This window comes from Canis lupus, chromosome 2, assembly GCF_003254725.2.
Source record: "Canis lupus dingo isolate Sandy chromosome 2, ASM325472v2, whole genome shotgun sequence".
In the NCBI taxonomy this organism is placed as follows: domain Eukaryota; kingdom Metazoa; phylum Chordata; class Mammalia; order Carnivora; family Canidae; genus Canis; species Canis lupus.
Window position 1 is genome coordinate 31,497,731 of NC_064244.1, and position 144,179 is coordinate 31,641,909.

General features: G+C 41.3%; 1 long non-coding RNA gene across 1 annotated transcript; it reads right to left on the reverse strand.

Moving 5' to 3' along the window:
- Positions 1-52,487: 52,487 nt before the first annotated feature.
- Positions 52,488-119,769, reverse strand: LOC112659118 (uncharacterized). Its single transcript, XR_003136192.3, has 4 exons — positions 119,690-119,769; positions 56,254-56,366; positions 55,073-55,146; positions 52,488-52,798 (listed from the first exon to the last, which is right to left on the reverse strand). It is a non-coding gene; the product is annotated as an uncharacterized LOC112659118 (long non-coding RNA).
- Between the last annotated feature and the right edge of the window lie 24,410 nt (positions 119,770-144,179).

Genomic DNA, 144,179 nt, shown 5'->3' on the forward strand with positions numbered 1-144,179 from the left:
TTGAATTATTAGAAGGGATGAGATAAGGCTCATATTTCTGGAACAATTAAATGTGGCAGACGTACCAGGTATTTGGGTTATGTTACATTTCGTCTTCACACTAGCTCTGAAGATGTTTATCCTTAAATAAGGAAATGGAAGCTCGGCATGTGTGCATCTTATCCAAGTATGCACAGTTACTGTGGCACATGGCAAAGTCTCCACGTGAGCCCATGTCTGAGGAACCCTGAAACCATGATTTACTCAACAGTATAACATCTCTAACATTATACTCTGCCTGCCAGAAATTGTTGGATAACACTGCAATGTCACATCAGGGCACATTACCCTATAACCTATCAAGAATCTCCCTTTAAAAAAAAAAAAAAAAAGAATCTCCCTGATTTTTGTGTGTATGTGTGTGCAATGCAAGTAATTACATTTGTTTTAAAAAAAATCATCATCTTTAATGGGGAAAGATAGAGCTTTTCCTGTAAGGTCAGGAACAAGACAGGGATGTTCACTCTCACCATTTTTATTCAACATAATACTAGAAATCCTAGCCACAGCAATCAGACAGCAAAAACAAGCAAAGGTATCCAAATTGTTAAGGAAGAAGTATAACTTTCACTATTTGCAGATGACATGATACTTTAGGCAGAAACCCCAAAAGATTCCACCAAAAAACTGCTAGAACTGATAAACTATTTCAGAAAATTTGCAGGATACAAAAATCTGTGTACAGCAATCACTTGCATTTCTAAACACCAATAATGAATCAAAAAGAGAAATTACGAGAACAATCCCATTTACAGTTGCACCCAAATAATGAGATACCTAGCATAAACCTAACCAAAGAGGTGAAAGACCTGTGCTTTGAGGAAGGTATATAACATTGATGAAGGAAATTGAACCTGACAGAAATAACTGGAAAAAACATTCCATGCTCACAGAGCATTGTTAAAATGCCTATGCTATCCAAAGCAATCTGCACATTTAATGCAGCCCCTATCAAAATACCAATGGCATTTCTAAAAAAAAGAGAACAAGCAACCCTAAAATTTGAATGGAACAACAAAAGACCCTCAATAGCCAAAGAAATCTTGAAAAAGAAAAGCAAACTTTGAAGCACCGCAATTCCAGACTTCAAATTATATTACAAAGCTGTAGCAATTAAACAGTATGGTACTGGCACAAAATAGACACATGGCTCAATGGGACAGAATAGGAAGTCCAGAAATTAACCCACGATTATGTGGTTATTTAATATATAACAATACAGGAAAGAATATCCAATGGGAAAAGACAGTCTCTTCAACAAATGGACAGCCACGTGCAGAAGAATGAAACTGGTCCACTTTCTTATTCGACACACAAAAATTCAAAATGGATAAAAGACCTAAACGTTTGTGAGACCTGAAACCATAAAAATCCTAGAAGGGAGCACAGGCAGTGATCTCTCTAACATTGACCATAGCAACTTCTTACTAGATATGTCTCCTGAGACAAGGGAAACAAAAGCAAAAATAAATTACTGCAATTACATCAAAATAAGAAGCTTCTGCACTTTGAAGGAAACATTCAACAAAACTAAAAGGCAACCTACAGAATGGGAGAAGGTATTTGCAACGACATAGCCAATAAAAGGATTAGTACCCAAAATATATAAATCCCAATACCCCCCAAAACAATGCAATTTGAAAAGGGCAGAAAACATGAACAGACATTTCTCCAAAGATGACATACAGATGGCCAACAGACACAGGAAAGCATGGTCATAATCACTCATTAGGGACATGCAGCTCAACACTGTGAGCTACAACTTCACACCTGTCAGCATGGCTAAAATCAACACAAGAAACAGGTATTGGCGAGGATGCAGAGAAAAAGAGAAAAATTCTCAGTTGACGCACTGCTGGTGGGAATGCGACCTGGTGCAGCCACTCTGGAGGACAATACAGAAGTTCCTTGAAAAGTTAATAGAACTACCCTACAATCCAGCGATCACACTCCTGGGTATTTACTCAAAAAATGAAGAATTCTAAGTTGAAAGCATACGTGCACCCCTTTTATAGCTGCATTATCCACAGTAGCCAGGATGTGGATGCAGCCCCAGGGTCCATGGACTGATGAACGGATACAGAAAAGGCGGTACATACACAACGGAACATTGCTCAGCCATGAGTAAGAATGAAATCTTGCCATTTGCAGCAACACAGATGGAGCTGGAAAGTCCAACGCTGAGTGAAATAAGCCAGAGAAAGACAAACACCATACGATTTCACGCAGATGCGGAATTTTAGAAACAAAGGAAAATATGAGAGATAAACCAAGAAATAGACTCTTTCCTCTAGAGAACTGATGGTGACCGGAGAGGAGGTGGGTGGGAGATGGGTGGGATAGGGGATGGGGATCAAGGAGGCACTTAGGGGAAGAGCACCAGGTGATGTGTGGAATTGGGGAGTCACTACCTTGCACGCCTGAAACCAATTCGACACTGCATGTCATCCAGAATTGGAATAAAAAGGTAAAGACAAGGCTATTCCGAGATAGGTCTGAAATTCAAGCACACACGGCAGAAAGGGAAATAGGAACGAATGCCTTCTGAGACCATGGCTTTCATCTCAAGCGAAATGCAGGCCGGGGTGAAGGAAATCGTGTGAATCACATAAAAGCAGAGAAAAAAAGATGATGCTACACAGAATTGTAGACACATGTACACACGTGCCACAGTCTTCTCTCTATTGTGGGTTTAACGTTTCTCTACCGCTACGTGGCCCCACATGCTTGCACACACCACAGGTGACCTGGTCCTGCCCCTGGAGCTCCACTTCGGGGGGAGGCTCTCCATCACGCCTGGCTCGGGGCTTCGGTGGAGACGCCACGACCGGGAATCCGGCCACAGAGACGGAGCTGCCCAGAGCATGCACACACGGGGATGCGTGTCCGGACACTACAGGCTCTCCCATCATCTCTGCCCACCCCCATCCCCAGTACACACTTTCACATGCAAAACGCTTTTGCTTCGCAGGGGGAAATGGACTGATTTTTCTCACCAGGGTCTGAGGAAGCCTTCCCGACAGCTTCACCAGACTCAGCGTGGTTGCCTGGATACTCTCTCTCCTTCTCTCTTATTCTGATTAAAGGGCAATTTGGAGATTTTTTTTTTTAAACTGATCTGTCATCTAGAAATATTATCAGCCCTCCCTTACACTGATTTGTGAAGTGGCAGGTTGAGCGTGGCTATTTAGAGATGGTTTTTCAATAGGGTAAAATAAGACATGGATTCCCCATTTCCTCTCGCTCCGAGGAATGTGTACGTACTAAATGCAGTGAAACTTCTACGGGTAAATGGCCTCAGCAGGTTTGGGGGGGTTCTAGGGAGTAAAAACAACGCAGGCATGAACCGAGACGTCTTATTTTACAACTTAAAAATAACCATTATTGCGAATAAATGGCCATCGGAATGGTGCTATGGGGGGGGGGCGGACAAAATCCCTCAAAATCAACATTTTTAGAGGACTTTCAAAACCCTGGTCTCCGATATTTCACATATAAGGAAGTCAATGCCCCATCTGGATTCAGACAAAATTTGGGTTATAAAAATTCATATCTGCAATCAACATATTTGCATAATCCAGCTTGAAGTAAAATTTGCATGCAACGAACTGCATGTATGGAAGGTGTGCACACTGATAAATTGTGATTATAATATGCACCTGTGGAAGCATTACCACGATGCAGAGCACACACGCATATAAACATTCAAAGTTCCCTGTGAAATTCATTCTCCTCACTCCTGCTCATGACCTCATCCTCAGGCAGGAGGTCTTTCTCTAAGATTACTTTGCTTTTTTCAATAGATTTTTCATAATGGAAACAGAGTATACATTCTTTCGCTCGGGATTATTTTGGCATTGATTCATGGTGCTGGGTGCATCACTACTTCATCCCTGTTAAGGGCTAAGTAGCAGTCCATTGCAGGAATATACCAGATTTTGTTCGCTTCCTTCACCTGTAGGTAGACCTTTGAGTTATTTTCAATTTTCTACTCTTACAAATAAAGCATTTATAAACATCTGTGTTCCTTGGGAGGATATACGGCTACATCTATGGTCAGAATATGTTTAAATTTTAAGGAACTTGCCAACTCATTTTTCCAAGTGACTATACGATTCCACCAATATTTCCACCAATAATGAAGAATGCCAGTTGCTCCATCCCCACACCAGCATTTGCTCTGGTCAGTCTTCTTAAAAATTTTAGCCATTCCAATAGGCATGCGCATTGTGGTTCTGGTCTGCATTTCCCGAATATGTTTGAGCATTTTTTAAGATATATGGGACATCTTCGATGAAATTTATTAAAATCCTTTGCGTATTACTGCATTGTTTTCTGAGAGTTCTGTATATATTCATATATCCGGAAATAAATCCTCTATGCGATGAACAGGGTACATTCTTCGCAAAACTATTTTCAGTTCTTGTATTTTCATTTCCTTAACAGTTTTTCAAAGAATATTTCCCTTTGTTCTATTGCCTAATTTACAGATTTTAAAAATAATGTTATGAACTAAAAAAAAATGTTATGAACTCTGCTATCGGTATATTAAAAAATCAACTTTAAACTAAGATGCAAAGGATTTTTTTCCCTGTTATCTTCTAAACTTGTATAGCCTTTGGATTTTAAAATGAGATTTTCTCCAGTTTTTATTCAGTTTATTTCTACCTTCTATATCTCTAACTTTTAAATATATGAAAATTCTAATTGCTCCAATGTCTGTTAATTGTAATTTGTACCTGTTGTAGTTGTTTTGACTGATATTTCTTCTAAGTATGACCTTTTTTTTTTCCCCCTGTATGTTATCTCAGTTGGCTGTCAGATGTTGTGGGTGTTTCTCGGGTGCTGAATACCTGTTCTCTTAAAAATGTTGGGTTTGGTTCTAGGACATGGTTACATTGCTTGAAAGCAACTGGGTTCCTCTGGCTCTTGCTTTAAGGACTTCTGGACAGGATCATTGCCAGGATGAAGACCCTCTCCTCTCCTTTTGCTCCACCCAGGGCCCCATGAGTTACAGGGATATCTCGTCTGCATGGTGGCAGCAGCTGTCCCTTCCAGCCTGGAAGGAGCCCTGAGCTCTACTCTCTGATATTCCCGGGTCTTAGTACTTCCCTCAAACATGTGTGGGTATTTACTTTCCAGAACACTCTAGGACACTTTCAGCATCTGTCCGGAGTTCTCTGTCCTGCAGAGGCAAGCTGCTCTGTGGTTTCTCTTGAATATCAGCTTCGTCTCAAGCTTCGGGAATCCGTGGTTCTTGGCTTGGGTTCTTAATCTCTGCACTCCAGCCAGAAAATTCTCTAAAGGCAGTAATCTCAGAAAATCATGGTGCTCCTTTGCTTACTGTCCCTTAGGCATGAATATTCTTTATTGTCCAAATACCCAGTGTCTTATAAAAACATTCATGTTTTTTTTTTTTTCCTGGTTTTATGTATTCATCATTGCAGGCAGGATCGTCAACCCAGTCCCTGTTACTCTGTCTTGGCCAAAAGTATAAGTCCTTCACGATTTTTTTTTTTTTTTGCTAAAAGGAAATTGCTATAATCAGAGAGTAATTATTAAATAACTCTCTACATTATAATCAGCTAAAACCACCATAAATGTTGCTCTCTGCAAATCACTATGCTTTTTATGCCAAATCACTTTATGGTTTACCTCATGTTGAATGTTATGAGCTCCAAAGTAGGTTGCTTCTGACATTCTAATAATTTGCATTGGGAACAAATACACTAAATCAGAGGGAATACTTAGCAGGGGGAGGCATGTGCTGAAGTAGAGGTATTGGGCGAAGGCCAAAGGAGGGATAGAGCCAGAGGATGGGTGAGGAAAACAACAGAAACATCTAAGTGAAAGGGGGAGGAGAGAGACACAAAAATCTTTTCACTGCGCCACTGTTAACACATAATGCAAAGCACGGAATGCCTGAATGGTTAGTCACTGCACATTCCTGATGCTCAGCTTGTGTATTATTTGCTCTTTTCAATTATTAAAAACAACATGGTAGGAGGAGGAAATAAAACAAGCACAATTAGGGGGAAATGTCTGGTTTTTAGACAATCTCCAGTGAAAAGCTTAAAAAAAAAAAAAAAGAATCCTACATTTTGATTACAGTTTCCTAACCCATATGCCAAGAAAGGTGGATGGACATTGTGCATTTAACTGGTTTAAATATAATTTATACTGCCCTGTCCCATATCATTTTATGAACCCAGCACTGATCAGATGGCATTTAAGAACTAGCCCAATACATAAGTTTATAAAACAAAAATATTTTCATAGAAGTTCTAGGCAGATTCAGAACCCAATAAATCAAAGATGTAGGTTTATGAATGTTTTAGAATCCCATCTCCTATAAAATTGAATTGGGTTCCCAGACTGAGTTCCCATGCGAATTTTATGCAACAATTCTCATTAGAAGGGCTTTAAGACCTTACTCACTTGGCCCCAACATTCTATTAAATTGAAGTATCATTGCCAATAATTATGAAACGAGTGATATTTAGCTAAGTAACCATGGAACTGGACAGTTCCATTTTATAATCAATGGTGGAGAGACCAGAACAGTAAAGATAAGCAGAGATAATTAGTTTAAAGGTAGGCACTTCTCTCGGCCCCAATGTACTTGAACTAAGTTGGGAGTTCTTGCTCCTAAAAGGTTTAGGGATCAAAATTAAGAGCAGTATATGCAATTCTGCAAAAATCCCTATCAAGGTCCCTCAATTCTGCTTCCAGAGAAGTTCAATTTCCATTCCAAGAGATGTAATTCATCATCAAAATGATATCATTAAATAAAGACTTGATAGCTCAATCAAGCACTGGTTGACTTTAATTTGGTGATAGACTAATTTAGAACCTTCAAGATATTAGGGACGTCATAAGGCAGAGGAGCCCATGCAAAATTGGGAGTGACCGTGACATGCAGGGACCCACGTTGATGATTCCTAATACCATATTGTGTTTGCAGATACTCTTCCTTGTTGGGAGGGAGGGATTACTTTCAGCACAAAATCCATTTAGGGTAAAATAAAAGACTTTTTTGATGTCAGATCGTGGAGTACAGATAGAAGCAGCAGTCCAAAAGGCTCAGAACATTTTAAGACAAAGTTCCAGACCATTGAAGTAAGAAGTGACCCCTGGGTTTAACCACAAACACTCAGCTCTTAGAAGGTAATAATTTTAATCACGAATACTACTGACAAAAATAGTTATCTGAAGTAAGATCAGAGCCATTACATAGCCAAAAATAACACTACAGAGCAGCAGCTCGCTGGGGCAATCTGAGGTAGACGGGGCACATTGTGGCATACACACAGAAAGCATTAATGGAACAGCCAAAAACTGAATTAGAGGGAAAAAGAGAAGACAAAAGTAAATGATCGTCACCTATGTCAGGCCTTCACCACACTCTGTATAGCAGTAATTAAAAAGGAAACAATACTAACAATTTTGACTGTGTCTAATATTGACCCCAGCCCACCCCACTATTCTCATGGACTTGTTCCTTTCTACAGACAGACATCTAAACCACCCTGATCTGGAAACCAGGACAGGGTGGCCCGGGAAGGCAACCAGCAAATGCTATGGAATGTTGGTTTGCCCACATTATCATCATCCAGGTGTACTATAAACTACACGCCTAAGGAATGAGACTCTAGAGAATTAGCCTTGTTCTGATTCTGCCCCTTTTTTGCACTTTGTTGAATGCTTGAGTCTCTTCAGACACAGAATGAAAGGATCAAATAGTAAAAACCTGTAAGAATATTGGTAATTCATCACTTCTGTGCACACTGTGCTCTAATTCAATGTTTGGAAGGCCCAGATGTAGGCCTAAGCAGTGACAACAGAGGGGCTTGGGAATGAGTGTAGGGTCAGGCTCTGATGTGAACATCTTGTCGAGGGGCCTCCAGCCCTTCACAGTTAGCCTCAGGGGCTCAGCGTCCACATTACTGACATCCTAGACTGGGGTTACTGGATAGTTTGTTGTAGGACCAGGTCCTGTGCTCTGTAGGTGGTTTGCCAGCAGCTCGGGGCTCTGCCCACTAGATGCCAGGAGCACCCCCAGTCATGACAACCACAATGTCTCCAGATATAGCCAAATGTCTCCTGGGGGCAGCTGAGAACCACTGGTTTCCGTGTAGCTCAGTGAGACTACCTGAGTTATAGGGGCCCCCACACCTGCTTCTGAGCTCCGGGGAGAAGAGCATGCTTTCCACCTAAAAGGACAGATGGGAGAATTTTCATGAGGTGATCTCTGCTTTCCTCATAAAAAAGCATTTGTCATCGGTGTTGGGTGATGAATCTCACATTCCCAGGCTTCCTTGATGCTTAAAATATCCTTTGCTGGGACAGTGTCTGTACCCACACATCTTTATTCATTCACACGTCTTCCCTGTGACCACTGCAGCAGAGCAAGTGAAACACTGCCAACAGCCACCTCCACCCTGACTTGAGGGGTGGGGGGAAATGGAGGGACAGCCCATGGATATGAAAGGGCTTCTGCAGCTGCCCTGCTTAACATAGACACACCTTCCCCAGCTGCACAGTGAGCACGTTGAAGAGAGCCCATATATGAACCTTCTGGATTCCAGTATATACACATCTGTGGCCCGCACATTGCTCAGTGAGGTTCCCATTTGTTGGAGTTGTAAACTGTTACTGATGAAAAGACCATCGCCCAGAAAATGCCCCTTAAACCATACCTTAAACCTAGGACTAAGTTAGGGCTGGGTCACAAATCGAAATCTCAATAAGGTCATCCTACTAACCAAAGTTGTGGACATGGGTAGGTCTCATTTTAACTGTGGAGTAATGCACAGAACATGGTGCCATTTCTTCCCATTTAGAAACTCAAGATACGTGCGTGTAAATGTACGTTGTTGAAAACAAACGCAACTCTCTGTGAAAGGATAAGCTCACCTTCTTTCTCCATAAGGAGAACGGAAGCAACCAAAAACAGGCTCTCTAGTGCTTCATTTTAGGGGAATAAAGATGTTGATAATTAAGAGGAGTTATATCAGTTGGAGTTCATGAAATGAAAGTAGTTTAAAATATACAAGGCACTTTCGGCTCGTTAAATTTTCCAAACAACTCAAACAGGTAGTTTTTTTTTTTTCTTCCATCTTTAACTTATGAGCTGAGCAAATTCAGTTGCTGATGAGCATGGAGTTGATTGGCGATAAACTCAGAGATCTGAATCCTAACCTCATGCTTTGAAATCTTCTACTCCCACCTTCCTATTGATTCTATGTGGAAAGGTACATTTTCTGGTTGCTACCATGGGATCAGAAGATAATGACTCAAGGGTTGAAATGACAGTTTACTATTGCACTGAGATTCCAGAATGTGAGACCAGTCCCTCCCTCGAGACGGTCATGAGAACACGGGTTGATGAGGCATCCAGAGACCTACACTGCATCAATTCCTAGTGTTAAGTGTGCTTAATTCCACAGCATATAAAATTCTGAATAAAAAGGTATTATTTCCTGTCAAATTCCCAAAAAACTTGTATTCATTATACTTCGATGATATTCTAGGACAGGCTTTTTTTTCTTTACAAATTCAATTGAAGATTTATTCTCTCAACCAAAAGAGGAAAAAAAGAAACATTTTCCCAGTATTGTATTCGTATACTTGATAGAGACGATATACAACAAGCTTAAGGCAATTTGCCATAGCTGGAAAATCCAGCTTTTCTTTTGAGACAGAAGTTTTGTAATTCCATGATCTTGAATAAAAAAAAAAAAGTGCTTTGCGTTGGAAGTTAGGGTCATGAAGGTCTCCTCTTGAGATATGGAGTCAATGACAACCAGTTATAAATATTGTCAGAGTGAAGAAAACTGTTAAAGACGCCTAATGAGATTATGAAAAAAGTTTAATCATTTCAGCAGGTGAAAAATATCTTAATACCTAACCATCTACTTAAGATTCAAATTTGACACATATCCACGCATTGTAATTAAAGGACCAAATTAGAAAAATTAACTTCCACAGTATTTAGACACTGTCCTCTCATTTGAAATGATTTTATGTGCAAAACTCAAAGCTTTCACATAGATTCATGAATCATTTTCAGGCTATTGCAGTAAAGACAGTTGAAACAAGAGCTTTGGCTCTTCAACTTGGAAATGGGACTGGCTGTTTTACACTGTCCTGAGGCCCAAAGGGGTTGAAGAATCATCCAGAGCCATCTAAACGTTAGGTGAAAAAGGCCAGGATGTGACCCATTTCCTTGCCTGCAAAGCCTATGTTCATATATATTTGCAACTTTCCTACCTAGCTTCACACTGAGAAAAATGTGGACGTGTTCTCATGGATTTCCATTTCTATAAGGCAACTGGGAATTTTCCAGAAGCCTTATAATTTCTCCGGGTGAGAAATACTCCCCCTAGTGGGAAGGAATTAAGCAGCAGGTTCAGCTGAATCATTGCTTTGACTATGAAAACAGATAAACCCCGTATGTGATAGCGATTTCCCTGGTCCATAAATGTCCTAAGCTGTTTTAGGCCCTAACTGGATAAGTCTTGTGCTTCCCACTGATAGGAATGTTGATTTCCATGAAGAGCACCAAGATATGGCCCCTTAATAGTTTTTTAAGCAGATATAAATGTCCCCTTACTACGTACGTGTCACACAAACTCCCTCCATCATAGATTTGCTTGTAGTTTCTCACGCCCTGCTGTTACTAGGAAGCCCATCTCTCGGTATTAACTGAACCCTCGTGCCTCTGGCATGTTTTTAGGATCAGTTTTGTCCACTGGGTCTCACAATTGAAGTGTTTGCCTCTTCGGTATTAACCTCCTCATGGTTGGACAAGTTCTTGTGTTTGTTCTTATCCACATTAAATAAACCTATGAATTTGGGTCAGACCCAAAGCCAAATATTTAATTGCATTGGCTTTACTTTTAGAATTTCTCTACTCCCGTACCTAGAACATTAATGTACAGACTCTTCCAGAATTCTGCATCCACCATCAGAGAAGACTAATATTTCAACATTCTCTTGTTCAGTCATTGCAAATTATACAAATGGAGGCTGATGTGTTGCGAGACTCTCAGTTTTGTCTCACAGCCCTTCATAGCATTTACCTTTATTTTGAGCTTTATTTTCAGAGATATTTTGGAGTTAAAGTCAAAAGGGTGAACTCTGACAAATGTTTGTACATTGAATGTAAGCGAGTATACATTTAAGTAAATTTAGAAAAGATAAATGTAAAAGTTTTATGCATAATGTAAAATATGTAAATCATAAACCCCAATTGTCTAGGGATACTCAAGGAAAGTGGATGGAATTATAAATCGTAGTCAGGATAAGTACTCACAAACTTGGTTTGCTACTTCTTTTCCTTTTCTCCCAGTCTAGGCAGACCTTTAAGAGTCATTTGGAAAATGTACGCTTGTTTAAGAATGATACCGTGGCATTTTTAGGGCCGAAAATGTTAACATTAGAATGTTTGGCTCTGATGTTGAAACAAAAAGAACAAGTGTGGCAACTGACACATTTTCCAAGCTCTCCACCAACCAGGGGAAGAGCATAGGGCGGTGAGGAGTTGGGCTTTGTCAGATGGGGAAGCAGAAAGATGGTTGCCCATAATCGAGGGGCATCAAGATGGTCCACCAACACCGAGCGTCTGGTGGCCCTGACCAGGAGGCTCCTCCACAACCCATATTCCCGGAGAAGCACTTTGAGATATGACCAACGTACAAAAAGCTGTACACCTCAAATGCACACAACTCGGTGAGTTTGGGGCAAGTATACATCTGTACAAGACCACCACACTGGACACTGTGAATGGGTATTTACTGCTTCCAAGTGTTTCCTCCCAATCTCTATTGTGTTAAGAACACTTTACACAAGACCTACCTTTTTTGGCCATTTGCCAGGATTACTGATAACCACCATACTCTCTAGGGTCAAATCTCGTAGAAGCTAAATTTTGTGCCTTATGACCAACCCTTCATTTCCTCCTCTAAGCCCCAGCAACAACCATTCCACCTTCTGACTCTGAGTTGATATCCAGATCCCTCACCCAAGTCCCATCAGGTGATGTTTGTCCTTCTGTGTCTGGGTTTTTTCATGGAGTATAATGTCCTCCAGGTGCATCCATGTCATCCTACATGGCAGGATTTCCTTTTGAATGGCTGAACTTCCATCATGGGTCTACACCACATTCCTATCCATTCATCCATCAGTGGACAGTTAGGTTGTTTCCACAGTCTTGGCTACTGTGAATAATGCTGCAATGAACACGGGGGTATAGAGCTCTTTAAGACCCAGATTTCATTTCCTTTAGATACTCAGGAGAATTACTGGATCATATAGTATCTCCACTTTTAATCTTCTGAGGACCCTCCATACTGTTTTCCACAGCAGCTGCACCAGTTTGCATCCCCACCAACAGCGCATGAGTATCCCCTATTCTCCACATCTTCACTGACACTTTTTTTTTTTTTTTAATAACAGCCATTCTAACAAGATATCTTGCTTGGTTTTGATTTGCGTTTCCCCTACTAGTGATGTTCAACATCTTCTCATGTACCAATTGGCCACTGTAGATCTTCTCTGGAAAAAAAAAAAATAATAATCAAGACCTTAAGTTCTTTGCCTATTTAAAAATCATTCTGTCATGATGTGGGAGAGTTCCCTACATATTTCAGATATTGAAATGGTTTTATGAGATAGTTTGCAAATATTTTCCTCCAGTACTGCTCTTCAGTGAAGCAGATGGTGGAGGCGCTTGGGAGCATGACCACTCGGATGAGTGCTTTCACTCGTGTACTGAGACCTTAAACCTCCGTCCACTCTGCCAGAGGCTCCCAACATGGTCCTTTCATTTTTGAAACATGGGGCAGTGAACAAAGCACAAAGGAAATATTTTTTCTACTATCCTCCTTTTCAAAAGCATGCCTACAATCATGAGACAAGTGGCAAAACCATAAAACCAATGTCTGTAAAGCCACAATGGGTTGCAACAGACATTGGCCAGAAGGTTCTCTATGAATCACTTCAAACAAGCCCAGGATACGAGAGCTATGCTTTAAGGTACCACCGATTCTCATTTAAAACACCATCCCCTTATTTTATCTTGTCTGGTGGGGGAGAAAAGGATATTCTTTTTGGGGGGTAAATGTTCTTTTAAACTGTTAGATTGTGTTATTTCTCATTTTAAGTAGCTTTTTATTATGTTTATTGCTGACTTATGGGACTACTTCTCACAAGCTGATTTTAGAAGCGCAGCTCTGATTTATATTGCGGGCAAAATATAATAGTAGGTAAAGTGCCTTCTCTACTGTTAGCCTTGTTCCAGGTAAACTTTACTGTCTTGTTACCTGTGAGCTCTTCTGAATTAGAACATGTTTTAATATTTTATATAGGCAAGGGGCTGCCGGGAAATAGTAAAAAAATAGTATATTTTTACACATATACACAAATATGTACTCACACGTGAACTTTTACTTTCATAATTTTACACATGTACAGGTTTACTGAGGACTGGAAAATGTGTAGAGTATCTAAAATGCATGAAGTCAATATTTCCTCAGAAAAAAAATCCCTGAAAAATTTTTGAAGGAACTTGCAGGACTTTTATCATACATTTGAAATTTTTGAATTCAATTAGCCAACATATAGTACACCATTAGTTTCAGATGTAGTGATAATTTATCAGTTGCGTACAACACCCAGGGCTCATCACATCAGGTACCCTCCTTCATGCCCATTACCCAGTCACCCCATCCCCTGACCCACCTCCCCTCCAGCAGCCCTGTTTCCCCAGAGTTAAGAGTCTCATGATTTTTCTCCCTCTGCTGACTTCTGAACTTTCTTATATTCCACATAGGAGTGAAAGTATAAAACGGTCTTTCTCTGATTGACTTCTTCCATTCAGCAGGATACCCTCCGGTTCCATCCATGTCGATGTAAATGGTAGGTGTTCATCCTTTCTGAGGGCTGAGGAATATCCCATTGTATGTAGACCGCATCATCTTTATCCATCTGTTGAAGGACATCTCCGATCTTTCCGCAGTTTGGCTGTTGTGGACATTGCGGCTATGAACATTGGGGTACAGGGACCCCTTTGGGTCACTACATTTGTATCTGTGGGTAAATCCCCAATAGTGCAATTGCTGGATCATAGGGTAGCTCTATTTTTAACTTCTTGAGGAACCTCCACACTGTTTTCCAGAGCGGCTGCACCTGCTGTGCAAGAGGGTTCACCTTCCTCCACAGTTTTGCCAACATTTGTTGTTTCCTTTCTTAATCTTATCCATTCTGACCTTTGTGAGGTGGTATCTCATCGTGGTTTTGATTTCTATTTTCCTGATGCCAAGTATGTGGAACATTTTTTCAATACATTTTCTTCAGTAAGATTTTGAGCATCTATATGTGAAGGCAAAAAAATCTAAAGTTTTAGGAACAATTTAATTAAACGGCTTAACTCATACATATTTGAAACTATAAAATTTTTCAAATGCTTTTTATAAATCTACTGAGATCGTGTTTTTCTATTTAGCTTATTTCTAAGATTCAAAAGTATCAAGGCATACTCCTATCTTTCTATTTCATAGGTATAATTTTAAAATATACAAGATTGAATTTCTGAAGAATTTTACATTCATGTTAATAGGGGGAGGTCTGTGGTCTTCAAATCTGAATTACCAGTTTATCTAACACCTACATATATGTTAAACTACACATAACATATGTATATACATTACATGTATATATGTATATCCTATGTAAACCTATCCCAGATGTACACACAATCACCTATGTGGTCATAATGTTCTTTTTATGCTCTAGGAGAAACAAATGCCCCGTTCAAAAAACTAGTTCATAAATATCAAAATTTTCTGTAAACCCAATTGGACATTATGCTTGGGACAGGGGTTGTTTTGAGTCTATGGTTTCATATTCTACTTTTTCATACTCCTTGGTTGGAGTACATTTTTAAATATAATTTTTTTAACATCAAAGTGTTTTAAAAATATTAATGTATCATTTCATCTATTTTGTTAGAGATGTGTAATAGAGATATGTATATACATATGTCAATTATTATAAATTTGAACACAGTCCAGTTATCCCAACACCACTGTATGAAGAGTCCTTCTATTGATTCTGTGTCTGGAGCTTCCTCTTTTCCATTCCTCCCTTATTTTTAATTCCTGTGCCAAAAATCCACTACTTAACACTGTGTTTTAATAAATCAAACCATCCTCATGGTCCTTTTTCAGCCTTTTCTGGACGAATTTTATGCTTATTTTCTTCCACCTAATATTCAGAGCTGGCCATTAGGTTCCATTGCTGAAATCTTCATTGGATCTTTAACTTAGACTTTAGAGAGGGTTAATATGAACAACATTAAATATTCTCCACTAGGAAAACAACATCCACTAACCAAGGTCTTGTTTGGTCTCATCCCGTCTCCGCCTCATGCCCAGAAGTTCCACAAAGCCATGACAACACCTCCCCTTTCTGGTCACGGTGTCCTAATTTCCTAAGCACAGAACAGGTGTGAACATCTACATGTTGAATGAACAGAAGGAAGTATGATGAACAAGGATAGCTGTAAGCTCACGTAACAGACCTGCAAACATGCTGGGTGAGGCCTTGCCAAGGTCAAAGACTGGAGCCTGGTGAGCTCAAATACAATGTCTCCTAAATATCCAAGTTCAGACCAGCCCCTGCCTGTTAGGTCTATGCTCCCTTACCCTGTAAATATGCATTGAGTAGCAGCTTGTGAAAGGCAAGATATCACCAGACAGGCCTTTCCAACATCAAATTTTCCCAACACGGTGACAGTCTTCCTTCCACTGATTTGATAAACTACCCCGCCAAGGGTTAAGAAGCAGTAGGCAATTAAGCCTTAGCCCAACATGCAAGCAATATCTGCTGTGAACAGATACAGAAGTTCTAGGAGGCCTCCAAGGAAGAGCCCTCGAAAGGCTGCTGGTGGTGGCCCTGGAAGGGGAGGGAGTCAGATGTGCTTCTGAGCAGCCCTCGGCCTGGCTCATTACATGGCACCCAGTGGATGATGGTGGCACATGGCTGAGGCAGCCCACAGGCCCCTAGTGGCAACGGCATCAGCAGAGAAGGCTGGTGGCGTCCTCCAGTGCCACACAGATGCCTGAACCATGGCAAGGCAGAGAGTTCAGATCTGTGTTCACTCCTTACCATGTACAGTTATCAAAAACCCAACACACTGACACATTAGGTAGTGCCCCCGAGTTCTGTGCATAGGAAACAAAGTAAAATGGACCACTGACCTATTCATCATACTAATAGTCAAAAATGCAAAAAAAAAAAAAAAAAAGAGAGAGACAATAGTAAATTTTTTGGAATATCTTTCACAAAAGACAAATCAATTGGTGGTGATTAGAAGCTTATAAACATATCACTCCATATATATATATATATTTTAAACTAATGTACATAGGAATGAAAACGGTGTCTCTGAAAGATCTTTATTTCCTCTCTTGTATTCCCAGTGATATTCAAAATCATTTATTTCTGGCTTTAACTACTCTTATCCCTAAATACAAATTTTATGCTGTTTAGTGTCAAACTTTGTAATGGCTTCCCTATGTTTTCAGGATTCGGCTGCCTTCTCATCCCCCCTAGTTCTGCCCCCACATAGAGGAATATTACTCTTTTTGCTATTTTCAATTTTTACTATTAACCCTATATTTTATTTCTTGTTTCATTATCTACACATACCATCTATTGGCTATTTTGTAAGATGAGGATGTTAATGCCCTGTTACTAGGAGAGCTTATGAAAACTGCATCTCTGCTAGTTATCACTTCTCTCCAACATGATATTATCACATCTCCACACCTAGAAGCCCGCTGGATAACCCTACAAGGAAATAACTGTTGGTAATGCAAAGAACACTTTTAATTAGGGTGAGTTTTCAGATTTTTCCATATCAAACAGAAACTTGATAATTTTTGAAACCTAATTGCAAAACAAGCATCCTCGGCTACCACACTCCATCAGAACAATAAATGGGATTTAAATTGAGAGCTGTTCCCAGAGCTTCCTATTTTCTGTCTACGTTTCCCTGTTCCTGCACAGTTCTGCTTAACGGTTCTTTGTATATTAAAAACTGGGCTATCGAAATATAATGCCAATTTAAGGTACAACAATTATTTATATTAGCGTTACTGGGAGAAAAAAATATGATGTGGTAAATTAATCTTTGTGCAGCAAAGTACTTCTTAAAATAGGTTTTCAGCATTCATGGTAATGAACTATTGCTATCTCGGCTGAACAGGCATCTTGAAATAACTATGTCCAAAGTTGTTTAAAACCCGTCCCCGAAAATTTCAGTCTCAGCCACACAGGCAGGCGGATTTCTGACTTAGAGCACCCAACAGCACAAGCCCTTCCCCACCCCGCCCCCCAACCCCTTGTTCAGTGTGGGCGCGCACGAGTCAGCCGTGACTTTTACATGCCTCCCTCTGACCTTCCCATGATAGTCTTAATAAGGCCTGGCTGCCGAGGATCAATCAGCCTTCATAAAGCAGCAGCCTTCAGATTAATCTCCTGTTATTAATTTCACAAGGTAAAAAGACAAGCCAGCCAGCCAGGATTGCTCTCACCGCCGTGTGCTCCCCTAAAATCACTGTCTGTGGACCACAAACAAGTTTCCAATTTGGTGAGGCTGTAAAATGTGCCAGTTTCATAAAAATTAATTTAACTGGATGCAACAGAGTCTGGGATCATAGGGATGAGGCGGGCACAGGTCGTGGTAAATGGCACCCCTCGGTCACTCAGGGGCACCGCAGCCACATCCGTGGGGCCCACGCCTGCCCCAGTCTCCCGTCGGATTCTCCTCTTCCCACATAGCCTCTCCAAGGGCTTCCATCCTCTGCCTTTTAGCCTTAATTACCCCTCCCGGTCTCCCTTGACAACCAAATTAGAAGGTACACGTACAAGTCCGTGATGATCGCCCTCCTCCTCATCCTCAGAAACCACAAACCACCTGACCGTAAACCTGGGCTAACTTTGTCAAGGTTGGCTGTCTCCCGGTAACTAGATTTCCCACGGACAGCTCCAGCGCTGGAAGAGAAGAAACACAATTATATAATCTCCCATTGATTTTTTTTTCTTTTCCTTCCCCTTTACTATTATGTACAATTACCTGAGCAGTTTTTAGATGGTTGAAGATGGAAGTGGAAAATTTACAGAGATTCAACGGGAGCAGAAGGCTGTATCCTGGCGGAGTACAGGCGACCTATGCAGGCCAGGGTCCGGGGTGGAGGCTTTGGACTTCCTCATGGGTCCTTCAGAATTTACTATGAACTTGGCTTGCAAGACTTCACAGTGGTCAGAGGATCCGTCGAGCCCCCTGTACCTGTAAATACGAACAGTTCAGCCTCGGTACCTTTACACACACACCAGACTCTAGTCTCGGGGCCGCGGCCTAATAAGGACAATGACCTTCTCCTTTGCATGTGTCCTTCATGATGGTAAGTGTCCCACTACACAGTTTCCAATTTGATTTTGAGATGTATTAACTAGAACCTTCCTATCTTCTCTCATGAATCCCTTGCATGAACACCGATTTCGATTTTCGGTCTTTGTGTCGGCACTGGGACCTCCCCCAACCGCCTGAATTCCTGCTATCCATGAGGATTCCTGAGGAGTACCATTTTCCATTAGTTCCTACATTTGATCATGGTTGTTGTTGTTGGTGGTGATGGTGGTGCTGGTGAGCGGGTGGTTAGTAGTGGTCCGAGGTTAGAGGTTAATGAGGCCATATTTGAGACCTTTGTTGAGTCACGGGATCATCTTGACTAAAACTGATTTCTCTTCCATTGCTTGTTTTTTTTTTTTTTGGTTTTTTTTTTTTTTTTTTTTTTTTTTTTTTGGCTTTTGCCTCTGGCTTTCTCTCCATTTTCTCCTTAATTCTCCCCCTCCCCCATTGATCCTGTCCGTGGACTCTTGGTAGAGACAGAATGTGGACTTTTAGAAGATTAACTCAGATCTTACTGCCATCTTGCATAATTTATAACAAACCTTCCAGCCTCCATGAGCAGAAATGTCTGAAGAAATAGGTCTAAAGTATTTTTCAGCTTCTCACGGGGCTTCACAAATCAAAGATCTCCTCAATACCTAAATATAACTACAGACTTGGTTTTCTCCACCAGATGTAAAGTAAGGCAGTTTATTTTTATAATGCTTTGGGATATGTGTAATATCACATATTCATATATTTGCGGTCGTGCCTACGCTTGGCTGAATTTTTCATTTTTAGTGCAGATATTGATCATCAGAAGGGGAGAGCTAGAGCAGAGGCTTCTGAAACTGCAGGGTATTTTCCAGAGTCACTTTGTCAGAAAGCTAACAGGGAAACATAACTCACCGGGAATGTAGGTACTCCTCCAAAAGAGATTTACGAGGAGTCGGAGGGAATTCGGTTCAGGACTGAGATAAGGAATACAAACCAAACAGTACTGTCAAGTATTACGAGGGTGGGCCACAGTCATGATTGCATGAGCAAAGATCATTCCAGTCGCTCACCTGACACAGCAGTTGATCCGGAATAAAAGATAGCAAGGGGATTGCAGGCCGGGGCCGTCCAGGACAGGGGGGCAGGTGTGGAAGGCCGTGTTCCCGCAGGTAAGGGGCCCCGCAAGCAAATGCCATGGCCTCTAACTGCTGCCCAGCCCTATTGATCGGGCACCAGGAGCAGAGATGAAAGCCTGGGCCTGGGGGGTGGGAGGCAGGCCTGTTTTTTTAAGCAGGTTATTGAGCTATGTACATGGTCTCAGGCAATTCCAGCTCTAATCCTTGGAAATTGCAGGAACCTTAGGGGAGTAAAAATGCAATGAGGCCTTGACGGAGGAGAGGCTTCCCTCGGCTCGAGATGATTTATGGGGAGAACACACACCCCCGGTCTGGGTCAGAAAGCATCAGGAGAGATTAGAAGTTAAAGCCAGCCTCCTCAGTGACTGATCGGGACCAGATCGGAGGCTGGTGGGGCCTCTAAAATCACCCATAATGACCTGCGAGTCACCAACATGACTGTGGGGTAATAGGAGGGAGCCAGCAGAGAGCAGCTCGGCCGTCAGGCAGGCCCCTCTTCTGCAACATTTCTACACTCACGCGAGTCTCCCTCACTGCTTATGAACTACATCCTACCACCCACGTGTGTTAGAGATGAAGCTAATGGATGTTCATTCAGCGAAAGTAAGAGACTTCCCCGTCGACGTAGTTAATAGCCAAGATGGGGGTTCAAAGGATAAACCGCTGCCCTATTGAAAAAGCAGAAGTGGAAGGAAGAGCGATGAGGCCTTCTACATTCAGGCTTTCAGATGCTACGGGTATCGGATAGAAGAAGCCGAGGGCCCGCGATGCTCCCAGTACCTGCAGGAGACGTGCGTTCCTCACGCTTAGACCCGCGTGCACGAGAAAGAGGCGGGCGCAGCAGAGGGGACCACAACCCTGCCCTGGACAAAGTGCGGGCTTCACTGCACCCCAGCCCGGGGCCCTTGCCAGTCCTCCTGGCTGTCCTCGTTTCCTCATCGACACAGTCGCGGTTATCTCGCAGCTTTGCAAGGAAGACAAGCTCCAGATCGTAGTGTTCAGGAGACTCCTTGAACCACAGGACGTGGAACACGGGAAGCCCTGGACGACCAGCCACACAGACTCCGGTCCTGGGACATCAGAAACGATTCAGTAGCAGGAACAAATGTTTAATCTGCACTCATCTCTTTGAAACAAGACCTAGAATTTCTTTCAGATGGCCGAGGAGGGGACTGGGGACTCGTCCAAATTTGGCGATTGCTTGCATCTTGTTGATGGAAATTTATCTTTCGTTTGAGCCTTGTTCACTCACAAACACGGGTGATCATAGTGACTGCAAAGATCGATGCCCGAATAGAACTCCTATTCACTCAATACCGCCAAGCACCGCACGCCACGCAGACTTCTGGAAGTTGATATGGATCCTCCCATTCCCCCTGGTGAAAAAAAATACACACACATTTTTATAATCATTCAAAGGAGTTAAATTTTTTGAAATTTCAAAACCATGACCTGAAAGGAATTACCAAAATGCCACCATAAAACTTAAGGGTATTACGACTAACCACCTGGCACTTGTTATTAAACCCAATGAAAATACTAGCCTGTGCCCCTCATATCTAAATGTAATCATTTTTTTGGGTTGAAACCGGAGAATTCTCTATCATCACAATTCTTGCATAATCATCTGGAGTTAGAGACCTCTCTGATCTGATATTTTGATCCCGAGTAATAAAAAGCAGAGGCCAGGACCCTCCAACAGGGCGAGGAGACCACCCGACAATCACACAGAGCTCTCTGGCCATCTTGGGGCAAGAGCACAGAGCCTCGAACCACTGCTCAAAATTCGCATGCTGTGTGCCTGGGCTGGGAGCACGGGGCTCCATTTTTAAGGAAATCTGAAAGGGGTGATCCCATCAAGCTAATGCATTTTTAAGCTCCAGGGAACTTTAAACATCAGCCACCTCCAAGGCCTTGGCAGAGACCTGGTCAAAGCACACACATCATCAGGTGTTTTGTGGCACTGGCCGGAGTGAAGTGCGCTACTTCTTGCCGAGGTCGGCTGTATGGCACATGGCTGCTTGGATCATTCTCCTTGCGTGGGGACTTCAGGGGCAGGGGGCTGAGCTAGGAACCTGATTGAGGGATTGAGCTCGGGGTCAGGGGGCTGCGCCTCCGTGATGGAGAGGCCCGCACCCCCGCAGGCTGGTCAGGGGCCAGGCTCGCTGATGGAGGGCAGTTTGCCGGCCACTCGCGGCCCGTCTCCCGCTGGGATTCTAAGGGGCAGGACCCAGGAGGCTCTGTAACAGGTGCCCATCCTGCGGCCCAGGCTGGGACATGGCACAGACATGTGCACAAGGTTGGCCACGTCGAGAGGCGGAAGCCAGCTCACGGACATCATGCTCCAATCCTATAGCTCAGAAAATGGATGTTAGATCCACCCCCCAGCCCCACGAGCAACAGTCCAGAAATACCTGCAGGACATGACCAATGATGTTTAAAACTAAACATTTTAAAACTAAACAAAGTTTAAAACTAAAATGATAGTTTTTTTCCTTAATATTTAAGGAGTATCAGATCAACAGTTCTAACAGCGAGCTTCTTGCTCCCTGTGCAGACAACCCTGATGTAGAACGAGCACCCAAACAGGAGTCCACAGCGGAGGCAGGGGCCTCGGGCTGTCCGGAAACACGAGGACTTCAGAACTTCACGAGGTCTGGGTGTTTGGGGGAACTTCCCGGGCCTCATCCCAAATAGACGCACTTGCCTAAATACTTTTACAGTTTTATGTTTTCTTAGAGGAACCCCCTCCCAGTTGTAATGCTCCATCACCATCAGAATCGGACCCATCCCTCAGCTACTTGAAAACCATGGCCTAGCACAAGGGCTGGCAAGCTACGGCCTACAAACCCACTCCGCCTCCCGCCCAGTTAGGGAAGGTGTATTGGGATACAGCTCTGCCTTTTGTTTACGTGGTGCCCGCCGCTGCTTCCTCCCCGCATGGACACAGTCAACTTGGGGCAGAGATCGGCTCCTGCAAAGCCCGGACCAGGCCCCATCTAGCCAGTTTTCTGAAAAAGTTTGCTCACCTCCAACCGTACGGGACGTGGTCAATATCTAAACACAAGCCCTCACTTCTGCAAAGGTCTCATTTTGAGTCTCTGAGGTTTCTAAGAAGCAGGTTTAAATAACAGGTTTAAAACATTGTACTTAAATAACCATGCCTCGTTTCTAAACTTAAATTTCTTTAAAGAGAAAAACAAGCAAATATAGGAGCAGTTACTTAAAGCAGATAAGTTGATTTTCATAGTAAAATAAAATTTTTCCTTAATATACCTTAGGGTCCTTAGACTGCTGTCTTATATTGAGAGGTTTTGTGATTTCCAATCCATAGATTTTTTTTCTTCCAATAAAATAATTTTATGGGTCAAAATTCACTTTGTATTTTTAAAATCCAGCATTAAGTCAAACATGGATATTTATACAATAATCTTTAGGTCTATCTCATGATACACCTCAGGGTTCTACAACATTACAAGAATATATTGTTAACGTTAAGCTTAAATATTTGTTTCTAACTCTTAAAATTCTTAAGTCTCCCTGCTGGTTCATTCAGGAGAGAACTAGAATTTTCAGTAAACAAAACATATGTAAACACCTGACACACGTGGCCCAGAGTCTGCACACACTGCCACACACAGTTGTCCTAAGTATTTTTTTCCTGATTGCTCTTGAAAATCGAGAAAAAGATCCCTCTAATGTGTGTCCCTAATTACTCTATGGCTGGGCTTCCTTCCCATTCCAAATGTTGTGTTAATAAAGGGTTGTTCCTCTCCGACAGAGGCAGCTTTTGCACTTAATTGATACTGAAGCCATAATTAAAACAGAAAAAATAGCTCTGCCATAAAGAGGAAAAGGAAAATATTTTTTTTTCTCCTGTATGTTGCTTATCACCTTGAGATTTGGTGAAAATGGAAAGCAGTATTTTCCCAGAGCCATTCTCGACTAGTCACAGGGCAGGGGATAATTTCTGCCAATAGGCCAGGCACCTGTCCCATCTGGTTTTCACTCCCAGGACTATTTGAGGGTGGTGGTTTTCTGAAGCTCTGATCACAATCATCTCAGTGTGATGTGAATCCTTTTATGCAACATCTCGTACACCCTCGGCATTTACTGAGGGATGGTACAGTCCCGAAAGAAATGGTCTTACCTAAGGGAAGCCATTTGGGCTTTTGCAAATCTACCAGGAGAAATCTTCTGTTTTGACCTGCAGCCAGAGTCCTTCTAGAAGCTTTTCATAATTCATCTCAGTATCCCACCACAAAACCATCTCCTTTCTCTGGGAATGAGCTCAGATTGGATCATGCAGTAGGAGAGTATGGAAACAGGATCAGGGATGTGCCTTTTCTCCACTGAAAATACTTCTGCAGGCTTTCGATACAGTCCTGGATCAACAGTGGGTCAGCATACAGATAAGATTATGCAGGACTTGTTCAATCTTAAGTGAGCATCTAGAAAAGAATTTGCTAAGGTGTTTTGGTATTTTTGAAAATATTTTGGAGTTCTGGGGAAAACTGTAGAGTAGAAGGACCGTAAGGTCACCTTATCCCATGGATACACCTAAATAACAGCAGTGGAAATAACCCAGAAAGTGACTTGAAGGCAGAACAGACTGCCCACAGCTCTATGTAGAGAAGAGGCCACAAAGAGGACCAGGGACAGGGGCAGGAAGCAGTAGGAAGCTACATGGACTCACAAATGGTCTATGGGAGGGGTTCTCTGAAGGTACACTAAGGGGAGGGGGACAGACCTCACCCCAGGCACCCCAGGCAGGAGGTCATAAACTGAGAAGATGAATCCCTATCACATTTGGCTTTGAAAAACCAGAGGGATTTGGCTTCAGGAGTTCTTATGATCCATGGGGCTTAGCACCTGGAATTTGAAAATCAGCAGGCTCAGCTCTGAGAGCTGGAGGGAGAGGAAACTGACTCCCCGTCCTTAAAGAGGCAGCATAACAAACAGCCCTGCTGAGATACAGCATGGAAAGAACAGTTTGAAAAACACCTGGCATATGCAGGAGGAAGACTTGTGGGGCACCTGGGTGGCTCAGTGGTTGAGCATCTGCCTTTGGCTCAGGTTGTGATCCTGGGATCAAGTCCCACATCAGGCTCCCCATGAGGAGTCTCCTTTCCCCTTCCCCCTAATGCCTGTGTCTCTGCCTCTGTGTTTTTCATGAATTAATAAATAAAATCTTAGAAAAGGAGGAAGATTTGTTTACTAATCTCAGTGTGCTGGAGGGACAGGGTTCTTTGGGAGACTTTCCCAAGGAAAACAAGAGCTGGCTGGCACCATGTCCCACCCTCAGCCTAGATATACTGACACCTACGGGACAGAGCTCAGTACAAGTACTCTCCATGTAGCTAACCAGCACACTCCCCTCTCCCAGCAGATCCTCCTGAACCTAGTTAACACTGTCCACCTCCCCTCCCCGTGCTCTTCTCTGGATCCACTCCCTCCAAAGCAGTCGCTTCAATCCCTGGCAGCTGCAGGCCCCCTCTGGCAGTAGACTGGCATGGACTCACTCCCTCCAGGACTATAGAAGGAGTCTCCTAAAGCAGTTATAGGTCCCCTCTCACAACAGACCTGCACAAATCTTGCTAACATGTACTCTGCCTTCGTGATCTCCTGTGAACTTGCTCCTCCCTCCAACATGCCCTTGGCAGGAGTCCATCCAAAGCTCTGCCACAAGCCAGCTGTGTGCAAAGTTGGGGCCAGTAGCACTCCAAAGTAACCTAAGCCTTGGGGAGAGGGTAAAACAATGCATATACCAGTCTAACAGTAGACCACACCAATGAAAGCCTCTTAAGACAACACAAGGAAAGCACACTGCAGTTCACTGGAACTGTAGCTCTGGTAAATATATGATCTGACTCAGCTCAAGTTCAGTGCATCCCCAGATTGCCCCCTTAACAACATAAGGACCAAATCCTGCTTATTCCAGGCAAAGAGAGCCATTGCAGATGACTGGACTCAAGGGAAAAAGCTCAGCTAAAGCTCAGCCAAAGAGTAGGATATGCACGACACACATAGGAGACCCTCCTGATGTACCAGGTTTTGGTGGACAGGAGCATTGTAGGGGACTCTGGGACCTCCTACTCCTAAGGCCACTACTCCTAAGAGCAGAAAATGTAGCAGAGTTCCCTAGCACAGAAATATATCCCAAATGAAAGAACAGGACAAAACCATAGCAAGAGCAAGACAAAAATGGAGATAATATGAGCGATAGAGGATGTAAAGTAATGGTCAAAGACAATCATTAAACTTAAGAGTGGAATTTATCAGTGGGACCCTCAACAAAGAAAGATCCAGAGATGATGAACTCAGTAAATGAAATTAAAAATCCATTAGAGGGCATGAGTAGACTAGAAAAGGCAGAAGAAGCGATCAGAAAAATGGAGGACAGGATAAAAGAAAGCAATTAGGCTGAATAGAAGAGGAGAAAAATAAATGAAGACTCAATGACACCATCAAGCAAAATAACATTCATATAATAGAAACCCCAAAAGAAAAACAGAGAGAAATGGGGGGGAAAACAATTCAAAAAACATAATTAAACTTCCTAAATCTGGGGAAGCAAACAAATCCAGATCCTAGAGGCACAAAATCAACCCAATGAACTCCATACCAGAACATGAAGTAATTAAAATGGCAAAACAGAGTAGTAATTTTTAAGCTGCTAAACAAAGAATTTACATACAATGGAAACTCTCTAAGAGTATCAGCTGATTTTTCAGCAGAAATTTTGTAGGCTTGGAGTGCTGAAAGAAAAAAAAAATCTGCAGTCAAGAACTATAAGGAAACTATCAAGCAGGGAATTCACCATGACTAAATCAGCCCTAGAAGAAATATTAAAGGAGGCTTTGACCATAAGTAGAGTAAGTAGCACAAAAGCAGTAAAATTAAGTATATGTAAAAACTTTAGTAAAGAGATTCACAAAAAAAAAAAAAAAAAAATAGAAGGATGTAGAGTATGACACCATATACCTAAAACATGGTGGGGTGAAAAGAACAGGTTCAAACTTATGCAGCCATCATCTTCGCAGGGATAGCTTATATATGTTATATACACAAACCTCGTGGTACCCACAAATCAAAACACACTGATATACAAAAGGTAAACAATAAGGAATCTTAGTATATTACTAAAGCAATCCAGCATATTGTGAGAAAGCAATAGAAAGAAGGAATAGAGAACAGAAAACCCTAAAACAAATAATAAAATATATGCTGCCAACAAGAGACTCATTTCAGACATAAAAACATACAGATTGAAAGTGATGAAGGGAACATCCAACAAGAAAATATAATTGTAGGGGCACCTGGGTGGCTCAGTTGGTTAAGCATCTGCCTTTGGCTTAGGCCATGATCTTGGGGTCCTGGGATCGAGCCCCACATCGGGGAGAGCTCAGTGGAGAGCCCGCTTCTCCCTCTCTCTCTCTGTGCTCTCCTCCTCCCTCTCAAAATCTTAAAAAAAAAAAAAAAGTGTAACAACTGTAAATATTTATGCACCCCACATGGAAGCACCTAAATATACAAAAGCAGCTAATAAAGTAATCAAGAGCAATACAACAATAGGGCACATTAAGACCCCCTCTTCCATCAATGGATAGATCTTTTGAGCTGAAACCAATAAGGAAATGTCTTCAAGTGACATTGGGCCATAAGGACAGAATATACATACAGAACATTCCAACAACAACAAAAAACAGAATACACATTCTTTTTAAGTACACATGGAAAATTCTACTAAATACATCACATATTAGGTCATAAAAGCAGCCTCAATAAATTTAAGACAACTGAGATCATACTGTGTATCTTTTCTGACTATAATTGTATGAAACTAGAAATAAATCAATCACAGGAGAAAAACTGGAACAAACACATGGAGACTTAATCATATGATACTAAATAACCAATGGGTCAAACTAAGTAATCAAACTTAAAAATCAAAATGCAAGGTGACACAAATGAAATTAAAACAAAGGTCCAAAATCTCTGGGACACAATGAAAGAACGTCTAAGAAAGAAGCATAAAGCAATACAATACTACCTCAGGAAACAAACAAAATCCTCAATTTAACCTGATGCCTAAAGGAGCTTTAAAAAAGAGGAGAGAGAGAGAGAGAGAGAGAGAGAGAAAGTCATGATCAGAAGAAAGGAAATAAATATCAGGACAGAAATAAATGACAGTGACTAAAAATCAATGAAACCAAAAGCCGATCCTTTGAAAAGATAAACAAGATTGACAAACCCTAGCCAGACTCATTAAAAAAAAGAAAGGACCCAAATCAGAAATGAGAAGTAACCACTGATACCACAGAAATACATAGGGTTATATGCTAAGAAATGTAGCAACATAGAATAGATGGATAAATTCCTGGAAACATACAGTCTTCCAAAACAGAATCAGGAAGAAATAGAAAATCTGAATATATCAACTGATTACAAGTAAAAAAAAAATGAATTTGTAGTAAAAAAAAAAGTACCAAAAAAAGATCCAGGATCAGATGTATTCACAAGTGAAGTCTACCAAATATTTAAAGGACAGTTAATACCTACTATCCTAAAACTATTTGAAAAAATAGAAGAGGAAGGAAAGCTTCCAAATACATTCTGTGAGCCCAACATTGTCTTGATATCAAAACCAAAGACACCACCCATACCCACCCTGCCCCCACACACACAAACACTACAGGCCCATATCTTTGATGAACATAGATGCAAAAATCCTCAATAAAATATTAGCAAAACACCTATCACAGCACATTATTAAAAAAAAAAAATCACTCACCACAACCAGGTGGGATTTATTCCCAGAATGCAAGGATGGTTCGGTATTCACAAATCAACATCGTACACCACATCAAGATGATTAGGGATAAAAGCCATGCTATCATCTTAATAGATGCAGAAAGAGCACTTGGCAAGGTCCAACATCCATTCAATAAGGCAGGTTTAGAAAGAAAAAATACCTCAACATGATAAAGGCCATCTATGAGAAATCCACAACAAACATCACACCCATTGGTGAAAAAACTAAGCTTTTCCCCTAAGATCAGGGGAAGATAAGGACATCCACTCTTACCACTTTTATTCAACACAGCACTGGGAGTCTGCACCACAGTAATCAAAGAAGAGAAAGGAATAAAAGACATCCAAATTGGTAAGAAAGAACTGAGACTTTGACTATTTGCCGAGGACATGATACTATACATAGAAAACCCTAAGATTCTGCCAAAAAACTACTAGAACTGATAAATGAATTCAGTGACACTGCAGAATACAAAAATCGATGTACAGAAATCCACTGCATTTCTATATACTACTAGTGAAGAAGATAAACAGTCCCAATTATAATTGCACCAAAGGGATTAAAATACCTAGGGATAAGTGCAACTGAGGAGGTAAAAAATCTGTACTCTGAAAATTATAAAACACTGATGAAAGAAATTGAGGATGACACAAATAGAAAGGTCATCTACATGCATGGACTGGCATATTAGAGGTCTGTACTACCCAGAGCAATCTACAGATTTAACGCAATCCCTATCAAATTATTAACAGCCTTTTTTTTTTTTTTTGGAACCAGAAGCATCCTAAAAATTTTTATTTGAACCAGAAAGGACCTGAAATGCCAAAGCAATCTTGAAAAAGCAGCTGGAGGTATCACAATTCCAGGATTTCAAGTTATCCTAAGAACTTCATTAATCAAAACAGAATGGCACTGGCACATAGACACACAGATCAACCTAACAGAATGGGGAGCCCAGAAACAAATCCAAAATGGGGAGAAGTCAATAAATGATGCTGGAAAACTGGACAGCCACTTGCAAAACAATGAAATGGGACCATTTTCTTACCCCATACACAGAACTAGATTTTAATGGATTGACTCGAATGTAAGACCCGAAACCATAAAAACCCTAGAAGAGAGCCTAGGCAGTAATTTCTCTGATATTGTTCATAGCGAATTATTTCTAGGTAGGTCTCCTCAGGCAAGAGAAACAAAGGTAATCTGGTGCTACGCCAAAATAAAAAGCTTCTGCACAATGAAGGAAATCATCATCAAAACTCAAGGACAACCTATGGAATTAGAAAATACATTTAAGATTTTATTTATTTATTCATGAGAGACAGAGAGAGAGAGAGGGGGGCAGAGACACAGGCAGAGGGAGAAGCAGGATCCCTGCAGGGAGCCCGACGTGGGACTCGATCCTGGGTCTCCAGGATCATGCCCTGGGCCAAAGGTGCCACTAAACTCCTGAGCCACCCAGGCTGTCCCACGAAAAGACATTTCTAAGTGACATATCTGATAAAGGGTTATCCAGTATCCAAGATTTATAAGGAACCAAGGGACAGAAGACTTGGACATTTCTCCAAAGACGATATCCAAACAGCCAAGACACACATGAAAAGATGCTCAACATCACACATCAGGGAAACGCAAATCAAAACTACCATGAGCTATTACCTCATACCTGTTAGAGTGTCTAAAATTAACACAGGAAACAACAGGTGTTGGTGAGGATGTGGAGAAAGGGGAGCCCTCTTACGTGTTGGTGGGAATGCAAACTGGTGCAGTCACTATGGAAAACAGTGTGGAGGTTCCTTGAAAAATTAATAGAACTACCCTATGACCCAGTAACTGCACTACTATGCATTTACCTCCAAAATATAAAATGCTAAATCAAAGGGATACATGCATGTCTATATATTCATTGCAGCATTACTTGCAATAACCAAATTATGGAAGCCGCCCAGTTGTCCACTAATAGATGGATAGAGGTGAGGGGCGCGTGCGCGCGCACGTGCACACACATACACACACACACACACACTGGAATAATACCCAGCCATAAAAAGAATGAAATCTTGCCATTTGCAATGACATGTACAGAGCCAGAGGGTACAATACTGTGAAATAAGCCAGAGAAAGACAAATACCATAGGATTTTTTTTTTTTTACCATAGGATTTCAATCATGTGGAATTAAGAAAACAAATGAAAAACCAAGAAACAGACACTTAACTATAGAAAATGAACTAGCACTTACCAGAGGAGAGGAGGGTCAGGGGATGGGTAACCGGTAACGCAGGTGAAGGGGGTTAGGAGCATACTTCCCTTGATGAGCACTGAGTAATGCGTACAATTTTTTAAATCACTGCATCGTACTCCCAAAATGAACACAGCATTATGGTAATGCTACTGGAATCATAAAGCAAAAAAACAGTATGGAAAATAAAAAAAATATTTTGAAGGAACATTCCCATTTCCTGCCAAAGTTAATGTGCGTCAGCCTTTTCCCGACTAAGAACCACATCTGTCCATGCGTCTGTTCAAGGAGGCTCTTCCATCCTCATTTGGAGCAGAAATGTTTATAATTCTGGATAATACTATATGTTTTACGGTAGCGTATTTGGAAGAGCAGAGGGTCTGACTGGCTTGGAGGTGGCTCATCAGAGGCAGATGACACAGCAGCAACACAGGTAAATGGGAGAGAAAATACACATCAAGATGGCGATTCCTACAAATAAGGAATCCCCTTCCGACCAAGATACCGCAGGACCCAAATCACAGATTTAAGTCCCTTGAGCTGGAGGTCAGATCGTTCACGGTATCCTTTTGGGTCCTCATGTGATTTAATAAGGAGGCATCACCCATCATGTATGAGCAGAGCATTCCACCTGAAGAGCACAGGTGCCTCCTTATGCAGCAGTGATAACGTCCAAACACATCCTATTTCTTTTCTCTTAGGGACATTCCAGTCTTCAGAAGTGACCGGCTTCATGGGCTACCCTTTCTGGCCCGCTCAGTGAACTCAGTGTTTCCATGTTGCTAGAACATCCTATGGGCCCCTGGGGGAACAGATATGGTGGCCAAATGCTTGTAGGAGTGAGGCAGCAAAATGTCCCCACCTGGCCTTGTGGAGAGGAAGGCTGGCAGCTTTTGGAATTTGACCAGGTTGTGTACCCCACGCACGCTGGGGGGGTGGGGGTGGGGGAGGCAGTGCTTCGAGGTGTGAGGAGACCGGGGACAGGAGGGGCCAGATCAGGACCCTCACCTTCCCCTTTCTTGTAAGGGTGTGTGTTCCATTCTAGGTAAAGTACATTTTCACAGGTCCAGCTTGCAGCAGGACATGGGATCCCAGTGGAGACTGAGTAGTTCTTGTCACCTAGGGGTGCTAAGTAACCCACCTGTCCCAGGTGGACATCCCAGGGGACTTCCCACTGAAAATTCCAGTAGCTGATGCCTTTCCCGGGTGTGATGAGGCTTGCCATTCTCAGCACCCAGCACACCATCTGGATGCGAGCAGGGGTCCCGGTCCGGCCTGTGGGACAACAGGCCCTCCCATTTGACCGTTCAAATATCTTGAAGCCTGAGGGTCGGTCAGGCCGCTCAGCCAAGGCAGTTTTGTGTACTAGTAACTTAACCTGCTGCTCTAGTCAGTCCGCTTTCCCTTCCCATAACCCTGCTCCGTGGGTTAGCAGGAAGGTAGACCTTCCATCCAACATCCTGCTCTCGAGCCATCCTTAGATTCCTCCCTTGGAGGGAGGGCACTACCATGGACTGGTGAATCCCTCACCAGGTAGGAACTCCAGGGAATGGTCCTGGACTCCTCCGTGGTTGCCCGGGGACGTCATGGAGCACACACAGGACACGGTGATACTGCGTGAACCTGGTACCCATACTTCAGGGACAATCTGGCACTTGTCAGCGTGCCATCCCACGGGGTTATGGTGGCTGCTCTTCCTACGCACCCAACCCGCTGCATCTACCAAAGGGTCGGCAGCTGGGGCTGGTACTCGAGCGAGGGCTTCAGCTCCCAGGCTTTGAGGGGGTGTCACTGCCCTATGAGCCAGGAGGAGGAAAGCAGGGAGGACACCCCAGGCTCTTGCAGACAGACCCAACTGTCTTGCCACATACATTCTTACCCTGCAGGGGCCTAACCAGGATCACCCACCTGTCCGCTTCCCCTTGTCCTAGACAGTCCACTCACAGTCCATCCCCCGGCTGCGGAGAGAGGCCCCCAGCTGTGGAGAGAGGCCCCACCTGGAGGGGTGCCGTGAACACCTCGGGGAGCTGGTGCTTTGTAGGGGTGTCAGCTTTCTGTCCCCTTCCAGAGCTGTGACCAAAGTCCCAGGGACACTCTGTCTCTGCCGCAGTGCCCGCCCCGTAGCTTCTGGAGTCATGCATGCCTCTAATGCACACGGCAGCCCTGCTTGAGAGATGCCCAGAGCAGTCACCTGTTTGACTAGCATTTTTGCTTTCTGGAGGTTGCTGCTACTCGGAGCCTGGATCCACATGTGCCCTCTCTTGGCCACGCAGCATAAAGGACAGGAACACTGTGCCAGAGGGGGGGAATTAAATCCCCCATGTCCCTACAAAAGCTTGCATTTCTTTCACATTCTTAGGAGTTGGATAAACTTATAGCTTATTAATCATAGCTTTTGGGACAACAGGTGTCATACCTGGCCAGATGACACCCAAAACCTGACTGTAGTATCCGGGCCTTGAATTTCATGTGGGTTCGCTGCCCATCCTCTTGTAGGGGCTCCAGCAAAGCCTGCAGGGTGTCCTGGGCAGCAGGGGGTAGATCTCCACATGTTAACATCATGTCACAGCCCATTTCCCTGGTGAGGGGAACCATCGCACGACAGAGGGTGGGACTTGGAGGTGGTCTGGGAGGAGCCCTGGAGGGTTCACTGCTGCCCCTGCTCCATATGAAGGTACCATGCATGTCCTGGAAGATGAAGCTATTCCACAGGGACACTCTAGCAAGAGCATCAGAGTAAGACAGTAATTGTAAAGGGCGAGACTTTAGAAATGTTCGTAATTAAAGATCTGGTAAGTTCACGGTAGTGCCAGTGACATGTGCACTTGGCTATTTCTGTGACATACGACGTGGCAAGAGAACAGGAATTATGACTGGGACATGGTAAACTTTTAGGGACTTCCTGCAAATAGAACCTAAAGGTTCAGCCTTTCTATTTGACGATGCTTCTCATGTCATTTAATAAAGAAACCTAATTAGCTTCTCGCTCTCCTGTAATGAGACAATATGTCTTTTGGGAAGTTGCACGGATCACGGATCTCGTGGAAAAATTCCAAAGTCAGCTCAAGGTCAACAAGACTCCACTTAGAATCTGAGGTTTTAAAAATGCATAAAAAAGTATGAAAAGTTATACTCATTGAATAGGATCTGTTTACCTAAAATGACAAAGCTTCCCAGGCAAATGCAGAATGTTACCTGGGGGAAAAAAAAAAAAAAAAAAGAAAAAGAAAGAAAGAAACTGACTTGTCTTAATAAAGAACATTCTCTTAAGCAACCAGGGCTTTTGTCGAGGCAACCGGAGGCCCAGGAAAGGACAGAAGACAGAACCTGTTTCCAGGGCAGATCAGGTCAAAGGTAAAGAGGAACCCCGTACCTTCTGCCCAAGCACACGGCAGTGGCCCCAGAAAGCGGGGTCCCTCCAGCAGATACTTCCTTCTAAACATGCAAGGTATTGAGAGTAAAGCTGGTTTCCCTTGAAGCTGGTGAAATAGAGCTCCCCCCCCCCGCCCCCCGATGAATGGATTTTGGTCGTACCGGTGGGGTGGAAAGCCTCGCAGCAATGAGCCCCCCAGCCTTGGTGCTCACCCCAAACCCCCAGCCCCCAGCCTGCTGTAACACAGGAAACTCAGATCATAAGCCTCCGGATCTGAAGTGTGTCTCCGGCAGACGAACAAGCTACCTGCTCGTGGGGATGAAGTCCCCAACAAGGTGGGGACTTCACCCAAGGGTGTCCCCTGCCCCTCAGCTGTCCCGTGGCCCAGCTGAAGCCCCCACAGGTCGTGGCCAAGGTAGTGGTGGGGGGGGGGTTCAGGGTGGTCCTCGCTAACACTCGCCCCTCTAGCAGTGGACAGCGTGGGGCCACTTCTATCTCCTCCCCATCCTGCACAAGTCCTCTCTGGCCCCACATCCTGGGATTCCAGCCCCCTGCGCCCCCGAAGCCAGCCCACTGGCCGACCCCGCATGTCCCACATACTGCAGCCCTTCAACTTCCCTCAGTCCCCACCTTGAGCACCAGGGGCCGGGCACACATCCACTGCAGACACCAACCCTCCGTGCAGCCACGTGCCTAGAACTTTCTCAGGTAAGCACAGCAGACTACCTGGCCTTTCCATGGCATCCTGTGTTCTCAGGGTGATCCAGAAGCCTCTATTGGATGGGCCACCCATCCCCCCCAGAGCTGGATGGCCAACTCAGGAGCCCACTGTCCCCTGCCAGATGCCTCCTCCCCAAGACCATGGCCAACTCAGGAGACCTCCTCCCCAAGACCATGTGCAGGCCACCCATCCCCACAGAGCTGGATGGCCAACTCAGGAGCCCCCCCACTAGATGCCTCCTCCCCAAGACCTTGGCCAATCAGGAGACCCCATCCAAAGACCAAGTCCAAGCCACCTATTCCCTGCAGAGCTGGATGGCCAATCAGGAGCCCTCCCCTCAGATGCCTCTTCCCCAAGACCATGTCCAGGCCACCCATCCCTGCAGACCTGGATGGCCAACTCAGAGGCCCCCAGATGCCTCCTCCCCAAGACCTGGTCTTCAGTCATGTGGCTGTCTCACCAGTTGTTCACACACTGGCCCCCACACGTGGAAGGCTGGGAGATTCCACAGAGGCAGGTCACTCCAAATTGGTAGGTGGCAGGTTTGGTAGGCAAGTACACTCACATCTGAGGAGTCCTTGGGTGTCCTTGAGGAGTGTAGCTCAACCTCCCTCACCCAAACTTGAGGTTGAGAGAGACATTCGCCCTGGGTTCAGCCCCATAGATGTATAGCAGATAGCTTCAACACCTTACTCTCTTGACAATGGTTCCCACTCTGGGAACGGTGGACAGAGCTACATTCCGAGGGTGGAGAAGGTGAGGGGCCTCCAGGTGTGTGGGGCCAGCTTGTAAGAGTCCACATCCTTGGGCAGCCTGGGTGGCTCAGCGGTTTAGCACCTGCCTTCAGCCCAGGGCATGATCTTGGAGACCCGGGATCGAGTCCCACATTGGGGTCCCTGCAGGGAGCCTGCTCCTCCCTCTGCCTGTGTCTCTGCCTCTCTCTCTCTCTCTGTGTCTATCATGAGTAAATAAATAAAATCTTTAAGAAAAAAAAAAAAAAGAGTCCACATCCTCTTCGTGACCTTCAACACGCCAGACTATGCACTACTGACTGTTCACCTAGATCCACCCCTCAGGAGAACCAAGTGAGCACCCTGTCCCAGGCCTAGCTCTGCCCCGAGGCCCCCAGCTTCCAGGCCAGCTCTCCTGTGCTCTCCACCACCTCGGACAAGACCAATGTGATGTTCATCTGTTTCCCTGGACACCTCAGGCCAATAGCACCCACCTTTCCATCTTCCCGTCCCCAGAGGGGTTCCCGTGGGATCCCCATCCTCCTCCCAATTCCTTTGCTAGAACAATAGAAAACTGAAAATCCATACAAAATCCAAACACTGGCCAGCATCTATCTTCCAAAATTACAGACATTAAAGAACATAATGTAAGGGCATTAATACAGCAACGACAAGGATCACGAGATAGTTTTCACTTTCCACCGTGATATAAATGGAGTTAAGGCCTTTCATAAACGGCACAAGGTCCAATAGCGATGCTGTAAGCAACAAGAGCCATTTAGGGACCCACCTTCAGACGCAGTTTCACATCATCCTAGAACTGAAGAACCAGAGGAATTGAAGCAAATCCAACCACATTAAGTAGCAGTTGAGATGCTCTCTGTCTCCTTTTACTCCAAGTTTTATAGCTTTTTTTTTTTTCTTTCCTTCTGATTGACCTGAAATGCTCAGCTTTTCTTATCTCGAAGAGCAGCCTGGGACCCGGAGGCAATTAAAATATTGATTAGCCATTGCCTAAGTTTTAGCATTACTGTTGCAAACGGAGGCATGTTAAAAATTTTCAGAGTTTATTTGAGCAAAGATCGATCAGAATCCGGCAGGACGGAGCCAGAGGGCAGGCAGGAGCCCCTGCGACACAAGACTCCTGTAGAGAAAAGGCGGGAGCGAAGCAAGGGAATCGACTGGCTCCAGCTGGAAGCCTGGCCCGCTGGCTGAGGCCCGTCGTCCTTGGGCTTCTGTCTGTGACCTTGAGGCCTCCTGGGCTGCGCTCTGGGTCCCGCGGGTCATCAGCCACGACCGTCCAGCCACCTCCGGCCACTGGGGCTTGAACTTACCACTTCATGGTCTTTCCTCATAAAGCCTTCACCTACTCCCAAGGGCCCTGTGTTTTATGTCGTTGGATGGGATCCAGAGAACATCTGCTTTGGCAAAACAGATGAAAGGCCGGCTAGGGGCGAAATCTCATGCCCCTTTGGTGTTCACTGCTCTGTCATCGACTACTGACCAGTCGTTAGTTCGGAAGTGGCTGCTCTCGTGTGCGCCTAAGAGGACGCACATATCCATACCGACCAGGGGCCACACCAGGGCTCGGGCTCGACGTTCTTTTTTTTTTTATACTTTTTTTTTTTTAATTTTTATTTATTTATGATAGTCACAGAGAGAGAGAGAGAGAGAGAGAGAGAGAGGCAGAGACACAGGCAGAGGGAGAAGCAGGCTCCATGCACCGGGAGCCTGATGTGGGATCGGGCTCGACGTTCTAACAGGAGCCGGCTTACGGGAGCTCGGGCGCGTCCGGGGCAAGGGTTTTCCTCCCGGCCGTCCACTGCAACAAACCGTGAAGGGATCTGGCCCGGCTTATAAACAAAGGGAAAAACAGAAGGGAACTTGCAAAGTCACATCTAAATAAGAGTAGAAATATCCACTATACCTTTTAGAGGTTTACCATTTAGGTCTCAATCCTCAAAACAAAATCTTATGCCCAAATTATGGGGTGAGGTCTGAGGGCATGTTCTTGTAGTGTAGGCATCAATTGCCAATTGGCATCGCAGGTGGTAATTTTTCGCCCCTCCAATGAGTTTATTCAACACTTAAAGGTCCATGCTAGTATTAAATGTCTCTCCCTAAAGGGTCTCCAGTTTTAATCCCAAAAGCACCACACCGCAGGGCCCAGATTCTAACTGTCCCGAGAATGACCGCTCATTTTTGGTCTGATCCAAAAGATTAGGATTTTGTACCAAGCGCGTGCACAACAGAGATCTCTTTGAGATCTCCGAGATCTCTTCGAAAAAATAACTTGAAAACCAGTGAGGTCACCTGGGTAACTTTGATACAGAGGCCCCTTGAGAGTCTTGCCGACTAGGGAAGATATGCTATTTAATCAGTTTCTTGGTTTTTCTCTTTCACTTAGACTTGGATCCATCCCCGTCCTTGCCATAGTCCCAGGAATTACACTCTTGCTGTTTGGGGACTATGGTGAGCTCCCTGCGGGACAGACTTATTCCTGGAACATGGTTTCTGAGGCTCTGCTTTGTCACCATTTATACTGACTCCAGCATGCAGCCCCTGCCACCTGAGGGGGGTGCATTGGGGGTCCTAATATACCTCTTTGGTGGGGCTTCACATTGAGGGTTTATAGTTGGCACATTGGTTTCAGGTGTGCAGCCTGGTAAGTTGCTGTTACGCTACGCTCCCATCCACGCCCATATGACGCTCTTACACCACCATTGTCTGGCTGCACCTTTCACCCCCATGACTCATTCACTCCAGGCCTAGAAGCCTGGACCTCCCACCCATCCCCCATGCCTCATGCCCTCTTCCCTCTGGCAATCTGTTCCTTCCCTATAGGTCCCTATAGTTCATTGTTTTGTGTGGATTCCGCATGTAAGTCACATCACATGGCATTTGTCTTTTGGACGACTTTCACTTAGCGTAACGTCCAGGTCCGTCGTTGTTGTTCCAGATGGCAGGATCTCAGCCTTTATGTTCGCGTAATATTGCATTATGATGTGTGTAGGTATCTATTCCTTATCCATTCATCCAAATAATTTACATTACCCTTGTTTCTCTGTCATCCAAGGTGGTTGTACCTTCCCCTAACACCTTTCCTTATAGAATCGCTTCCAGAGAAGTTCATTCTGTATTTTAGATCACAGAAAATCTAGGTTGTGTTATTCTGAGCTCTTTCTATAGCTGCTTCTTTGGATAGGAATTCTCTTCAATTTGATGAGCAACTTAGGTTTATACCCTGCTTACACAGCCAGATTATTACTTGCTCAGGTACAAATAGCCTATGGCTTAAGATCGAGATAATAAAAGTTCTATGACTATTTAGGATTACAAATTTTACTTTTATGTAATTGGAGGAAGATGAACACCCATTTAACTTTCCAGACTTTCTTCAAGGCACGGAGGGGACGAGACTGTTCCCCATGCCTCACAGAACTTTTTTGAAGAGTCAAGGATGTGCTATAAAGTAAAAGCTAGCTACGGAATATTATTCAATGTAAATATTTCCCTACGTCCCTATGATCTTTCTGATCAGGAACAAACAGGATTCTGGGTAAATGAACTGATGTAGTTGAGGCAACCTAAAGTGTATTTTAAGAAATCTAACTTCCATAAGTCCTCCCTTAATTATGATCATTATGATCATTTCAAGCAACACAATCTAGACTGAAAACGTGCAACATGAACCCCTCAGCAAGGTCACTGACATCATGAGGACCTCATTTCCACTAATTTTCCTTTTCTTAGTGTCTGCTCCCTTCTGGCTGCTGTAACAGAACAGCACAGGGTGAGGACAGCAATTTCTCAGTTCTGAGGCTGGAAGTCCAAGCTCAGGCACTGAATGGTCTGATGTCTGAGGAGAGGCTCCTTCCTGGTTCACAGACCAACTTTTGCTGTGTCCTTTGGGGCAACTGGGCTCTCTGGGCCCTCTCCATCAAATTCCAACTGGGGGGGGCCCAGCCTTCTGATCTAGGCACTTCCCCCAAAGCTCTTCCCTCCTAATACGCTTAACTTTGGGATAAGGATTTCAACAAATTCCGGGAAGTATAGGATGGAAAAGTTTTTTTCTTCCCTCTTAGGTTCTTTTGGTGGCCTAATAATTAAATGGACACAAGACAAATTAAAAGAAGAAAACAAACTGCATATCCATAGGAGTCTCAAGTAGACCCATAAGAGGTCAGGAAATGGAACCTTACAGGCCGTCCTCAGCTAAGGAGAGCAACTGTGAGGCTTCCAACAGGGGGAAGACAACTCTTGAGAAGATGAGAGCAGATGTTCGGTCATCAGACCTCCCTGCCCAGTCATGCACATAGTCTTTCTGATGTAACAAGCAATCTGGTAATAGCTCTTTTTCTGGTACTGAATCCCCTAATTAAGTTCTTTTAGGCAGTTGAGAGAAAGGTAAAGGCTTTTTCTGAGCCTGCTGGGTGTTACTTCCCTTCAGCTCAAAACAATCCACATGCCAATGTGGAACCTGTTGGGGTGACGTGTTCTGCTCCCCCCATTAGTCCTGTCAAAGATTTTCCAAGAGGCCTCGCCCAGAAGCTGAGGTGGCAGGCTGCTGCTTCACCTCTTTGAATTAGTCCTGACAAGAGGTCAGTTCAACTCATCTGACATAGAGAGGTGCGTGGGCTTCTGTATTATACAAGCAAAACAAAACCAAAACCCAGTGATTAATGCTCAGAAGCATAAATCACACACTCGACTGTAAACCCAGCTTGAGTTCTGAAGGCTGCCAGTCGAAAGCGTTTTTAGATGTCAGGCTCAAACCAACCTCAGACAGCATTGGAGCAGGCCTGCCAAGGACAGCTTGCTTTCTTTCTAGTTCAAAGGTCTCTCAGGATCTGAGAGGTCACACAGCAATAGGCACAAGGATTATCCCATGGGAATAAAGGGAAAGGAGAGAAAATGAGTGAAAATATCAGTGAGGGTGACAAAACATGAGAGACACCTAACTCTGGGAAATGAACAAGGGGTAGTGGTAGGGGAGGTGGGCGGGGGTTTGGGGTGACTGGGTGATGGGCACTGGGTGTTATGCTAGATGTTGGAAAATTGAACTCCAACAAAAAATAATAATAATAAATCAAAAGAGAGAGAGAGAGAGAGAGAGAGAGAGAGAGAGAGAATTATCCCATGGGAGCTGTAGTGGTGGGTTCTCTGAAGCCGGTACCAACTTGGCCACCTGTAGCCTTGCTGGGCTTCAGGGAAAGGGCAGCTACAGCTCTAGCGGCTCCAGGTGAGAAATACTGTAGAAAACAGAAATGTTACTTTGGGGACAAAGAGTCCAATATTGGAGAACCCAAAGGAATTCAGGATCTAGTTACCGTAAGAAAACAAAACTTCACAAATAATGCTACTAGGATCTAATATGCATAAGGAGTATTACAGAAACATCCCCGTACAGTTACCCCCAATTTCTATCAAAGGTAATTAAAGACTGATTTCTTTGAAAGTCGGCCCTGTCTGAAATTTTAGCCTGATTATTTACACAAGTGCAATATGAACAGTAAATGGCCAAACAAGATCTTTTAACTCGGGTTTGCTGGAACTTTTCATAAATGTCAGATTGAGGGGGGTGCCTGGCTGGCTCTGTCAGTGAAGCGTCGGACTCTTGATCTCAGCTCAGGTCTTGGTCTCAGGGTCATAAGTTCAAGCCCCACACTGGGCTCTGTGCTGGGTGTGAAACCCACTTTACAAAAAAAAAAAAAAAAAAAAGGCAGATTTGACTTTTAAAAGGTTCTCAAGGATGGGGAGGCAATCCAAAAACTCACCATTAGATTTCAGCTGCAATACATTTGGATTTGGGTGAATTCCTGTTTTCTCGAGGTCCCTGGGCCTGTCAGGTGGAGCCTGCATCAGCTGTGAACTCTGCACGTAGGCCTTGATACTTCATAATTTCACAGCAGGGTCCGTGGTCGAGTCCTTGGTGAGGTCCTTTCTTTAAATCTCACATTTGCAAAAGCATCTAAGTAAATCAAACTGTAAATAACCCTTTAAAAATGCCTGTGGGTTAAAGTTCTGGTGTGCATTCACTTTATAAGGAAACGTAATTTTTTCTGTAGCATGCAACCATTCAAGAACTAACTGGACAATAAATATTGACAGGTTTCCATAAACCCCCAACGATCTCTGGGCTGTGTTAGTGACCTACCCACGGATACAACCCTAGGAAGTTTTATCACTTATTTGACAACACTTCCTACGTAATTTAACATACGAAGTCAACCAGAGTACTTGCAAATCTCAGTGTTCGCTTGCAAATTGAAAACTCCACGTAGAATTTGATTTTGGGAAAACATCAAAATATCCGAACATGTGATTAAATAGACTCACAGATTAGAAAATAATATTGGGAAAAAAATAATAATATTGGGTTATTTAACCAAAGTAACAAGATGGTAATGCAGGGATCCCTGGGTGGCGCAGCGGTTTAGCGCCTGCCTTTGGCCCAGGGCGCGATCCTGAAGACCCGGGATCGAATCCCACGTCGGGCTCCCAGTGCATGGAGCCTGCTTCTCCCTCTGCCTATGTCTCTGCCTCTCTCTCTCTCTCTCTGTGTGACTATCATAAATAAATAAAAATTTAAAAAAAAAAGATGGTAATGCAAATGTACAAGATCACGTAGTTGTGAAACTCCTCAGCTCCCCTATTGTGGAGAAAACTGGGTTTTCCTCAGGAAATGGAAGCCCTGACCTGACCAAGACAATATGAAGCATGGCAAGTTATTTTGCTAAGACAAAAATCTTTGCTGTCCTGGGAAATCATTTAAGACAAAAGAAAAAAAAAAAAAACTACTTGATTTTAGTCTAAGAGCAGATCGATAATCTAAAACAAAAAACTGGATCCCTGGGGGGCTCAGCGGTTTAGCGCCACCATCAGCCCAGGGCGTGATCCTGGAGACCCGGGATCCAGTCCCACGTCGGGCTCCCTGCAGAGCCTGCTTCTCCCTCTGCCTGTGTCTCTGCTTCTGTCTCCCTCATGGATAAATAAATAAAAATCTTTAAAAAAATAAAACCCATTCTTTGAAAACTTAAATCCATTCCAGTGTTAGAGTTGGCCCACACATAATACTCTTGCCCCAAGATTCCTTTCCACAGAGCTCATCTAACTTCTATCCACCCCTTATTTTGACCTGTTTTTCCTGTTCCCATTTCTTTTCCTCTCTTGGATTTCATTTACATAAAAACACTATTGATATTAAAGCTTTTTTAAAAAAGACACTTGAATTTTAGCCTGAGCACAGAAGAAAAATTACGTCTCCCCTACCCAGCTTTCTATATGTGTTTAGATGGTTTTCCTTTGTCCTCTGAAGCAGCCCTTGTACTACTCTTTTAACAAAACCTCTTCCTGTCTCATAACTTGCGTTCTCTAAAACACATTCTACTTTCTTCAGAAAAAGTTTCCCTTATTTTTAGTAGTTTTATTAGAATTATTAGCTCTTAGAAACCTTCATTTCTAGTGAAAATGAAGTCAGCAATTTTGAACTGTAAAATACAGCATTCTTTAAATTGCTAAATTAATATATTTTGCAATTTCTAGAGGCAATATGGTTTCTCAGTACTTTTTAAAAAATATGGCCCAAGACCTATTTACTCCGATTCATAGATCTTTAGTTTTTCTGTAATAAGCACCCTGAAGTGTATAAGCCTACATTATGAATGCTCCAGAATTATATGTTATTTAGGTATCACCTAGATGTTCCATGAATTTCCATCACTTAACTTCAGTTAGCAGGCCTCTAAGGGTGGAAAAAATGGGGGGAATGAAGATATGCCATAAAACACATTTACTATTAAGTTCATTTATAAGTTTTTATCTCACATCTAAGTAATTTACTTGTTACATTTCTATTACTCATGAAAAGTTCATGAGACCTTCAAAAGCAAACAATCACGTGATTTTTCTTGCAGACGTATTTTGCAGTAGAGGCCACATGAGCTTATCTACTAACCCGAGTAGGATAGGAGTTGTAGGTCTGTGCTGTAGCTCATCTCGGTAACTCTGAGGACAGGTCTGTTTTAATTAAGCCAACAAACAAACTAGATTTACTGAGGATTATCCCAAATGTTCTTAAGCAGTATCTGGGTTAGTTTCTGTTATATTTCTGAGAGTCAAAGTGTTTACCTTGGTGAGTCCTTTTTCCCTTCTTTAAGCTAACTTAGACAAGTTTTGGCATCATTATCTAGAGGAAGAAAACACACACACACACACACACCGGCATACCTCAGAGATATTGCAGATTCCCTTCCAGATTACAAAGCAAGTGCAATAAAGTAAGTCCATTGATTTTTTTTTTTTTTTTTTTTTTTTTTTGGTTTCCAGGAACATACAAAAGTTCCATTTGTGGTCTACTGTGTGTACTATGCTATAATCTACTAAGTGCTACAGCAGATCTTAAACATCTTAAGTGCTTTCATTACTAAAAACTGCTAATCATGACCTGATCTTTCGGTGGATGTCCCTTCTGCTGGTGGCGGGTCTTCCTTGGGTGAAGGCAGCTGACTGATCACCGCCACGGAGGGTACAGTCTCTGAAAGCCAGGGTGGTTATGTCAAGAAATTGCAAAGCTTGCTGCATTGATGGACTCTTCCTTCCATGAAGAATTTCTCGGAGCCGGCAATGCTATTTGGCAGCTTTTGACCCACAGTGGAGTTTCAGAATTGGACTTGATCCTTTCAAATGCTGCTGCTGCTTTATCAACTACGTTCATGAAAATTCTAAATCCTTTGTTGACATTTCAACAGTCTTCACAGCATCTTCACCAGGAGTGAATAGATTCCATCTCAAGAACCCACTTTCTTAGCTCATTCCTGAGAGGCAGCTCATTTTTGAAATTTTGAGATTGTAGCAATTCAGCCCCACCCTCAGGTTCCAATTCTAACTCTGGTTCTCTGGCTATTTTCACTTCATCCGAAATGAACCCCTCAAAGTCACCCATAAGGGTTGGAATTATCTCCCCAACTCCTTTTCACGTTGGTATTTTGACCTTGTCCCATGAATGATGTTCTACAACGGCATCTAGGGGCATCAGTTCTTTCCCGAAGGTTTTCAATTTACTTTACCTAGATCCATCAGGGGAATCACTATCTGCGGCAGCCATAGCCTTACAACAAAGCGTATTTCTCAAGACGTGAGAGTTGAAATGACTCCCTGATCCATGGGCTGCAGAATGGATGTTGTGCTAGCAGGCGTGAAAACATGAATCTCACTGTACAGTCTCCATCGGACTTCTTGGGTGACCAGGTGCATGGTCAGTGAGGAATCATGCTTTAAAGGTTTCTGAGCAGTCTCAGCAGTGGGCTCAAGATAAACCATGTTATAAACAGAGGAGCTGTCATCTGGGCTTTGTCCCGTTTGCAGAGCACAGGCTGAGTAGATTCAGCATAATTCTTAATGTCCCTAGGATTTTCAGGAATGTTGATGAGCGCCAGCCTCAACTTAAAGTCCTCAGCTTCATTAACTTCTCACGGAGAAGCCAGACACTGACTTTGCCTCTATGGCTGTCAAAGTCCTAGACAGCCTCCTCTTCCTTTTTTTTTTTTTTTTTTTTTTTTTTTTTGACAGCCTCCTCTCCACCGTAAGGCTGTTTTACCCACAGTGAAGATCTGTTTAGTGCTGCTACCTTCGTTACCTTAGCTAGATCTTCTGGATACCTGGCTGCTTCACCCTACACAGAGATAGCTTCTCTCCTTAAAAGTCATGAACATCAACCTCCGCCGACTTCAAGCATTTCTTCTGCAGCTTTCTTACTCTCTCGGCCTTTACAGAATTGAGACTCGAGGCCTTGCTGTGGATTAGCCTTTGGCTTATGGGAGTGTTGTGGCTGCTTTGATCTATCCACACCCCTAAAACGGTCTCCACATCAGCAGTAACGCTGTTTTGTTTTCTTCACATTCGTGTGTTCACTGCAGTAGAACTTTTAAATTCCTTCAGGAACTCTTCCTTTGCATTCACAACTTGGCTCACTGGTGCAACAGACCCAGCTGTTGGCCTACGTCAGGTTTTGGCATGTCTTCCTTGTCAAGCTCAATCATTTCTAGCTTTTGATTTAAAGAGACGTGTGACTCTTCCTTTCAGTTGAAGACTTAGAGGCCATGGCATGGTTATTGATTGGCCTGATTTCATTATCATTGCGTCTCAGGGAAGAAAGAGACCTGAGGAGGAGAGTGATGGGGGCGGGGGGGGGGGGGGGAGGCAGGATGTCCAGTGGGTGGAACACTCAGAATGCACACATTAAGGTCACTGTCTCATGTGGGAGTGGTTCATGGTACCCCAAATACTATTGTAGTTACAGTAGTAATGTCAAAGCTCACGGAGGACCATAACAAGTGGGAAATTTGAAATGCTGTGATAATCACCAAGATAGGACACAGACATGGTGAGCAAATGCTGATAGAACAATGGCACTTGAGTGAAATAAGTCAATCAGAGAAGGACAAACATTATATCGTCTCATTCATTTGGGGAATATAAAAAATAGTGAAAGGGAATAAAGGGGAAAGAAGAAAAAATGAGTGGGAAATATCAGAAAGGGAGACAGAACATGAAAGACTCCTAACTCTGGGAAGCGAACTAGGGGTGGTGGAAGGGGAGGTTGGTTGGGGGTGAGGGTGACTGGGTGACGGGCACTGAGGGGGGCACTTGATGGGATGAGCATTGGGTGATATGCTATATGTTGGCAAATTGAACAGCAATAAAAAATAAATTTATACAAATTTTAAAAAGTTAAAAAAATTAAAAAAAAATTAAAAAAAAGAACAATGGCACTGACAGGCCCGCTTAGTATTGGCTGGCCATAAATTTTCACTTAAAAATGAATTTGTGAAGCACAGTAAAGCAAAACCCAACAGAGGGGCATACCTCCGTATGTATCATACACAAAGCTAAAAATGCGGAGACCCTATAGCTTCTGTTTCAAACTTCAGCCACGAAGTAGGTACAACACAAACACGCAATTTATGAAAATTGACTGAATCCAAATTTGATGCTGGCAGATGTAACCACGAACTTACACAGCTAATATTTTGGTTCTTTATCAAGATTTATGGAGAAGACTTTCAAGATAGGTATTTGCCTTTTGCTAGTAATCTTATGGAGGCTCTGGAATAGATTTTAGTAGGTTTTAAGAAGGCTCTTTTCCAGGGTACCTGTGTGGCTCATTTGGTTTAGTCTCTTGGTTTCAGCTCATGATCTTGAGGTCCTGAGACTGAGCCCCACATTGAGCTCCCCACTTCGCTGGAAAGTCTGCTTGTCTCCCTCTGTCTGCCCTTTCCCTGGGTAATGGTCCTAAATTAATCTTTTTTGAAAAAAAATTCTTTTTATTCTCTTGCAGGCAGTGTCCTTGATGTTTTAGTTACCTCCTGGGCTGTTTTTATATCAAAGACATGGTGAGATTTAGAGATCTTCAATGAACAGAAGCACACTCCTAGGAATTTTGAGGTGTATTTCTCTAGCATGAGAAGTCTGGGGGGATTAATATTTAAGGTTTGCCTTCATTTTCTTAAGAGCAGTACTGGTCTTTCCCCTGAAGTCCTCCTCTTTCACAAGATCTACAAGCACGGAGATGAAGAAGAGAGGTTTTCAGGATTTCAACAGCAGCTTTGAATGGTTTCTACAGTTCTATCCCTGCTTTTATGACTTTTTCAGAATGACAGTTGCTTTTAATTCTTCAAACCATTGGGTTGATGCCTGACCAATACCAAGGGTTGTTGATCTGCCCCTGTTACTCCGCTCTACTTCTTTAGATCAAGGAGTAGACACCCCAACCCCAAATGCCTGATGGAAGTGAAACAATTTCTGGGTTTTGGAGCAGTAGGGTTTGAGGCAGGTGGCCTTTAGAAGTCCATATAAAGCATTCAATGGCAGCCTTTCATTATTTTCCTTTTTCCGAGTGTATGATTCAACCCCAGGGCAACACAGCTGAGAAGGAAAAGCCTCTGCTATTCCTTGTATTTCTAAGGCCTGAACACTGGCCTCCAAGATGATCCATTTCCTGATGTTTGTAGGTGGGCCTGGGAGACATTCTGGTCATCTGCTTTCTCAGTGAGGAGTTGTGTGGGGGGTTGGGGAGGCATCTGGTTTGTCTCTGGACTTCAATCTAATCATGGTGGGAAAGATCACCCTTAAGCAGCTAGTCAAGTGTCCTGGGAGTAGTGAGGAGACCTTTCTGTGTCATTTTAATTCTTCTCTGAATTGGGAAGGATCTTCTGAGAATGGGTAATTTAAAAGATCTGCTGCTGGCTGTGGGCCGTGAATTCTTTGCAGCGAGGGATCCGGGATATGGCTGCGAAGAACCTTGCTTGGGAAGGCCTGAGCGACTCCTGTTCTGGACTTTCTGCTCAATGCTCTTCCTGGCTTACAACATTTACACAAACACCTGCTTCCTTGGTCCTGGAGATGGGGTAGGAGTGCTCTCTGGAAATTCTGTAGGGAAAGGGGAAGGTAAAATGAGCAGCTTATATGTAATGGATTTTCTGGGAAGGGCAGAGGACTTTGGGGGCTAGAGAATTTGCTGAGGACATGAGGCAGGGTCTGGAGAAGGGAAATTGATATTGCATATGGACTTTAATTTTTGTTCTACATCTAGTATCTGTCATCCTGTTATGAGACTCCCTAGGGTTAGTGATTACACTCCTGTCTTTCATTTTGGTCTTTCCATAGGTAACAATAAGAGAGTTGTTTAGGATAGGGGTGCTCTCTCTCTGTAAATGGTTTTTGAATATACAAGTTTCTCCAAATCAAGGATCCCATCATCTGGCTGTTAAAAAATAGACTTTTTTTTTAAAGGATTTTATTTATTTATTAATGAGAAATACAGAGAAAGAGAGACAGAGATGCAGGCAGAGGGAGAAGCAGGCTCCCTGATGTGGGACTCGATCCGGGGATCACGCCCTGGGCTGAATGCGGTGCTAAACTGCTGAGCCACCTGGGCCGCCCAAGTAGACCTTTCTTAATGCAACCCCAACAGGCCTTTTCATGGCAGAGCAAGGGGCATAAGCATCCCCCAAAAAGGCTGCAAAATCTGCAGCCCTCACAAGATGCAAAAGCTCACTCCAGAATTGGCCCAAGAAAGCCAGACCTCTGTTGCACGGGCAAGTAAGGATGATGTGGTGTAAGCAGCATCTCTGGTTTTTCACATGTGAGACTCCTTCCAGTCACAGACCTGCTAACCTGTGACACTGGGCGGGCACTGCCGATGGGACCCTTCTTGTACCGACAAGACAATTAGGGTCAAGATGACAAAGGCCTTTACAGACCGGGACCCCTTATGACAAACCCCTGAGAAGCCAGGTTGGCCCGACGGAGAGGGTGCTGATGGGGACTTCCTGTCTGGGATCCCAGTCTACTCAACTGGCCACCAGAGTCTAAGTGCACCCTCCAGAAGGGAGGGACCTGACGGAACTTTCTCCCAGGTCATGGAGCCAAGCTCTCAGGTGAAGAACACAAGGAAGATGTCATCTGGTTGTTAGAAGGGACCCACAGCAAAGTTTGTCTAAACAGACGCCCAGCTGGTGAGAACCATGAACGCGCCAGTCTGGGGGCCTGGCTCCAGCAGCGGGCTAATGGGGCTGTGCCTGTGTACTGCCCTCTGGTTCCCCTCCTCCTGACAGAGGACAAGACAGAGGAACACAATGGCCACCTGCAGGAGGAAACAACAGGACTCACTTTAAGTCTTTACCGGAGTCATCCACCTGATGCACTAGGCTCCCCAAGTGATTCTTCTGACTAATCCTAATTTGGAAAAAGGAAAAGGAATGCTCAGCACCCCCACTTTCACCAGACCTTGCCGGCAGAGATCCAGGAGACCCACACGGTGAAAGTTCTTCATTTCTGCCAGCTTCTGTCGGGAGTCCCAAGATCTCCCCTGCAGCAGTCCCCAGAAAGAGGGGTTCTTGGTGGAGAGACTTTTAGAGTTTTTCCCAATCTGAAGGGGTGGGCAATTTTTCCCTCTTCCCTTTTAGGTTCTTTGGTCTAATTAGTAAGACAGATTGGCAGGAGAAAAACTTTATATGTATAGGAAAACTATAAAATTAGAATCACAGGTGCTCAGGACATTGCGCCCTGGACACCACCATCCTTAGGAAAGCACAGTAGGGCTCCAGGATCCTAATAGGGTGAGAAGCCTCAGGAAGAGGAGAAAGGCTGATGTTTGATATTCAGACATTTGCACCATGTAGAGAACTAGAGCAGAAAGGTTTGTCCCTGGTACAGGTTCTCTGTAAATTCCTTCAGGCAGTTAAGGGACAAGTAAACACCTTTACCTGAGTCTGCTGGGTCTTCTATGCATTTGGCTCAAAACCAATCCACATGCCAACACAGAACCTCTTGGGGTGATGTGTTCTCCCCTCCCCCGCCTTCAGTCTCACCTGTGAAACTTCTCCAAGCAGAGTCCTAGTTGGCACATGGTTCCATCTCAACCAGCCTCATGGCTCTGGTCAAAACTCATCTGAGCTAGTTCTGTCTCATTTCTGGAGGTGCAGACACAGGTGGGCTCCCAAGTTTGGTCTATATTGTGCAAGCAACCATATCTAATAAACCACTTTCAACGGAAACAAAAAAAAAATGGCTAATGATTACAACAGACCATAATCCCAGGTTCGGAGTCCTGAATGCAGCCAGTCACAAGAATGTCCTAGATATTGGGCAGAAGCATCTGCATGTGGAGTTAGGGCAGGAAGTGGCATCCTGACATTTTCCAGATTTCCAAGTTTTAATTGCTCTGGTGATCTGAGTAGGTGCACACAACAGGCATGAAGATGGCCTGTACGTGAGCTGTTGAGGAAGGTGGTTTGCTTAAGTTCATATCAAGTTCTCCCCTTTAGCTTGCATGGATTCAGAAAAGGGGCATTTTTTATTCTTAGTGATTCTAAGACAGAATAGGAAAAAATTAAATTTTGGAGTTAGATCCAAATATCAGAGAAACTTGAACTCAGGATTCAGTTTGTAGGTAGAAAACAATACGTCTGACATTAGAAGCCTTAGAATATTTACCCACAAAGGTTATTAGTAAATAGTTTCTCTACAATTACTTATTTCTAGTCAAAGATAATAAAAAATTATTGTTTGCCAAATAGTGATTGGCCAGATAGCTTAAGTCTGCTTTACCAGATTTTTAAGGAATATCAGATTCGACTTTTACAATCTCAAGATTAAGAAGCCAATCAAGACGCACCATCAGATCTCACCTGCAGTGGCTCTAAGATTGGAGTTTTCTTCAAACTGCCCCAAATACCCAGAGGCTCCTGGGCCTGCCTAGAAGTGATCTTTCTCACTCAACCATATCAGGCTGCTGGGAACCCTGTAACAATACACCAACACTGATTTTTCTAAGGGGTGTTACTGACGCCATAACTCAACTTAGTCCCTCAAAGCTCTTGGGTCAGCTCTGAGTCTATACCATTCTCAAATATGATGTCTTGGTCAAAACCTTGCTAATATAGCCAAAGCTTCCACTTGGGTCCTGTTACAAAAAAGACAGGTTCTTATTAAACTTTTGGAAGTAGTATTGTTATGGCAATAAAGCTAAGAGCTTCTGCATTCTGGAGGGATCAGATAGGAAGGAAAAGATTAATCATCTTCATTCACAAAGGTCTATTTTACCCAATTGTTGATAGCTTAGGAAAAAAAATAGATTTGTATAATCTGGAAAAACAAAACAATGCTTTTGAAACATCCTACAGGTTTTAAGAGTCTCCCTGAAGATGAAACAGTTTTATACACACACTTTGCCAAAAGCATCAGAAAAAAAAATTACTGTAAATGACAAAGACTTAGGAATGGCCATGGTTAAAGTATTGTTCAGAGTTCACAGGATAAGCAGGTGTAGTTATTACGAGGCAATAATTAAGTGACAATTTAAGGTACTTAGTGGACATTTTTGACAAGTTTCCATGAACTGCAGGTGCTTTCTATAATACCTGTATTAGTAACATACCCACATATATAACTGCAGGTTTATCATTACTTGACGATGCACCCCGCATCATTTAGCAAACCAAATAAACCTAGTTAATCTAACATCTCTTTTACAATGTGAAAGACAAATATTTTGAGATTTTCCAGAGACTTGCTGGAAAATCTCAAAGTTAATTTGAGCACAGACTATTTAGCATTTGATTTTGGGAAACCACCAAAACGTTTGAACATTTGATTAAATAGGATCACAGATTAAAATACTGATTTAGGGGACATGGGAACAGGATTCTAAAAGCAAGTACTGAACTCTACATAGGTGTGAAACTGCTTAGCACCCCTGAGAACAAGAGACTGGGTTTCCTTAAGAAATCAGAAAGGATGAAAACCTGAAGCTCAGGAAATTACTCGGTAAAACACACAATTTTTGCTATGCAGGCAGATTGCTTAAGAAACATAGGGTTCCTACTGAAGGAATGTCAATAATCTAAGAAAGCTTTTAAAGTAGAAAACTCAAATTCTAATTTTGCTCTAGTGTACTGATACCGAAACTCATTTTTTTTAAATCTTAAATCCATTCCCGTCCTCGCTTGACTACACATAAAGTTCCTCTCCCAAGATCCCTTTTCCATAAATCTTCTACAGCCTTTTTTTATGTATGTTCAGATGTTTTTTCCTGGTTCTTCCCCCTTTTTCTCATTCTGGAGCAAGCCATCATTTACTTTCCTTTATTATTTGAAAGTAGTTTTAATTACATGTATTGATCAGACTTTTGAACTCTTAAAATCCTTAATTCCTAGTGAAAACTAAGCAAGCAATTGTGGATATTACCCTTCTATTCTCTGGATTGGCCAACTGACAAATGCACTTCCTGAGTTGTAGAAACATTTTTCCCGATAATAAATTCTCTGTGGCATCATTCTGTGCAGGTTTCAACCAATCAGTGAATAATGTTGTGGCTGGACCAGCCCCTATGGTTCTTATGAGTGCCAGACCCCCTCAGCAATAACCATCAGGAAACTTTGATAAAATAAAGGTTTATTCCTTACAAGAGCTGGAAATTACAGAACACACCTGGGGCCACACAGTGAGGTCACAGGTAGAAGGAGAGCGTGCACATGGCCCTGGGCTTGTGCTCCTTTTGAGGGCAGGGGTCAGGGGGCACCCAGGGTTTTCTAGGCTCACTGTTCAAAGAGCAGAGATTTAAAGAATGGTGAGAAAAAAAGCAAGTGGCTTACATCGTCGGGTATCAACGTCAACCAAGATCTCCAAACACAGAAGCCTGGTTCATTATTAAGTCATGTGCTGGAAACACGCTTATTGGAGAGCTCCATCACTGGGGTGAGTGCCTGGGAAATCCATGTTTAAGGCTGAAAAGTAATACACACCACTCTGGGCTTTCAAAAAGGGACAAGACAGGTTTGCTTACAGACCCAAATACACAGTTCCTCTGTAAAAGGAAGCGAAGAGGGGATAAACCTATGTTCAGTGGTTAACGCTTCAGTATTTTATTGTATTTGGAAATCACTACAAGGAATGTCCAGCACCTGTCTCCCTGTAACTCTGAGGCTTCAAGTCACCAAAAAGATTTTTGAAACTATTTTAAGGCGACATACCATAAAACGTAATTTGTTGAAAATTTCACTTCTTAAAAAAGAATTCACTTTTCACATCTTACAAGTATTTACTTGTTCTTTATTATGTTTAGTCCCGAAAGTGTCACAATGAACTGCTAACCATCTTCAGTTATCTTTCCTACTGCAAAATTCTGTAAGAAAGAATATGAGCTTACTTGACTATTAGTGAAAGCAGTAGGATAAAGTATTATATTTAATGCCGATAACTCTGAAGATGTGGACTATTTTAATTAAACAATGTAAGCCATATTTATCAAAGATTATCCTAGACCACGGGATCTTGAGAAATATTTCCTTTCTCTACTTCTGAGGGTACACCTGATTTATATAAACACTTGTCCTTAAGCAAATTAAATGGAGTTCTTTGGATGGGTTCACCAAAACTTGTAGAGGTTAAAAAAATAATAATTTAGAATATAGACACAGACATATAAATATACAATTGGAATCAGATCTCATAACTTCACTTTAAAATTTTAGCCTTACGACATTTACAATAACCTACGACTAATTGATAAACAGCTGGATTCATGCTATTGTTTCTGGAGAATAGAAGACACTTCCTTGCTCAGATGGCTCTTTTTTTTGGCTAGTAATTGTGGAAGAAACCTAAGATACTTCCTAAGACTGGTTTTTCAACTATCCTTTTCATCTTTAAGCTTCTGGAAAGAAGAATTACCTTGTTTCCAGAAGAAAAGGTACAGCTGCCAGTTCCACCAGGAAGGACGTTTGTACCCAAAATTCAGATCTTTTACAGGATGTGAAAGCCTTTTGATATGAATAAGGGGGGTTTTGGTAAGAACCCACACTGCTCCAACTGCATTATCTTCAGTTTGCTTCTTTGTATCAGGGAGATGACCCACAACTAAGACAGAAGTCAGGAGGTTCCTAGATCTGGATTTAAAGTTATATATCTTTGTAAATTTCAATAAGTCTTTCCTCAGAAGACTTAGAGTGTTTTTCTTTCCCTCTTGTTTGTACAAAGTTTTATTTTTAGCTTAGGAGACAAGGCATAAAAGAAAGTTCTTCTTATCAGGCTGTGCATATAAAGCTTCTAATCTGGCCCATTTCCGAACATAAAACAACTCAAACACCTTTTAAATCTCTTGTCAGGTTTCAGCCAGAATAGTAAAAAAAAATTTCTGGCAATATTCAACTCTTTGGATGCAACAGGCATTCCCAAAGAGGATGAAAAACATGCCACCTTCCCAGGAGCCAGAGCCATTCCCAAGGTTGGCCAGAAGATTGACTCAGACGATTCCCCTGGGGGAGTGGGGTAAGGCAACATTTAATAAGACCCCAGCTACAGATCTACTACAACCGACTTTTGTGTTCAGCCACATTTTTGGGGCTTCCCTCAAAACTAATAGTCACCAACCCAAGTTCTTGGTACCCAATGGGTACCTGGAGGCAATTTCAGGAGTCACAACTCAAAGATCTACTTATATGTATTTTTGCATGTCACCGCGACTATCTGGGAAGGAAGGGACAACAGGAACGTTACTTTCCTCCTCTGCCCAGGCACAGCAGAGATTGAGAGAGTTGACCGGCAAGAATTCTCACCTGTGGCTGGATTCTGCCATTGCCCCCCGACCCAACAATGCCATTGGGAAAGAGTGGGGTGCCCAAGGGGGTCTCATCCTGGTCCAGCACAATCTGTGCAAAAAGAATAAAACAACTCTCCCTCTCTTCATTATGGGGAGTGCTTAGCTGAGACCCCTCTCTCTCTAGGACGCCTCATAAACACGAGGTAAGCTTATGTAGGCTGAACGGTCTCCACTGTGTTCACTGTAGTTCAAGATGACCTTTCATCGGGTTGACCTGCTCACTCAGCCTTAAAGCAAAATTTGATTCACCCCAGGCTCCCCAGGGGAAGGGGGTGATCCACTGTGCATCGCACGAGGACCCAGTCTCAGCTCTGGAACTAGGGTCCAGGATTTGCCAGAGACCTACCCATGACCTCCAGAGGTGTCAAGAAAGCACCGTGCTCAAGGGGCCCTCAGGTACCTTTGCCCGGCTGCTTGCTGCTCCTGGGGGTCAGTGAGAGTCTCCTTTGATCTCCTCTTCAGACATCGGAGCGGCTGTAAGATAAAATGAGGCCTATTAAAATTAAGGGGTTTTTCTCTTTGAGCCAAAATGGGTTTAAGCCAGGCAGCATTCCATCTCACAGATGGGAGGTCCAAGTTGCTGTACAAGATGGAAGAGTTTTAGAGGCGCAAGGGAGTAGGAACAAGGGGGTTATGCTAGACAGAAAAGCAGGTTGGTTAGTGTAAGGTCGCTGTCCTCAGGGGATGGCAGGGCTGTCGGGCAGATGACCTGACTCATGCAGATCAGAGGTTCCCGGTTGAGCCGTTTGAGATTCCATTTCTGGAAGAGGTTCTAATTTTGTCTTGGTTTGGCGACCATGGGGCTCAGGATAAGGTACTTTATTTTGGGTCTGTCATCTTGTTTTTAATGAGGGATCATTCACAATCTTATTAAGAGCAGACCAGAAGTCTGAGAAAATCTTTCATCTGCTGAAAAGACAAGGACAAAGTTTTAAGTTTATACGAGCACACTACTGGTATGAAAGCTGCAGCCGCCCCGGAGGGAGTGACCACCAGAGGTGCCCCACTTGTAGGGGAGACCAATGTTTCCCTGCTAGGTTCTTTGGCTGGCCTGATTATTAATGGTCATTAATAGAAGACAAATTTCATATGCACAGGAGCCCCATAAAAATAGACTCACAGGGAACCAGGCAATTCAAATATTTGTCCAGCCATGAAGTCTCAGAATACAGAAAGTTCAGCTCTGGGAAGAGTCCCCTTTCTGGTATAGGCCCCCTACCTAAATTTTCAGGCTTTTAAGGAGTTAACAAGTTCTTCCTGAGTTTGCTGGGTCTTAACTGATTTTTAGCTCAAAGAATCCACGTGCACCCTGGTAGTGCATTCAGGGATGGTCTATCATACTCTCCCTCAGAGAGTGGGGAGAGAGACAGACAGACAGGTTCTCAGCCCATAGCATCCCACACAGGGGACACAAGAGCAGCGACAGCACCGCTCACATACCTCCTAATACCATCATACAGGGGTCAGAGTTGAACACAAACTTAGGAGGCATCATTCCATCGATAGCACTTAGGTTTGAGGAAGTCTGCTTACTACCCTAATTTGCTCCTAGCACTAACGCCGACAAGGACAAACATTTACCTTATCTGTGTTTCCAGGCACTCCTGCTTTAATTTGGTCATGAAGAACTGGTCATTGCAAATGCATGAAGGACACCAGAAGATGCCAATATTTTGGATCACTATAGATCATTCCTGCATCAGAGAGAAATTCCTAAATAAGATACAAGCATAGTGATGTGGGCATCTTGGTTATGTCAAAAGATGCTAAAAAAAAATGTGGACCGATATATTTTATGAGGTCTATCAAACCTCTCAGCTTCAGAAAAATGCTCAGTTTGGCAGTGGCTACTTTGAACCATAAGAAGTATCTGATTATAATCCTTAGAGAAGGAGCATGAAGCATTTATCTTGTGGAATCCAGACTCTACAGTTCCTGATTTGTCTGCAGGCTCTCTGGGTCTTAAGAACAAGTTCTAAAAATAGGACCTTAACTCCTAGCCTAGTAAGTAGGTAGGAATAACTCTTTGTACATTAACCTTTGCAAAGAGAAATGGATAAATCCAAGTGATGAGGTAGGCCTATGGTTCAGGATTGACCCCCACACAGGTCCATGTGCATGGTCTGTCCTTCACTACTCGTGTGGGGACAAACATGTTACTTGGACCCTCTGTCTCTGAGCTTCAGGTTACTTCATAAAATGGAGACAACAGTAATGAAGCCTACACCTCATAGGACCATTAGGAGAATGGTGTTCCTCTTTGAAGCCCTGAAAACAATAGCTCAGTGCCTGCTACCCAGAATATAAATGTTAAATGTATAGTTCTTCACAAGAATCCATCTTGAAGGAAGGTCCAAAATACCTACATCTTACAGGATCCCATCAACTATGCCAAGTGGCACCCAAATTCCCATCTCAACCTTGTAAGCTATTCAGGGGAAGAAGATCCTTCTAGGAAAATCAGCCACTGCTGGTAACAGGACAAGATCAGTTCAGGCTAACTGGTGTCTCAAAACTGAAGACATTTGTACAGGAAGTCCAAGTACCCCAATACCAAAAAAAGAGTAAACTTCTTTAAAAGGTGCTAGAAAGTATACATGTTACTCCTTAGAGTGTATCTGAATAAGATTTTGATAAATGGCCAGTACACAAAATCATGTTTATGAAATTATCTGAAAGGGGAAGAAAACCTTATACACAGATGTATTCAATATCCACTCCTAGTAAAGACTCTACTGTAATAAAACTGGGAACTTTAATAATTTCTGATATGTTTTTAAGAGGAAGTCTTGATTTGTTTTTATTGAATTTTGGTAAGAAAACCAGTATAGGAAGGGATGATGAAGTAAACAATACAAAAGGGTTTTGAAGACTTGCAAGGGGTTATAAAACCTTCTTAGGCTAGAAAAATAAGACATTCTAGAATGTGACAGCTCTATAGTTGACATGTTTGTCTTGATTCTCTTTCCCTTTTTGCTGTTTCAAAATTGTTTCAAACTTTTAATTTTTAATATAAATGTATTCACATTTTATAACATTTAAATGTTATGAAATACTTGCTAGAGCAAAGTTCTATAATGCTTCATAACCATTGATCTGATTTTTATTGAATTGATAATGTCTAAGAATTTTCTATATTTTGAAATATAGAACATTTTGTTGTTCCATAAAAGCTCTGTAATTTAGATTATATATAATCTTTTGGGTTTTTTGTCATTTTTAAAAGTTTGATGTGCCTGTGTCTTTAGGTTTTAAAAAATAAAAGGCTTTAAACAGGAAGGGAGCAGTGATATAATTAAACCCAACAATTTAATACCCGCCAAAATTTTAACATACAAAATAAATGAACTCTAGTATCCACTTAAACAGCCATTTATTAATCCCATAACTAGAGCCCAGTTCTCAATGATCAGCACCCCTCGTAATATGATTTCAACATCCTGGATGTGAGTTATTTAGCCCTTTCAAAATTGTAGAACACAGGAGAAATAAGTTTCTTTCCTGATTAAATCACATCACCATATATACCTATCAAATGGAGTCTTGATTTTAAGGTAGAAAGTATAACAAACCCCATTTTGCCTACCACACTGTTTAAGAAATAGAGTAAAAAGTACACCTCTGAAGCTCCTTGTAAACCCCTTTTTATCATGACCTTCCTCACACTCACACTGATTTCCTCAGACTCAAGGCTCACCACAATGAGTTTTAGGTTTAATGATCACTGTGTTTTCCCTTAGAGATTTGTTACCTACATACACATTCCTTTTTTTTTTTTTTAAGTTTTACGTGTATATGTACTTTTATACATGAAGTTCACAAATATATACAAAGATGTGTGTCTATATACATTTGCATATTATAGTTATCTAGAAATAAACAGCATGTAATTTTATATAGTTTTTTGTTGTAGGTTTTTGGGGATTTACCTATGTTTGAGTGAAGATGGAGTTCGTGACTATCATGCCCTTTTGGGGTTTTTATTGAAGGGGTGGTCCATTGCTTATTTTAATAAAAGTATACTTAAGGTGTACAACATGGTGATTTGATACTCAGAGTGAAATGATCAGTGCAGTCAAGCTAATTAACGCCTCATCCCCTCACAACCACTGTGTGTGTGTGATGAATGCACCTAACTATCTACTCTTAGCATGTCCAGTATTCAATACAGGATTACCAGCTGCTGGCCTTCATGATATATAGGAGATCCCTGGACTTATTCTAGAGCACACCAACTTTGGGCCAATCTCCCCCATTCCCCTACCACCTACTCTCTGCTTCCACATATTCAACTTTTTAATTTCCACATTTTTTTCTTCTGTATCCAGCTTATTTAACTTAGCATGCTCTCCAGACTTATCCATGGTGCTGTACATTACAGGGTCTCCTTTTTCATGGCTAAATATTTTGTTGTATATATATATATATATATATATATATATATATATATATATATATATATAACAATTTCTGTATCAGTCTGTGGACACTTAAATTGTTCCCTCTTTAAACCATTGAGAGTAACGCTGTAAATGAATATGGAAGTGCAGCTATCCAGATCCTGATTTCATTTCTTCTGGGTAAATACCCAGAAGTGAAAGGGCTAGATCATATGGTAGTTCTAATTTATTGAGTTTCCATGTTGTTTTTCCATGGTGGTTGCACCAATTTATGTTCACACAAACACTGCATGAGAGTCCCTTTTCCCTATATCTTCATGGACACTTGTTATCTTGCATTTTCTGAATGGCGATCCTAACTGATGTAAGGGGATATATCTCATTGTGGTTTTGATATACATTTCCTTGGATCAATGAAGTTCAGTCCCCTTTCACATCCCTTTAGGACTTCCGTCTTTTGAGAAATGTCCATCCATTATCTAATGTTTTTTCTCTTGAGCCATAGTTCATTACACATTTTGAATATTAGCTCCTAATCAGTTACATGGCTTTGTACAGATTTTCTCCCATTCTGTAAGGTGATTTTATCTTGTTTACTGCCTCTTCTGGTGCGCCAAAGCTTTTAAGTTTGATGCAGTGTACTCATTTAGTTTTGTTTCCTGTGTTTTTGTGTCACATTCAAGAAATTATCACCAAGGCCAACGTCAAGGAGCTATTTCATGTTCTCATAGGAGTTCTGTGGGTTTAGGACTTTTGTATTTAGCCTGATTGAGTTATTCTGCATGTTTTAAGACAAGGGTCCAAATTTCATAATTTTGAATGTGGATACTGTTTTCCCAACACCATTCCCTTGAGATTGTGTAATTTTGGTGCCCCTGTCAAAAACTGGTGGACAATATATACTTGGATCTCTAGGGTCTCTGTTCCATAAGTCTATGTTAGCTCTCATGCCAGTATCCCAGTTTCAGTTACAGTAATGTTCACTTATGAAAAGCCCATAGCTAGCCGTCGACAATGGGGAAAGATAAAAAGCTTTCATTTAATAGCACAAGGCAAGGATGCTCAGTCTTACCACTTCCATTAAACATAACTGCCTTGAGAGCAAAAGCTAGCAGACCCAGAAAGAAAAGGTATCCCAAAACAGAAGAAATTATCTGTTTACAGGTGACATTCTCACATGTAGAAAACCTTAAAGACTTCCCGAAACTGTTGATACAAATTCCATAAAGTTGCAGAATAGAATACAAAAATAGGGGATCCCTGGGTGGCTCAGCGGTTTGGCGCCTGCCTTTGGCCCAGGGCGCCATCCTGGGGTCCTGGGATCGAGTCCTGTGTCAGGCTCCCGGCATGGAGCCCGCTTTTCCCTCTGCCTGTGTCTCTGCCTCTGTCTCTCTATCATAAATAAATAAATAAATAAATAAATAAATAAATAAATAAATAAATATTAAAAAAAGAATACAAGAATAAGTTGTGTTTTTGCACATAAATAATTTCTCAAAAAGGAAGCAGAAAACAACCACATTTAAAACAGTATCAAGAGGAGTTCTGGTTTAAGACTTAACTCATCTCCTTGAAATGCACCAAATTACATCTATTAATTGAACAATTCCTTCTGAAGAAAACCTGAGGGCTTACTGAACAGCTATCCAATAACTGGAGAGAGAAGAGCAAGAGACAGAGACATGGTGACAAAGGGAATCCCAACTCCCCAACACTGTGATGGGCAATGAGGAAAGGGTACTTAGGAACCAGGAACAGATCCCTCTCCATACTTGGACACAGCAAAAAACTGTCATATTAAAGAGGAATTAGCATACAAAAGAGACGACACTAGAACTCTAGGAAGCAGTAGAGGAGCTGTAGGAAAGCTCTCCAGGTCAGAGGCACTAGAGAACTACAGTTTATGTTCCTACCCAACCTTGGAAGTGCCCACCCAGAGCAGTGTCGGGACTCCCAAATGGGCAGATTTGCTCATCTCAGTGAGCTTGCAACTTCAGTGAGGCCAGAGTCCACAAGCCCATGCCAGCCCTGGCTGCACTGAGGCATAGGAAAAGCAGCCACAGGTCAAAGGGTCAAGTGGCTGTGTGAATGCTCTCCACTTCACCTGAAAAAAAACAGACCCAAGTCTGGATGTCATCAGGGGCAGGTTCAGAAGCCATAATTGGGAGGTCACAAGGCTCTAACAGGCAAAACCAGATGCCGTCATTGGAAGCTGTCTCCTCACAGGGAGCTCACAACCTCATCAAGCCCAGGTGACTTACAAGTCACCTCCTGTGATGCTGGGGCATAGAAAACAAGGCTTTTTAATATTTTTATTTTTTTTATTTTTAAAATTTGTTTTTTTATTGGTTTTGTTTTTGCTTTTTCTTTATTTTTTTTTAATTCTGTAAAAAGCCACAGTTTAATAGCCATAGTCAGCAAAAGACACCAAGCACACAGTCTGCATAACAGAGACTATGCACAAGACCACTCCAACTTTAGGAGAAATAACATTTCAGCTAACCCATAAAAACACTGTCAAGCAAAATGGGGAGACAGAGGAATATGCTCCAAAAGAATACAAAAATAAATCTCATAAAAAGAACTAAATGAAGCAGATAAGAAATGTGTCTAATAAAGGATTTAATATAATGTTCATGGGCAGCCCGGGTGGCTCCGTGGTTTAGCACCTGCCTTCAGCCCAGGGCGTGATCCTGGAGTCCCAGGATCAAGTCCCGTGTCGTGCTCCCTGCATGGAGCCTGCTTCTCACTCTGCCTGTGTCTCTGTCTCTTATGAATAAATAAATAAAATCTTTAAAAAAAAATAATGATCATAAAGATACTCACTGGGCTGGAGAAGAATGGAAGAACTCCATGAGACATATAATAAAGAAAAAATAGAACCACAGTTGAATAAACACTTCAGAGAATCAAGAGTTGATTAGAAGAAGAGCATATCAGCAATCTAGAAGATAAGGTAATGGAAAGCACACAAGCTGAACAGGAAAAAAAAAAAAAAAAAAACCCAACTTAAAAAAAAAAAAAAAAAGGAGGATATATGGGACACCGGGGTGGCTCAGCAGTTGAGCATCTGCCCTCGACTCAGGTCATGGTCCTGGGATGGAGTCCCACATCGTGCTCCTTGCACAGAGCCTGCTTCTCCCTCTGCTTGCGTCTCTGTGTCTCTCATGAATAAATAAAATTAAAAAAAATAATTAAAAGAATATATTAAAAGATCTCCAACATCAAGCGAGTATTCACAGTATAAGAATCCCAGAAAAGTGTAGAAAACTTGTTTGAAATAACTGAAAACTTCCATCACCCCTGAGGGAAATGAATATCCAAGGCCAAGAAGCAGAGTTCAAAACAAGATGAACCCAAAGAGGTCTAAACTGGAGCACAAAATAATATGTCAAGGGTTAAAGATAAAGAGAATCTTTGAAGGAACAAGAGAAAAAGTTGCCTAAAAGGGAAAGCCATTAAGACTATATCAGCTGATTTTTCAGCAATACTGCCAGCCAGAAGGGAGTCCCATGATATACTCAAAGCGCTGAAAGGAAGAAATCTGCAGACAATACTTTACCTGGCGATGTTATGTAGACTTGGAGAGTTTTCCAGAAAAAGATAAAGTTTATCCACCACTAAATGAACCTTATAAGAAAGATAAACGGTGACAGTAAGCACATACCTATCAATAATTACTTTGAATGTAAATGGACTAAATGCTCCAACCCAAAGACACAGGGTGACAGAATGGATAAAAATGGAAGACCCATCTCTATGCTGCCTACAAGGACATGCTTGCAGATCAAAGACACATGCATATTCAAAGTAAACGGAGAGAAAAGCATTTATCATGCAAATAGAAGTAAAATGAAACCTGGGTTGCAATACCAATATTAGACAAAATAGACTTTTTAAACAAAGACTAATGAGAGACAAAGGAAGACATGATGTAATCCTAAAGGGAACAATCCATGAGAAGATATAACAATTGTAAATATTTATGTATCCAACAAGGGAGCACCCAAATATATAAAGCAACTAATAACAAAATAAATAATAGTAAGAGTAATAGAAGACATTAACACCTCACATGTATCAGTAGATAGCTCAAACGGGAAATCAACGAGGACACACTGGCTTTGAATGACACATTCCAGCAGCTATATCTAACATATTCAGAACCATCCATGCTAACAGAACACACGGTCTTTTCAAGTGTACGTAGAACATTCTCCAAAATAGATCATGTATTAGGCCACAAGTCTCCACAAATTCAAAAAGAAGTCATGCCATGCATGTTGTTTAACAATGCTACGCAACTAGAAATTAGCCACAAGAAAGAATCTGCATAGACCACAAATACATGGAGGTTAAATAGCATTCTATTACACAATGAATGGGTCAACCAGAAAATCTAAGGAAATCATAAAACATATGGAGACAAATGAAAATGAAAACACAGTAGACCAAAAATCTTTGAGGTAGAGTGAAAACTATTCTAACAAGTTTATAACAACGCAGGCCTACCTCAACAAATAAAAATCTCAAACAAGGTAATTGTATTTGAACTAGTTAGAAAAAACTCTAAACCAGTGCAAAGGAAAGATTTGAGCAGAAAACAAGCAAAATAGAAAAAAATGTAGATGGAACCATAAGATGGCGCTTTGAAAAGTTCAATAAAATTAAACCTTTAGGCAGACAGGGAGAAAAAAATCAGAAATGAAAGAACTAACACCACAGACATAAAATGCATATAAGAGATTATCATCTTATGAAATATTATATGCCTAATTGGGAAACCCAGAGAAATAGATAAATTCCTAGAAAACATAAGCTCCCAAAACCGAATTACTAAGAAATACAAAATTTATTCTATCAGCAATGAAACTGAGTAATCAAATTTCCAACAAACAAAACTCCAGGACCAGAGCACTTCACAGGTGAATTCTACCAAACATCAGTAGAAGTATATCTATTCTCTTTCCAAACTATTCCGAAAAACTGAAGAGGAAGGAAAGCTTCCAATTTCATTTTGTGAGGCCAGCATTACCCTGATACCAAAAGCAGATAAAGATACTAAAACAAAACAATACACCACAGGTCATTATCTCTGATGGACAGATGCAAAAATCTTCGATATGAGCAAACTGAATCCAACAGCATATTTACTCATTCACAGATCAAGTGGGATATTCCTGGAATACAAGGGTGGTTCAATATTGGCAAATCAACATGATACATATAAACAAAAGGATAAAAAATTTGTGATCATTCCAATAGATGAGAAATGGCTTTTGACAAAATACAACATCCACTTGTGATAGAAATCCTCCAAAAATTAGATTTAGAGGGAATATGATAAGGGCCGTATATGAAAAATCCACAGCTATCATCTTCCTCCATGGTGAAAAATGGAGCTTCTCTCTTAAGATCAGGAGCAAGAAAAGGATGAACACTCGCCACTTTTAATAAACATAATATTGGAAGTCAGTCACATCAATTAAGAGGCATTCATATTGGTAAAGAAAAACTATCACTATTTTCAAATGACAGTATACATAGAAAATCCTAAAGATATCATCAAAAAGCTACTAGAATAAATGAAATCAGGAAAGTGGCAGAATACAAAAATTAACACCCAGAAATTGATAGCATTTCTATACCCTAATAAAGTTGCAGAACTTATAAAGACAATCCCATTTACAATTTCACCAAAAAGAATAAAATATCCAGGAATAAACTTAACCAAAGAGCTGAAAGACCTGTACTCTGAAAACTAGAAAAAAAAATACACTGCTAAAAAATTAAGAAAGATGGAAAGATATTCCATACTCCTGGATTGGAAGAATTTATATTGCCAAGATGTCCATATTACCCTGTCTACAGATTCAATGCAATCCCTATTGAAATACCAACAAAACTAGAATCCTAAACTTTTATGGAACCCCAGAATACCCCAAATAACCAAAGCAATTCTAAGAATAAAGCTGGAGGGATTACAACTTCAGATTTCGATATACATTACACAAAGCTATAGTATTCAAAATGTATGGTATTAGCACAAATACACACATAAGACAACAGAACAGAATGGAGAACCCAGGAATAAAGCTACAATTATACAGTAAAATAGTCCCTGACAAAAAGATGTAAGAACATACAACCAGGAAAATAGAAGTCTTTTTAGTAAATAATGCCAGGAAAACTGTACAGCTACATGCAAAGGACAACACTGAATCACTTGCTTACATGATACACAAAAACTCAAATGTGAGACCTAAAACTAAAAATCCTAGAAGAGCACAGTCATTTCTTTGATATGGGCTATAGCAACATTTTTCTAGGTAAGTCTCCTGACACAAGGGAAACAAAAGCAAAAATAAACTATTGGGACTACATCAAAAAGCTTTCACATTGCAAAGGAAACCAACAAAACTAAAAGACAACCTACTGAATGGGAGAAAATATTTGCAAATGACCTATCTGATGAAGGGCTAGTACCCAAAATACCCACCATTTGCTTCGACGGGGATGGAACTGGAAGGTATTATGGCTGAGTGAAGTAAGTTAATCAGAGAAGGACAAACATTATATGGTCTCATTCATTTGGGGAATATAAAAAATAGTGAAAGGGAATAAACGGGAAAGAAAAAATGAGTGGTAAATATAAGAAAGGGAGACAAAACATGAGAGACTCGTAACTCTGGGAAAGGAACTAAGGGTGGTGGAAGGGGTGGTGGGTGGGGGGATGGGGTTACTGGGTGATGGGCACTGAGGTGGGCACTTGATGGAATGAGCACTGGGTGTTATTGTATATGTTGGCAAATTGAACACCAATAAAAAATAAATTTATAAAAAAAAACATGAAGAACTTCTACAACCTAACACCAAAAAAAAAAAAAATTCTAATTCCAAAGTGGGCAGAAGGCATGAACAGACATTTCTCCAAAGAGAGCATACAGATGGCCAACAAACACATGATGAGTGATGCTGAACATTTTCTCTTCAGGGAAAAGCAAAACAAAACCACAATGATTTATCACCTCACATCTGTCAGAATGGCTAAAATCAAAAACATAAGAAACAAGTGTTGGTGAGGATGTGGAGAAAGCTCTGGTGCATTGTTAGTGGGAATGCAAAATAGTCTAGCCACTTTGGAAGACAGTTTGAAGGTTCCTCCAAAAATTAAAAATAGAATTAGGAAAAATAAAATAAAAAAATAGAATTAAGGCATATTCGAGAATTATCACATGTAATTCTACTCACTATGGGGTATTTAGCCAAAAAATATGAAAACAGTTTTGAAGAGATATGTTCCTCCAGTGTTTGTTGAAGCATTATTTACAAAAGTCAAATTACGGAGGCTACCTAGGTGTCCAAGACAAATGGAAAAGGAGATGTACATACATTTACACGGTTTGACATTATGCAGCCATAAAAAAGGATGAAATCTTGCTATTTGCAGCTATTTGGATCTAGAGTGTATAATGCAAAGTGAAATAAGTCAGAAATACTGTGATTTCACTTATGTGCAATTCAAGAAAAAAAAGACCCCCCCCAAAAAAAAATACCCCAAAAAACAAAACCCAGACTCTTAACTATAGAAAACAAATTGATGGTTGCCATGAAGGAGGTGGGTGAGGGGGTGGGTGAAATAAGTGAAGGGGGCCAAAAGTACACTTATCATGAAGAGCACAGAGGAATGTACAGAATCATTGAATCACTATATTGTACACCTGAAACACTATATATTAACTATGCTGGAATTAAAATTTTAAGAACAGACTAAAGTCCTTAATATAGCCTTTTCTGATAAAGGAAGCAATTGTGTAGCAAGAAGAAAAAAAATGTTCAAGGGACCTTTAATTGGATAGGAAGTGTCATAAGTAGACATAAGAAAAACATTAAAAATATGTAAAATATGACAATGTATACATAAGATGTGGAGAAGGGAGTAAAAAAGCGGAGAGGAAAAAATCTTTTAGAATATGATTGAACTCAAATCACCATCAAATAATTGAATGTGATTCAACTTTAATCATAATTAATAGAGACTGCTATTTACTTAGAATGTTATACATGAACCTCATGGTAACACAAATCCAAAACTGAGATATATCCAAAAAAAAATAAAGAAATCCAAACACTATACTCATTCAAAAAGAATAAGAACTAAAAAACAAAACAGAAAACAAAATTTTAAGATGAAGTACCTATCAATAGTTACTTTAAATGTAAATGATCAAAATAAATAAATAAATAAATAAATAAATAAATAAATAAATAGAAAGAAAGAAAAGAAAGAAAAGAAAGAAAAGAAAGAAAAGAAGAAAGAAAGAAAGAAAGAAAGAAAGAAAGAAAGAAAGAAAGAAAGAAAGAAATGTAAATGATCTAAATGCTCCAATCTAAAGACAGAGTGGAAAAATGGAGGGAAAAAAAAAGTCATCTACATGCTGCCTATAAGATTCATGTCAGATCTAAAGACCCACGTAGACAAAGTGAAGGAATAGAAAAACATTCACCATCCAAATTGAAGTAGGAAAGAAAAGCTAGGATAGAAATACTTTTATCAGAGAAAATAGACTTTAAAACGAGGATTGTAACAAGAGACAAAGGAGGCCATTATAAATTGATAGAGGGATCTATCCAACAAGATGATTTAACAATTATAAATATCACAAGTGCCCTCCTCCGTGATATCCATCACCCATTTAGCCCATCCCCTGAGGAGCACTGGGGATTATACATAAGTGATAAATCACTAAGTTCTACTCATGAAACCAATATTATACTCTATGTTAACTAGAATTTAAATAAAAACTTGATGCTAAAAAATATAAGTATCTATGCACCCAACAGTGGAGCACCTAAATACATACAGCAATTATTAACAGGAATAAAGATAAACTAATATCAATAGCTAGATCATCCAGACAGAAAATAAGGAAATAATGTCTTTAAATGATACATTGGACCAGATGGACAGAAGATATATCCAGAACATCCCATCTCAAGACAGAATCTACATTCTTTTCAAGTGCATATGGAACATTCTCCAGAATAGTTCACATATTAGGTCATAAGAGAAGCCTCGATAAATTTAAGAATGAAATCATAGTATGCATCTTTTCTAGTCACAACTATATGAAACTAGAAATAGATCACAATAACTGGGAAAACACCCATGGAGACTAAACCACATGATACTAAATAGCCGATGGATTAATGAATCAAAGAAGAGTTAAAAAAAATACATGGATACTAATGAAAATAGTCCAAAAATCTCAGGTACACAAGGAAAGTAGTTCTAAGAGGAAAGAATATAGCAATACAGGCCTACCTCAAGAAACAAGAAAAAGCTCCAACAATCTAAACCTTACACCCATAGGAACTGGAACAAAGTGAGCCCAGGGTGAGAAGGATGGAAATAAAGATTAGAGCAGAAATAATGTAGAGACTAAAAAAATTGAAAAGATAAAACTGACAAACGTTTAGCTAGACTCAAAGAAGAGAAAGGACCCAAATAAAAATAATAAATGAGAGAACACAAATGACACTACAGAAGAAGAATACAATGAAAAATAATATGCTAGCAAGCTTGGCAACCTAGAGAGATGGATAAATCCCTGGAAACCTGTAAATCTTCCAAAACTAAACCAAGAGGAAACAGAATCTGGACAAACTGATTGTAAGTATTGAAATTGAATTGGGAGGAAAAAAAAAAAAAAACTACCACCAAAAAATAGAAATTCAGGACAAGATGGATTCACAAGTAAATTCTACCCTTTGAAGAAGAGTTTATCTATCCTCCTCAAACTATTCAAAAAAAAAAAGGAGGGATCCCTGGGTGGTGCAGCGGTTTGGCGCCTGCCTTTGGCCCAGGGCGCGATCCTGGAGACCCGGGATCGAATCCCACGTCGGGCTCCCGGTGCATGGAGCCTGCTTCTCCCTCTGCCTGTGTCTCTGCCCCTCTCTCTCTCTCTCTCTCTCTCTCTCTCTCTGTGACTATCATAAAAAAAAAAAAAATTAAAAAAAAAAAAGGAAAAGGGAAGTTTCCAAACACATTGTACAAAGCCAGGATTACCGTGCTACCAAAAACCAGATGAAGACTTCACACAAAGAGCAAAACTATAGGCCAGTATCCCTGATAAACATAGATGCAAAAATCCTCAAAATAAAGGCAAAAAAAAAAACAGTAACAATACATCAAAAAGATCATTCACCACAATCATCTGTGACTTCCAGGATGCAAGGATGGCTCAATACTCACAAAATCATCCTCCAGCACATTGCACCACCATTACCCTCCAGCACATCCTCCTTCCTCATCCTCCAGCACATCATCATCCAGCACAGCAACAAAAGGATAAAAATCATGGATCATCTTAATAGATACAGAGAAAGCATTTGACAGGATTCCACATGTATTCGTTATAACAAAGTGTAACAAAGTAGGTTTTGTTTAGAGAGAACATACTTCAACATATGTAGGGCCATATATGCAAAGCCCACAGCGATCATCCTCCTGAATGATGGAAAACAGCTTTCCCCTAAGGTCAGGAGAAAGACAGGATGTGCACGCTCACTGCTGTTATTCAACAAGGTAGTGAAGTCCTGGCCACAGCAATCAGACAAGGAAAAGAAATGAAGCATCCATAGTCGTAAAGAAAAACAGTCACTATTTGCATATGACAGGGTACTGACCATGGAAAATCCTGAAGATACTACCAAAACACTATTAGAATGAGTGAATTCAGTGAAGTGGCAGGACACAAAATACCCAGAAATTGGTAGCATCTCTATACACTAACAAAGTTGCAGAAATTAGAAAAGACAATCCCATTTACAATAGCACCAAAATAAAATAGCTAAGAGTCAACTTAAACGAAGGAGTGAAAGATCTGTACTCAGAAAACTACTGATGAAAGAAGTTGAGGAGGACACAAAAACATTCCATGCTCATGGCTTGGAAAAATTTATATTGTCACGACGTCCGTTCACCCAAAGCAACCAACAGATTCAATGCAGTTCCTATTGAAACACCAACAGCATTTGGTGGTGTCATGCTAAGTGAAGTCAGTCATGCTAACACAAGTAGGTTTCCACCCACGTGTGCAATCTAAAAAAAAAAAAAGAGAGAGAGAGAGAGAGAAAGAATGAGAACTACAAATACAGAGAACTGATGGTTGCCAGAGTAGGAAGCAGCAGTGGGGGAAACGTGATGGGTGCGTGATGGAAACGCGCAGGGGGAGATACAGGCCCGCAGGCAGGGCTTAAGTTCCAGGAGTAACAATCAGAGCATAAGGGATATGGTCCATGATATTGTAACGGTGATGGAACGGGACAGACGACAGCAACACTTGTGAACACAGCATACTGTTTAGACTTGTCTAACCACCAAGTTGTGCACCTGAAACCAACGTGACATGGTGTGTCAGCTTTAAAGGACACTATCAGGAAAAAAAAAAATTGTATCCAACACTTATCCAAGAAGATCTGGACTAAATGTCACAAAAAATACGGATGAAAGAAATTGAAGACAGAAATCAAAGATCTCCCCCAAGTTCATGGATTGGAAGAGGACTGTTAAATTGTCCTTACTCTCCAAAGCAATCTACAGACCCAACTTAATCACTATAAAACTAAAACAGCGTTTTCAAGAAAATGCTATAATTTATATGGAATCAAAGACCCTGAATAGACAAAGCAATCTTTAAAGAATTGGTGGCATCAGACTTTCTCATTTTAAATTCTATTTCAAAGCTTACCCTCTTTTTCTCATAACAGTATATTGTAGAGTATTTGACCAGGGTCGTCTTTTTTTAAATTTTAAGTGAAATTTTGTAAACTTTTGGGATGAGAGAGACCTTTTCTATTATTTGGGAATTTTTTATATGATTTTATATAAACCTATATGTATATCATATGTATGCTATGCAAGATATATGTATTTTCTGCCTGGGAGTTTCTCCCTGATAAGAAATTTCCCTCTGGGAAGGCACTTGGAGCTTGCTAGTTTTGAAGATTTTAGGCCATTCCACAGTGGACATTCCTGTTATTCCGATCCATTAATTGGGGCCTGAAATTCCTTTCCAGTTGCTGCGACTAAGGTGATCTGTCCAGCATCCCCTGCCAGCTGGGGGCACAGACACTTTCTGATGTAGGGCCCCCACGAGACTTTGGAAATACTTCCTCCTGTCCAGTTTCTAGTACCACATAGATTACTCTAGCTTCTGGTGCCTTTTACTCCACAGATCTCTGAAAATTTGGGGGATAACTTACATAATTTTACTATTTATTCAGCCTGATTCTCAAGGGTTTTCAGGAGAGAGAAACCTAAGCATCACCATTTCCTGAGAGTCTCCTTTGATTTCATTTGATGAAGAGTTTCATTAGAGCAATTGGATCTTTTTATAACTTTTTGAGCCTTAAAATTTCTTACTAACTTGACATCCATTCATAAAGCTATCTTCTTTCTCTTCTAGATATATTAAAGTTTTGCTTTTACATTGTTCTAATACATCCTTCTCCCCATCTCCCTGCTCAGGGAAAACAACAGGACACCAAAAGCCCCACGTCAATGCCCCCACTGTCAAAATGGGGTATTGTTTATCATTTCTGTAATGCCGGGTTTGCCGTTTGTCAATGTCCATTTACATGTAGAAATGGTTTGCATTTCTATGTTCTAAGTCATTGATCAACTCTCTTTCCCTGCAGAGAAGGCATATTAGTGTTTTCACAGTAATTGATGGCAATGTATATAAATAATTTTGTAGATGATATTATACCCAAATCTGTTAATAGCTCTTATTGGTGCTATAATTTCTATAGATGCCGTTGGGGTGTTTTCATCATTTACAATTCATAGAGCTTTTACATCTGTTTTTGTTTTGCTGTTCTTGTTAGTAGCTTCTGCAAATATTATAAGTCAGGGTCCCTGGGAGTTTCTAATTTCACATTAGCCTACTTGTACTTAGTAAATATAAGGATTTAGGGTATTTGACAGATAAGTATTAAACTAGTATAAAGTTCATTTCTATTTTGAGTTTGCTATTTTTTTTAAAAAAAATTCAAGTTTTGCCTAATTTTTTTTTCTATTAATCCCTTTGGTGAGTTCTAACACCCATGGAAAAGCATTTATTTTTTTTTTTTTTTTTTTTTTTTAAATTTTTATTTATTTATGATAGTCACAGAGAGAGAGAGAGAGAGAGAGAGGCAGAGACACAGGCAGAGGGAGAAGCAGGCTCCATGCACCGGGAGCCCGATGTGGGATTCGATCCCGGGTCTCCAGGATCGCGCCCTGGGCCAAAGGCAGGCGCCAAACCGCTGCGCCACCCAGGGACCCCTGGAAAAGCATTTAATAACCAAATATAAAGAATGACGTCACAGAGTATAGTTGTTCTTTTGAGGGGGAGCAATGTCAGAATGAAATATTCAGGAAGGATATGCCACCTGAATGTGGGGAGTGGGGCTGAAGCACCCCCTGCACCAAAGACAAAAATCAGATGATGTTGAAGAGGAACAGCTGCACATTTGCCACACTGGCCTTCCCCCAGGACAGAGCAGCACCAGATGCCTCCCCTGAGACTCCAGTTCCTACAGTGGGAATAGAGGGTGTAGGGGAGTCAACCCTGCCTCCACTGATGGATGGATTTTGTTACTGATCAATCACAACCACTAAATCAAGTAACAGGTAATCCCTGGCATGCTGTCACTGCCAATTGCTCCACCTTGGGGAACCTCAAGGGGACTGGACAAACTGAAAGCATAGCTCCTGCCTGGACTGGCCAACACTGCTGCTAAACCACCTTGGTTAAACCCATCTCAAGAGAAGCCAGCAAATAAAGAGACAAGGGTTTGAAAAGGGGGAAAATTGGGGTGCAGGCAGCCAAGGGAGGTAGCAGACTCAAACCTTAACAACAAGCCTTCTCCCTGGGCAAGACAAATGCCTATACTTTTATAGGGAGATGTTCAGGGAGGTTTGTTCAACAAAGCCAGCAGACGGCATGTGAGCATGGGCAGAGACCTGTTGGATGTAGTCTTCTATGGATTTGACTGCAATCAGGGATTTTCTGGCCTGGAAGCTGGAATGTTCAGACCAACACCTCAAGAAAGCGTGGGAAGAAATAAGAACAATGGGTCTCAGTTGGGCAGAAGTTAAGTGGTCTTTCTATTTCTGACTATAGCTGTCAGGGTCTTGTTGACAGTTTCGCCTCCCCCTCCCTTGAGGAACCATAGGAAATCTGATCATGATGGAGGATGAAGAGCTGCTTACAACCATCATCTAGATCTCGGCAGATGGAGCTTGCCACTGCACATCCCAAATAGTCTCAAAGAGCTGCTTTACTCACTTCTGGAACCTACTTGGTGGTGCAGTGTGACCAGGGGACTTGGCAGATGTGTGTTTGCCTGATTCATGTCCTCAGACAAGTTTTCCCAGCCCCAGAGCCTGGTTTACCTACCTCAAGACAAGTATCTCACAGACCCACCCACTGCAGAGTGTGGCCCCCAACCCAATCTGAAGGGAAGGGCTGACTATAATACCTGGAAATGCCTGTGTAACCTAGCCAGGCTCAAGCCAGGAGGCAGGTGGGCAGAACCAATCATCCTCAGATCAACAAGAGTGGCCAAGGAACATGGAGCACAGGTGAGCTTTAGTGGAGACCACAAATTAAGGGTCTTGTGACTTTGGAGCTCCCGGTCTACTCCCTTGAGCAGGGAAATTCAGAGCCCCACTCACCCTGGAATGCAGCCTTCGCACTGCCTGATGGGGAAGCTAATCAGAGTGCATGGAAGATGTATTTCCCCTTCAACAGTTCTGCTTACATGGCACTTGAAACACAGCCCATGATTTCTTCTGTCTGCACAGTAAAACTGGTGACCTAGGAATTCAGAGCGCACGATGGCCTGGATCCAGGTCTTCAAACAAGCTGTGCAGGCCCTCAGTCCCATCCTGCTGTCCAACTTGGGCAAGGAAGCAAACTCCATCTCACCTACTTCTGAGCAGCACAGTAGTCAGTCCTGCCCAGAAACTCCACACAACCACTGAGCCCATCCTACAGCCTTCACATGGGCAGGTAACCAAGCCAACAGTCCTACCCAGCAATTGTCATTCAGTCGCAACCAGTCCCCCAGCACCCTAATAAGCCTGACCTCAGTGTTCAAAGAGTTGCCTCACCCTAAAATAGACCCTAATAGCAGACCCCACCTGCCCAAAGACAGAGTCCAGACAAGTCCAGAAACCTAAACAAAGACAGGCAGACAAGTCCAGAAACCTAAACAAAGCTGGCTTCTGAAAAAGGCTCTGCCAAAGCAAACCAGCAAAGTCTGGAAGAGAATGTTCCAACATAAGGAATCAAGAATGATGAAAAATATCAGGTAAATGGGACACCAAAGGAAACTCCTAGGATTCTACTAACAGACCTAGAAAATGGAGATCTATGAACTGCCTGAGAATTTAGAATAAGCCTCTGAAATTTCAGTGAATAACAAGAACACAAGAAAAATGAAGTTACAAAAACGTATTTAAAGAGGAGTTCAGGACTTTTGGGGAAGATGGTGGAGTACGAGCACCATAAGCTCACATCATCCCATGGATACAGCTAGATAACACCTCAGTGTAAAAAAAACCCAGAAAATGACCCAAAGACTGGCAGAAACACTAACTGTAGGGAAGAGACCACACCTGAGAGGATAGAGAAGGCAAAGGCTGGGAGCCACAGGGACCCACAGTTCTCCGTGAGGTACAGTGTCACAGGCATGATTGCCCTGGGGAGCCCATGCAGGGAAGAGAAATCCCCGTAACATTTGGGTTTGAAAACCAGAGGGGACAAATTTCTGAAATTCTTATCAGCAGTGAGATTTAAAACCTGGATTTTTTTTTTTTTTTTTTTAAAGTCTGTAAACTTTCTGTAAAAGAGCCACGGGGGCAAAAGGAAATGGACTCCCTGCCCGTTAAGGCAAACAAAGCTCTGTGGAGATACAGCCTGGAAGTAGTAGTTTGAGAAACACCTTCCCTCGCTCACCCCCAGCATAAGCACACAGCCACCTGCAGGAGCCAACACAGCAACAACACTTGCTAACACCATTGCCCTGCCCCCTCCAACCAGCTCTTGGCCAAAGCCCATGCAGGTTGGTGCCACAGGCCTGAGTGTGTGCTAACAACCTTGACAAGGACCAGCACCACTACACAATGACTTCTACACCAGAAAGAGGAAAAGATAACCACACATACCTGCAGACTGGGACCCCACAGGGGGCTGGGGGGCAGACAACTCTTCTGACTGCAGGCCCTGCCCACCAACAAAAGCTTCTTAGAGGACAACAAAGGACACCTGCACTGTGGTCCTACTCCATCTCTAGCCAATGCATGTTCTGACTCAATCTAAACCCAAGTGGGCCCACCAATTAAAAAATAGGGACACCTGAGTAGCTCAGCATTTGGGCGCCTGCCTTCAACTCGGGTCATGATCCCGGAATTGGGGATCGAGTCCCGCATCGGCTTCCTGAGAGGAGTCTCTTTCTCCCTCTCCCTATGTCTCTGCCTCTCTGTCTCTCCTGAATAAATAAATCTTAAAAAATAAAAAACAAAAGATAGAACAGAGCAATAAAATCAGGAGCAGATTCTTTAAAAATATTAATAAAATTAAGTCTTTAGCCAGACTCAAAAAAAAAAAAAAAAAGCCTCATTTAAGAAATGAAAGAGGAAAAATACTACCACAGAAATACAAAGTATTTCTGGAAATTGGAAAACCTAAAAGAAATGAATTCCTAGAAACATGACCTTCCAACAATGAATCAGGAAGAAAGAGAAAATTTGAATAGACCTTTATCAGCAATGTAATTGAATCAGTACTCAAACTTCAAAGAGCCAAAGTCTAGGACAAGATGGCTTCACAGGTGAATTTTACCAATAATTTAAAGAATTTATACCTATTCTCAGACTCATCCAAAAAAAAAAAAAAAAAAAAAAGGAATGAAAGCTTTCAAATTGATTAGGGCAGCATTACCCTGATACCACAGCAAGATAAAGACACTACAAAAAATAGAACTATAGGCCAATAATATCTCTGAAGAAAATGCAAAACTTCTCAAATTATTAGCAATCCAAATCCAACATTTAAAAAAAAAAATCATTCACCACTATCAAGTTGGACTTATTCCTGAGATCTAAGAGTGAGTGGTTCAATAGTCACAAAATCATGAGATGGCTGGGTTGCTCAGTGGTTTAGTGTCTACTTTTGGCTCAGGGCATGATCCTGGAGACCTGGGATCGAGTCCCGCATTGGGTTCTCTGCATGGAGCCTGCTTCTCCCTCTGTCTTTGTCTCTGCCTCTCTCTCTCTCATGAATAAATAAAATCTTTAAAATTGTCAAAAAATCAGTGTGATATATCATAAGAGAAACATTCTTTCAATGGTTGCAAAAAATAAAATACAACATCTATTCAAGATAAAAACCCCCAACCAAGTAGAATTAGAGGGAACATATCTCACCATAATGAAAGCAATCTATGGAAAACTCAGTTAACAGCTTTGCCCCTAAGGTCAGGAATAAGACAAGGATATCAACTCTCACTACTTTTATTCAGTATAGTACTGGAAATACTAGGCAAATCAATCAGATCAAAAAAGGGGAAAAAGGCCTAGCAGTCTTCCCAATTGGTAAGGAAGAACTAAAACTTCCATTATTTGCAGATACTATGATAATATATATAGAAAATCCTAAAGATGTCACCAAAAACCCACCAGGACTGATACATGAGTTCAGTAAGTTTGCATCATTAAAAAAAAAAAATCACGGTACAAAAATTTGTTGCCTTTCTATATAATAAGCAGTAAGAGAAAGAAAATACCTAGGAATAAACTTAACCAAAGAGATGAAAGGCTTGTACTCTGAAAAATACACAAACACTAATGAAAGAAAATAAAGACACAAAGAAAGGGCAAGATATTCCTACTCAGAGATTGAAAGATATTATTAAAATGTTCATACTACTGAAAGCAATCTGCAGACTCAATGCAAGCTCTACTGAAAAATCAATGGCATTCTTCACAGAACTAGAACAACCTAAAATTTGTACAGAATCACAAAAGAACTAGAATAGCCAAAGCAATCCTAAGAAAAAAAGCTGGAGCAATCATAATTCCAGACTTCAAGTTATACTATAAAGCTGTAATAAAACGGTATGGCACTGACACAAAAACAGAGATATAGATCAACATCTAAAAAGTCCAAAAATAAACCCACTATTATATGGTCAGTCTGACAACAAAAGAGGCAAGAATAGGCAACAGGATAAAGACCATCTCTTCAATAAATGGTGCTGTGGAAACTGGACAGCTACATGCAAAAGAATGAAACTGGACCATGTGCTTACACCATACACAAACTAAATATGGATTAAAGACCTAAGTATGGGACCTGAAACCAGATAAACTCTAGAAGAGAGCACAGGCGTTTCTGACATTAGCTGAAGAAACACTTTTCTAGATAGGTCTCCTGAGGCAAGGGAAACAAAAACAAAAATAAACTATTGGGACTATATCAAAATAAAAAGCTTCTGCACAGCAAAGGAAACAATCTAAAAGACAATCCATGGAGTGGGGGAAGATATTTACAAATGAGATATCTGATAATGGGTTAGTATTCAAAATATGTACTCTATAACTCAACACTCAAAACACAAATAATCTGATTAAAAGTGGGAAGAAGAAAAAAAAATGGGCAGAAGACATGGATACATGTTTCTCCAAAGCCATTCAAGATGGCTGACATGTAAAAAGATACTCAGGGAAATGCAAATCAAAACTACAGTGAAGTATCCCCTTGCCCTATCAGAACGCCTTAAAAAAGAAAACAAGAAATAAGTGTTGGTCAAAAAAAGGGAACCTTTTTTTGCACTGTTGGTGGGAATGCAAACTGGTGAGTCCACTGTAGAAAATAGTATATAGTTTCCTCAAAAAGTTAAAACTAGAACTACTCTATGATCCTATAATTTCACTACTGGGTATTTACACCCCAGACATGAAAATACTAATTCAAAAGGCTATATGCACCCCTATATTTGCTGCTGCATTGTTTATAATATCCAAACAATGGAAGCAGCCTAAGTGTCCATAGATGGTTCAATGAAGATGTGGTATATAGACAAATACTCAAGCGTAAAAAAAAAAAAAAAAAAAAAAAAAAAAAAGTCTTGTCATTTGCAACATCACAGACAGGGCTAGAGAATATAATACTAAGTGGAATAAGTCAAAGACAGACATCATGTGGTTCCACTCATCTGTGGAATTTAAGAACCTAAAATGAATAAAAACAAAGTCTCTTAACTATAGAGAAACAGGTCAACAGAGGGGGAGGTGGGGGATGGGTGAAATAAGTGATGGGAATTAAGAGTACACTCCTCTTGATGAGCCCAGAGTAACATATAGAAGTGTGATTCACTATATTGTACACCTAAACTAAATAACACTACATTTTGCCCACGCAGGAATTAAACACATTAAAAATGTTTTTGCTACTCTTAAAAAGTTCAAAGAAATAGAAATTATGAAAAAAAATCTTAGGGTGAGAAACAGTAAATTGAATTCAACAGAGCTTCAAAACCAGATGCCCATACAGAAATCAGTACCTGAAAGACAACACATTTGAAGTTACCCTGCAGGGAGAGCAGCACAGAGAATGAAGAAGTGAAGTCTATGGGAATTACGGGACCCAATGTGAAAAAGCAATATTCACATTATGGGAATTCCAGAAGGAGAAAAGAGGCAGAAAGTATATTTAAAGCAATAATGGGCGAAAACTTCCTAAATGTGGGGAAAGAAATAGACCTCCAGATCCAAAAGACCCAAGAGACCCTAACAGGTTTATCCCAAATAATGCTACAATGAGATATAATAGTTAAAATTCAAAAAGGAATCTTAAAGGAGGGAATGAGCATTTACATACAAGGGAATCCCCTCATAAAACTGTAGGCAGATTCCTCAAATATTCAAAGAAAAAACATCAAGAAGTCTATGCCCTGTGAAGCTGTCCTTCCGAAAAGGAGAAATCAAAAAGTTCCCAAACAAAAGCTGAGGGAATTCACTAGTAGACCTGCCAGGCAGGAAATGCCAAAGGGAGTTCTCAGAGTGGAAATAAAATAATGCTAATTAACTTCATAAAAACAAAGTAGTGTAAAATCCACAGGTAATAGTAAGTACATAGCCCAGTTCTGTAATATTATAATGGTGATATGTAACTTCCTTTCAACTTTAATTTAAAAGTTAATCGCAGTAAAAACAACCATAGCTACATTCATCTGTTACACAACGCAAAAAGTAAACTAACATCAGTAACCTAAACTAAGAATGGAAAGTGTAAAAACTCTGGAGTTCTACTGAAACGGTTTTTGGTTTAAAATAGGGACCTAAATTTTAAGATACTTTATGTAAGCCTCATGGAAACCACAGGAGGAAAATATGTAGTAATTGCACAAAGTAACACGATCGTCAAAGCATATAAATACAAGATATCCAAACAAAAGACATCAGAACAAGAATCAAGGAACGATGGAACTACAAAACAAAAACAATTAAAATGGCAGAAGTTCGTACCAATAATTGCGTTAAATGTTAAACGATTAATTTCTGCCATCAAGACACAGGATGACTCAATGAAGACACTCACTTCAGTCTTAAGGGCACACATAAAACAAAGTGACAGGAGGGGGTAAAAAAGAGGTGTTAAACAAACGTAACAGACATAACTACTTCTATCAGACAAGACAGACTTTAATAATGGTAGCAGAAGGGTCATTATAGAAGAATAAAGCAGTAGTTAATCAGAATGATCTAGTAATTGCTACGTACCCAACCCAGGAGCACCTGAATACATAAACCACCCAAAGCAGAACTAGCAATGCAGGAAAAGTTGGGGACTTTAATATCCTACTCTCAGTAGTTAAATCATCCAGAGAAAGAAGATATTTGAACCCTATTGACCAAATGGACCTAACCCACATAGGGATAGTCGTCTATCAACAATACATTTTTTCCTAAGGACACCTGAAACGTTTTCTAGGATAGCTCAAAATAAGTCTTAGCAAACTTAAGATTGAAATCATACCAAGTATCTTCTCTAGCTGCAATTTCACAAAACTACAAATCAGTAAGATGACAAATTGGACAATTTACAAATACAAGGAAATTAAACACTCCTGAACCAATGGATCAAAGAAGAAATTGGAAAAAAAAAAAAAGAAAGAAAAGGAAATGCAGTATCTTGGGACAAAAGAAAATATTACCAAAACTTACAGGATACAGCAAATGAAGTTTGAAAAGGGAAGTTTATAATAATAGAAGCCGGGTGGTCGCGGGTTGACTCAGCAGTTTAGCACCACCTTCAGCCCAGGGCCTGATCCTGGAGACCCGGGGTTGAGTCCCACGTCAGGCTCCCTGCACGTAGCCTGCTTCTGCCTCTGCCTGTGTCTCTGCCTCTCTCTCTTATTAATAAATTAAATCTTTAAAAAAATAATAGAAGCCTATATTAACAAACAAGAAGGATCCCAAACAACCCAATGGAGCTGAGTTTGGGGATGATGGCGGAGTAGGAGGATGCTGAGCTCACCTCTTCCCAGACACACAGAGCTGATAGCTACATATATGCAACTCACTCCAAAAATGACATGAATCCTGGCAGAACAGATCTTCCACAGCTGATGTCAGAAAAGCCCACATCAAAAAGGTGAGATACTGTTGGGAACCAAAGCCCCAGGAAATCTAACAGGAGGGAGATCATAAGCACAGAGAAGGGAATCAGACCCCACATATCAGGCACCCTTGGCGCTAAAGAGCCTCTCCGGAAGACAAGTCCCCATAATATCTGGCTTGTGGGGCTTAACTGCAGGAGAGCTGGAGGGCAATGGAAAACTGAATCCTAATCCTTAAAGAGTCAGCACAATAAATAATTTGCCCTAGACTCACCACAGGAGCAGCAGTTTGCAAAGCACCTAGGGGGTATGTGAAGGACACTTATTAACTAATCCTAGAATGTGCAGCACAGGAGCAAGGATCAGATTTCTCAGAAAAATAGAAGTGCTGGTGGATACCATTCCTCTTCCCCAATCTAGGTAGGTGGACACTTGCTCCACCCTCCCCAGCCCTCCCCAGGTGACCCACCCTATTCAACCCAAATACCTTGGCAAGAGTCCCTCCAACATAACTCCCGCCCCTCCATACCTGGCAGACAGCCTGGGGCAGGGATGAGCACCAGTCCTGCTACAGGGAAGTGGGGAGATAATCCCACATACCAACCCACCTGCATTAGCTAGATGAATAAAGGAATAAGCCCTGACCTTTGGCCATTGTTTCCTCATCTCCTCTCTCTGTTCTGTGCACTTGGTCAACTACAACTCTTGGTATTAAAAGTAATGGTGTATGTAGAAGAGGTTCTGTGGTGTCTTGTAGCACAATCCCTCCTCCCAGTATCACCAGAACAGGGTTCCCTCATGTCCCCTGTGTGGGGTGCATGTGCCCTTTTGTGTGACTGAGCTGTGAGTGCCTTGAATGTATCTGGCTGCAGTGACCCCCTTGCCAACTGTGGATCCCCTGGGAAGAGTTCGCTCCCACACTGATGACAAGCCTGTCTGTAGTGGCCCTGTGCTCATGGGTGGGTCTGATCAGCACTCAGCCTCATTGTCTGCCTTTAGCCTCTTTTTGGCAGCTGCACCAAAGGTGCAGCAAACTCTTCCCAAAGAACAGAGAGATGAGGAAACAATGAAAAAAATAAAAATAGAACAAAAATCACAGCAAGAGCTAAATAAAACAGACAACCAATATGCCTGATCAAAAACTCAAACAGTCATAAAGTTATTCATTGGACTGGAGGAAAAAAGTGAACTCTATTTCAACAAAGACAGAAAATAAAGGATCAGAGCTGAAGAATTCAATAAAGGACATATTGGAGGGAGTCAAGGTAATGGAAAGCACCGGAGCTGAACAGCAAAACTACAAAGTGATAAAAGGTTAAGGAACTCAGACATCTTCAAGCATCATAACATTCACATTATAGGGATCCCAGAACAGAAGGGGGCTGAAAACTTAATGGGTAAAAACCCAGGAGTCAGAGAACTCCTAACATAATGTACCTATGGAAGTACACACAAAGACAAAAATTTTAAATGGTGAGAATTTAGAGATTTCTAAAGGAGAAAAGCAAATAGTTACATACAAGAGGAAACCAATAAAACTATTAGGGGATTTCTCAACAGAGACTTTGCAGGCCAGAAAAAAAAATGGTACAGTCTATTAAAAGTGCTAAAAGGGAAACACCTACAACCAGAAATACTCAACAAGCTTACCACTGAGAATTCAGTTTCCTAAACAAAAGTTACAGGAGTTCATCACTAAACCATGCTTACCAAAAGCATTAAAGGAAATTCTTTGAAAGGGAAACAAAGATTGTAATTAAAAGCAAATTAAGAAGAAAAAAAATCACAGGTAATCATACATTCATCACTTATAAAGTCAATATGGAAATTAACAAAATATAATCCATTATAAAAACTATAAAGAGATAAACAAGTTATAAAAATATGTATACATAAAATGTGGAGGAGAGTCCAAATATATGGTTTTAGAATGTGTTCAACCGTAAGTGACCATCAATATAGACTGCTATATGCAGGTTATATATGAACCCAATGGTAGACACAAATAAAAAACCCATAATATATACACAAAAAGTAAAGAAATTAAAACACTGAAGTCAATAAGTGAGAAAAATTGTGAGATGACATAAGAGGCAAAAGTTAAAAAAGTACATACCTATCGGTAATTCCTTCAAATGTAAATAGTCTAAATGCTCAATCAAAAGACAAAAGGTAACTAAATCATAAGACTCATCTACATGCTGCCTACATGAGACTCACTTCACACCTGCAGACACATACAAGAGTGAAAGTGAACTATATTTCATAGAAATCGATGTAAGGGAAAAAAAAAGGTAGCAATACTTACATCACACAAAATAGATTTTTAGAATGAAGACTGTAACAAGAGATAGAGGGCATTACATAATGATAAAGGGGGCAGTCCAACAGGGGATAGAATAATTGTAAATCTAGGAACACCTAGTATTAACAGCTATAACGGGAGAAATGGACAGTAGTACAATAGTGAAGAACCTTAACACCATTTACATCAACAACTAGATCTAGGCAGAAAAAAATCAATATGGAAACAGTGGCTTTGGATACATTAGAACACATGGATCTACCATATATACACAGAACATTCCATCCAATAACAATACACATTCTCTTCAAGTGCATATAGAACCTTCTCCAGGATAGATCCCAGGTCAGGACACAAAACAAGACTCATTAAAGACTGAAATTATGTCTAGCTTCTTTTTAAAAAAGATTTTAGAGAGTGAGTGTGAGAAGGGGGAAGGGCAGAGGGAGAGAAATCTCAAGCAGACTCTGCACTCAGTGTGGAGCCCAGCACAGGACTCAATCCCATGACCCTGAGACTAGGACCCAAAGAGAAATCAAGAGTCAGATGTCTAACCGACTTAGCCACTTGGACAACCCAAGCATCTTTTCTGCTGACAAAGATATGAAACCAGAAATTACAAGGAAAAAAAGAAACTAAAAAAAAATACATACATGTGAATGCTAAACAACATGATACTAAAGGATCAACTGGTCAAGAAATAAAAGAACCAGGAAGATAAGTGAACATAAACACAAAACAGTTCATAATCTTTGGGATACAGCAAAAGCAGTGCTGAGGGAGAGGTTTGTAGCAATGACAAGCCCACCTCAAACAAGGAAATACTCCAACAACCTAATGTTAAAGGGGCTAGGAAGACAATGCCCAAAGTCAGAAGGAGATTAGAGTTGGGGTGGTTGGGTGGCTCAGTGGTTGAGGATCTGCCTTCGGCTCAGGTCATGATCCTAGTGTCCTGGGATCGAGTTCCGCATCAGGCTCCCCGCAGGGACCCTGCTTCTCCCTCTGCCTGTGTCCCTGCCTCTCTCTCTGTCTCTCTCATGAATAAATAAAATCTTTAAAGAAATGAGATCAGAGAAGACATAAATACAGAAACGATCAATAAAAGATCAATAAAACCAAGAGCTAGTTCTCTGAATAAACATAAACATTTAGCTAGACTCATGAGAAAGAGGAACCAGAAATGAAAAAGGAAAAAAAAAAAAAAGGATAATGAATCACATGTGAACTGGACAACTTAGAAGAGATGGATAAATTCCTAGAAACAGTTTTCCAAAATTTCATCAGGAAGAAATAGAAGATTTGAGTGGAGCAAGTGCTAATAATGAAATTGGATCCCTCAAACTCAAACAGAAGTCCAGGACCAGATGGATTCACTGGTGAATTCTACCAAACATTTAAGGAGTAGTGCCTCCTCAAACTTTTCCAAAAAGTAAAAAGGAAAACTTCCAAATTCATTAGACAAGATCAAAATTAGCCTGGTAACCAAACACAGACAAAGGCACAACAAAACAGAACAAAAAACCCTATACAGCAATATCTCTGATCTTTATGAATATAAAGATCCTCAACAAATTAACAAGCCAAATTTAATACGTTAAAAAAAATCATTTACCATGACAAAGTAATTTATTCTAGGGATGCCAGAGTGGTTCAATATTTGCCAATCAACATGCTACCTCACATCACCAAAGGAAAGGTAAAAACCACAATTATCAAGAGACGCAGAAAGCACAGTTGACACATATTCATGATAAAAACTCTCAACCAAGTAGGTTTATAGGGAACACACCTCAACATAATGAAGTCCACATATGAAAAATAAAAAAAAAAACATTTTTTCCCCACCACTGAGTATGATGCTAACTATTAACTGCTAGCTTTTTCCCCTAAGCTCACTCTCACCACTTCTATTCCCAACGTGTTCCTGGAAGCCCAAGCCACAGCAAGCATCCAAATAAAAAGCATGCAAACTGGTAAGGAAGAAAAGTTGGCCTTGTTTGCAGGTGACTCTTAAACAGCCTACAGACCCCACCAAAAAAACTATTTGAACTGATGAAGTACAGAAATCTGTTGCATTTCTATATACTATTAATTAACAAGAAGAAAAATTAATGATCCTACTTACAATGACAAAGGGATAAATATATATAATAAAGTAAAATGCCTACATGCTGAAAATTACAACGAAGAAAAATTGAACACAAATAAATGGAAAGAATATCATTGAAATGTCCACACTACACAAAGCAACCTACAGATTTTAATGCAATCCCTATCAAAATACCAATGGCTTTTTTCCACAGGAATAGGATAATCTTAAAATTCGTATAGAACAAATAACCTCAAATAGCCTCAAAACTGGAGGAATAAAAACTCTAAGTTTTAATATACACTAACAAGGCTTTAGTAATAAACCAATATGGTACCATACTAGTACTAGCACAAAAACAGACCTAGATCAATGGAACAGGGTAGAGCCCGGAAATGGGCCGACACATATATGGTCAGTCCATGATGAAAGAAGAACGAACATCCAATGGGGACAAGACGGTCTCTTCAAAAAAAAAAAAAAAAAAAAAAAAAAAGGTACTGGGACAACTGGACAACTACAAAGAATGAAAGTAGACCACTTTCTTACACCATCCACAAAAACTCAATGGATGGAAGACCTGAATGTGAGACTGGAAACCCCAGAACTCCTAAAGAAAACATAGGCTGTGATGTTGGACACCAGCCTCAGGAACTTACTTCTGGATAGGTCTTTTCAAGTAAGGGAAACAAAAGCAAGAGTAACCCTCATAGACAGCATTTCTTTATATATATATATATATATATATATATATATATATATATATATATATAAATTTATTTTTTATTGGTGTTCAATTTGCCAACATGTAGAATAACACCCAGTGCTCATCCCATCAAGTGCCCCCGTCAGTGCCCGTCACCCAGTCACCCCCACCCCCTGCCCACCTCCCCTTCCACCCCCCCCCCCCCAGTTCGTTTCCCAGAATTAGGAGTCTCTCATGTTCTGACAGACAGCATTTCTGAACAGTTACAATTTATATGAAAAAGAATGGAAACTTCTCTATTTCCATTAAGAATAGAACACTTAGGAGTGCATATTCAGAGACACTGATGAATGAAATGAAAGCCGGGGAGCCTGGGGGGCTCAGATGGTCAAATGTGCCTTCGGCTCAGGTCATGATCCCAGGGTCATAGGGTGCAGCCCCAGCATCAGGCTCTCTGCTCAGCGGGGAGTCTGCTTCTTCCTTTCCCTCTGACCATCACTCTGCCTACTTGTGCTCTCTGTCAAAAGCTTAAAAAAAAAATTAAAGCCAATGGCTATTTTTGTATTGTTAAAATGTTTATCACAAGTCATCTATAGATTCAAAGCAATCCATATCAAGATTTCAGCAGATTTTTTAAGAGAATCAGTTCTAAATTTTATATGGAACAAGACCCTAAATATCCAAAGTAATCTCAGGAAAGAACAAAGCAGGAGGTATCACATTTCTTCATTTAAAGGTATACCATAAAAACAAATCATCAAAACAGTATGGCCCTGGCATAAAAATAGATCAATGAAACAGAATGCAGAGCTTAGATGCCCAAGTATATATAGTCAAGCAATATTTGACAACAGAGCCAGGAACACTGAAAAAAAAAATCAGTTTTTTCAATACACGTTTCTGGAAAATTGCCTGCTCACATGTAAAAGAACTATCTCACCTGGCTTACAAAAACTAACTTGATTCAAAACTGGATTCAAAATTAATTGAATCGATTGATTCAAAATTGATTTAAAACTCCTTAAAGACAAAAAAAGGAAAAAAAAAAGGAAAAAAAATTTAAAAAAGACAAAAAAAGGTCCTTGACGTAGGTCTTGGCAGTGAATTTTGAGATAGAACACAAAGCATAAGCAACAACAAAAGGCAAGTGGAACTACATCAAACTAAAAAGCTTCTACAGAGTAAATCAAAGTGAAAAGGCAACAGGTGGGATGGGAAAAAGTATTTGCAGATCCTATCTGATAAGGGGTTAATATGCAAAGTGTATAAAGAACTCCTACAACGGCAAAAAATCCTATTAAAAGTGGACAAACCTGTATGGACTCGTAAAGACACTGTACTAGTTAACAGGTGGCTCAAAAGATGCTTAACCACCATTCAGAAACACAGATTACAGCCACAACGAAATACCACTTCACACCTGTTAGAAGGGTTGTTAAGACTCAAGGTAACAGATGCTGGCAAAGATGTCGAGAAATGGCAATCTCCCCAGCAGTGCGCAGGAGTTCCCAACTAGAACAGCCACTGTGGAAAACAGGTGATCCTCAAAAGACTAAATATAAAACTGGCCTATGACCCAGCAATCTTACTTCTGGGAATGCGTTCCCGGGAAATGAACACACTAAACCCAAGAAGATCTATGCACCCCCCATGTTCATAGCAGCATTAGGGACAACAGCTGAGACACGAAAAGAATCTAAGTGTCCATTTATCTGTTAATAGATAATGAAGTTTTGACACAAATATACATGTCTCCACAAGTGGGTTATTATTCAGTCATAAAACAGTAGGAAAATGCTCCCATTTGCATCACCAATGGACTTTGAGGGCGTTACGTTGAGCAAAATAAGCTAGAGAACACCAGGTACTGTATGACCTCACTTATATAGGTTGAGACTAAAAACGAAAACCAAACTCCTCAAGAACATCAGATCTGTGGTTGCCAGAGACAACGGGTCAGGGAAAGGAGGAACAACGTTTCAGCTGTAGGATAAGTAAGCTTTAAGAACGTAAGGTCTGAAAGTGACTAATAGGTACCAGTGTGGGGTGTATGTGCAAGCTGTTGGGGGTAAAACCGGAGTTCTTAGTCCAGAGAAAGAAAATCTGCATTCATTTTTATCTTATACAAGACGATGGATCTTAGTGATGCTCGTGTGTACGTTGTCAAACCTTCACACAGCACAACAGCTTAAACTCATCAGTGACACCCACCACCGTATCTCAAAACTGGGAAGAACACAACACAATGCATTATCACAAACCTAGGTGACCACCACCCATGTCAACACACCCAAGCGCCAGCTTCCTAGAAGCCATTCTAGTGCCCACTCCCCCACCCCCTGCCCAATAACCGGCCTTCCCCTATCACCCCCTCGCCCAACTTTTACAGAAATCACTGCTAGTGGTTTTCCCCCTCCTGGGTGTTCAACACCAGTTTAATTGTGACTACTTTTACGAAAATGTGGTTGTGTGTACCTTTAGTTTGCTGTCTTGAGAGTCATGTATTTAGTTGCATGAACTAGTATTTTATTGTGATTGTTACACTCCGCTGAATGGACCACAATACACATATCTATTATGCTTTTGATGCGTTTTTTTTTCCAGTTTGTGGCTTTCATAAATAACACTGCCTGAAGCACTTACACATGTATCAGCATCTATGTGCACATATTTCTGTAGGTAAATAGATTTGAAAATAGGATTTCTGAGTCAGTATTTATTCATTCAACTCTGGTAGACTACGCCAAACGGTTTTTCAAAAGTGCTTGCAAATGATCCAAATTTGGTATTTTCTGAATATAAAGACCGTTATTGGTCACACACGTATGCATGTATTGTAAATAGGTCTTACCCTGTGGTGTGCCTTTGTGCTTTCAGTGTCCTTTGATAAGTTCTTATGTCCAATTTGTTGGCATTTTCATTTATAGCTAATACTGTAAGTTCTACTCAGCATGACTTTTCTCTAAGGTTCATGAAAAGGTTATAAAATTGGGGATCCCTGGGTAGCTCAGCAGTTTAGCGCCTGCCTTCAGGCCCAGGGTGTGATCCTGGAGTCCCAGGATCGAGTCCCACATTGAACTCCCTGCATGGAGCTTCCTTCTCCCTCTGCCTGTGTCTCTGCCCTCCCCCTCTCTCATGAATAAATAAATGAAATCTTTAAAAAAAAAAAAGTTTATAAAATTAAGTTATGCTGCTTTATTTGCATCCACAATGCCTGTATTTTGTATGATGTGGAGTAGGTGGCTTTTTAAAATGGTTACACAAGTGACAAATTCCTGCTTATTGAAGATCCTATCATTCATCAGCAGTTTCGGACTCTTTAGAATCCATCTTAATAGGTGTGGGTAGGAGTCTGGTCCTCCCCTATTGCACGGTTTTTGTAGTTTTTTTTTTTTTTTTTTAATTGGAGCTTGATTTACCAACATATAGCATAACACCCAGTGCTCATCCCATCAAGTGCCCACCCAGTCGTCCCATCCCCCTGCCCACCTCCCTTTCCACTTCCCCTTGTTCGTTTCCCAGAGTTAGAAGTCTCTCATGGTTTGTCACCCTCTGATTTTTCCCACTCATTTTCTTTCCTTTCCCCTATAATCCCTTTCACTATTTCTTATATTCCCCATATGAGTAAGACCATCTGAGGATTGTCCTTCTCCAACTGACTTCACTCAGCATAATACCCTCCAGTTCCATCCACATCGAAGCAAATGGCAGGTATTTGTAGTTTCTGATGGCTGAGGAATATTCCATTGTATACATAGACCACAGCTTTATCCATTCATCTGTCCACAGACACTGAGGCTCCTTCCACAGTTTGGCTACTGTGGACATTGCTGCTGTGAACATCGGGGTGCAGGTGTCCTGCCATTTCACTGCATCTGTATCTTTGGGGTAAATCCCCAGCAGTGCAATTGTTGGGTCCTAGGGCAGTTCTATTTCTAACTCTTTGAGGAACCTCCACACGGTTTTTCAGGAGTGGCTGCACCAGTTCACATTCCCACCCACAGTGCAGGAGGGTTCCCCTTTCTCCACATCCTCTTCAACATTTGTGGTTTCCTGTTTTGTTAATTTTCCCTATTCTCACTGGTGTGAGGTAGGATCTCATTGTGGTTTTGATTTGTATTTCCCTGATGGCCAGTGATGCGGAGCATTTTCTCATGTGCTTGTTGGCCATGTCTATGTCTTCCTCTGGGAGATTTCTGTTCATGTCTTTTGCCCATTTCATGATTGGATTGTTTCTTGGGTGTTGAGTTTCATAAGTTCTTTATAGATCTTGGATACTAGCCCTTTATCTGATAGGACCAGTATGCACCCAGAACCAAGTGGTATACCATGCTGGTTCATTCTGGGAGATTCCTCATTCCCATTCTGCCCCCCTTGTTTATCTCATTTATATTTTGGTGGCCAATGTTGGGGCCCTCTACGAGTTTTTTTTTAATTCTTTAGTAGATAGCATACTATATTAATCACAGCAACATTGCAAAAGCTACATTATCTAAGAGAGGAAGCTCTCCCGCAGATTTTCCTATATATATATATTTTTTTGGCTACCCTTGACCTTTTATATCCTCACGTATATTTTAGAACCTTATCAAACTTCATAATCTGTTACTTTCATTACAGATGCAAGTCATCTATATTTGGGATAATATTTTCATAATCTCCCTTGTCTTGTTTTGGTATTAAGGCAATGAAAGCCTCAAAGATGGGAAAAAATTATGATCTGGAAGTTTTAAACTTGGGTATTTTGTAGACTACACTGAAATAGGGCATCGGAAATTTTATTGAGATGTTTTAATTGGTTTAAATTGCAGTGTCATTTGTAAGCTTTTGCTGAAATTGCGTATTTCTAGTTATTTCTATATTTGATCTAAATTTAAAGTAATGAAATCAAGATTTCTTCATATTTTTATCTCTATCCATTTATATTTAATAATCACTGGCATAGATGTTTAAACCACCTTTTTTGGGTCTATATGCATTGTTTTCTGTTCAATCTTTTAAAACTTTCGAGCTTTCTTTCTAATAGCTGTTACCCATAAATTTGAAGTGAGCACCAGGAAGGTTATTTTTCAACCAACTTCCATCTTTCATTTATTGAGCTGTGTACCTTTGGTGTAAATTCCTTGGGACTTTAGCCTTGCCTGGATCTTTGTCCAACCATGATCCATCCATTCAGCAGAGAATGGCCTTAGAAAAGCCAGGAACATCTCAAATGCAGAAATACCATTTGCAGAGGATCAAGTGTATGCAAGGCATTGAGAGGGTCTTACCAAGTTTATTTTGCCTGCATTTTTTTAGATAAAAGAATTGGAGGCAAATATTTAAAAATGAACCTCTCATAAAGTTCATTTTTAGGGAAGGATGAGTAAGGTAGAGGCACATGGTGAAAAACAAGTAAAAGGAGGTACTGAGCAGACCTGGCATCAGGACAAGACCTTAAGAAACACGCCGTCTAGGGAAAAATCACAGGAAGTCGGATTCCAGCTCTGTCCTAGTTTTCTCTACTCCTACAGGTCAAAGATCACTGCACAAAAGGCAATTTCTCCACAATTTCACATCATATGATCTGGAGAGCCCAGAAATCCAGTAAGTGCAGTATAGCCCAGATAGAGATGCAAACGTCTCACACTTTGTCCAACTGTTTCTTGCATGTGGCTCAGATTTGTGGCAGGAAAGGCACAAACAGCAAGCCTGAGCTGTCTATCAAGAATATAAACTATAATGTTCTGGCCAAACAAGCAAGGCTCAGGGAGATGGGAAGGCATCTGGTGCTCAAGGAGCACAGCTGTGTTCAGAACTGTTCGCTCCTTTCCTCAGACATGCTGTTACTTTATATCACAGCTCTTCTAAGGTCTGTGAAGAGGAAGGATGCCCTCTGTTCTTGCACAGGAGACCAACTTGCTCATTCCTTCAAGGGCGAGCCAGTTGTGTTCTCCTACTGAAGTTGCAGGACAGTTGCCAAAGCAGGGCGGAGTTCCCCCTATTGGCAGATGGTGGGGTGTTGTCAGTATTACTTATCACCTTCTCACTCACAGCTCTTTTAGATTCACCTTACCTTTAAACAAGAATTTTAGGTTTGGGTTGTATGGGTGATGGGAGCACAGTCCTCTCCCGTCTTCCCACTACTTCTGGTTGCCAGGATCTCCCTGTTGGTCATTGGTGAGCTCAGTATCTCAATATCATGAGTTGACCTCATGAAACCTGAATTCTAAAGTTTTTGCATAGAAGTCATTTGTAAATGTGATGTTTTTCTGAGATCCTATATTTTCATAGGTTTTAGTTTTTACAAACTTCTTCAGATTTTAAGTTTCCTAATCATGAGGAATTCTGTGGGAATGGTTTGTATTTATTCTGTAAGGCACTCCTAGGACTTTCTGAGCGCTGAGTGTTGACATGAGCTTGGGAAAAGTTTTAGTCCTCTCAAATCTGGTGTCTGTTTCAATTTCTCTATTTGCAATGTTCACTGTCCCGAGTTTCAGTTGTTTTCTCTGAAGTTTCCATATTGTGCAAGTCTTTGTTATTTTCTAGAGTTCTAAAGTTTCTCTTGACAAATTTTGGAAATGTTTTTATGGAGGGGTATTTCCAGAGGTCAATGCTCTGCCATTCTGGACAATCTCAAAGTCAAATAAGGAGATCTAAACTTCAAATACTTTCCTTTAGTGTTTGAATGTCCTTAGTTTTTAGAGTTCAATGATCTTTTGAGATTCTCATTCTTTTATACCTTTGAATACAAAAAATATACTGACTATAGTATAAAAATTTATTTAGCTCCTGAAGTTCCACTTATGCTTCCTGCCTATCTCTTGACTAACTGTCCTCATTTCTATAATTGGTGCCAGACAATGTTTCATATTTAATGTTATTAGAGATAATCTGTAAAAACCTAGTAGAAACTGCTGGATTGAAGAGGAATTCGATTTTTAACTTTGAATAACAGATAAAGATGTAGTGTGTGAGTACATATATGTACATACATTTGTGTGTGCACACATGTAATATTAGCCATAAGGATAAAATCTTGCCATTTGCAATGACATGGATGGAAGTAGATGGTATAATGCTAAACAAAGTCAATGAGAAATATCATGGATCTCACTAATATGTGGAAATTAAGAAAACAAATGAGCAAAGGGAGAGACAAACCAAGGAACAGACTCTTAACTACAGAGTAAACACTGATGGTTACCAGAAGAGAGGTGAGTAGGCAGATGGATTAAATAAGTAATGGGGATTAAGAAGTGTACTTGTGATGAATACAGGGTAATGGATGAAAGCGGAACTGGAGGGTATTATGCTGAGTGAAATAAGTCAATCGGAGAAGGACAAACATTATATGGTCTCATTCATTTGGGGAATATAAATAATAGTGAAAGGGAATAGAAGGGAAGGGAGAAGAAATGGGTAGGAAATATCAGAAAGGGAGACTCCTAATTCTGGGAAACGAACTAGGGGTGGTGGAAGGGGAGGAGGTGGGGCGTGGGGGTGAATGGGTGGCAGGCACTGAGGCGGGTACTTGACGGGATGAGCACTGGGTGTTATTCTGTATGTTGGCAAATTGAATACCAATAAAAAATAAATTTATAAAAAATAAAAAATAAAATTAAAAAAAGTGTTGAGTCACTGAATTGTACACCTGAAACTGTTACTCTATGTTAACTAGAATTTAAATAAAAACTTAGGGATCCCTTGGTAGCTCAGCAGTTTAGCACCTGCCTTCAGCCCAGGGCATGATCCTGGAGTCCTGGGATCGAGTCCCACATTGGCTCCGTGCACGGAGCCTGCTTCTCCCTCTGCCTGTGTCTCTGCCTCTCTCTCTCTGTCTCTCATGAATAAATAAAATATATTTTTTTTAAAGTTTAAAAATTAAAAACTTACATTTTTGAGTGTCTCTTAATAAACCTTCGCTACTACCCGGATCCCTGAGCACATCAGATCTGATATTACCTCCACTCTTTTCAAAGGACTGACATTGGAATCTGATCCTTATTATGAGTATTTTGACATCTTCCTATTAAGAGACTTTCCCTGAATTATTGATTTAGCAAATATGTATAGGACTTTTTAATCAAGTCATTATGAAATACATTCTTCTTAGGTATATGCACTTCATTTTGAAAATATTACATTATAGAACACAAATCAAACCATTTGTTTTTGAAAAACATTCTATACAACATAGTATTGGAGGTCCTACCCAGAGGAGTTAGGTAAGAAATAACACCTCCAAATTGAAAAAGTAAAATGGCCACTATTTACAGCTGACACATATATAGAAAATTGACACCAAGAAAAAAAAATTAGAAGTTACACAAAATTTGTTGTACAAATATCTGCATTTCTATACACTAATGAACTATCAGCAAACAATTGACAGAAAAAATACCTAGAAATAAATTTAATGAAAAAACGTTGAACAAAGATTCCATGTTCATGGATTGAAAAATTTCGTTAAATGTCTACTACCCAAAGTAATGCATATATTCTATGTAATCTTTATTAATACTACTGGCATTTTTCAGAAAAAAAATCCTAAAACTTGTACAGAATGACAAAAGATCCTGAGTAGCCACAGCAATCTTAAGAAAAACAATGCTTAAGGCATCACACTTCCTGATTTCAAATAAAAAGCTATTGTAATAAAAACAGTAGATTGACCTAAGAATAGTTATACAGATCCAAGGCATAGAATTAAAAGCCCAGAAATAAACTCATGCATATAAAGTCAATTAACTTACAAAGAAGGCAGGATTATCTAAGTCTATCAATAAATGGTGTTGGAAAAGCTGGACAGTTCCATGCAAAACAATACACCTGGGTCATATTACATCATACCCAGTAATTCAAAATGAGTTGAAGATTTGAACAAAGCCCAGAATAAAATCAGAAATAGGTGAAGTTACAACTGACAGCAAAGACAAGGATTCTAATAAACTACTGCAAACATATGCCAATAACTCAACAAACAAGAAATGGATAAAACCTTACAAACCTAATACTCCAAGACTGGATCAGGAAGAAACAAAATCTGAACAAACTTTCTAGTAATAAAATTGGATCAGTAATCAACAACCTCCCAGACGACCAGGTCCAGGTGGCTTCACAGGTGAATTCCACCCCAAGTTCTTTAAATAGTTAATACCTATATTTCTCAACTGACTAGGAAGACAGGCTTCCAAACTTATTTTACACCAATCTAGTATTACTGATACAAAACCCACGCAAACTCTACAAAAGATTACAGGTCGATATTCCTGATGAACATAGGTATACAAATATTTAAAATTATGCAAACCATTTACAACAATGCATTGAAGAAAACCTCACCATGATCAAGGAGAGTTTATTCCAGGGAATCAAAGATGGTTCAAAATCTGCAAATAAATAATAGACTACCACAACAGAAGAATAAAATCCAGTGATCATCTGAAAGGCAGAAACACACATTGAACAAAATTCAACATAGGATTATAATAAAAATTCTCAGCAAGTGGCTTAGAAAGAAAATACCTCAATATAACAATAGATAAAACTGTCAGGCAACAGCAGACTATGAAAAGCTGAAGGAATCCCCTTTAAGTATCAGAAACAAGACAAAAATGCCCACTACATCATTTTTAATAAACATAGTATCAGAAGTCCTAGTCATAGCAATCAGTCAAGGCATCTAAATTAGTCAGGAAAAAGTAAAAGTAATTTGCAGATGATAGGATACTCTAAGTTGAAAACCTTAAAGACTCCACTAAAAAATTCAGTATAGTTTCAGGATACTAAATACACAGTTCATTGAGTTTCTATACACTAAAAAGAAAATCCTATCACAATTGCACCAAAAAACAGATATCCAAGAGTAAGTTTTACAGAGATGAAATACTTCTACTCTGAAAACTAAGACACTGATGAAAGAAACTGAAGACACAAATGGAAAGATATACCACATTCATGGATTAGGAGATTTTGGATAGTAGAGACCTATTAAAAATAATCTACAGATTCAAAATCTATCTAAATACCAATGACATTTTTCACAGAACTAGAATAATCTTAAAATTTGTATGGAACCACAAAAGACCCCACATAGAAAGTCATCTTGAAAAACAAACATGGAGGCATCACGACTAACACAAAAACACACAGAGAAATGGAACACAATAATCAAGAAATACACCCACATTTATATGGTCAATTAATCCATAACAAAGGAACAGGCAGTGAGGGAAAGGCAGACTTTTCAATAAATGGGGTGGAGAAAAACCAGATAGTGACATGAAAAAGACTAACTGGCCCACTGTTTTATATTATATACAAAAATAAACTCAAAATGATTTAGAGACCTATGGGTAAGAACTGAAACTATAAACTTTATTTTTGAGATTTCAGAGAAAGAGAGCGCATGCCAACACAAGCGGGAGGGAGCAGGAGAGAGAATCCAAAGCTGACTGTGTTGAGGACAGGGCCCCATGAGGAGCTCAGTCCCAAGACCCTGAGATCATGCCCTGAGCCAAAACCAAGTGTCAGATGCTCAATGGAAACACCCAGATGCCTCAAACCATAATTTTTTTTTTTTTTTTAAGATTAGAGAGACAGCAGGGGGAGGGCCAGAAGCAACAGACTCCCTGCTGATTGGAGAGCCCAGTGTGGGGCTTGATCCCAGGACTCTGAGATCATGACATGAGACAAAGGCAGATGCCCAACAGACTGAGCCTCCCAGACACCCCTGAAATTGTAAAACTTTTAAAGAACATATAGGCAGTCATCCATCTGAGCAACTTTTTTTTTTTTTTATCTGTCTCCTCAGGGAAGGGCAATAGAAGAAATTTGACCATAAACTGAAAATACTTTGCACAGCAAAGGAAACTACCCATATAATGAAGAGGCTTGCAAATGTTATCTAATAAAGGGTTCATATCCAACACATGTAAAGAATTCATTGAATTCGACATACACACTCTAAATTCAAATGAGAAGAGTAGAGTACTTAGACATTTTTATGAAGATCTACAGGTGGCCAGACAGAAGATGCAGAGTATCGCTCATCAGGGAAATGGAAATCAACAGTATCACCTCACACCAGTAGTCAGCAGGGCTACTGTCAAAAAAAAGTGTTGAGTACATGGAGAGAAGAAAACTGAGTGCTGTTTGGGAGAATGGGGACTGGCGCAGCCACCATGGGGAACAGTATGGAGGAATGAGTTTTTCATCCAGCAATTTCAAATGAGTATTTACCTTCAATGAAAACGATAAGACACATGCACCTTTAAGTTTCATGCAGTAGTTATTTACAACAGCCAAGATGTTGAAACAATCTAAGCATCTATTCATGGAGGAATGGCTAAAGAAGATGTAGTACATCATAAGGAATATTACTCAGCCATATAAAGATCTTAGGACTTGTAAAAACATAGACTGACCTAAGGGGATGGGGAGTTATGCTAAGTAAAATACTCTATGGTCTCAAGTGTAGTCTAAAATCAAGAAACAACTCCAAATCCATAAGGAAAGAACAGATTGGGTGCTAGATGGGAGGACAGTGGGGAAATGGGTAACATAAGAGGATTAGAAGAAACAAGCCTCTAGTCACAAGTCCTAGGGATGCAAGCTACCGCACAGGATTACTGTCCATGGCACTGTAATAACGGAGAGGGGACAACAGTAACTAGACCATGTGGTCCTCATTCTGCAACACATACATGTGTTAAATGCCTATGTGGTGCACCTGAAAATATTGCGTATCAACTGTACCTTGATGGAAACATTAAAACTACTTACATAAAAATCTAGCTCTCAAGGAAGGAGGATGGAGGAATAAGGGACCCTAGTTTCATCTGGTCTCTTGGATTCAGCTAGAGCGCTATCAAATTATTCTCAACACCTGTGAACTTAACCTGTGATAGAAAAGAATTGCTGCAATTCTACACATAGAAAAGTGATCACATTTGCAAGGTAGGTGTGGAGAAGTGAATCTGAGGGTATATGTGGAAGATAAATGGCAGGGGGAGGAGGCCTCTGTAAGCTGGCTACTGGAAGGTGATAGAGCAGCAGAGCGCAAAGTCAGAACTCTCCGGAGTCTGCTATGGTGAGGGATATACCTGCCTAAAAAGCACTCAGGTGGTGGAGTGGGCAGAGTCATAGGTGGGAGAGTGGGGCCTCAGGATCCCTGGGGTCACAGGAAGATGGGGGTGGCCTGAACCTGGCAGCGTTCCCAGGCACCGGAGTGGGGGAGCCAGCTGTCATCAGCAAACCCAGGAGTGGGCTTGCAGTTTGGTGTTGCCATAAAACCACAAACCATGGCATTCAGGTGACTGCTCTCTTGAGCAGGGACCCAGCAAGGGACAGAACCAACGAGATCCCACCACCCACTACCTCCTCCAGGAGGAGCGACACAGGTGCATACTGCAGGAGTCTGGAGCTTAGAGACTCTCGAAGCAGGGTCAAGTGCCTGAGATAGAGACACTCAGTCACAGGCTGGATGAGCAGAGTGTGGACAGAGACCAGGGAGACCGGAGTGATTGACTGCTTTCCCTGAGGGCTCAGCGAAGATTGGGGGCCGAGCTTTCAGCTCCACAGCTGGAGATTGGGAGGCCACCATTTTTATTTACATACCCTAAAGAAGCGCAAAGCTTTCAGGGAACTGAAGCCACAGAGAGCAGCCCAAAGTCACTTACACTGAGCCCGGCCCCCTGGCAAGGGTGGTACAACCATCCCAGGGCAAAGATATCGGATAATCAGGGCAATGGCCTGTCCCCCAGAAGATCATCAAGAATGATAAACATGGTATTAGCCAGCCCAAACATACAAGGCTAGGGGAAAATAATATATAGAATTTGTGGGGTTTTTTTCCTCATGATTCTTTAGTCTTTCAAGTTTAATTTTTCTTCATTTTCAACTTATTTCTTCTTTTATCAACTTTTTCTTCATTTACATTATGTATTCTTCATTTTTTACTTCCTTTCATCATATTCGATTCTATTTTTGTATGTATGTAAGCTTTTACTTCTTTACAATTTTGGGACCAAGAGTCTTCTAATGAATAGATGAGGATATATCCAGGACCTAGTGTATCACCCTGTTCTGTTCACTTTATTATTTTTTTTGTTTCTGATCTCCTGATTTGTCTAGTGTTTATTTCACTGGGATCATGGTTGATGTTTTTTTTTTATTTTGTCCTCTTGTTCATCCATTCTTCGCTGAATATTTCAAGACGGGAAGGTTATCCCAGAAAAAAAGAAGAGACAGTACTAACTTCCAGAGACTTAATATGGATATTGATGTCAGAGCTAGAATTCAGAATAAAATTATAAAGATATTAGCTAGGCTTGAAAGAAACCTAGAAGACACTAGAGAATCCCTCTCTGATTAAATAAAAGAACTAAAATCTAATCAGATCAAAAAGGGTATTGCTGAGATGCAATCTACAATGGAGGTGCTAATAGAATGAGACAGAAGAGAAAGTCAGTGACCTAGAAGATATGGTGGAGAATAAAACTGAGGAAAAAACTACTGGATCATGAGGGGAGGATTTGAGAGATCAGCGATACCATGAAGAGAAAACAATATTAGAATAACTGGGGTCCCAGAGGAAGAGGAGAGGGGCTGAATGTATATTTGAGCAAATTATAGCTGAGCACTTTCCTAATCTGGGAAGGAAATAGGCACTGACGCCCAGGAGGCACAGAAAACCTCCCTCAAAAATCAATAAAAATAAGTCAACACCTCAACATATGATAGCAAAGCTTGCAAATTTCAGAGAAAATCCTGACAGCATCTCGGGACAAGAAGTCCTTAGACTATAGAGATACAAACAAAAGCCTGCCAGGAGATCTATCCAGAGACCCGGCAGGCCAGAAAAGACTGGCACGATATATTCAGAAAAATATGCAGCCAAGAATATTATATCCGGAAAAGCTTTTATTCAGAATAGGAGAGAGAAAGAGCTTCCAGGACAAAATTTGTAATCAGTAATCCAAACTTGTAAGAAACATTAAAAGGGATCTTTTAAGCAGAGAGATCCCAAATGTAACATAGATAAGAAAGGAACAGGGACAGTATGTAGAAACAGTGACTTTACAAGTAATACAATGGCACTAAATTTAGATCTTTCAATAGTTACTCTGAATGTAAATGGGCTAAATACCCCAATAAAAAGACACCGGGGTATCCAATTTAAAAAGATCAATATGCTGACTACAAAAGACTTATTTTAGACCCAAAGACACTCCAGACTGAAAGTGAGGAGGTGTAAAACATTTATCATCCTAATGGACATCAAAAGGAAGCTAGGGTAGCAATTCTTATATCAGATAAATTAGATTTAAACCAAAGACTGTCAAGAGATGCCGAGGGACACTATATCATACTTAAAGGGTCTAACATGATCTAACAATTGTAAATATTTATGCTTCTCACCTGAGAGCTCATTGTATAAACCAATAACAAAATTGAAGAAACACATTGATAATACAATAGTAGGTGACTAACACCCCACTCACAGCAATGGACAGATCATCTAAACAGAAGATCAATAAGGAAACAAGGGCTTTGAATGACACATCGGACCAGATGGACTTCATAGATATATTCAGAGCATTCCTTCCTAAAGCAACAGAATACCTTTTTCTCAAGTGCACATGGAACTTTCTCCAGAAGAGATCACATACTGGGTCACAAATCAGGTCTCAACTGGTACCAAAACATAAGAACTAGGATTCTTCTTTGCATATTTTCAGACCACAATGCTTTAAAACTTGAATTCAACAAGAGGAAATTTGGGAAGAACTCATACTTGGAGGTTAAAGATTATCCTACTAAAGAATGAATGGGCCAACCAAAGAATTTAAGAAGTTAAATTTGGAAACAAATGAAAATGCAAACAACCTCTGGGATGCAGCAAAGGCAGCCCTAAGAGGGAAGTACACAGCAATACCAGACTTTCTCAGGCAACAGGAAAAGTCTCAAATATACAACCTACTCATACACCTAAAGGAGCTGGAGAGAGAAAAGAAAGCAGAAGAGAATATAGAGCAGTAATCAATGAAATAGAAATCAAAGGAATAGTAGACAGATCAGCTAAACAAGGATCTGGTTCTTTGAAAGATTGATAAACTCCTATCCAGACTTATCAAAAAGGAAACAAGAAACACAATAAAATCATGAATGAGAGAGGAAAGATCATGACCAACACCCAAGGAAATACAATTTTAAGAACTTATGAGCAACTGTAGGCCAACAAATTAGGCAATCTGGGAGAAATGGATGCATCCCTGGAAACAAACTATTGAAAGAGGAAGAAATAGAAAACCTGAACAGACCTATAATCAGCAAGAAAATGGAAGCACTCATCAAAAACCTCCCAACACATATGAGTCTAGGGCCGGGTGACTTCCCAAGGGAATTCTACCAAATATCTGAAGGAGAATCAATACCTATTCTTCTAAAAGTTGTTTCAAAAAAAATAGAAATTGAAGGAAAACTTCCAAACTTGTTCTGAGGCTAGCATTACTTTGGTCCCAAAACCAAAGACCCCTTCAAAAAGGAGAATTACAAACCAATATTGCTGAAGAACATGGATGCAAAAATTCTCACCAAAATACTAGCTAATAGGATCCAACAATACATTAAAAGGATGATTCACCAACACCAAGTGGGATTTATTCCTGGGCTGCAAGGGTAGATTAACATCTACAAATCAACATGATGCATCACATTAATAGAGGACAGCCACTGTATGATTCTCCAATTGATGCAAAAAAAGCATTTGACAAAGTACTGCATTCTTTTTTTAACTCTTCACCATTTAGGGATAGAGGGACCAAACCTCAATATCATAAAAGCCATCTGGGAAAAGCCCACAGCAAATATTATTTTCAATGGGGAAAAAAAAGAGCTTTCCCCCAAGGTCAGGAACACAACAGGGATGCCCACTCTCACCACTGTTGTTCAATATAGTGCTAGAAGTCCTAACCTCAGCAATCAGACAAAAAAACAAACAAACAAAAAAACCCAGACATTCTGTTTGGCAAAGAATACATCATTCAGTCTTCAGACAATATGCTACTTTATGTGGAAAACTCCTAAAGACTCTACCTCCAAATTGCTAGAACTCATAGGAATTCTGCAACATGGCAGGATATAAAATGCAGACATCAGCTGCATTTCTTTAGTGAGAGAAATTAAGGAACATTCTCATTTATAATTGCACCTAAAACCATAATATACCTAGTAATAAACCTATCCAAAGAGGTAAAGGATCTGTCCTCTAAAAACTATGGAACACTTAAATTGAGAGACACAAAGAGATGAAAAAACATTCCATGCTCATGGATTGGAAGAACAAATACTGTGAAAATTTCTATGCTACCCAGAGCAATTCTATACATTCAATGCAATCTCTATCAAAAGACAGTTGACATTTTTCACAGAATCATCCCAAGATTTGTATGGAATCAGAAAAGACCCTGAATAGCCAGTAGAATGTTGAAAAAGAAAACCAAAGCTGGGGATATCAGAATGCCTGACTTCAAGCTGTACTACAAAGCTGTGATCATCAAGACAGTGTGGTACCAGTACAAAAACAGACACACAGATCAATGGAACAGAATAGAGAATCCAGAAATGGACCTTCAACTCTAGGGTCAACTAATCTTTGACAAAACAGGAGAGAGTATCCAATGAAAAAGGACAGTCTGTCAGAAATGGTGCTGGGAAAAATGGACAGCCATATATAGAATAATGAAACAGGACCATTTTCTTACTCCATACAAAATATAAACTCAAATTGGATGAAAGACCTAAGTGCAAGAGAAATTCATCGAAATCCTAGGAAACACAGGAAGCAACCTCTTCAACTTCAGCCACAGCAACTTCTTGCTAGGCATGTCCCCAAAAGCAAGGAAACAGACAAAAATGAACTATTGAGACTTAAGATAAAAAGCTTCTGGACAGCAAAGGAAACAGTGAACAAAACTAAAAGCAACCTACAGAATGCGAGAAGATATTTGCAAATGACCTATCCAGATAAAGGGTTACAATCCAACTACTATGAAGAACTTATCAAATACCACCCAAAAAAAGAATCCAGTCAAGAAATGGGCAGAAGGCATGAACAGACATTTCTCCAAAGATGACATACAAATTTCCAATGGACATATGATAAATGCTCAACATTACTTGGCATCAGAAATACAAATCAAAACCACAATGAGATATGACCTCACACTAGTCAGAATGGCCAAAATTGGGCAGCCCCGGTGGCGCAGCGGTTTAGCGCCGCCTGCAGCCCAGGGCGTGATCCTGGAGACCCTGGATCGAGTCCCACGTCAGGCTCCCTGCATGGAGCCTGCTTCTCCCTCTGCCTGTGTCTCTGCCTCTCTCTCTCTCTCTCTCTCTCTCTCTCTCTGCATCTCTATGAATAAATAAAATCTTTAAAAAACAAAAAAAAGAATGGCCAAAATTAACTCAGTAAACCAACGTTGGTATTTACTCCAAAGACATAAATGTAGTGATCCAAAGGGGCAGCTGCACCCCAATGTTCATAGAAGTAATTCCACAATCGCCAAACCATGGAAAGAGCCCAGATATCCATCAACAGCTGAGGAATTAAAAAAAAACAGATGAATATATATGAATATTACTCAGCCATCAAAAAGGATGAAATCTGACCACTCACATAGGTGTGGATGAAACTGGTATTATGCTGAGGTGAAATTAGTCAATCCAAGGAAGACAATTATCACATGGTATCACTCATAGGTGTAAAACCACACAGAGGATCATAGGGGAAGGGTAGGAAACAAACTAAGGTTGATGAGAGGAGGGTGGAGGAATGAGGTAACTGGGTGACAGGCATTAAGGAGGACACATGCTGTGCTGAGCACTGGGTGTTATATGCAACTGATGAATTACTGAACTCTCCATCCACAACTAATGGTGTACTATATGTTGGCTAATAGATTTTTCCCTTAAATTCAATCATGATATAGCTATTATACTACAAGAGAAAACCTATAGAAAAAGCCTAAGACCTGTAAACTCAAGTCTTATGTGGGCATCTACTTATGAGTCAGAAACAAACCTAATGTTTAATTCATAAAAGAACATTTGCATTAATTTGCATGAATTTTAAATATTTAAGTGGAGCAAAATGTGTTGGAGAACTCTGGATATTTCTCTACATCTTGCCTATAAAAAAATAACAAGACTTAAAACCTAAGACCTGAAACTATCAAAGTAGAAAATTTAAGGACTAAGCCTCTACATTGGATTTGGAGAGGAAATTTTTGAAATAAAAAAACACAAGTGGGACTAAAACTAAAGCACCTCTGCAAAGCAAAGGACACCAACGTGAAAAGAGGGTAATATCCAAAATATCCAAAGTATATAAAAGATGCACTAGCAAAAACAAACCAACCCCCACCCAAAACAGAACTCAACTGAACACAAGATCTAAATAGAGAGGTTTTCAGAGACATACAGATGGCCAACAGGTACATGAAACAGTCCAAGTAAGACTACCATGAGACTCAATTCTGTTTCTGCATCTTTGGCTAAAAATAAAAACAAAAGCTGTATGTGCCATACAGTCACTGTGGCATTATTTACAATAGATGGAGAAACAAGCATCTGCTGATGTGAAAGGATAAAAGTATGATGTGTATAATGGAATACTTTTTAGCCATAAAAGAGATCTCAGAGGATCCAAAGTGGGAATATAGGAAGACTCTAAGATCACCTCCTCTAATAGACACAATCAACACCTACATACACAGCAATTCCTTCTGACCACCTCAGGGAATTGGACAGCTTCTGAACAATATAGACACCACACAGAATGGTGGGAAACAGAGCCACAGTAATTGATACTCCACATGACACTGCAAACTGTACTGAGGAGGAACATGCAGATTTACCTGCCTGGGACACAGAAAACAAGCCCTGTTTTAAATGGCAAATAGAATACAAGTGACCTAACCCTTGAGCACCCACCAAACAGGAGAACTGATGGATTTCTCTCCAGGGTAGCAGGTGCTGGTGAGCACCATTATTTCTATTTCCCCTCCATGTTGAGATCATAGAGTCCTTGAACCCTGATCCTATTTGCCTACTGCCTCAGCAAGCCCCAGATGTCCCCCAAAGGTAGCTCCCCACACCTGCAACTGTGTCAATTCCATCCCACCAAGGAGATCCTGTGAACAGCGTGGCACTTTGTCCTGCACTTGCTACAGCTCCATTTGACCTGCCAGGCACTGTCTATGCAAAGCACTCCAAGACCCACGCCCCATGTCTATTTCATTTGTCCCACCAGGGTATCCCCTTGTAGGAACACCCCCAATCCCAGAGCGCACACACACTACAGCTCCTACCAGCCAGCAATAGCAGCCAGGGCACAGGTAGTCTACACAAGGGAGAGTTTACACAGGGACATTCTGAGACGAAGTTAGAGGTTTCGCCTAATTCATAGAAACAAAACCAAAGTGAGACAAGTATTCTCCAGAAGAACAAGACAAAACTTCAGGAAAATGAAAAGGAGGTAAACAAGCTACCTGATAGAGTTCAACGTGATGATCACAAAGATGCTCACCAGACTTAAGAGTAAGTGACTTCAGAGAGAACTTCAAAATAATTTTGATAAGAAACCATCAGAGCTGAACAATTCAATAACTGATATGGAAAATATATTAGAGGTAATCAGCACCAAGATGAGCAGGTTGGAAGATGAAGAATGCATTAGCATCTGGAAGACTGGGTAGTGGAAAACAGTCAACCTGAGCAAGCAAAAATCAAGATGAGAAAGGATAGTTTCAGAAAACTCAATCATCAAATGTACTCACATTCACATTAGAGAGGTCCCAAGGAGAAGAGAGAAAGGGAAAGAAAATGTCTTTGAAGAAATGATACCAAAAAGCTTCCTCAATCTGAGAAAGCAACAGGCATCCAGGTACAGGAAGCATAGAGTGTCCCCAAGAGGTCCACACCAAGACAGAATTAAAAGGTCAAGGATTAAAGAATCTTAAACAGCAAGAGAAAAGGAATTAGTTACATACAAGGGAAACTCCATAAGACTAGCAGCTGATTTTTCAATGGAGACTTAGGAGGCCAGATGGCAGTGTCAAAAAGTTTTTAACGTTTTGGAAAACAAAAAAATCTAACAAGCAAGAATATTCTAGGGACACCTGGGCAGCTCAGTTGGTTGAGCATATAACTCTTGATTTTGGTTCAAGTCATGATCTCAGGGTCATGAGATCCAGCCCTGCATCAGGCTCAGCCCTCAGCATGGATTTTGCTTGAGATGCTCTTTCCCTCTGCTCCTCCCATGGCTCACACTAAAATATGTTTGTTTGTTTTTTTAAATATTCTATCCAGCAAGGTTCAGAATAGGAGAAAGTTCAAGCAGTTTATGACCACTCTGCCAGCCTTACAAGAAATGTTAAACATAATTCTTTAAGAAAAAAAATTTCATGGGTAAAAGCCAACAGAGTAAAGTAGAAGATCTATTGATAATACGTTACATATAGTATGAAGGTTAGATGGATGAACAGTAAAAATCAGTTATATCTAAAATTAGTTAAGGGACACAAACACAGAAAATGTGGAACATGGGAGGAAATTTGTACTTTTAAAATGTGTTGAAAGATAACTTAATATGGATTGCTACCGACCTCAAGGTGTTTTACTTAAGCCTCATGGTACCACAAAGCTAAACACTATAGTACATGCACAAAAAGGAGAAAGCAATCCAAGCATAAACACTGAAGGACAACTAAAAAGAGCAAGGACAGGAACAGAATCACTACAAAAACCACCAGAAAACTAAAATTTTAAGTAGATACCTATCAATTACTTTAAATGTAAATGCTCTAAATGCTCCAAAAGATGTAGGATGAATTAATAAAACTCATTTATATGTTGCCTACAAGAGACTGACTTCAGACCTAAGGATGCATCCAGGCTGAAAGTGAAGGAGTGGACTAAGTCCACACAAACGGAAATGAAAAAGCCATGTAGCAACACTATCAAACAAAATAGACTTAAAATGAAGACTAACTGGAGGATTCACTACATGATGATAAAAGGAACAATCCAACAGGATGACAACATGTGCACAAGGTAGAAGTACCTATAGAAAGCCTGTATTAACAGACATGAATTGACAATAGTGAAGAACTTCAGCTTTCCAGCTACATCAATGAATTGATCAATCTATAAGAAAACACTGGTTTCATAGGACCTATTAGACCAGATGGACTTGACATATATAGAATATTCCATCCAGAAATATTCTTTTTCCAGTGCACATGGATTTTCTCCAAGACAGACCACGTTATAATACAAGTATCAAAAAAATGGAACTCCTATCAAGCATCTTTTCCAAGCAGGAGTATATGAGATTAGAAATCAAGTAAATTTGGAAAACATACAACTAATTGACAGACCCAAGAAAAATATAAGGCAAAAAAATACTTGGACATAAGTGAACATGGAAACAAAGAAGTTCAGTCTTTGATACAGAAAAAGCAGTTTTAATTTTACAGCAAGAGTTTTACCTCCAGAAGTAAAAAATCTCTAATATTACACCAAAAAAAAAAAAATTAAAAGCCCAGAGTAACAAGGAAATAAAAACCAGGACAAATAAAGACAAAACCAAGAACTGGTTCTTCAAAAAAATTAAGGAAAAAAAAATCAAAGAACCACCAACTGCACAGAAATGAAAGCATTAGGAGACTACAGTGAAAAATGACATGCCAAGAAATTGGACCTCAGAGAAATGAATTCCTGGAAACAGTCTCCCAAGACTGTATATGGAAAAAACAGGGACTCTGAACAGACCAATTAATAATGAAATTGCATCAGTAATCAAAAGCATCCGAACACAAGTGCAGCACAAGATGGCATCACAGGTAAATTTCAAGTGTTTAACAAGTTCATACTGAGGCTTCTCAAACTTCTCCTAAAATAGGAGAAAGGAAATCTTCCATATTTATCCTGTAAGTCTAGCATTATTCTGGAAGCAAAACCAAAGACACTGGAAAAACTACAGGTTAGGATCCATGATGAAGACAGATGTACAAGTCCTCAGTATCAGCAAACCAATTTCAACACTGAAAAAATTATTCAGCATGATCAAGTGTGACTTATTCCAAGGACCAAGGGTGGTTTGAATTCACCAATCTATGTAACCCTTCACATTAACAAAAGGAGGATAGGGCTTCTGGGGGAAGACAACAAAGGAGGAGGATCCTGGGCTCTCCTTGACCCACAAGTGCACCTAGATAACAGCCACATCAGCACAAGTAATTCTGCAAACGACCTGAACACTGGCGGAACAGATTCTCTACAGGTAGATGTAGAAAGACCACATTCAAGAGGATAGGACAAAGACAGGTTGGGACGCAAGGGGACCTGCTGGACTGTCTGCAAGCAGGAGGGATTCTGAAGGATGGACTGGAGAAGGGCAGACTCCACAGCAGCAATGAGGGCCTACACTGGGAAGATGAATCCCTATAATGATTGGTTTTGAAATCACAAGGTTCTAACTTAAGGAGTTCTTATAATCAGTGAAACTTAACACACAAAAGTTTAAAAATCAGTGGGCTCAGCTACAGAAGAGCTGGAAGTATGATAGAAGAACGGATCCCACCCTTAGACACAGAATGAATAGCCTCAGATACAGCACAGAAATTGCAGTTTGAAAAACTAGTGTATATGGAAAATATATATTTTTTTAACTAATCTCAAAGCAGGAAGACTATCTGGGAGACTTTGATAAGAACAGAAGGGTGGGTGGGTGCCATTTCCCACCCCTAGCCTAGATCCAGGGATACCTGCAGTAACCAGTGTAGCATGAACATACCACCTAGTCTTGCTAACAGCACAACCACCCCTCTACCAACACACCCTTGGCAGTTTTCAGGGTTGCTATAGTTCCTCCCACCACCACCACCCCACAGGAGACCAGCCCAAACCTTGCTGGCACCATGTGCCCCACCCAACATGTTCTGACACCCTCCAACACTTCCTTGGAAGGAGTCCATCAAAGGAAGCACTGTAGGCATGGCAGGATGTTAGCAGCCCCAACGAACCATAGTATCACACTTAAGTGACCATCCATTTTATGGCAAACACAAAGTGAAGGAGAGGAAAAATGCTTATGAAAATGGAAGTGGAAAGAAAGCCAGGATAGCAATGCTGATATTGGATAAAATAGACTTCATGGGGAGACACAAGGAGAGGGAGAGACTCTCAAGCAGACTCCCCCCTGAGCACAGAAGCCCAACATGGGGCTTGATCTCATGACCTGGGCCAAAAATCAAGAGTCAGATGTCAGATACTAACCAACTGAACCACCCAGGTGCCCTGACAAAACCGACTTTAGAATGACTAATAAGGGCAGCCTGAGTGGTTCAGAGGTTTAGCACCACCGTCAGCCCAGGGCCTGATCCTGGGGACACAGGATTGAATCCCATGTCAGGTTCCCTGCATGGAGCCTGCTCCCTCTGCCTGTGTCTCTGCAACCCCCCTGCCCCGTGTCATGAATAAATAAATAAAATCTTTAAAAAAAATAGAATGACTAGTAAGAGACAAAGACAACCTGATCACAAAGGGAACAGTTGAGCAAGATAAAACAAGTGTAAATATTTATGCAACCAACATGGAAGCCTCCAAATACATGTAGCAGCTAACATAGGAAGACATCAATAATAAAACAGGATTTTAACACTCCACTTGCATCAATGGACAGATCATCCAAAGTCAATAAGGCAACAGTGGCTTTTAATGATTCACTGGACCAGATGCATCTGATGTATTCAGTACATTCCACCTTAGAATACACATTCATCAAGGGCACATAGAACATTCTCTATAACCTATCACATATTAGGCCCCAAAACAAGTCTCCACAGATTCAACAAGACTGAAGTCATACCATGCATCTTTTCCAACCACAACACTATGAAACAAACTACAATAAAATATCTGGGAAGAACACAAATACATGGAGTTTCAATATAAAAGGAAATCTAAAAATACACTGAGACAAATGAAACAATGATCAAAAATCTTTAGGATGTAGCAAAGGTGGCTGGAAGGCTGGAAAAGGGAGGTTTATAGCAATACAGGCTTACCTCAAGAAAAACCATCACGACCTAACCATACACTGAAAGGAGCTAGAAAATAGTAAAACTGAAAACCGGTAAAGGACGGACGTGATTAGAGAAACAGAAACAAAACACAAAGTAAAACGAGGAGCTGATTCTTTAAAAGAACAAAATTGGTACACCTCAAGCCTGAGTCAAAAAAAAAAAAAAAAGACTCAATTGACAGTGAAAAAAATATAACTGACACTACCAACAGTATTATGAAAATTTATATGTCAACAAGTTGGAAACTTGGAAAGGACAAACGGCTAGAAACCACCTCCCAAAAACAATCAGGCACAGAAAATTTGTATGGACCCATTACCAGCAATGAAACTGTATCAGTAATCAAAAAATTCTCAAATAGAAGTCCAAGACCAGAAGTCTTCACAGGTGAGTTCTACTGAACACTTGAAGAGTTAACCTATTCTTAAACTATTCCAAAGAAATACAAGAGGAAGGAAAGCTTCCACATTCTTTCTACAAGGCCAGCATTATCCTGATAACAAAACCAGATAAGGATACCACTAAGAGAGCTACACGCCAGTATCTCATGTATGGATGCTAAAATCCTCAAAGAATCAGCAAACCAAATCAATGATACATTAATAATTCCCTATAACAAGTGGGATTTATTCTAGCAATACTAGTGTGTTTCAATATTCAGAAAATGTGCTACATCAATAAGCATTTCAGTAGATGCAGAAAAAGCATCTGACCAAGTACAATATCTATTCATGTTAAAAACTCTCAACAAAGTAGGTTTAGAGAGACTATACCTCAATACCTCAACATAATAAAGGTAATTTATGAAAAACCCACAGCTAAAACCCTAAATGGGGAAAAACAGAGCTTTTCTAAGTTCAGGAACAAGACAAGGATTCCCACTTTTATTCAACATAGTACTGGAAGCTTTAGTCACTTTACTCACAATCAAAGAAACAAAAAGATATCTAAATTGCTAAGAAGTACCACTTCCACTATTTGCAGATGATGTGATAACTATATACAGAAAACTTAAAAACTCAGTAAATGAACTCTCTAAGGTCACCAAATACAAAAACATACAGAAATCCATTGCATTTCTATACACTAATGCAGAATTAAGAGAACAATCCCATTTACAGTTGCACCAAAGATAAAATTCTAAAAATACACTTAACTGAGAAGAGACCTGTGCTCTGCAATCTATAAAACATTAAAAGAAATTGAAGACCACAGAAACAAATGAAAAGCTATTTCATGCTCAAGGATTGGGCAAGCTAATGTTGTTAAAATGTCTGTATTACCCAAAGCAGTCTACAGATTTAATGCAATCCCTATGAAAATATCAATGGCATTTTTCACATAACTAGAAACAATGCTAACATTTCTAAGAAACCACAAAAGACCTCCAATAGCCAAAACAAACATGAAAAAATGGGAGAGATCATAATCCCAGATTTCAAGATATACTATGCACACTAATCAAAATGCAATATGGTATTGGCACAAAAAGATCAATGCAAGAGGATAGAAAACATAAATAAGCCCACATTTATAAGGTCAATTAATCTTTGACAAAGCAGTAAAGAATATTCAACAGGAAAAAGACTGTTCAACAAATTGTGTTAGGAAAACTGGATAGCTGCAAAAAAAACAAAGCACCCCCCCAAAAAAAATTACACACACACCCCAAATAACTGACCACACTCTTATGGCATATACAAAAAAATTCAAAATGGATTAAAGACTTAAATGTGAGACCTTTAAAACCATAAAAATCCTAGAAGAACACAGGCATTAACTTCTTTGACATTGGCCACAGCAACTTCTTTCTAGATAGGTCTCCTGAGGCAAAGGAAACAAAAGTAAAAATGAACTGCTGGGACTTACATAAATTTAAAAAGCTTTTGCACAGCCAAGGAAGGCTAACAGTAACAAAAACATTAAACCCTCCCCAAATAATCCAATGAAAATTTTTGTAGAAGACATGAACAGACATTTCTCCAAAGACCTCCAGATGACCAATGGACACATGAAAACATGCTGAAAATCACTAATCAGGGAACTGCAAATCCAAACCACAATGAGTTACCTCCTCACATCTGTTGGAATGGCTCAAATCAACACAAGAAACAAATGTTGGTGAGGATGTGGAGAATAAAGGGACTCCCAGGACACCTTGATGGGAATGCAAACTGGTGTAACCACTGTGGGAAACAGTATGGAGATCCTTCAAAAAATTAAAAATTGAATTACTGTATTATCCAGTAATTCTCCTTCTGGCTATTTACCCAAAGAATATGAAAATACTCATTTAAAAAGATCTATGTTCTCCTGTTCACTGCAGCATTACATCAGCCAAATATGGAATAATGGATAAAGACATGATATGTACACATGAGAGGATATTCTATTATAAACAGAATGAAATCTTGCCATTTGCAACATGGAATGAACCCAGAGGGTATAATGCTAAATGAAGTCAAAAACCAATACCAGAGATTTCCTGTGTGGAATGTAACCACCTCTTCTCTGCCACACCCACCACAAAGAAAACCCAGACTTAACTGTAAAAAAAACAAACTACTAGAGGGAGGTAGGTGAGAAACCCAGACAAAACTATATTCTCATTGATCACAAAGAGCAACAGAAGGAACAGAACTACAACAGCCAGAAAACATTTTTCAAAACGGCAATAAGTACATACCTATCAGTAATTTACTATGAACGGAAAGGACTTAAATGCTCTAAACAAAGGTCAGTGGTGGAGTGGAGAAAAAACAAGATTCCTCTATCTGCCACCTACAAGAGTCTCACCTCAGACCTAATGAGCCATATACCAGTGAAGGGATGAGAAAACATTCTCTATGCCAATGCAGTAGGGAAAAATGAGCCAAGGTAGCAATACTTTTATTAGGCAAAAATCACTTTTAAAACAGACTAACAGGAGATAAAGGGCAATTTGTATTGTTTTTTTTTTTTGGGGGGGGTGGAGTGCAATTTGTATTGTTAAAAGGAACAAGGAAGACAGGACCATGTACACCAACACTGGAGCACCTAAATACATAAGCAAATATTAACTTATAGTGCAGTAGCAGGGGCCTTTAACACTCCACTCTTATCAGTGGATAAATCCAGACAAAAAAAAAAATCAATAAGGAAATAGTACCTCTGAAAGACATTGAGATGGACATAACATATAATCACAATATTCCACCCCAAAACAGAATACACCTTTTCAAGTCCACATAGAACATTCTCCAGAATAGATTACATATGCCATAAAACAAGCTTCAAATTTAAGATTGAAATCATACCATGCATCTTTTCTAACCACGACTACATGAAACTGGAAACCAATAAAACAAACTGGAAAAAAAAAAAAAAAAAAAAAAGCATGATTCTAAACAACCAATGTGTCAGTGAAGCAATCAAAGGAGAGATCAAATAGAGCCAAATGAAAACAATGGTCCCAAATTTCTGGGACACAGTGAAAGCAATTGTAAGGGGAAATGTACACAGCAATACATGCCTACCTCAAAATTCAATCTAATCCTATGACCAAAGGGTGGGGGGAAGCCCAATGTATGAGCAGAAGAGAATCAGAGCAAAAGTAAGTGGTGTAGAAACTAAAAATATTAGGGAAAAATTGATGAAACCAAGAGCCAATCATTTGAAAAGAAAGAAAAAATTGACAAATCTTTAACCAGACTCAAGAGAAAGGACCCAAATAGAGTCAGAAATGAGAATGGACACCACAGAAATACAGAGGTTTATCTATGAAACATCATATGCTAACACAGCTGGCAACCTAGAATAAATTCCTAGAAATGTACAATGTTCCAAAACTGCACTGGGAAGAAATAGAAAATCTGAACAGACCAATTACAAGTAATGAAATTGAATCAGTCATCAAAAAGCTTTCAGAAAATAAAAATCCAAGGCCAGATGGATTCACAATTCTAACATTTAAAGAATACCTATTCTCCAACTATTCCAAAAATTAAAAGGAAAGCTTCCAAATACATTCTATGAGGCTGGCATTACCCTGATACCAAAACCATTTACCACACACAGTACTACAGGACAGTATCACTGATAAACATTCGTGCAAAAATCCTCAACAATATAGGCAAAATGCCTACAACAAAACATGAAAAAGATCATTCCCCACAAGCAGGATTTGTTCTCAGAATGCAAGGGTGGTTCAACATTAGCAAATCAACACCATAAACCACATCAAAATGAAGGTTAAAAATCCTATCTCAATAGATACAGAAAAAAGCATTTGACAAGATTCAACACTCATGATAAAAAAAAAGTCCTCAACAAAAAATAGTGTTAGAAGAAACCTACATCAACATAAATATCACAAATGAAAAATCCACAGCTGACATCCTCACTGGTGAAAAACAGCTTTCCCCCTTAGGTCAGGAACAAGGATCCACTCTCAACTCTTATTCCACATAGTACGCCACATCCTGGGCACAGCAATCAAATGAAATAAAAATAAGAGGCATCCATATTGGTAAATACTTACTACAAAGAAAGTCCCAGAGATTCTACCAAAAAAACTACTACAATAAACAAGTTCGGTAAAATGGCAGTATGCAAAATACCCAAGAATGGACAGCATTTCTGTACACTACCAATGAAATTGTTGAAATTAAGCATCATTTATAATTGCACCAAAAATAAAATACCTAGGAATAAATCTGATGAAAAAGGTAAAAAACCTATACCATGAAAACTATAGAACATTGACGGAAAAAAGATTGATAACACAAATGGAGAGACATTTTATCTTTATTGGAAGAACACTGTCAAAATGTGTTCTCCAAAGCAATCTACAGATTTGCTATAATGCCTGTCAAAGTACCCACGACAGTTTTCAGAAAAATACTGAAACGTGTATGGAACCACAGAAGACTTTAGAGCCCATGAATCCGAAGAACAAAGCTGGAGCTATCCCAATTCCAGATTTCAAGATCTACTACACAAAGCTATAGTAAGCAAAACACTATAGTACTAGCACAAAAATAGACACTCAGAATGAGAGCCCAGAAATAAGTCTGCATTTATATGGTCCATTAATCTTCAAAAAGGAGGCAAGAATATGCCATGGGAAAAAGTCTTTTCCACAATTGGTGCTGGGATAATGGATAGCCACATGCAAAATGGAACTGGATCACTTTCTTACACAATACGCAAGAGCTCAAGATGGATTGAAGACCTAAACATGAGATCTAAAACCAGAAAAATCCTCAAGGAGAACACATGCAGTGACTTCTCTTACATCAGCCATAGCGACAGTTTTCTAGATATGCCTAAATGAAATAAAAGCAAAAATAAACTATTTGAACTACATCAAAAAGGGATGCCTGGGTGGCTCAGCAGTTGGGCATCTGCCTTTGGCCCAGGTCATGATCCTGGAGTTCCGGGATTGAGTTCCATATCGGGCTCCTGCCGGGAGCCTACTTCTCCCTCCGCCTGTGTCTCTGCCTCTAATGAATGAATAAGTCTTTAAAAAAAATTAAAATAACTACATCAAAAGAACTTCACAAAACTGAAAGAATCTACCTAAATGGGAGAAGATATTTACAAATGATATATCTGATGAAGGGTTAATTAACATCCTAAATATATGAACAACTTCTATAACCCAATACCAAAAAACCACCAATAACCCACTTAAAAAATGGTCTGAACATGTGAACAGGCCTTTCTCCAAAGACCTACAGATGGCCAACAGACATGAAAACATTCATCAGGGAAATGCGAATCATTTGGGTAGGGGGTGAGGAGAGAGAGCGTGTGAGGCACACAAGCAGGAGGGAGGAGCAGGCTCCTACCTAGCACAGAGCCCAATGTAGGACTCATCCCAGGACCCTGGGATCATGACCTGAGCCAAAGGCAAGCCCTTAACCAGCTGAGCTACCCAGGTGCCCCCTAGGGGAAATGCAAATCAAAACAAAGAGCTATCACCTCACACTGTCAAGAATGGGTAAAATCAACACCAGAATTAAGTGTTGGTGAGGGTGCAGAGAAAGGGGAACCCTCACCAACAGTTGGTGGGAATGCAAACTGGTGCAGCCACTCTGGAAAACAGTATGGAGGTTTCTCAAAACAGAACTACCATAGGATCTAGTAAAATTTCAATACTAGGTATTTACCCAAAGAATATGAAAACAATTCAAAAAGATATGCACTCCATGCTTATTACAGCATTATTTACAGTAGCTGAGATATGGAAGCAGCCCAACTGGCCATCAATAGACAATTGGATTAAGATGTGTATACATACAATGGAATATTACTCAGCCATAGAACAATGAAATCTTGCCATTTCCAACACGGAGAGTTCTAGAGGGCATAATGCTAAATAAGTTAGAGAAAGACAAATACCACAATTTCACTCATGAGATTTACTGACCGAAGACTCAACTATTAAAACTAATGGTTATCAGAGGGGGAGGTGTTGAGGGGTGAAATTAGTGAAGGGGATTAAAGAGGATACTCACGATGAGCACTGAGCAATGTACAGACTGGTAGATTCACTATATTGTACGCTTGAGATTAAACACTGTATGTTAACTATACTTGAATCACAGAAGAGGAAGGATTAAAAACCCTATTTGAAGAGATGCAGAAAAATGGACAAAACTCATCAATTCATGAGATAACCCACTTTGCTGAATTTTAGAGACAACTTAATAAAGGCCATATTTAACAAATAATTATCCTACTCAATGGGGAAACAAAGCTTTTATTCTGAGATGAACAAGGATGTCCACGGTCCCTCTTTATTCAACATAGTACTGAAGTCCCAGCTGCAGCAATCAGACAAAAAAAAGCATCCAAATTAGAAAGGAAAAAGTGAAACTATTTGTAGATGACAGGATAGTACGTATGGAAAACTTTAAAGACACCAAAGAACTGTTAGAACCAGTAAATTCAGTTAAGTTTCAAGGAAGCCAACAACTGCCACTTTTTTTTTTAAAGATTTTATTCATTTATTCATGAGAGAGACAGAGACAGAGAGAACGAACAAGAAGCAGAGAGAGAAGCAGGCTTCATGCAAGGAGCCCGATGCAGGACTCAATCCCGGGACTCCAGGATCAAGCCCTGGGCAGAAGGTAGGTGCCAAACTGCTGAGCCATCCAGGGATCCCCATCTGCCATGTTTTTATACATTGAGAAGATAAAACAATTCCACTGGCAATTGCACCAAAAACAAATACCTGGGAATTTAACCACAGTGGTGAAAGACCTGTATTCTCAAAACTAAGACATCATTAAAAAAAAAAAATTGAATAAAAATGGGAATATATAACATGTTCATGCATTGGAAGAATGTTGCTAAAACATTTCCTTCAAGCAATCTACAGATTCAATGCAATCTTTATAAAAAAAATACCAATAATATTTTTCACAGAAGTAGAATCATCTTCAAGTTTCCGTCGAACCACAAAAAGCCTTTAAAACTTAACAAAAGCAATCTTGAGAAACAATACTGGAGGTATCAATCCCAGATTTTAAACTATACTATGAAGCTGTAATAATCAGAACTGGCACAAAAATGGACACAGATAATGTAACAGAAGAAGGCTCAGAAATATACTTTCACAGTCAGTCAATAACACAAGAGGTAAAAGTATACAATGGGAAAAATACTGCCTTTTCAGTAAGTGCTAGGACAACAGCTTCTGGACCATGTTCTTACAACCATGCACAAAAATCAACTCAAAATGGACTGAAGACTAAAGAACAGAAACCATAAAAATCCTGAAAGAAAACACTGTTGATCTCTTGGACATTAGCTTTAGCAACATTTTTGTGGATATATTCCCTCAGGCAAGGGAAATGAGCAAAAAAAAAAAAAAATGAATACATCAATCTAAATACCTTCTGCAACAAAGGAAAACAATTTATAGGATTACCTACTAAATGGGAGAAGATAGTGGCAGATGATATATCTGGTAAGGGGCTAATGTCCACAACACAAAAAAAAAAAAAAAAAAAAAAAATTCAGCTAACACCAAATAAACACGATCCAGTTAAAAACTTGTCAGAGAACCTGAAAAGACCTTTTTTCAAAGACAACCTACAGATGGCCAAGAGACACACAGAAGGATGCTCAACATCACTCCTCAGGGAAACAGATTAAAACCACAATGAAATATCACCTCACAACAGTGAGAATGCCTAGTATCAAGACTACCTAATGAGTGTTAAAGATGTGGAGAAAGGGGAACCCTCGTGCACTGTTGGTAGGAATGCAAACTGGTGCAGCCACTGTGGAAAAACAGGAGGAAAATTCTTTCAAAACTGAGTTACCGGAGTTCCCTGGGTGGCCCAGCAGTTTGGCGCCTGCCTTCGGCCCAGGGCCTGATCTTGGAGTCCCAGGATCGAGTCCCCCATTGGCTCCCTGCATGGAGCCTGTTTCTCCCTCTGCCTGTGTTCTCTGCCTCTGTGTCTCTCATGAATAAATAAATAAAATTAAAAAAAAAAAAAACTGAGTTACCATGTGATCCAGTTATTGTCCTACTTGCTAAAGGTAACAGATTAGTTCAAGAAAACATGTGCAACCCTAGGTCCATGGCAGCATCATTTACAACAGCCAAGGTATGGAAGTAGCCTAAGTGCCCATTGACTGATGAATGAAGATGTATACGATGCAATATTACTGAGCTTTAAAAATGAGATCACGCCACTTATATAACAAAATGGACAGACCTAGAGGGTATTATGCTAAGTGCAGTCAGAAAGACAAATACCACAATTTCACTTATGTGCAATCCAAAAAAAAAAAAAAAAAAAGAAAGAAAACATTCCTACAGAGAATTAATGGTTGCCAAAGGGAAGAAAAGTGACAAAATGGGTGAGATAAGGGGAGTAAGAGGCACAAACTTAAGTCACAAGGATGAGAAGTACAACATAGGGAATGTAGTCAGTGCTGTACTATGCTTTCTTTGGTGAGCATTTTGTTTAGTGTATAGTTATTGAATCACTGTCGTATACCTCAAACTAATAGATCAGCTATAATTACAAAAAGGGCAGGTAGTATTTAATAGTTATATGGACTGTCCCTTTTCCAATATATTTCCATGAAAATCAAGGAATCACTCAGAACCAGGCTACTACCTGTTAAGTAGGTTTGTTGTTCATGACCAGCAAGACATTTCCCAAGACACCAGGAGAAAACTTTTTTTTTTTTCAGGAGAAAACTTCTAATCTATATCAAGACATACAGATGCCCAAACACATCTCAGTATCACTAATCGGAGAAATGCAAATTAAAACCACAATAGCCCCTTACCTTAGAGCTGTCAGAATGGCTAAAATTAAAAAAAAAAAAAAAACACAGCAAGTGTTGGCAAGGATGGGGGGGGTAGTAACACTGTGTACTCTGGTGGGAATGCAGACGGGTGAGGCCACTGTGGAAAACTGTAGGGAGTTTCCTTAAAGTAAACCTAGAATTACCATAGGATCCAATTAATTCCAATGCTGGGCATTTACCCAAAGGAAGGAAAACACGAATTGGCAAAGGCGCATGTATCCCCTATGTTTACCACAAACTTATAACTTTACTTATAACAGTAAAGCTATGAAAACACAGTTGTCTATTTGTAAGTAAATGGATAGAGAAGATATCCATCCTATGTGACTACATGTAGTAGATAAATTCAACAGAATATGACTCAGCCATAAAAAAAGAATGCCAACTTACCATTTGCAACATGGGTGGTCCCAGAAAGCATGCTGTTAAGAGAAATACCATAGGATTTCACTCATTTGTAGAATCTAAGGGAAAAAAGGCAAGTAAAAGGACAAGACTCTTTCAGATGCAGAACTGGTGGTTGCCAGAGGGGAAGTACATGGGCGATGGGGAAGATAAATGGGATTGAAAGTACATTTAACTTGATGAGCACGGAGAAATCCATAAAGTTTTTGGCCACCACTGTTAATTTTATTAAAAGGAAATACAATTGCAACAGAAAACAAAGGCCAAAACTATCCATGACAACAGTAGGCATAGAAAAAACTCAAGAACGAAGCCGAAAAGCTCAAACTCTCATACATGAGGCCTCAATGTACGTCAGGGGCATTTTGGAGCTCCTGGTGAAGGCTGAACTATAATGTTATTAGGATAAGGGATCTCATTCATTTGGGGAATATAAATAATAATGAAAGGGAATATAAGGGAAGGGAGAAGAAATGTGTGGGAAATATCAGAAAGGGAGACAATATAAAGACTCCTAACTCTGGTAAACGAACTAGGGGTGGTGGAAGGGGAGGAGGGCGGGGGGTGGGGGTGAATGGGTGACAGGCACTGAGGGGGGCACTTGACGGGATGAGCACTGGGTGTTATTCTGTATGTTGGTAAGTTGAACACCAATAAAAAATAAATTTATTATTAAAAAAAGGATAAGGGATTATCTACATGGAAACATTAAATTGGGTGTCCGTTTCAAACCATTTCTAAAAATCACTGGCAGGTAAATTAAAGACTTCTATGAGAGGGAAGTTTGTGGGGCTTTTGTTTCATTTCATTTTTTAAAGATTTCGACAGCAAGCATAAGGAGAAGAGAGGGAGAGAGAAACAAGCTTCCTGCGTGGAGCTTGATCCCAGGACCCTGGAGTCATGACCTGACCCAAAGGCAGACACTTAACTGACCAAGCCACCTAGTCACCCCATGAAAGGGAAGCTTTAAATACTGCATAAAATGATACTGCTGACAATTTTGTCATGACCGTTAATAAACTTGAGAGCAGCCCAGATGTACTAACCCTAAGACGCAAGATTTTAACACATCTCGATACTGTGAAGATCCTCCATTCGCCCCAAAGGAAAAAAAGAGCAAAAGACGAGGTACTAACTGGGGAAATGGATTTTCGTACTTTTAAACAAATCATAACTTGAAGATAGCACGTAGGAGGCAAAATACCTACACATTTAAAACACATGAAGGAGCAACAAACAGGAGGCTGTCTAACCTCTTATTAATGGCCAGTTCCAAGTAACTAATATGCATTTTTAACTATGCATTTGACAAAAATAGTAAAAAGTCAATTTATATTAAAAATTATTGGCGAAAGGAAATTTTGGGCAGAAGTCTTCAATCCTCTCAAACATGCACACACAGTATGCTCCAGTAAGGTCCCTCCCAGAAAGAAGGTCCCACATGAGCAGAGAAGATGCTCAAGAATGTTCATGGCCACACAGCTGAAAACAGTCCAAGGTTGTGCACAGTATAAACCTCCATGAAGAGAAAATAATGATGTGTGATCCCATAGTATTATACAGCCCTGGGAGTAAATGGAGTACAGCTACATAGGATAGGAGGATAAAGCTTAGGATGTCGTGCAGTGAAAAATAAAATTCTGACTACACATAGCCTGATGGCATTTATAGGAGAACTAAATAGGATGTTTACATGGATAAAACTAAGAACAAAGGAAATAGGATTCAGGAGAGTGACTTCCCCTCCACATCAGACTGGGTTTTGGAAGAAGCACACAGGTATCTTAATGGCCTTGCTATCTTAGTCTAGATGTTGGGTTTGTAAGCATTAATTTGTTTCTTCTGGTTTTTACTATTTCTGGATTCTTTTATTCTTCCTTCAAATCTTAGATTCCCGTTAACATACAGTGCATTAGGAGTTTCAGGTATAGAATTTTGTTACTCACCACTTTGTCATTTCATCATTATGTTTCGTGACATAATGTACATTCTCATAAATGCATTAATACATTTACAGATTCTTGGTGTGTGATATGAATCAGTAATAATGCTCTTAGTTTAACTTTTACTGAATGTAAAAACCAATGAGAAATAGGTTACTAAAAGTACATTTTAGAGTATAAATAGGTGATGACAGTAACCCCAACTATGTTCATTAAGACAAAGTTCTGATAAGTTAGTCTTATAAATAATCTGGAAAGATCAAGATGCTAAGAAATGCTCTCATTATAAAAAGTCTTCAACGTGAGCTAATCAAGGCTTCTCAAATTATGACAGGGATTGAAACCTTGACACAAATATGTTTTGACAGTAGTCAAGGGATTCACAGTAAGTCTATAATTTAATCAAGTGATTTCAAAAAGGAGTCACACCAGAAACACTCTTGCACAACGCTGGCAAGGTGGCCAGTAAAGAAGATGAAAACAGCACACTGCAAGTGATCGAAGTTCCATTCTGGAAAAGGAATCCAGCCTAACAACTTAAGATAACCTCTGGAAGTGCAGGAAATTCCTCATGTGCTTATGTAGATTTTTAAATATTGTAATCCTGCAGGCCCCCACCTCTACCCTTACCTCCCCACCCCCACAGCAGCTTAGCCACCAGATGTTATTAGTCCACAACACATTAAAGCAAAATACCTAAAATGCTTACCAAAGAACACCACACTACACTTCTTTCTAATCCTGCAAAACCACAATTTTAAAAGAGCATGAGATTGCTGCTGCAATCAGGCTATGGCCACAGTTTTGCTTATCAAAATCTCAAAGATTTGTGTAGGTGTAATTAGACACTAAACCAGATGTTTAAGACAACTGCAATAAGTCATAATTGAAACTTTAGTACATCTGGAATTTTCCAATCCTAGCTGAAAATAAATTTACAAATTCCTACTCGGGAATGTTAAAGTATTCAACATCTTTCTCTTAGGGCATTTTCGGCCTTCAGCCTGTTACAAGGCAAAGACTGTGAGAATACCTATCAAAGGAATATTATCCCGTCTTACACACAAATACATTCATATTTGTACATGCAGGGACATGGAATTCTTAGTGCTCATGGATGCACGTATTTAAAATCCTGTTAATCAAACATCTATGGCGTGCACACAGCAGAGTTACTGCTACAACTTAAATACGGAGTACTTTAAACTTGAAGTTGCTTATTCAAAGCACGTCTTGGGGTTAAAGTGTAAAGAAATGTACTATAGGAGATCCTCGCCACAAATCCTCAGTACTAAAGACATTTAAAAAAGATAAACCCACAAAAATGGAACAGGAGAGCAGAAAGCCATTAATATTAAATCTGGAAGAGGGACAAATAGAAACTCAGACCTAATAAGGCACCTATCAAACCTGTAGTAAGCAACCCCCACCCCCCAAAAAAAAGATTTAAATAGACTCCTCAAAAGCTCAGAATCCAGGGGCTCCAATAACACTGGACTGAGCACAAAGAAGGAGGCTAAGTCAAAAGGTGGTTTCTGAAGTTAATTTTGTGTGTTTACTTGACCAGATGTGGGAGTTCTTGAACACGTAGAATTCTGGGTGTGAGGGCATTTCTTGATGAAGAAAGCACTTACACCGTGGGGAATACAAGCTGATGCAGCCACTCGAACAGTGTGGAGATTCCTCAAGAAGTTAAAAATGGAGGTACCCTATGACTCAGCAATTGTGCTATTTATCCCAAAGATACAAATATAGTGATGTGAAGGGACACCTGCGCCCTGATGTTCATAGCAGTGATGTCCACAAGAGCCAAACTGTGAAGGGAGCCCACATGTCCAACTGATGAACAGATAAAGATGTGGTGTACAGACAACAGAATACTACTCAGTCATCAAGAATGAATGAAATAATGCCATTTACGTAGACGTGGATGAACTGGAGGCTATCATGCTGAGAGAAAGGTCAGAGAAAGACCCTTATGGTTTCACTCATACGCGGACTATAAGAACCAGCACAGAGATCTATAGAGAAGGGAGGGAAAATTGGGAAGAAATCAGACACAAACCATGAGAGACTCAACTATGGGAAACAAACGGTTGCTGGAAATGGGGGGAGGGATGGGGTAACTGGATGATGTGATGAACACTGGGTGTTACATGCAACTCATGACCTCTACATCTGAAAGTAATAACGTACTAGATGTTGACTAATTGGACAAAAATGCACTTAAATCAGTAGCACTGACTACATTCCACACTGTGGGTGATTCTCCAAGTATCTGAAGACCAGAATAGAACAAAGACCGACCAACCCACACTAGGTTAAAAAAAAAAAAAAAATCCCATGTTCAGACTGGGACAGGAGTTTTCATTCAATGAGACTCAAACCCAAACACCTCCTCTTTTTGGGTGTTGAGCCTACCAGCCTATGGAATGGAAGCCATTGAGTCTCCTGGGTCTGCAATTTAGGATGGTAGATCTTTGGACTCTTCAGCCTCCATGTGGTATAAGCCAATTTTTAATAAATTTGTTTTTAATTATTTAAACTCAATTTAATTAACATACTGTATTAGCTTCAGGAGAATTAAGTGATTCATCGGTTGTATAGGACACCCAGTGCTCATTCCATCAGGTGCCCTCCTTAGCATCCATCACCCAGACACCCCATCCAGCAACCCTGTTTCCTGGGTTTTCTTTCTATGGATAACCCTAATATAAGTTAGTCATTTAAAATGTTGAGCAAAACAATCTGAGGAGCAAATTGCTTCTCATCTCCAGGCTTCTGGTTAATAATGGCCCTTCCTTCAATTCACTGAAGTCTGCAGGTTTCTTCTAACATGAAGGGTAACAGCAGCTCAGGACTGGACGACAGTCACAATTAAGGGAATGGCTTTCATTCCACCAATAGTAGGATCCACCTTGCTCACTGGAGGCTGGTTCCCAATTTTTCCAAACATGGCTCACTAAACACTGTTGGATGGATTCCCTTTCAGAAAGGGAACTCTTATGAAGAACCTGAGATCCCCAAGAACACATGATAGGACATTGTGTGATTCACAAAACCAACTGTTTTATCCACTAGATTTCATAGTAAAGCTCAAAACTGACAAATGCCATCTCCTGCTCATAACTTCCAGTAGCTGGTTATTCCATTATTCTCATCTACAAACATCTGTGAATGGCCCAATTTCCAACAAAAGTCTAACACCTGAAATACAAAACTTTTGAAAAGTCAGGCAACTACTAAGCTTAAAAGATAAAAAGACACAGGAAGGGGATAAAAAGTCATCCACCATATCATTGAGTTCTTAGAGTAATACAATTGTAGGCAAGAGATATGGCACTTCGCATGAAGACATTTGGACAACATTTAATGTTTGAGCTATACTGAAACCTCAGTAGAAAAACGAGTATATAGATGAACTCTTTCAGAAGCACAGACAGCAGGAACAGAGAGGGAACTTGAAGGGCTACTCCTACAAGTCTCACATCTGAGTATCAGGACCTTCAGTGGGTAAGAGAAGTGAGCTGCATGTGAAAAGGGAAGCCTCAGAGTGAAGCATTGTTTCCTAGCCAAAAAAGCCCACTCAACAGATCAGACTATGCACTTCCACACTATGACACATCAATGGTAAATTTTGGGAACACCAAGATCAAAACTTCCAGGAGAAGAAAAAGGTCTTACTGGAAAAAACAAAACAAAACAAAAAAACAAAACAAAACAAAAAAAAAACGAGAATTACAATATCCCTAGGTTTCTCAGTACAGATTAGGAAACTGAAGAAAGGATTCCATAACACTGAAGTTATTTCTTATGATTCTATCCCCAAACTATTGGTCAAGTGACATAAGGTTGCTACTCTTCATGAATTTTGTAACAAAACCTCACTCCCATAGCGTCCTTTTTGCCAAAACCTACCTTAGGATGGGCTTCACCAAAGCAAGGGCAGAGACCAAGAAATATAAAAGGATCCCAGAAAAAAGGAGATGGAAAAACCAAAGAGGATATTGAAGGTCATTCTGAGGGCTACCACGGGCTAAATGCACAAAGCAACTATTCAAAATTGGAGTAAAACAGAATCTTAAGCTGGGAACATTGCATGATTTGTATTCATAACGGTTTCCCTCCAATGACAACCGAGAATTAGAGTGAAAATAAGTAGAATTAATCTCAGAACTTTGATTGGTATGTGCCTGACAGTTTCAGCTGTTACCATGAGGCTTGGTGTTCTTTTGTTAATCAGCTTTTTGGCTAGAGCATCCTCATCTCCATGAACATAGAAGAAAACTCAAATATGCCCAAATAAACTCCTATATATACACACACATGATCTCTGAAAGAGCATAACCTAGCATCATGGCTGTCTCGAACTTGTGTGACCTCAGGAACAGGTCATGAGACTTATGTTCACACTATTGTATTTTTTAATTTATCATGACCGCACCTTATTCAAATTGAATACATTTCCTAAAAACATTAGCAGCAAATGCAAATACAATTTAAGCCAACAATTTTACTTCTAGGATTAGGTCTTGTAGGTTTATATATACTTCCATGAATATAGAGGGAATGTCATGCCAGATTTTCGTTGCAATATTGTGCTACAATACCAGAAGGGACTGGAAGTCAAGAGACTAAGAAAAACACTGCAGGCACACAGAAGTATGAAGAGAGTAGCTAGATATTGATACAGAACAGTTTCCAACATTCATTATAAAGTGAGAGTAAAGAATATATAATATACTGCCATTTGTGTAAGGAGTAAAGTTTTATGTATCTAATCAGATATGCATGTGTGATATGAGAAAGGATAAGGGATAGCTGAAAATTTTGGTTTTATCCAGTGAAGAGATTTTGGTCAGGAAACATGAATGGAATTTTTTTAGTCTTTTACATTCCAAACATGTGGGTATATAACCCATTCAAAACTTTTTGCTTGAGGTCAAGTAGAGTGAGAAATTGGGAAATCAAGTGAAGATGGGTGATGTAAGAATGAATACTTAAGATTCTGTATACCATCCAAAGTTATTTATCCCAATGTAAGGGAGAAACTAGACAGGATTAAAACTCCCTAATAGTGAATTTTCCAGTATGACTGGAGTGTAAAAGTAACAAAAGGACTGAACACTCATGTCAGATGGTGCTGAGTGCTTGGGATGTCCATCTGAATGGTCATCTGTCAATCAGTCTGAGACTAAAATGACAATGATAATCTCAGAAATTGCCTTGTTTACAATCATGCATTGTTTTCAAATGTGGTTTTAGGTTTTTCTGAAAATTACTCCTACTGTATTTTATCTTCCGTTTCTTCAAAGTATTTTGCTTAGAGTTAGTTAACTACATGAATTGTCATGCATGTAGGTTTCTTGTATGGGCATATCAAAAACTTAGAACATGTTTGTCAAAATCTTTGAAAAGTTGTTTTGTCAGTCAATGCGTACAAATGTGACCTGTGTCCTCCTCTTAATCTTCTACTTCCCTTGATGGTACTTTGAAGACCTTTCTAGGCCAGGCCTAGGGACTGAGATATTAAGTTGTAGAATTTTTAATTATGATAAATCTTCTGAAAATGTTAGATTGAGTGGATGCCTACAGTGTTGAGATGCTAAATCCTTAAGAGAAATGGATCTACAAATAAACCCACATTAGGCAGAGTAAATGTGTTTAGTCCCTAGCAGATTAGTTCCTAAAGCAATCTAAGTGATCACCATTTAGCACATTTACCAACAACTATCGTGCAAGGTTCTTGGCACAAGAATAAGTAGCTCCTGTCTTTAAAGAGAACATAGACCAAGTGAAAAGGAAGGAAAAGATTCCATGAAAGTGGAAAGCAGAAGACAGCTGAGGTAGCTACAGTTATGTCAGAAAATAGGCTTTAAGACAAAGACCACAGTAAGAGACAAAGAAGGGCATTACACAGTAAAGGGGTCAACACGAGGACATGAAAAGGTTTTATACACCCAACAGAGGAACCTAAATAAAGCAATTAATTGAAGCAAAAGTAGAAATTGACAGTAACAGTAAAATAGAAGACTTTAAACACCCTACATATGCCAATGGATAGATTATCTAATTACAAGGAAACATTAGCCCTGAATGACACAGACAAGATGGGCTTTTTGGATAGAATGTTCTGTATATAAATAAAGCACGTTAAGTGCACATGGGACATTCTCCAGGATAGAAGTTAGGCCACAAAAGACTACGTAAGATTGAAATCATATCAAGAATTTTTTCTGACTGCAAAAAAGGTACGCAAGTAGAAAGTGATTATATAAAAATTAGAAAATCCACAATATATGTGGAGATTAAATATGCTACTGAACCAATGGGTCAAAGAAATAAAACACCTTTAGTAAAATAGGGCAGCCTAGGTGGCTCAGCGGTTTAGCGCTGCCTTCAGCCCAGGGCCTGATCCTGGAGACCCAGGATCGAGTCCCACGTCGGGCTCCCTACATGGAGCCTGCTTCTCCCTCTGCCTGTTTCTCTGCACCCCTCTCTCTCTCTCATGAATAAATAAAATCTTAAAAAAAAAATCTTGAGTAAAATAGAAATCTATCAAAACTTATGGGATATAGCAAAAACAGCATTAGAAGGGAAATTCATAGCCATAAGTACTATTTCAAGAAACAGGAAGAAGTCTCAACTTTATACCTCAAGACACAAAAAATGAAGCAGTAGTTAGAAGTAAACATCTGAGAAGTAAAATCAAGAATACGAGAGACCAATGAAACTAAGCTTTTTCTTTCCAAAGAAAATTGACACCTTTAAACTCGAAAACCAAAAAAAGCAGGGAGGGGCTTAAAATGGGAAAAACTACAACCCACACAAAAATGGAGGATCACAAGAGATCAATGAATCTAGTCAAGTCGCCAAGTCGGACAATCTAGAAGATAAATTCCTAGAAAACTACCACGATCCAAGATTGAATCATAGAAAATCTGAGTAGACCAATTACTAGTAAGGGGATTGAAGTCAGTATTCAAAATCTTCCAATAAAAAAACTCCAGGACCAGAGGTCTTCATGGGTGACTATTTCCAAACATTTAGAAAATTGATAACGTTTCTTAAACTTCCAAAAAAGATGAACTTTTCCAAACTCCTAGGAGGCCAGAATTACCATGACAAAAAACACAATACGGACATAAGGAAACTATAGTTCATATCCCTGATTATCATAAATGTCAAAATCCTCAAATTAGTGAGCTAAGTCTAATAACGCAGTTAAGGGATCACTGATCATGTTTGAGCTGATGTGTTCCAGGGAGGCAAGAATCCAAGGTTCCACACCCACAAGTCAGTCTGTGTGATACACACCCATTAAATTAAGGATAAAATATCGTATCTCAGTAGATGTAGAAAAAACATTTCCCAGAATTCAACATCTGCTTATGATAACAAATTGGGTATAAAGGGAAAATAAAGCCCGCACAGCACAAGCATACAGTAGACATACTCAGTGTGAAGAGCTGAAAAGGTTCCCTCCAAGACAAGGATCCCACTCAGCTACAGGACATAGAATTAGGTCCTAGCCAGAACAATTAGGCAAGAAAAAGCACCTAAATTAGGAAGCAAAATTAACTATGTACAGAGGACTATGGTGTTTTATGGAGAAAACCCGAGGACTCTGACAAAAAAAAAAAAAAAAAAAAAAAAATTAAAAAGTTCAAGTAAATTCAGTAAAGTCGCAGGATACAATAGCAATATACAATAACTCATTGCATTTATATGTGCTAAAACTATCAGCAATTAATCCCACTTACAATTGCGTAAAAATACCTAGAAACAGATATAACAGATGGAAGACTTGTACACTGAAAGTTTTAAGACTGATGCAATTAGAGTAACAAATGAAAGATCTCACATGCTCATAGGTTGTGAGACTATCATTAACGAGGTCCACCTACCCCAGCAGTCAAAGATTCCTAAGATTCGATACAATTCCTCTTACAATGCCAGTGGCGTTTTTCACAAAATAGATCCTAAAATGTGTGTGGAAACACCAAAGATCTCTAATAGCAAAATCTTAAAGCTGGAGGCATCGTGCTCACTGACTTCCAACTAGATTAGAGAAAAACAGTAATCAAGACCGAATTGGCCTAAAAACACACTGTTCAATGGAGTCCAGGGCCAGAAATATGGTATTTACAGTCAGTTTCCAACAAAGACGACAAAAGGACAGTCTCTTCGATTAATAGTGCTGGGAACACTGGACAGCCACATGCGGAAGAATGAGTCTAGCCCCCTGTGCCAGGTAATACACAAAATTAACTCAAAGTGGATTACAGCCCTGAAACCTTGAAACTCCCCAAGGAGCATGGATGGTAAGCTCCTTGATGTTGGTTTGGCGAGGATTTTGCTCATTTGATGCCAAAAGTAACAAAATTAAACAAGCGGGACTACATCAAACAGAATCCATCTGCACAAAGGAAACTATCACCATGAAAAGGCAAAACACTGAATGAAAAAATATTTACTAGTCATATCTGATGGGGGTTGATATCCGGAATAGATACAACTCCTAGCATAATACCAAAAAAAATACCAGAAATGGACAGAGTATCTGAATACTTTCCCCAAAGACTAGACCGAAATGGCAACAGGTGCCCTGGAAACATGTTGAATGTCTCTAATCAGGAAAATGCAAACCAAAACCACTATGAGACCACACATTTTTCAGAAGATCATCCAAGGGACAGGAAACTAGCGTCGGAGACTTGTGCACCGTTGGTGGAAACGTAAATTGGTGCATCCGCTATGAAACATAGTACGGAGGCTCCTCAAACCGGAGAACAACCTATCCAGCATTTTCACTTCTGGGTATCTGAAAATGAAAGTACTAACATGAAAAGAAACGCACCCCCACGTCCACCGCAGATTTACAATAACCAAGATCTAGAAACAGCCTGAGTGTTCACTGATGGGTAAATGGGTAAAAGTACATACGTGTAAACAGTATTTTTCAATAAAGGAAAGTTTACCATTTGCCATGGACGTGGGTGGACCTTGAGGGCATTAAATCAGAAGACACAGGATCTGACTTATGTTAAAAACGAGTCAAATATAGAGATTGGCGGTCACCAGACTTGGAGTGTGGGAGAAAGGAGTCCAAAGGTCCGAACTCCCAGTTCTAAGTCATGGAGATGCAATGTACAGCAGGACTCTAGTTAACACCTAGTTGAGTATTTGAAAGTTGCTGAGAATAGACCTTAAAAGTCCAAGTCACCAGAAAAATTTATAACTATGGGGAGGGATGTTAACAAGACTGATTTTTCTCAATGTAGACAGGTATTGTGTTGTACAAATACACACGTTGGTTGCAGGTCCATTATACCCTAGATAAGGACTGAGGGGAAGAGGCGATTGCTGAGAACACTTTATTGCAGATACACACGAATTCAATGCAATGAGGCATTAATGTGATTTAAGTTTTGGTCTCCTTTGAAAGGTATAGAAGGGCATATGCACAGGTCAAGACCACAGGTTAAAAAAAAAAACATGGATTTAATATGTTTATATCCTCTTTTTAAGAGTGGGACAGGTGAGGGGGGGCAGGGGTACAGGGGCAGTGAAGAGGGAGAGAATTCTAAGCAGGCTCCACGCCCAGTGCAGAGCGCAATGCGGGGCTAAATCCTAGGACCGGAGATCATGACCTGAGCTGAAATCAAGAGCTGGCCCCATACCCGACTGCACCTAGGCGCCCCCCCCCCCCGCCCCTCCACCATAGGCTTATGTCTACATATACTTCATTTCAGGAAGAGCACACCTAAGTTCAACATCACCACACATGCCCTGCAAGTAGAACACCTCTACTTTAAAAGAAACAAAACCAAGACAAATTTCCTGTAAGGTGTAAAGAGATACAGCCTAATGAGAAAATTAGCAAAGTGGTTTGGAAAGGTGACCATTCGTGATCCCAGGAGAACACGCCCCAGACTATACTCCCCGCCGAGCTATGGTGCGAACGCACAGCTCTGCTGGCGACCTGGTGAGACTTAGCCCGTTGTGTCACAAAGCCTAAGGCCATCCACAGACACCAGCAACAGGACTGTCCTAACACGGATCACTGTGGACTCAGCACCAATTCAGACAGGTGTTCGAAGCATAAAATTACCCTTAATGTGTAATGAATATTTGCTAATGACAAGTTGCTAAAACCTGGTCTCCTAAATCCAGTTTCAACAAGTTTATACTGTGAGAACTTACTGTAATCACCGTAAGATCGATTTCTTGTGAATATTTTAAGTTTGTAAAATGGTTGTTGCTGCAAATTCTGAACGTGAAAGCAAGTAGCTTGCCTATCCATGAAAATTCCCATCTTTGAGACATTAGAGAATAATTCAAAGGGAAAAAGCCAAAAAATAAAAAAAGGGAAAAAGCCTTGTAGTACATCAGTCAAAAGAAAGAAAGAAGGAAGAAAGAAGGAAGGAAGGAAGGAAGGAAGGAAGGAAGGAAGGAAGGAAGGAAGGAAATAAATCCATATATAATTGCGACTCTAGGACTACCTATCTATCCCAGGAGAAGAAAATATCCAAATAGGAAATTTGTGGGAAATTCAGCTTTTACCCAAGAAAAAGGTAAAATGCAGATCATGTTCCTTCTTTGGAAAAAGAAGTCTTTCTCCCCTCCACCCCCCATTGTCCCCACCATAACCACCACTTAGTAAATAAGATCCACCGGGATGTTTAAGATCCTGGTCATGCTCTGAACGGTAGGATGCTGTCGGAGTAGCGTCTGACTGTGGCAGGAGGTCAGCTGCTATCTGGGGAGGCTCGGAGTCTTCCCGGACCCAGCACGTGGAGATCTTGTCAGCATGTGGTTTTTCTGCCCTTTGCTGGCAGCTGTCAGACTTGTACTTATGTAGCAGTCGGCAGCACATTATTGTTCCCAAGGAGAGAAACGGCCCATCCCTGACACCGCAAGATCTGACCCACGGCTTTAATTAGCATTTTTTTACAAAGAGAAAACGTGAAATGACAGCCACGCTTCCCCACCTCCTTCTCCGCATCCTGGTTTGAGAGCAGCATTCAAAAACTCCTCGTGGAGCTACGCAAACTTAACATTACCCTTAGCTACTCTTGGGTCACCAACTAGTTGTAAATGGTTGCATTTTAAGATTGACTTAAAGTGTCAAGTAGGAGTTCCCTGAACCCAGCACGGAAACACTCTTGACAAGATCTAGAGACTAGATAGGGTCTTAGTTTGCCGATTTTTAGAGACCTCTTTGTACACGATTAAGCCCAGTGCACGTGGAATCCACGGAGATAGTCCGCTCAACACACGTGTCACCGAATCGAAGCCCCATGTCTACCGAGTGTGGTCTACACGGTCACCCTGCTCTTCGAGCCAACAGTATCCTACAGCTGACTTTGAAAGTTGACCCTTAATGCTCATCTTTCTGCCAAAACATCTGGTGATCTGATGTGACGGGAAGAGGATTTGTTGCCTTCCAGACAGGATTTGAGCCACTAGACCTTGCCCCCCACCTTCAGATGGTTTCTAAGTTGACAAGCAAATCACAACAGCCTAAAGTTTAGGGAAATCTGTTATTTCGTTATTAAGAGCTTGTAATTTGCAGTGCATGTCTCAGGGCTAACAGATACCCCCTACCCCCCACTTCATAGGATGGGAGAACAGATGAAAGAGAAGCATAATGGTCTCCATCCCATTAGGACACCGGCATTAGTGGGGGAGCAATTATAGAAGTAATGGACGATGCTTTACCGGCGTCGGGAGGGGGTCACTTTGGGTTTTTTTTGTTTTTTGTTTTTTTGTTTTGTTTTGTTTTGTTTGTTTTGTTTCGTTTTTTTTTTGAGGGGGTCACTTTGAAGACCCATCCCGCTCCCCCTGGTTGGTGCGGCATCATTCACCTTCTGCTGTGTGCCCATGTGTTCGGGTTGCTCTCCTCAGAGGCATGAACGTTTCCAAGACCAAGCTCAGCAGAATAATCTCAGAGGGTCGGTTGCTGCTGCCGACAACTTACGTTCACCCCATGCTCAGGCAGGGAAAGCCAGGGTGTCGCTTCCATCTTGACGCCATCAGGGTTTTATCTGGAAGCCAGTGTAAGGCATGCGCACACTCCTTCGGGGAGGTCTGACTCAGCGAGCGCAGAGCATGGGTAAAGCTTTTATTGTTGAGAGGGGTTAGTTCGTAGGGCGGGTCTAAAGTTTACAAGAGTAACAGGACCTAAATCGTTTAAGTTTCAGTAGTTTTAGGTTTATTTAAGATGAAGATAGAGATCTACTCTACAGCCAGTTGAAGGCATCACGGTACATTGGTCACAACCGGGGAACGAATATGAATCATCCTTCACTAACATGCCTGTTTGCTTCCTCCTTCAGGGACCTTAATTCAAACACGCACAGCGTTCGTTGGTAGAAATGTCTGTCCCAGTCTGCATTCCATCCTGGGATCCCCTCGACCTCCCAGATCAGGTCCCACACGGGAGGCATTCTGTGTCCCGGGCAGCCACTGGGACGGTAACGTACAGGATACTCCCAGCCCACAGCTTCACAAGTCTGTTCCACGCCGTATTGTTAGAAACTCGTTTGGAAAGGACCCTTTGGTATCAACAACTCACCAATAAGTCGAGTCTCCAATCATCACCGGGATCAAATTTGATTTGTTGGAATAAATCTTATTCTAAAACTTAGGAAAGCGAGGAGTTTCATGAATTTGATTCCAGGAGACTCACTAGACCAGAAGGGTCCGATGGTAAGGCGTTAGCCTCCCGTACCAGCACCTTGGACAGGTTTTAAGTGGCTCCGTAGGTTCTAGACAAGAATCACCTACCTTCAAACAGGACTTTGTCCAAGCAGCAGAGATCTACGTACATCCAGGACATGAGGGGCTGCGACACCCAACTTCCTTGTACTTTTACGTGGCCTCATCACACCAGTCCAAAGGCCAAGATTCCCGGGAGGGACCACGAGGTCTGGTCACGTTCTGTTAAAACATAGCGACAAAATAATGAGGAATACCCAAGCAGGGGACAGACCTGTACACTGAAAACGACATACAAAAATTGGTGACACACGGAAAGTGATCCTGTGCTCATGGACTGGAATGCTGCTGAGGGGTCCACGCTACACCAGGGGACTTACAGAGTCAATACAATCCCTATGCAAAATTCCAATGGCACTTCTTCAGAAACAAAACCACCCTAGGGTTTGTATAGAACCAGAAAATGACCCTAAAAAAGCCTATGTGAGGTCTTTGTTTACGTTCAATTAGCCAACATACGCTAGTTTCAGATGTTATCAATAATTCAGTTGTAACACCCAGTGTCCATCACATCATGTGCCCATCTTAATGCCCATCGCTGGTTACCCCATCCCTCCACCTGCCTCCCCCTTCAGCCACTTTGTTTCCTAGAGTCTCTCCTGGTTGGTCTCTGATTTCTTCCATTTTCCTTCCCTTCCTTCATGGTCTTCTGCTCTATTTCTCCTATTCCACGTACACGTGAAACCGTGTGGTGATGGTCTTTCTCCAACTGACTTTCCACGTAGCCCAATACCCTCCAAGTTCCAACCATGTCAATATAAATGGCATTCATCTTGATGGCTGAGTAGCATTCCATTGTACATATACCTCTTTATCCATTTATCTGTCAAAGGACACCTTGGCTCCTTCCAGTTTGGCTGTCATGGACGTTGTTGCTGTGGACATCGAGGTGCACATGACCCTTTGTTTCACTATACCTTCGTCTTTGAGGGTAAACACCTAGTATAGTGCAAATGCTGGGTCATAGGGTAGCTGTTTTCCCCTTGAGGACCCTCCAGACCATTTCCCAGGGTGGCTGCACCAGCTTCCATCCCCACCAACAACATAAGGTGGTTCCCCCTTCTCCATGATTGTAGGTAACACAGCTTACCTACGCCATGGGGATATGGTGTACAAAGTGGCAACATGAAGACCTACCAAATTTCAGATAATGCGGTATTAAGTCCTCAAAAAATTGTCATGAAATAAGGTGACGGATCTTTACTGTGATCTTTCCGCAAACACGGAAGTCTCAGGTCATCGTGTTGAACACCCGAAACCAGTGTCCCAGGTCAGGGAAACCTCAAAACCTTCCAAATACAAAACGTCAATGGCAATTATTCTGAATGGAACTTCCCAGTGATTGTATTCTCACCAGTGTTGATTCTAGGTCAGCAAAAGCTATTCTAAGACTTAAAAGGGATTAACACTAGTAAAAAAACTGAACTAGCCCAACATTTAACAGACGATTCAGATGGAGGAGGGAGGGGGACAGCAAGGGCTGCTGTGAACATCCATGCAGGTGGGGACCAGGCCCCAAGCGTGTCTCTGGCAGTGTGGGGAGTAAGCCCGGGCAGGTTGCCTGCCATTAGGGAAAAATCCACGAGCAGACCTACCGTGATTAAATCTTCTGGAATTTGAGGTCATGGACATGTAGCATTGTAAGTTTAAAGGGTACAATGGGATAGGATAGGTGTTTATTTTCAAGTAATTGGCACAAGATTAACCCATCTTACTTCATGTATTTTTTTTCCCAGGACAACATGAAGACTCCTGTTCTTCAGCCCACAAATGCACCCCATAGTGTGAGCTACAGTCCCCCCACTATGTGTGAGGTCCCTGGAATGGTTTAGACCAACCACCCCCGCTGCCCCCCAATCCCTTGGCAACCACCCTTCTGTTTCTGGGGATCCTTTCAGTTTCTACATGTGAGCTCGTACGATAATTGACCTATAGAACCCCAAACTAGCAAATCAAGCTACCACTTGGGATCCCAAACTTTGGGGAAAAGACATCTGCTCATGTTTTCTGTGTGTTTACATGCACTTCCCTGTAGTGTTTGGATGAAGCAGATTCATCCGTCGGGGAAAGGCGCTGGCTTCTGGCGGCAAGTCGGGAAGCCCGGGTCAGGTTTCCGTACATCTCGCAGAAATAGATATGGGTGGTTGGGGTCTTCGTGGAATTTGAAAGAATTTTAATACTGCCCCCATCCAGGTCCTTCAACCTCTAAGGGACCTGCTACTGTAGAAAGATTTCCTTCCTTCTTTCCTTCCAAGGTCCTCCCAGAATCCGCGTGTAGATCTCAACTGGAGGGTCTCTGAACATCAGGAAGACCCCCCGAGGCTACATGAAGATGTCTACGAGGAGGAAACAAGACTTAGGTGTAAACCCAGAGGGGTGTGGCCACAGCAGCTCCAGTCCACCACCACCTCCTCCACGACCCCCCACCCTGAGAGCGGGCCATGGTAACCCCCCCTTACAGACCCGTCCCCACGCTCCTTGGGGCCATCAGGAGCCAGACCTCTAGGTCCCCAAGAGCAACGGACGCCCCCCCAGGGCCCTGAGGCTTCAGGAATCAGCAACAGGGTGTTTGTGGCTCTCTGTCCTCTTCGCCCTTGGCCATTGCCCCCTCCCTCCTCGGCTGAGGGACTGGTTGTACCTCCTCTGACGTCCCCGTGCCCTGGCGGGAGTACCTTCGGGGTCTCCCCTCGCATCGCACTGGGATGGGATTTTACTCCCAAACTGGGGGCTAAAGCCAGGCCAGCAGGTGTGGGGCCTGAGCAAAGTCACCGGACTGCTGCAGGGTCTAGGGCCCACCTGCATCTGTTCCTTGCACCCCACCCCAGCTGTGACTAGCTGCTCCACTCGTGACCCAAGAACCAGGGGACATGGGAGGGGGGGCTCGGGGGGCTCCAGGGTGCCCTGCACCCAGACCCACTCACGCAGGCTCAAGGAACCCCTGCCAGTGGTGCTCAGACTTTCGGCAAACCTTCTGAGTCCAGAGAACCCCGGCAGCCCCCCAGCTGCACCATGTCTAAGCTCAAGTCACCAACGGGGGCCCCCCACACCGAGGGTCTCCCAAGGAGCAGGCCCCCCAGGACAGGGGTCTCCCCTGGAAGGTTAGGAGCCCAGCTCACCATGAGCTGCCCCAGACAGAACTAGGGGACATCTGGTAAGGCGGCACAGGGACGCTCTGTGGGTGTCCGTGGGGTAGATGCAGGATGAGCCCTGGGGTCCCAGCCCTGGTCCTCACCTGGGGTCCTCTGGACAGGAACACGGAGAGCTAGGAACAGACCCAGAGCCCTTAAACACTTAGTGGACATTAGCTTGGTGTGGTACAAATGCTCAGGAAAGTGTGTGTGTGTGTGTGTGGGGGGTGCTCAGGAAAGCATCTGGGTGAGGGTAGGGGGCCAGGAATGCGTCTCCCTGGGGGAAGGGGGGGCTGGGGGTGGCTGAGCTGGGGGACCCTGCTCTCTGCAGCGGCCCTCACTGGAGTCACCTGCGGGGGCCTCCCAGTGACCGGACCCTCCTCCTCCTGGGCCCCGGAGTCAGCCTTCGCTGCTCATGTCCCGCTGAGTGGGAGGGACAAGGGGGTGGTGGGGAGAGCCTACCGTCAGGCTTCTGGAAGTGTTCTGTGGAGGTAGACCCGGGAATAGGGGTGCAAAGGTCCTGGGGTGACCGTGCAGTGCACGCGGTGTGTGCGAGTTCAGCACAGACGGGGCGGGGAGCAGGGGGCTCGCAGGGTCAGGGTCTCTTCTTCGACCTCCAGGGGCAGCCGAGGTCCGCGACCCTGGGCAGAGGCTGACAGCCTAGATTTCTGAGGAACTGCAAGCCTGTTCTCGCGCTTCCTGAGAACAGGAAGGCAAGTCCGGGTTGGGGCACATGGGGTTTGAAGGAGCCAAGCCTGCGGTCGGAGGACCCGGTGAGAAGGGAGGGAAGCACCTCTTAGTCCAGGGGACAAACCCCAGTCACCTGCAGGGCGAGGTGACGAGGATAGACTGTTACATCCTCCAGGATGCGGGCAGCGGCCCGGAGCCCCTCGCGGCGGTGGGGTGCGTGAGGTGCTCCCTCGGGGGCAGCCCGGCTGGAAGTCCCCTTCTGTGCAGGAGCCGGAGCCTCCAGGACTCTGAGCGAGCCCCTTCCTGGGCCAGCCCTGCACACCTGCAGCACCCCTGACCCCCAAGCGGGTCTGCAGGCCCCAGCACGACGGAAAGACCCGGGGAGACCCCCCCAGCAAGCCTCCTTCATGGGCCAGCCCTGCAAACCCACGGTGCCCCCGAGCCCCCAAGTGCATATGCACGCCCCAGCACCCATGGGAGACCTGGGGAGGGGGCCCTGCAAGCCCGTGGTGCCCCCAAGCCCTGGAGCGGGCCCCACAGGCCCCAGCGCGCCAGCCGCGGGGGAGCGGACACGGGGCATCACCCGAGGCACCCACCCGGGCCCCGAGGTCTAGGCCCACCCATCAGCACAGGCTGGGCTCCCTGCCACGGACATGACCTCACAGCGGGGTGGCAGCTGGAGAGCCCCGGGCGAGGCCCAGTGCGAGTGCCCTGCTCAGGGTGGCTTCCCTCCCAGGGCAGAAAGAGGTCCCCGGGGTCCTCTGAGGCGCCTTCCCCCGTGTCCTCACCTAGGGGAGAGGCTCCATGTCCTCCCGCGTCTATTCTGTAAGCACAAGGCACCCAGTCCCGCTCCGTGCCCACGGGCTGCTCTCCGCCCCAGCCCACCTGCCGCCACCATCACCTGGGGCCAGTTAAGATCTCAGCCCCCCCCCGGGGGGGGGCAGGGACACAAACATTCCTCCACAGCACCCCCCATCCCCCAACTCCAAAACAAGACTCATCACAGTCTGAAGGCAGTCTTGATTTAAGGTAAAACTGCATCTTTCAAAACCCTAAGTAAATCTCACTTTTCGACATCCATTTTCATGAGAGCAGCACAAGTTGAAATTTTATTTTTTTTTAAGATTTTATTTATTTGTTCATGAGAGACACCGAGAGAGAGGCAGAGACACAGGCAGAGGGAGAAGCAGGCTCCATGCACCGGGAGCCTGACGTGGGATTCGATCCAGGGTCTCCAGGATCACGCCCTGGGCCGAAGGCGGCGCTAAACCGCTGCGCCACCCAGGCCGCCCACAAGTTGAAAATTTAAAAATCAATCAGGAAAAAAAAATTAAAATTAAAAAATAAATAAATAAAAATCAATCAGGGAAGTGGTCAGCGTGTTCTGAGCGAAGCCAGGTTTGACCCGATGCCCTCCACCGGGAACCTGGGTCTGAGGGGCCCCACTGTGTCCCAGAAAGCCGTCTGGCTGGAATTCAGGGGAACTCGTGACATTTCGCCAGGCGCCGGGAAGTATTGGCACGTTTAATGTCACCTCGTGGACTAAGGACATTTAATTACGGGAGAATGTGGGTAAATAACGTTCGTGCGATGTCAAATTAAAACCACGGCCTCCTGGCAGGCACTTAAACACGTTCACCTGTTGCTGGGTTACTTGTGACTCGTTCATTCGATCACCTGGTACCACCCCACAGCTTTCTAGAAGGCAGGTTTCCAAGGGGGGGAAATGTGGGTGAAAATGTGAAAAGTGTTCATGTTAACTTTACATAAAACATCTCTAAAACACCGTCACAGACGTCGATACATACTTCGCTTTTACAGATACGAAAGCAGTGAGTCAGAGGAGGGAAGCCAGGTTTCAAGGTCACACGGGAAGATGACAGCTGCATCCACCCAGGCCCGGGCGCCTCCAAAGCCTACGTCTTCCACACCTCACTGATGCTTATGACCTCACATGTGATCCTACCCTAGAACGTTTGCAAAAGCCTAAAAGTTCTAAAGTTTTGGGTACTAATAACAGCACACAACTTCCTTCCTAAAAAAGAAGACTTTCACTTTGATTTTTTTTTTCCTGCCACACGGAATAACTTTTTCCCCCCCCACAATTATGATCTTAAAAGTGAATATGTGTGGGAGGATAATTTCAAAGATAATATCAACGTCAGGAAGTTCAAACATAGCAATTAGGCATGCAGTACTTTTTGAGAAAGCCTCGGAATATGAGAATAATATTGGCAGCAAATATATCACCCTGGCAGTGCTTTGTAAGCGTTGGAAATTGCCCTGTATAGGCCTGTTTGTGTGAGTGCAAACGTCTGAATAGTCAGAAGGATGCCCCCCGGGGTCCGCGTGCTCTGCTCAGCCCTACCCTGGGGTGTCTAGATTCTACAAATCCCCTTCTTCAGGAATCTGTCCCATCCAAAGCCCTCTAGTACCGAGCCGCCACGACCCCACATCCCTGGTAGTTCCCAGTGCTTGATGAGCAATCAGCAATTGATTAATACAGGTTGTTCCGGTCAAGGGACTTCCCTTCTAAGGTTCCCTAAAGAATATTAACAAAGTCCCCTCAAGGTCATGCCGACAATTTATGTGGTCTTATGTCCAAATGCAAGTAGCCAACTTGGCAAAACAGAATTATAAGTGTGGCCAGGACAATATTGGAATAACGCAAGCTAGCCCTCGCTTCTGCGTGCAAAGAAGCCATGGACTGATTTATGCCAAGTGACCTCTCAATACTCCGTTTTTTAAAAGATTTTATTTATTTATCCATGAGAGACAGAGAGGCAGAGACACAGGCAGAGGGAGAAGCAGGCTCCCTGCAGGGGGACCAATGCGGGACTCAATCCCAGGACCCCGGGGTCACGCCCTGAGCCGAAGGCAAATGCTCAACTGCTGAGCCACCCAGGGGCCCCCAAACTCCATTTTTCAAATATTTGCCATGAAAAAGCGAGGCAACAGCACCAGAATTTCAAGCTATGCCCCCATTGGCCTTAAACAAGCAATTGTCTCTTGTGATTTTTCAAATAGGAGATAAAAAAATCTGGATCGGGATCCCTGGGGGGCTCAGCAGTTTAGCAACTGCCTTTGGCCTGGGGCGTGATCCTGGAGTCCCGAGATCGAGTCCCATGTCGGGCTCCCTGCATGGAGCCTGCTTCTCCCTCTGCCTGTGTCTCTGCCTCTCTCTCTCTCTATGTCTATTATGAATAAAAAAAGAAAAAAAAATCTGGATCACCGAAATGTTCAAAAGCCCCAAACCTCTTTTTCCCAAATCATGTGCAGCAGACGGAAGTCCCCTACGGAAACCTCAGTTGGCAATAGTGGCACAGTTACCGGTTTGCATCAACCTAGCATCATGTATCGCATCTGCGATCATCAAGGACCCCATCACCCTGGTGTTTCAGTTGCTAAACCGAATTACATAGAACAATTAAAAAAAAAAAAAAACATGTTCAGACAGATGTTCTAAAATTAATTTTTAATACTGATTGTATTTTAGTCTCGATTTACTCCAAAAAGTGGTGAACACATCAGGATTTTTAAATTTGCCAGGGAGTAGTCGGCCTACGGACATAAAATCACATCCTTGAAATTCCTGAAAAGACTGGCTTTTTTTTTTTTTTTTTTTAAAGCCTCTCGCCAGTTCGGCTATTATGAACTATGCTCTCGTTATTCACGTTTTTGCTGACGTGGCCAGATCCGGATGCTTTTCGTGATTGATTGAGATTTGTGAGCGGCGCCCGCCCGGGCCGGGGGTGCGCTGGTAGCTTGGCTGTTCCCGACAGCTGCGTCTGGAGCGCGGGGAGGCCTCGGAACAGGGGCCTGGAGCGCTCCTGCCCCCGAGCCGCTCAGAAGCCGCCGCACCTGCTTTCCATCCATCCTTATTAACAAGCCCGCGACAAAAGCGGGAGTGGCGGGCCGCACTCTAGGCGCCAGCAGCTGGTACCCGCAGATGTCAGGACGCACGGGCATCCAGGTGGGAGACCTGCCTCCCACACGACCTACAGATGTGTGCGCCGGGGACCCCACAACTTTCCTCCGTGGACCAGGTTGGGGCCGCGAGGCTCTTATTCTCAACGGGCAGTGCCTACCCTGCTTCTGAAGGGAGAGAAGGAAAATGCATAAACGCAAGTTGAACAAAGTGAGAGCTTTTTATAGCTCAGGAGCTGTTTTTGTGTCCCTGATGCAGGCTCCAGAGATAAACACGTCTTAGTGCCTCATCTTTGATTGGGGTTTGGAACGGGCCCACTTGCTTGGGAAGAGCGGCGAGCGAGGGCACCCATTGTCTTCCCAGCTGGGAGAGCTGGCACCCAGCGGCTGGTGGAACAATCACCCAGGGAAGGGATGGGCCTCAATTAGAAACCCTCGCCAACGTGTCTGGTGCTCGCGCTTCGATAGTCTCTGCATTGAGGGAGCCCTTCGAAGGGACAGACTGGGAAGGCCTGGTATCGGCCATCCCCCCCACCCCTGGCTTGCAAATTGGGTTCCTTGAGATGAGGTGTTTTGCTGGACAAAACGTGCTAAATCGTATCACAGGGTTTTTTTTTTTTTTTTTTTTTTTTAGGATTTTATTTATTTATGCATGAGAGACAGAGAGAGAGAGGCAGAGAGGGAAGCAGGCTCCATGCAGGGAGCCCAACGTGGGACTCGATCCCGGGACCCCAGGATCACAACCTGGGCCGAAGGCGGCGCTAAAATGCTGGGTCACCCAGGCTGCCCCACATCACAGGTTCTATTAGTTAAAGAAATAGTTGGCATGAACCCGGGGGAAGAAACAGCAGAGTGACCTAAAACCAAGCCGATTAATTACAAACTTGTGGTTCTTTACAAATATGATTGCAGAAAATAGAAATCTTTCAGAAATAGTGTTGTTAGATTCCACAGTGCTTCTAGATGGAGGGGTTAGGGGTGGGGGTGGGGGTAGTGCTTTAGCTCCTCCTGTACTCTGTTCCAGAAAGGAAGGGTCGGTGAGGTTAGAAGCTGTGAGTGTGCACGTGTATGCAGGTGTGCGTGTCTGTGCGCAGGAACCTGTAATTGCATAGTTGTCAGTGAAAAACAAGGAATGTGCTGCTGTCCTAAAGGCCTTCCTAAAGCCGCAGTGTCCGTACTAGATTACAGTAACTCATAGACAACCTACCAAAATTAGTTTTCTTCGATCCATTTTTTTATAGGAAAAGTGAAGAGGAAACAGTCTTTAGAAAGCAAAATAAATAAATAAATAAAAGTATAAGAATTGTTCATGAGAAAAATCAAGAAAGTGAAAGTTAAAAAAAAGTGTAGGAATTATTCATGAGAAAAATCAGGAAAGTTAAAGTTAAAAAAAGTGTAGGAATTGTTCATGAGAAAAATCAGGAGAGTTAAAGACCTTGGGACTAAGAGAAACAAGGTATTTCTATGTTCACTTCCCACTCTGTTTGAAGGGCTGCCTCTTCTGGGAAGTCTTCCAGGATTAGCTCCTGAAAGCAAACTCCTCACTCTCTGCTAGTTTCCTAACTTCCTTCCTCCCCGCCGTCACTTTCTGGCTCGAGACGCTGGTTGTGGCTTTGGGCTGTTTTCGGAGGCTCAGTGGTGAGCCTTGACCACATGAAGACACGCAGGAGGAACTTTTCATCACCGCATCTCTCGAGGCGGGAGAGCCTGAAACCTACTAATTCAGTGAAATGTGGAATGAATAACTGGTACGAGCCGAAAAAAATCCTTCTGCAGAGTCCTAGCTACAAATGAATGAACCTCATTTTCCGTATGTGAACAAAGCGAAGAAACTTCCTTTTTTTTTTCCTGCTAAAAATACATCTTTCGTTCATAAATGTCGCAAACCTCACACCAATTATTTTTGGTCCTTGTCATTGATCAAGGATTAAATTGAAAGCGTAGATTCACCAGGGTTCCCCATTACTTGTAGGAGAAAAGCAATTTCATCATTTTGGGTGGCGG